Consider the following 144,179-nt stretch of genomic DNA (forward strand, 5'->3'; position numbering starts at 1 on the left):
TCCATCGGTTCACCACCCACAACCTGCCACTGCCCTTTTACCTCTCCCTGTGACTCCCCCACTCTGACCTCTCCCTGTCACTGTCCCCCCTTTCTTTCTCCCTGTCAATGCCCCCTCCTCCCCCTGTCACTGACCCCTCCCTCATTTCACCTCTCCCTGTTACTGGCCCCTCCCAACTTGTACCTGTCCCTCCTTTCACCTCTTCCTGTCACTGTCCCCACCCTATCTTTACCTGCCCCTTTCACTGACCCCTCTGTCCTGTGACTGCCCCCTCCCTCCTTTCTCTCCCTGTCACAGCCCTCCTCCTTTCACGTCTCCCTTTCCTCTCCTTTCACTTCTCCCTATCACCTCTCTCTCCTTTCCCCTATCCCTGTCACAGCCTCCAACCTTTCACCACTTCCTGTTACTGCCTCTCCCTTCTTTTACCTACCCCTTTTACAGCCACCCTCCATCCTGTCACTGCCCCCTCCTTTCACTTCTCACTGTCACCTCTACCCTTTCACTTCTCCCTCTCCCTATCACAAGTCCTGCCCTCCTTTCACCTATCCCTGCCACAGCCTCCTCCCTTTCACCACTCCCTGAAACTGCCCCTCCCTTCTTTTACCTAACCCTTTCACTACCCCCTCCTTTCTGTCACTGCCCCCCTCCTTTCACATATCCATGTCACCTCTATCCTTTCGCATCTCCTTCTTCCTATCACTGTCCCTTACCTCCTTTCACAGGTCTCTGTCACAGCCCCACCTCCTTTCACCTATCCCTAAAACTGTTCCCTCCATCATTTCACCCCTTCCTGTCACCGGTCCCTCCCTCCTTTTACCTACCCCTTTCACTTCCCCGCCTTCCTATGACGGCCGATCCCTCCTTTCACCTCTCCCTGTCCTCTCTCGCCTTTCATTTCTCATTGTCACAGCCCTCCTCCTTTCACCTCTCCCTTTCCACTCTCTCTTTTCACCTCTCCCTTTCCTCTCTCTCTTTTCACCTCTCCCTTTCCTCCCTCTCTTTTCACCACTTCCAGTCACTGCCTCTCCCTTCTTTTACCTACCCCTTTCACAGCCCCCCTCCATCCTGCCACTGCCCTCCTCCGTTCACCTGTCCCTTTTCTCTCTCTCGTTTCACATCTCCCTTTCTTCTCTCTCTTTTCACCTCTCCCTTCCTCTCTCGCCTTTCATTTCTCGTCACAGCCCTCCTCCGTTCGCCTCTCCCTGCCTCTCTCTCTCTCTTCACCTCTCCCCTTTCCTCCCTCTCTTTTCACCTCTTCCTTTCCTTTCTCTCTTTTCACCTCTCCTTCTCCTCCCTCGCATTTCATTTCTCCTTGTCACAGCCCTCCTCCTTTCACCTCTTCTCTTTTCCTCTCTCTCTTTTCACCTCTCTCTTTCCTCTCTCTCTTTTCACCTCTCCTTTTCCTCTCTCTCTGTTCACCTCTCCCTTTCTTCTCTCCTCACCTCTCCCTTTCCTCTCTCTCTTTTCACCTCTCCCTATCCTCTCTCTCTTTTCACCTGTCCATTTCCTCTCTCTCTCTTTTCACCTCTCCCTTTCCTCCCTCTCTTTTCACCTCTCCCTTTCCTCTCTCTCTTTTCAGCTGTCCCTTTCTTCTCTTTTCAGCTCTCCCTTTCCTCCCTCTCTTTTCACCTCTCTCTCTTTTCACCTCTCCCTTTCCTCCCTCTCTTTTCACCCCTCCCTTTGCTCTCTCTCTTTTCACCTCTCCCTGTCCTCTCTCTTTTCACCTCTCCCTTTCCTCTCTCTTTTCACCTCTCCCTTTCCTCCCTCTCTTTTCACCTCTCCCTTTTCTCTCTCTCTTTTCACCTCTCCCTTTCCTCTCTCTCTTTTCACCTCTCCCTTTCCTCTCTCTCATTTCACCTCTCCCTTTTCTCCCTCTTTTCACCTCTCCCTTTCCTCTCTCTCTTTTCACCTCTCCCTTCCTCCCTCTCTTTTCACCTCTCCCTTTCCTCTCTCTCTTTTCACCTCTCCCTTTCTTCTCCTTTTACTTCTCCCTTTCCTCTCTCTCTTTTCACCTCTCCCTTTCCTCTCTCTCTTGTCACCTCTCCCTTTCCTCTCTTTTCACCTGTCCCTTTCCTCTCTCTCTCTTTTCACCTGTCCATTTCCTCTTTCTTTTCACCTCTCCCTTTCCTCTCTCTCTTTTCACCTCTCCCTTTCCTCCCTTTCTTTTCACCTGTCCCTTTCCTCTCTATGTTTTCACCTCTCCCTTTCCTCTCTCTTTTCACCTCTCCCTTTCCTCTCTCTCTTTTCACCTCTTCCTTTCCTCCCTCTCTTTTCGCCTCTCCCTTTCCTCTCTCTCTTTTCACCTGTCCCTTTCTTCTCTTTTCACCTGTCCCTTTCCTCTCTCTCTTTTCACCTCTCCCTGTCCTCTCTCTCTCTTCACCTCTCCCTTTCTTCCCTCTCTTTTCACCTCTTCCTTTCCTTTCTCTCTTTTCACCTCTCCTTCTCCTCTCTCGCATTTCATTTCTCCTTGTCACAGCCCTCCTCCTTTCACCTCTTCTCTTTTCCTCTCTCTCTTTTCACCTCTCTCTTTCGTCTCTCTCTTTTCACCTCTCCTTTTCCTCTCTCTCTGTTCACCTCTCCCTTTCTTCTCTCCTCATCTCTCCCTTTCCTCTCTCTCTTTTCACCTCTCCCTATCCTCTCTCTCTTTTCACCTGTCCCTTTCCCCTCTCTCTCATTTCACCTCTCCCTTTCCTTCCTCTCTTTTCACCTCTCCCTTTCCTCTCTCTCTTTTCAGCTGTCCCTTTCTTCTCTTTTCAGCTCTCCCTTTCCTCCCTCTCTTTTCACCTCTCTCTCTTTTCACCTCTCTTTTTCCTCTCTCTCTTTTCACCTCTCCCTTTCCTCTCTCTCTTTTCACCTGTCCCTTTCCTCTCTCTCTTTTCACCTGTCCCTTTCCTCTCTCTCTTTTCACCTCTCCCTGTCCTCTCTCTTTTCACCTCTCCCTTTCCTCTCTCTTTTCACCTCTCCCTTTCCTCCCTCTCTTTTCACCTCTCCCTTTCATCTCTCTCTTTTCACCTGTCCCTTTCTTCTCTTTTCACCTCTCCCTTTCCTCCCTCTCTTTTCACCTCTCCCTTTTCTCTCTCTCTTTTCACCTCTCCCTTTCCTCCCGCTCTTTTCACCTCTCCCTTTCCTCTCTCTCTTTTCACCTCTCCCTTTCCTCTCTCTCTTTTCACCTCTCCCTTTTCTCCCTCTTTTCACCTCTCCCTTTCCTCCCTCTCTTTTCACCTCTCCCTTTCCTCTCTCTCTTTTCACCTCTCCCTTTCTTCTCCTTTTACTTCTCCCTTTCCTCTCTCTCTTTTCACCTCTCCCTTTCCTCTCTCTCTTGTCACCTCTCCCTTTCCTCTCTTTTCACCTGTCCCTTTCCCCTCTCTCTTTTCACCTGTCCATTTCCTCTTTCTTTTCACCTCTCCCTTTCCTCTCTCTCTTTTCACCTCTCCATTTCCTCCCTTTCTTTTCACCTGTCCCTTTCCTCTCTGTTTTCACCTCTCCCTTTCCTCTCTCTTTTCACCTCTCCCTTTCCTCTCTCTCTGTTCACCTCCTCCTTTCCTCCCTCTCTTTTCGCCTCTCCCTTTCCTCTCTCTCTTTTCACCTGTCCCTTTCTTCTCTTTTCACCTGTCCCTTTCCTCTCTCTCTTTTCACCTCTCCCTGTCCGCTCTCTCTCTTCACCTCTCCCTTTCCTCCCTCTCTTTTCACCTCTTCCTTTCCTTTCTCTCTTTTCACCTCTCCTTCTCCTCTCTCGCATTTCATTTCTCCTTGTCACAGCCCTCCTCCTTTCACCTCTTCTCTTTTCCTCTCTCTCTTTTCACCTCTCTCTTTCGTCTCTCTCTTTTCACCTCTCCTTTTCCTCTCTCTCTGTTCACCTCTCCCTTTCTTCTCTCCTCATCTCTCCCTTTCCTCTCTCTCTTTTCACCTCTCCCTATCCTCTCTCTCTTTTCACCTGTCCCTTTCCCCTCTCTCTCTTTTCACCTCTCCCTTTCCTCCCTCTCTTTTCACCTCTCCCTTTCCTCTCTCTCTTTTCAGCTGTCCCTTTCTTCTCTTTTCAGCTCTCCCTTTCCTCCCTCTCTTTTCACCTCTCTCTCTTTTCACCTCTCCCTTCCTCTCTCTCTTTTCACCTCTCCCTTTCCTCTCTCTCTTCTCACCTCTCCCTTTCCTCTCTCTCTTTTCACCTGTCCCTTTCCTCTCTCTCTTTTCACCTGTCCCTTTCCTCTCTCTCTTTTCACCTCTCCCTGTCCTCTCTCTTTTCACCTCACCCTTTTCTCTCTCTTTTCACCTCTCCCTTTCCTCCCTCTCTTTTCACCTCTCCCTTTCATCTCTCTCTTTTCACCTGTCCCTTTCTTCTCTTTTCACCTCTCCCTTTCCTCCCTCTCTTTTCACCTCTCCCTTTTCTCTCTCTCTTTTCACCTCTCCCTTTCCTCCCGCTCTTTTCACCTCTACCTTTCCTCTCTCTCTTTTCACCTCTCCCTTTCCTCTCTCTCTTTTCACCTCTCCCTTTCCTCTCTCTCTTTTCACCTCTCCCTTTCCTCCCTCTCTTTTCACCTCTCCCTTTCCTCTCTCTCTTTTCACCTCTCCCTTTCTTCTCCTTTTACTTCTCCCTTTCCTCTCTCTCTTTTCAGCTCTCCCTTTCCTCTCTCTCTTTTCACCTGTCCCTTTCTTCTCTTTTCACCTGTCTCTTTCCTCTCTCTCTTTTCACCTCTCCCTTTCCTCTCTCTCTTTTCACCTCTTCCTTTCCTCTCTCTTTTCACCTCTTCCTTTCCTCTCCCTCTTTTAACCTTTCCTTTTCCTCTCTCTCTTTTCAGCTGTCCCTTTCTTCTCTTTTCAGCTCTCCCTTTCCTCCCTTTCTTTTCACCTGTCCCTTTCCTCTCTATGTTTTCACCTCTCCCTTTCCTCTCTCTTTTCACCTGTCCCTTTCCTCTCTCTCTTTTCACCTGTCCCTTTCCTCTCTCTCTTTTCACCTCTCCCTTTCCTCTCTGTTCACCTCTTCCTTTCCTCTCTCTTTTCACCTCTTCCTTTCCTCTCCCTCTTTTAACCTTTCCTTTTCCTCTCTCTCTTTTCACCTGTCCCTTTCCTCTCTCTCTTTTCACCTCTCCCTTTCCTCTCTCTCTTTTCACCTCTCCCTTCACTCCCTCTCTTTTCACCTCTCCCTGCCACTGCCTCTCTTCTCTTTACCCCGTCTAATCGTCTCTCCTCCCGCCAGGCCCTGCCTCTGCCTCCCGCCTCTCAGGTCACGGTCATGGAAATACAATAGTTTGTATTCTATTGCACCTCTCTCTCCTGTGTGTTCTCCTTATCCACCTCTCGCTGCCATGGCATCACCCTCCTCCCCCGTCATCGCCTCCCTCGTGCCTCTTTCCTTCCCCCTCCCCTTCTTCCCCATCTCCCCCTCCCCCTTCTCCCTCCCTCCCCCTTCCTCTGCTGCCAGGCGCAGGCAGGAGGGGGAGGGAGATGCACAAGTTTCCATGGACGGCATTGCTCACTGCTCTCTAGGCTGCAATGAGCCACCAGGAAAGTCACAAGCATTGGCAAAGCCATCGATCTGGATTTGCGTTTCGGCGGTCGAAGGATGATGTTTTTGTGTTGGTGCCGAAAGTTCCTTTACCATGCCAAGAGGGGTCGCTGTGGTGTCCAAGGCGTCGCGTTGCTGAGCGATGTGCACCTGTGCCGAGACCGGGCGCTGGGTACCGGTAGCCCGTAAAAACACGGCTGCACGCAGTGGTGCAAAATATAAACAAATCGGTGGGGATAACAAGGGCCGGGGTGGGGGCGATGTTCGGGGGGGGGGCGGTACCCGAGGAGGTAGGGTTTAGGAGGGCGGAGCTGACACTTGACATCCGATCAAAGGAAGAGACCAAAATATTAGCTAACAACGGCTCTATTTCTTTCATGCTGCTTCTTTTCCAAACTATCAATTCACTTTAAACCACTTCCATGGCACTGGTGATGAGTTACTTCACTATGCGGACAATAGCTGGGTAAGTGCATCGTGTGTGATAGTTTCAATGTTAATAGGGGTATGTATTTATTCATGCAATGTTTGTCGGATACCTCTATATTTATTTATCCAATGTTTGTATAAATAAATAATGCGGATCCATCATGTATCAGACAAACATTAAACAAATAAATAAACCAGGTCGTGGCTGAGGACCGGGTAGTGGCCGAGGATGGTAACTTCCTCTACATGGGGTCACCGTAGGAAGCAACAGTTTGCTCGCGGGTGCTCTCTTTTTTTTCCCAACAAGCTGACTGTCTGGATCCAGAGATCCGGCAACACATCTGGTGCCGGATCTGGGATCCAGCGAGAACCGGCCCAATCGCCTCCGCTGGCTGCACGTTAATACCGAGAGCTAAGACCTCTCCAGTCTGTACTGGGCGGCGTGTTCTGGAGCGATGGCTTTGCTGTCTTTGTGAGTGCTTGGAGCAGGGACCAGTGCCTCGTCTCGGGTTTACCGGGCGTTCTGTAACCTGAGAAACAGCTCTTCAATCTGGCCCAATGAGCTGGGTCACAGGAGCGATAGTGCTGCTCACGCTGGGGGTGCTAGGAAGAGAAGTCAAAGTGTACTACACAATACGTAGTGGAAGTATGTTCTCCTCTGTCTATGCCCCCCCCTCCACACACCTGTCCGCATCCACTCCCCACCGACCCAATAGACCCTCTCAATACAAACCCCATACCCAGATCCTGCCTTTCCTCTACTCTACCCTCGCCCTTCCCGCCTCCCACAAAGTGTTTTGCAACGGATCTATCAAGATGAAATGAAACACAGTGGGAAGAAATGCCATCCTTACTCTCAGCATTGTTCTCCACTGCGTGCAGCATCACACACCCTCCCCTTGCTAATCACCCACCATCCCCACTCCTAAGGGGCATGGGCTAATGCTATAGTAACCCCCTCCACCCCTTACCTGCACACACAGCTGTGAATGCAGCAATATCACATGCACGGATCACTGCAGGGCTATGTAGCAGCTCGGGAATGGACCGGGTAAGGTAGCTGAGCAAGTGGTATTCAAACTGTGGGGCTGGACCCCCAAGGGGGTCCACATGATGCGAGTGGGGGTGCAAGGCTTTTTCGAGTGAGCAGATGATGCCTTTGTTTAACAGAACATTCAAGCAGTTCTGTCATTGGGGCGGGCCAACAGCCTTATTTGTTTTGCTCATTCAGGGGGCTGGGCATAACAGCTTTGGAAATCACTGCTTGCCTAAAGCATTACCAATAAGGCCAAGGTTCGAATCCCCAGTGGGGAGGAAGCAAAACAAAAAATGTGACTTTGCCGGTGACAAATAGTAAGGGAAGGAATGCAGATGTTCCCAAGAAGTCCAGGAACGTCATACCCGTTTAGTTCCTGCCCACTTCGACTTTTGACTAGGAGCTGTGCTGCTCAAAGGGTATCTCCGCTCTCTCTGGGGCCAGTCACACCTGTTTCTCTATGCTGCCTTGGGCATTACCGGAAGCACTGCCGCCCAATGGACCGCTTTGGGGTCTAAGGGGTTCACTGAGAGTGGTGTAAACTTAGGAGAGCGCTGCTTTAGCCCATAACTAGGGCAGTGCACCCCATGTGCGCGCACTACCGAGGTCAGAACCCGAGCGATAGCTACTAGCTACTGCTGAAGTTGCTGAGAGCTGTCTCCTCAGAGCTAGTTCTGCTGTCCCCGGCGTTAATGGGTGCCGTGTAAACTGAGGGCTATGGTTACATTTACAGGGATTAGTAAAAAGAAAGAGGATTCAACTTGGGAACCCTCCGTCCCCTGCACACTTTCAAATGTTTGGATTAATCCAATACAGTTGTTCAGTGAATCCTCTTTCTTTTTACTGTTTATTGTCGGGGTCTTGTGCCGTGACCCAGTTCCTCCCCACACCTAAAAATGTATTTAAAATAATCCTCGAATTTCTTTACTAAACGTATTTACCATAGGTGTGCACTTCTATCTAAACCCTTTACATTTACAGGGATTACTCAATTGTGTGTGTCTAAGGTGTTACTGCAGTTCGTGTAACCCGAGGTAGGAGCTCTGTTGTTAAGGTGTCACTCAAGGCTTTGCCAGTGGTAGATTTACCTCTAGGGAACCACCATGGGCACTGTCAGCCAAGGAATATTTAGAAGAGGATGTGTTTCGGCGTTTCTGGGAGCTGTGCGCGCCTAAAGATAGCTCTGATGCTTATGCTTCTCCGGTGGCAGCTAGGCGTTACTGAAAGCCAGATGACCAAATTCGTAACTCTACTGCCTCAGTTCCTACTGAGAGCTGTGTAACCCATAACAGGAAGGCTAACTCAGCCTTTACTGGGGGCTGTGTAAGAGCAGAGATCGAAGTGAGCGGGAACGGTAGGGAGCAGAGTTCCACTACTTTTATTTTTCACTGTGAACAGTTCCACTACTTTTTACAACCATGTTCACCAACTGTACTTTTTGAAGTTAAAGCATCCCGCTTTATTTTGCCACCCCAGTTACAGCTAAATTGAAATTTGACTATATTTATGAAGCCTAAAGGATGGATGGCTTCATCTTAGCCAGAGAAAGATGAAGGCGATCCTGCTAACACTAATGTAGAGAGGCAGATGAACACATCATCTCTAGTGCCCACCCCCTCACCTCTGTCATACTGGACGAACCGCAAGAGAACACTGTGTGTGACACCAGGTATCGTCCCAATGCCACATCGAAGCTATGAGAGATGTTATGCACCTAGACAACTGTATCGAATGTACTCTCACACTGATGTGGTGGAAGAATGTCTGCATGCACCACTGGACATAGAAGAGTTATAAGTCAAATCAGACCAGAGCAAATTGACGTCATAAAGAGAAGATTTGAGGACACACTGAAACGATATGCAAATTCTTAAAGAATTATATGATATGATAACTCATTTATAACACCTGTACACAAGTGTTTCTAGGCATGACAAGACAAGGTAGGGAGACAGATGGTGAATAAAACCACGTTCCTACTAGGCCTTTTTTCATTCAGATCGTGCAAGTGCAGGGAGAAGGGAATGGGGGAGCGCCATCAAGGCAGCATTGCTCTGGGCAAGGTCGGCCGGGAGATCTTGCAAGGAGGGACGAGCCTGTATGGTTACAGATACAAGTCTAAAGTGCGCAGTAGGCCCGAAGGCAGTGCAGGTGCTAACAGGTCATGGAGGAGCCTGGTGCCCAATGGGTTTTGAGGGCAGCCAGTCATCTAATCAGCACAGCAGTCAGGAGGGTCAACAACGGAGAGCAAGAGAGAAAGCAGAAGAGAAAAGGAAGGTATAGAGCTGTTCCAGAACCTGAGGTGGTCCTGCTCGAGTTTGAGATGGGCAGTGATGCCATTACAGAGGGAGGCCCCTGCAGAGGAAACAGAGATCTACCTCCCATTGTCTGCCTGGAGAAGCGTCTGACCATCAGAGAGTTGGAGGTAGCTGAGCGAAGGGCTTGAGACGGAAGGTGTTTAGGAAGAGAGTTGGATGTAGTGCGGGCCATAGCCCCAGAAAGCCTTGTAGGCCACACAGTGGGTCTCTACCGGGAGCCAGTGGAGAGATTTCAGGCTGGAGAGATACGATCCCTAGGCTTGAGACAAGGACAAGTCTTGCAGTCCTTTTCTGGATTAGTTGCAGAGGGCGGAGTGTAGAGGAAGGCAGATTGAGAAAGAGGCTGTTGCAGTAATCCAGCCTTTAGAGAGGATCTACGTGATCCGACCGCGGCTGATTTTCCCGCGGCCGGAAAGTTTGCATGTGAAATGTACGAACCACAAAAGGTTTGTACATTTCCCATGGGAATACACGCTCAAAACCCCTATATACCAACACCCCCACCCACAGCACACCACCCACCCACAATCTCAACACACCCCCACCCACACCCCCAACATAAACAAACCCTACTTACCTTCTCTTCATGCTGTGTCTCTTTTCTTTTTTTTCCTTCTTTTTTTTTCCGGGCAATGCAGGGGTTTCCCCCGCATCCCCCGCTCACTATATTCTGAAGTATAGTGAGCGGGGTGTTGCACGGGACACCTCCGCAGCCCCCGTTTATTTATTTATTTGAGTGTGCTACAGGGGTGGCCCCCGCAACACCCCGCTCACTATACCATATAGTATAGTGAGCGGGGTGTTGCGGGGGACACCGCTGCAGCCCCCATAGTCTTTTTTTTAATTTTTTATACTTACCTACAATGTTACCACCAAAGGTTGGAATTTTTGGTGTTCAAACCTTAGGTGGTAGCATTTTTCAGACTATTTTTACGGTCGGACCTTTTTTTCGGTCCGATCGTGCAATTCCTTTAGAGAACCAGGGCTCTGGAGACAGTGAGCTTCTGGGGGAAAGTGAGAAAAGGAAGAATACTTCTGAGGAGGTGCAGCTGATAGTGGGACTTCTTAGAGTGGTCCGTGATGTGAGGAGAGAGTGTAGTCGAAGATGACCTTACGGTTTTTTGCCTCACAGGAAGGAGCAGGGAGAGGGCCCAAGGAGGGCGGCCAGAGTCCGAGAGGGAAATCGGAAGCAGGGGTCTCAATGAGAAGGATCTCAGTCTTACTGGCATTGCGGCAGACATTGTTTGATGCGCACCACTCCTAAATCATGGATAGACAGCCAGGAATGAGCGAGAGAGGAGAGGAGGCAGAGGGGAGCCTGAAAGAGAGCTGAGTGTCAACCGCATAACACTGAAAGTTAGAGGAGAAAGCAGAGATGAGGTGGGCCAAAGGTGCCCGGTAGATGTTGGAAAGCCAGGGGTAGAGGTTGGTGCCTTGGGGAACACCACATGTGGAGAGAGAGGTGGTGGAGAGAAGAACCCCAGGTTGACCTGAGAGGGCCAGTCCAGGGGGAAGGAGGTCAACAAGGCAAGGGGCTGTTCCGTGATGCCCAGGTTCTCACAGAGACGGTTGATCAGGATGGCATGATTTACCCTGTCAAAAGCAGAGAAAAGATTCAGGAGGATGAGGACAGAAGGAAGGCTAGAGTCGAGATGAGCAGATCTTCACGGGTGTTCAAGAGAGCAGTTTCCGTGTCTCTGGAAGCTCAGAAGCCAGAATGATGGTCATGGAGACAACCAACAGATTCATTGTGGAGAGTAAGCTGTGAGATGGCCAGATTTTCCAGGAGTTTGCCCAGGAAAGGAGTGATAGAGATTGGCCGGTAGTTTGTCAGTCAGGAAGGATCAGCAGAAGATTTCTTCAGAAGGGGGTGCACAAGGGAGTGCTTTTGGGGGGAGGGGTAAGTTCCAGTCAAAAGAGTGATTGCTGAAATCAGCCAAGGTTGGGGCGAGGGTGTCGATATGGTCCTTGATGGTTCTGGAGGAGCAGTGGAGCACCTGCTTGGATGAAACTTTCATAGATCGGACTTGTCTAGAAACGTCATCTGGGGTGATCAAAGAGAAAGAGGAGAAAGGAGGAGGAGGGTGAGAGGCAGCCAGGAGAGATAGAGGGAGAGGAAGAGGAAAGAGAGGAGGAGAGAGAGGACATGATGTCCTGAGTTTTAGTGGTGAAGTGAGAACCAAGGGCTGTACAAAGGGCCTGGGAAGGCACAGGAGGGGTGGAGACTGCAACAGGATTGGCCAGCTCATTGCAGATTTTGAAGAGTTTGGCCGTGTTGGTAGAGGCTGCAGAGACGCAGGCTTGGATGTGGTCTCTGTTCTTGGACAGGAACTGAGAGTCTGTATTGCCTTTGGAGCAGGCAGCAGGCCAGTTTGTCAGAGGATGACCCAGATACCCCTACTGCCTCTCAGCCACCCTACACTTGCATTTCAGCGGGGTGAGGTCAGAGTCATACCAAGAGTTTCACTTGGAGGTAGGCTTTAGGCGTATTCGCATTACTGGGGAAAGGACATCCAGAGTGTCAGTGATAGAAAGATGCAGGCTATAGAGGGCTGTGTCAGAGTGTGAGTCAGCCACAGGAGAATTAAGATGTAACTGAAGTAACAAAAGAAACATGTATGCAAATACGAAGAAAATCATGTACATTAAGAAGATAAGTAAGAAGAGAATTAACAAATTTATATATGCAGAAACACAATGTAGATGAGACATATAGAAGCTCTCTGCAGGTGAAAATATAACATTGGTAAAGTGGCCATGATGAAAAGATGGATGTCGGTTTCGTATAATAGTAGGCAAGGAAGCCTAACTGGGAGAGAGACCATAGCTGCAAAGCTGACAAGCACTGGAAAACAGCTTTGTGCGAGGAACAAAGAATATCTGTTTGGCTTGGGATCAAGGATGCCACATCAAGAGGCAACTGCAAGGCACAAAGGGAGTCAAAGAGGATAAGCCACATACGTATGACATATTTCACTTCGAGTAAGTGAAGGAGAAAACATTTGAAGTGCCAAGTATTGAACAATTGAAAATGCAGAAAGCATATGCAAGACGGAGCAACCAAGTCCCCAAAGGCCAAGAGGAGTAATAGTACCTAGCTTAATTGAATTAAATAGCACTAAAAAAAGGTCAACATGGACAAAATCATGGACTCCTCACACGTGATTCAGGACTGGAAAACAAGGCCTATTCATTAAGCTCCAACTGACACTAGCCATGTACCTATACTCCCTTAAAAGTCCCAAGGAAGAAAACAGTCAGCAAGGCCAACTACAGAGAAGAAGCCTTGGCTTAGGGCCTAACTGATGAGAGATGGTAGACTAATTGACCAAGTGGGCAAAGAACTGATGTTATTCCCTGCACCTGGGTTTCAGTTTGCTTACATGCTGCTAACAAGCCCAATATCCAAGGATAGGAAAGAATGCAAACCAATTATCAGGGCCTATGTAGCAGTGTATCACACATTGTTGCAGAAGCCAATCTGCTGCTGTTATTCTGCTAGTAATTGGTATTATACGCAGTAAGAGGTAGTTCAAGACATGCCTTCCAGATATGGGGCAGCCAATTATGTTACTAACACTTAAAGGAAGTATAGGTATATGTTTTCCCCTAACCAATCACTGCTTTCGAGGTTTTTATTATTTGCCACGTAGGGTGACATCATAGCTGATGTACATCGAGGTATAAAGCCTTTGTGTGATCGAAATGTAGATGAGAGTGAGTGAGTTGCAATCTGTTTGTTCACTAGGTTTCCCTACTTTATTTGTGCTGATAATAAAGTAGTATTTTGCCATATTCTTTGAGTCTGTCCGGATATTTGGGTCTGATATTGTTTATTGGTAATTCCCTCTGGCACTTGGAACACTCCAGGTGCTACTACACATTTTGGTTGCAGTGCAGGTAGTTCTGATCCAGTGTCTCGGGTCCATATCCAGACTATCAGATTTTTTATGTCATCCACCATTAGCCAGAAGATCTCAGGGTATCTTGTGGAGAACGGAGAAAAGACACATATGTGAAAGTAAGTCGGTCGGTGCACCTTTGGCGAAGTTCCTGTCTGGTCCCCGCAGGAAGAGTCAATACCGAGGGACCCGAGCTGAGCATTGGATGTAAGTAGATCATTGAAAGTGGCAAATAAAGGGATAAAGGGAAGGGGATTGTAGTATAAGTGGTAAAAAAAAAAAAAAAATATATATATATATATATATATATATATATATATATATATATATATATATATATATCGTAAGAAGATTTGGGTTACGAGAGAGAGAGATACCGCGATTCCTGTTCCAAGGGGATGGAAGGCAACGCATTAAACTCTGAGTGGGGTATTTTTAGGGATTCCTGGGGCATGGTCAAGATGAATAATGCATGCAAAACTCCAACATGGGGTAAACTTGAAATGGTATACATTTACTAGACAACCTAAAAGAAGACGATTGCAGAAAATAAAAAGTGATCATTTGTTTGGGGTTATAAATATTTCAGCCTAAAACATTTATTGTGTTTAAACTAAGAGGCATGAAACATTAGTAATAATCTAGTTGGTTATCGGATTCTATAAGCAAGTGATTGACATCAATCAGAGGAGGATAAAAGTTGAGAAAAAAATAATAAATAAAAGAAGATTCTTAGAGTGTTAATAATAGAACACCAGGAAAGCAAGAATCAATCAAATTAGAAAAAGAAAGAACAAAGAGAACATTATTGTAAAGGCTTTAAAATTGGTTAAATAATTGTTTTAGTAATGGGCAGTGACTGATGGTGCTTCCCGACTTGATTATTAGGGTATAACTGATTAAAGTAAGGAAGTAATAAAAGTCAGGTAAGTATTGGCAGTCAGAAATTACTTGTCATCATGGGGGACACACCCCTGCTACACCTGTGTAAGACACTACCAATATAAAAACCCAAGATTAGGAAGTATCATTCTGAATAGGTAAAAGGCATTGATGCCAAAATGTATATTACTTGGGCTCAAGAAGGTTCATTATCAAGAACCGTATTACAACACATGACAACATACTTACATGCTGCATATAGAGGGAAGAAGTTACAGAAAATGTTAGCCATTTTAGAACTATGGAAAATGTATCAGAGCGAGGAGGAAGACCCGCCCGAAAAAGAGTAGATGCTTAATCAGCATAAAGGGGAGGTCGCAATGCTCTCGGCTCCTCTTTCTCCTTCTGAAAACAAGAGAACAGATACTGAGAATCAGGAATTTTAATCCGACATACAAGCCACCCGCTTACAATAGATGAGGACAACATCGAAGAAAGCAAGATTAAAGAGCGTAAATATATGTCAACATGCAATGAATATAAAGAGCATGATGAAAGAATGGAAAGACAGAGATAGAGGACGGAGCTAAGAGACAAAAAGAAGAGAAGGACAAAAACAAGTAAGTGACAATAGTGTACAATGAGTGGATGAGAGGACAGATGTTACTCAAGTTAGACGGAAAGGGTATGAATGGCGTTAGAGAAAGAGAAGAAAGAGGAATGGGACAAGAAGGAAAAGGAACGAGAGAGAGCATCCAAAGAGGAGAAGGAAAGAGAGGAAGCGAAAGCAAGAACAAATAAGGTATGCAGAACAAAAGAAAACGAGAGACTAGAAGAGAAGAAAGGTGATGAAATGAAACACAGAGAATGTAAGAACATAGGTTGCAAAGAAGGTGAGAGGAAGAAGAGAAAAGGGAGATGAAAAGAACGGAAGAAGAAATGAGAGGGCGTAGCGGACAAAGGGATGATGAAAGAGATCACTTGGTTAATAGATTTATAGTGCCAATTGAAGCATGAGAAGGCTGGGAAGAAGAGAGGTGGTCATAACAGCCCCATAGAGAGCTGCAAGGAATACTGAGAATACAGATGTGGGCTAATGAGCATGAGGCAGAAGGCATAGGGAAAAGGATTGGGGATTTATATAGGCAAATGAGGGAGAAAGAAGGTTATAAAACCAAAGGGATAATCACAGGATCTCCACCAGAGGAAAAAGATTGGATGATGCAGTAACTGTCCTTAAGTAGACTAGATCCTGATAATGAGGAAAGGGACGACAGCCATACAAGCTGGGGTATAATGATGTCAGATGAAGAAAGGAAGGAAACAAAAGAGCGCGAAGAGAAGGCACATACACCTTTTTCAATAGACTAAAGCATAGAAAGAGGGGTAAAATTGTCAGATTTAGAAAACCCAAAAGAAAAAACACCGGAAACGACACCATATTCCGAACAACCACCAACACTTTACACAGTGCAGGGGATATATCTCTGGCGTATGTAAGAGATTAAGGATTTTACCAGAATGGAGATGAATGGGTAACACTAGCCCCACCTGGAAGATGAGAAGTGTAGGTGGGTATGATTGTGGATCAGGATTTACTCAATTTCCATTATTAAAGAAAGAGGGAGGGCAACCACATTATATACTGTGGCGACCATTGGATAAAGACAATCTGAAATGTAAATTACATAGTTTGACTGCAGGTGCAGGAAAATGGATTCATGAGTTAGAATGACAGCAGGAATGATGTTAGCAGTCAGCGGCATAAAAGGCCTGCTTGCAGCTATCCTAGGGGATAGAGCTGGTAACATTTGGAGACGAGCAGTGTATGCAAGTGTAACAGCAAAAAACATCATACACGATGGAGTGCCATTTAATAATTGCAGAGCAGACGTATGTAGGGTGCCTAGAGTACAATATCCTGACACATCAGACATGGGTGCGATTAGGACAAGGAAAATTGCTGAGGACGAAGATCCTGCTGCATTTATCCAAGAGATTCAAGAACATTGGTGTCTTAAGATGAGAGAACGTTGGATAAAACAGTAGCATTATTCTATCATATTTTATGTCATGGGGGGTCATTACGACCCAGGCGCTAATTGCGCCAACTTTACCACCATGGTGTAAACTACGTTTACACCATGGTGGATGGCGGATTTACCGCCCCATTCCAAGGTGAGTGGGGCGGTAAATCCCCATTTCCCATTTTCCCTTCCCCATTCCCATTTTTGCCCCATAGGGCATAATGGGAGTGGGGAAGGCGCTAATTACGCCATCGTAAATTACGGTGGCGTAATTAGCATCATGGCAGGTTAGCGCCATGGATTTTAACGGCTGCTACGAGCAGCCGTTAAAATCAGAATAGGCGTTAAGGGTTAACGACGGCGTTAACCCTTAACACCTGGGTCGTAATGAGGCCCATGGACTGCCTCAGCCACCAGTGCAGCGGTAAATGAAGAAAAAGTGAGGGATGGAGCGAAGCCATGGCCAGAAATACAGTTAACTATTTTACATTATTGTCGATTGTTACAAGAAAAGAAGAAGAAGAAGACAAAGAGCAGAAAGCAGGAGGAGGAAAACTTGGATCAGAAAATGTTTTCAAAATTTGCCGTAGAAGAAGCAGTATTGACAAGTGGTGAAGGTGTGGCAACATGAGAGGTACAGCCAGCGCAGCCAAGCAATATAGGGTATCCTATAGATCAAGGTGGGTACAATCTTTGCCATGAGGTACAGTGAATGGACTTAGAGAAGGATGAGGTGGATTTCACAATCCTAAAGGAGGAGGAGGATTCAATTGAGGACAGCCGCAGCAATGCTGGAACTGTGGGAGGATAGGACATATGCCTGAATGTGTAGAAGTAGAGGGGTCATGCAAGGATCAAATTCAAGACCCTTTGCATCATCCACAATGCTGTCTGGGGACTGGGACCTGTCTACATCCAGCTTTCCCTCCCTAAATACCTCCCGATCAGAGCCCTTTGGTCCTCTGGCTCCAACTCTCTGCAATTTAAATGTTTCTCCAAGCAGAGAGTGGGAGGTAGATCCCTTCCCTTGGTTGGCTCCTCCCTCTGGAATGGCCACTCTGCCCTCTGCAGAATTTAGCCGGATCGCCTTAAGTTCCAGAAACTTCTCAAGACTTTCCTTTTCTCCTCCTCCTTCCCTCTCCACCTCCTGTGCTAACTTTCCCTCTGTCGCTGGAACTGGGGCTTGTTCCCATCAGAGTCATAAAGGGGCCAAACCACCCCCTAACAGTCCCCTCAGCATCCCTTGCCAGCACTTGCCTTTGGGCTTCCTACCCAGACTAGCCCAACTGGGTTCTCCCTGTCTACCACACTCATCCCCCCTACTCCCCTCTTCTCCTTGAACTTGCCGCCTTTGCCTTTGACCGCCTAGCACTTGCCCACTCCCACCCATGGGGCACCCCAATCCTGCACTTCTCCCTCTACACCCACCCCCTGACCCTTACCACCTTGTCATGCACTTGCATGGTAGGATTGTCATAAGGCCAATATAACCGTTTTTGTTGTTTTACTTTTGTGGTTCCCATGCTCCTCACCCCCCATCTTGTCTTGTGGCACCTGGAAACACTTGTGTATAGGTGTCATACAAATGTACAATGAATAAATAAATAAATGCAGCAGAAATGGCAAGCTCCAAGAGGCAGGATGGGCTATTCTCCACAGTAAATACAGAACAACAAGAATATTATGCTCAAGATCACATGCAGGATAGAACACGTGTGCCGCAAGTACAGCAAGCGCAGCAAGTCCCATTGCAAGCACAGTCACCACAAGGGCAACCACAGCAAGTGCCTATACAGACGCAATAGGTACAGACCCAGCAGGTACAGACACAATAAGCAATAGTGCCACAGTGGAATGGGAATACAGGAGCCCCACAGGCATCCACATCCAGGAAGGGAGTGTGACTGTGGTAGGAGGAAATCCTTTCACGGGTACAGGGATGAATTTATATCCACAATAGGAAAGCCCACAGAGAAACCTGATGTGTTTAGTACTATCAGTGGCACCAGGCCCCCAAGAGGAACCATGAGTCTGGGTAATGATATCAGGCTAGACATTTTTGCTTCTTGTAGACACAGCAGTGACTCGCTCCTGTGTTCACGAGAGAAAGCTCCCAATGACTGGCATTGCCATGAATGTGCAGGGATTCTCTGGGGATAGGAGCTCCTTTCACTGACAAACTACCAATTTCTATAGAAGAACATGGTGTATCTATGCTACAATTTTATTCTCGGCCGACATCAGTTAACATATTAGGATGGGATTTGATGACAAAACTGAATATGACATTGGCCCTCATTACGACCTTGGCGGAGATCCATGGTGCTATTTGCACCATGGTCCATGGCGCTAAGCTGCCAACTCCGCCATGGTGGTTGGCGGACTTACCGCCCCATTCCGACCTTGGCGGGGCGGTAAGTCCCCAATCCCCATTTACCCTTCCCCATTCCCATTTTTGCCCCATAGGGTATAATGGGAGTGGGGAAGGCGTTAATTACGCCACCGTAAATTACGGTGGCGTAATTAACAACAAGGTCCCTTAGCGCCATGGATTTTTCCGCCTGCAAAAAGCAGGCGTAAAAATCACCATGGCGCTACGGGAACTCGTACTCAGGCGGAAAGGGGCGCCATGGTTTACGCCGGCGTAAACCCCTTTCCGCCAGGGTCGTAATGAGGGCCATTGTCTTTTACTGACAAAGGGATTGTGTGTCCCACTCCAGGGATACATTACATAAATGTAAGAGAGTTTATATTAGCATTTACAGGCCAAAAAGCACTAAGAGGAGTTCCCTTAGACCCAGAAGTATTTTTATATGGAGTACCTATTTTGTTGACATGGCTTCTTAGAGTGGTAGATAAAGTATTGAGAATACATGAAGAATGATTGCTTAGGACAGACATACATATGGATGATGAAGGAGGACAGATTATCCCTTTGGAGTTAGAAGCAGCAGTGGTTAGTGAGAAAAGGGTGGTTCTCCATGGGACAGATGATGAGGGAAGAGGATGGAGAGCAGTGATAGCTCTTGGTGAAGGATATAGACAGACTTGACAGGTGAAGAAATGTTTAGAGATGATTATTCAGACACTGAGTTAGTATTCCTCATAAGTCTTACTTATTGGATTAAAGTAGAGAATAGATAAATACCACAGAGAATGGCATTGCTAAAAAAATAAACCATATTTTTTCAGGAAGATATAGAAAAGATGCCAAGCATCATGTGGACCAGAGCATATGATGTGGGGCTATTGAGTGGAACAGGAGCAGTTAAAATAAAGATCAATCCAGGAGCAAATTTGCCACAAGCAAAGCAGTACCCTATGTCCAGAGAAGCAGATGAAGGTATATTGAAACCATTTCTGCTTTAATACAGGAAGGAATATTGGAACCATCAGAATCCCCATGGAACATGGCTGTGTACCCAGTGAAGAAATCAACAGGGGATCATGGAGATTTATTCAGGATCGCCGTCCCCTAAATGATATAGTTGAAGCAGAGATTCCGCTGGTTCCGATTCCAGTTACAAAATTATGCAATATTCCAGCCACAGCCAGGTTTATTCCAGTAATAGACTTAAAGAACACCCTTTTCTCAATTCCTTTTCATGAGAGCTCACAGGATTTGATCCCATTTTCATATAGAAACGAGTGCTGGAAAAACACGAGACTGCCTCAGTGGTACTGTGTGTGTCCCTCGATATTTTATAGGGTACTCCAAATAGACCTGGGAAGATGAATACATAAAAATGCAGTAAATGGAAAGAGACCAAAACTGGAAAAGCAGAATTGCTCATGTATTCACTCAGTGGTATGACTGGACACATGATAAGGATTGTCAAACAAAAGAGACTCGTTTGTGCATATGCAAGGGAAATGCCAAGATTGCCAGGATGTTGGCAAAGACCTCAATTACTAGTATATGGACGAGTAGCAACCAGCAAAGAATGGGAAGACAGAATTCTAGTCTGTAACACACATCTATTGATGGAGGCACCAGTACAGATAGTGCAAGAAGTGAATGATGAGTGTCTGAAGTCATGGGTCAAGTATGCAAAATTATTAACATGGGTCAAAAATGAAGGAGGACCTATATCCATACTGCTGACGAAGAATGGCACAGTGTACTTCAGGAGCAGGAGTCGGACTAAAGTTGGAGAAAACAAAGAATGCAAGCAGATAATTTACATATCAGGAATGAATGGAGGAACTGCCCTGCTAATGTATCACTATTGGGCCTGTGGATCCAGAGCGTATATGCAGCTGTCTAAAAATTGGGGAGGAATATTCTCGGTAGTGGTCATACATGCTCCCGCATTGGCGATTCCCCAAAGTGATCTCCATATTGAAAACTTTGCAAAGATGAATTCACACCAAAGGTAGAAGAGGTTGCTTAAACTCCTTCGGTTGAAGAGAGAGAACTATTTCTTAGCAATATCGATAGAAGCCTATGATGACATGCCAGCTGCGCATAAACTATTTGGTAAAATGGCAGTGATATTTACAGCAGTTTTTATGCCAGACTGCAGTACATGCAAAGTGGTTCAAAATAACCAGGTGAGAGCTGTTACAAACAATAACTAGGACTAAAAAAGGATTGAATGCGATTCGAGAAGAATTATGGGCTAACAGACTCATGACCCTCCAGAACAGGTATGTGTTGGACGTGATTGCCCCACTGAAAGGCAGAGTGTGCACCAAGATTGGGCCCTCCTGTTGCACATACAAACCTGACCATGATGGAGAAAATGAAACCCTGAAAGACGCAATAACTATGCTGCCGACCCTGTATACGAAGATGGAGGAAAAAGTAGATAAGAGTAAAGAGGATGACTGGTTCTGGTCCCTTTTGTCATGGGTTCAGACCTGGTTGGTGAATGCTTTCAAATTACTTGGTGCAATACTAGCGTTAGTATTACTAGGATTCTGTCTTGTAAGAATCCTCATAGCACAATGCGAGAAGACAGCAAAGAAAGCTATTTGGATGAAGATAATGATCAAAGTGAATGCTGTGACTGGCGAGCACATACAGATTGAAGACACTGCACCCCCAGGAACAAAGATGTATTACACTAAGGATTATAAGAACTATGTAGGACATTGGGTGTTCTGTCAACCAACTGCAGAGTGTTGCCATATGACCTGGAGTGTGGATGACCACATAAAGAATGCAGGTAACCTGATGGGGGTGTGAAGAAGATATGGATTCAGAAGAAACCAAAGAGGAGAAAAGGTGAAGAAGATTGAGAAGGTGGTTGAGGAATCGACCAGAGGGAGGAATGTAGAGTGGCAGATGTACACATCATCTCTAGTGCCCACCCCCTCACCTCCATCATACTGGATGTACAGCAAGAGAGCGCTTTGTGTGTGACACCAGGTATCGTCTCAATACTGCATCAAAGATACGAGAGATGCTATACACTCAGACAACTGCATCGAATGTACCCTCACACTGATGTGGCGGAAGGATGTCTGCATACACCACTGGACATAGAAGAGTTATAAGTGAAATCAGACCAGAGTAAAGTGACATAATAAAGAGAAGATACGAGGATGCACTGAATTGATATGCGAGTACTTAAAGAATGAACACGAGAAACAGGTATGCAAATATGAAGAAAATCATGTAAGATGTTAAGTAAGAAGAGAATTAATAAATGTATATACCCAGAACCACAAGGACATACAGAAACATACAGAAACTTGCTGCAGGAGAAAATATAACATGGATAAAGCGGCCATGATGAAAAGATGGACATTGTTTCATATAATAGTAAGCAAGGAAGTCTAAAGGGAGAGACCATGGGTGCAAAGCTGACAGGTTCTGGAAAACAGCTTTGTGTGAGGAACAAAGATTATCTGTTTGTCTTGGGATCAAGGATGCCACATCAAGAGGCAACTGCAAAGCACACGGGGAGTCAAAGAGGATAAGCTACATACACATGACATATTTCTCTTAGATTAAGGGAAGGAGAAAACATTTGCAAGTGCCAAGTATTGAACAATTTAAGATGCAGAAAGCAAATGCAAGACGGAGCAACCAATTCTCCAGAGGCCAAGAGGAATAACAGCACCCAGCTTAATTGAATTAAATAGAACAAAAAAAAGGTGGAAATTGACAAAATCATGGTCTCCTCACATGTGATTCAGGACTGGAAAACAATGCCTATACATTAAGTGCCAACTGAAGATACCGATGTACCTATTGTTAGCAATCTAGCGGCCTTGACCTCGTAGTGTAGCCATAGAATTCCTCAAGACAATATTCCTCTTGGGTAAAGGAAAAAAACAAACTAACACCAAGAAGGATATTGACCAGAAGAAGGAGATCAGCGGATGTCCTGGCTCTTACACGGGAAACTTCCACTATTACTGCAGTCAATGTGGTACCTGGAGAACGAAGTTCATAGTTCACCAAATAGTTTTACCTGAACAAGAGAACCACAATGCATACAACAGGAGGCACTAACCTGTACTACGTTGTACCACAGATCAAAAAGTACAAGCAGAAAAAGAACAAACAGATCTTCCCCTAGAACAATAACCAGAGACAGAAAAGACCATAAGAGTCAGAGCAACAAGAAGGTCAGTAAGTAAGACAGAAAATCCAATAGGCTTACCACATTGAGATGATGAGTAGAATCTCCCTCTCTGGTCAGGGATAAGTAGAAACTATACCCGACGACACACAGACACCTAACTCTGAGATGGCCAGTCTCTAGTCCACAATAGCCACCGGTCCCGACGGCACGCGGACGCCTTAAACTAAGGTGGTGAGTCTCTAGTACACCCGAATGCCACCAGTCCCGACGACAGGAGTACGCCTTGAGTACTGATGATCCCCAGACCAGAGGGTGGAAAGTTTGCTTTCTTGTCCTGTTTGATTGCGGGAAGCCTCCAGAAAAGGATCCAGGTAAGCAAATGAAGTACGTGAGAGTGGATGAAATTAGGAAGTGCCCGGACTGCCAGATGAACACGGTCTGCCAAAACAGCCAACGTTGGTTGAGTTCTGTGTCCTTAATAAATATGAGTGAAGCCAAGTGGTGAATGCAGATGCTGCGTGAATTAACAAGCGAGGCTCGCAGTGGTCCAAGAATCCTGGCAGTGAAAAGTCGAAGTAACTTGATCAGAGAAAAGGAATTTCACAGACGGTCCATGAGGCAAGCTGGGTTCAGCAACGGTCGGGCAATAATCAGAAGCAGGAAGGGAGGATCAGACAGTCCAAAAAAAACTTAGCCAAAGGTCAGATTAACTTGCAGGCAGAAACTGAGCAGATGGGAAGAAACAGAGACAATCCGTATAAACAATGCCAACGTCAAAGTACCAACAAGGAAGTGGAAATGAACTAAACACTACAGAAGCAAAAGCGACTCAACTAGAAGCGCTGAGTTGCATCCTGAAAGGAACTATATGGCGGTCATCACGTGATTGTGTATCGTCACGTGATCGTATGCATCGTTGCACATGAGCACGTCGAAAAAGAAGCCGGCCCAGTTTCCAGGGCAACCAAACACGCTCTGTGAAACGGGTTCTGGCTGTTAGAAACATCCGTTGAGCCAACAGCAAATACGTTTTTGGGGAGAGGTAAGATGCAATGTCCTGGTACGAACGGTGCCATTGTCACGTGGAAAACAGAAACGTGACGTTGGTATCCTAATATCACACCGTTTCCTGACACCTATACTCCCTTAAAAGTACCAAGGAAGAGAACAGTCAGCAAGGCCAACTACAGAGAAGAAGCCTTTGCTTAGGCCCTAACTGATGAGAGATGGTAGGCTAAATGACCAAGTAAGCAGTGGTCTGATGTTATTCCCGGCACCTGGGTTTAGTTTTTCTTATGTGCTGCTAACAAGCCAAATGTCCCAGGTTGGGCGAGAATGTGAACCAATCATGAAGGCCTGACTAACAGTGTACCATGCATTGCTGCAGAAGCCAATCCACTGTTGTTATTCTGCTATTAACCTGTATTATATGTAGTAAGAGGTAGTTCAAGGCGTTCCTACCAGTTAGCGGGCAGTCAATTATGTTACTAACGCCTAAATTAAGTATAGGTATATGTGTTCCCCTAATCAATATTTTCTTTTGATAGATTTTTACTATTTGCTACGTAAAATGACGTCATAGCTGACAAACATCGAGGTATAAAGCCTTTGTGTGATCGAAATGTAGATGAGAGTGAGTGAGCTGCAATCTGTTTGTACACCAGGTTTCCCTGCTTTATTTGAGTTGATTTTAAAGTAGTATTTTGACAAATTATTTTAGTCTGGCTGGTTATTTGGGTCATTGATCGTCTTTTGGTAATTCCATCTGGCACTTGGAACGCTCCGGGTGCTACTGCACACTAAGAAGTCTTCTTCCCTCACACTCCATCACCCCCTGATTTTTGAGAAATGTGTCAAGTTGGTATCTCAGGTTAAATGCTAACACAATATAGGGCCTCATTACACGGTAGGCGGTAACCATGCCGCTATTAGCGCCATGGTTGCCGCCGGTATTTTACCGTGTCCGCCTTGGTGGATGGTGGAATTACCGCTCTACTCCAAGGTGAGCGGGGGCGGTAATTCCCCATTCACCAAGGCACTTCCCCATTCCCATTTTTGCCCCCATAGGGCTCAATGGGAATGGGGAAGGCGCTAATTACGATACCGCAAATTGCGGTGCCGTAATTAGCACCAAGGTCCCTTTGCGGGCCCGTTCCTTAACGGCTGGTAAAACCAGCCGTTAAGGTCGGGTCCCGCAAAGGGACCTCGTAGTAAGGCGGTGCCCTTACCGGTACCAGTAAACCCTTACCGCCTACCGTGTAATGAGGCCCATAGTCTCTAAAGTTCCATGCCATTAGCAAGGGATACTATTTTGCTATCAGGTGGCTGTATAGGGATTGTCCATTCAAGCCCATGGACAAGTCTAAAATTGGAGTAGGAACCTTAGTGACTAGTCGCTTGAACTATTTCAGAGCACCCCTGGGGTTACTATCAAACTTATTAGCAGACTCTAGGTGGCTCAAAACTGTTTGTTTCTGGATGTAGCAACAGTGATCACGTCAAAGCTGTTCACAGGATCCAGGTGTGGTGTCCAATAGAGCAGACAATTCAGCTTATAAAATCTTTTCTTGCTATTCGAATGCATCCATGGGGCTTCTCCTGCCTTCCTGCGAGAAATCCTCACACATTATATCCCTTGATGAAAACTTTGATCTATGATGGATCACACCCTATTAATCCCTAAATCTCTCTGTAAGTTCAGAGGAGAAAATACTTTAATTCTTAGCACCCACAATTTGGAGTAAATAAATACATTCTGTTCATGACAACACAAGCTTGTTCTACTTCCAGGCTCCTATTCAAGCGGCATCTGCTCAAGTAGATCACATGTATAGGTTCTAGTGTAGTTACGCTCAGCGAATATAGGCAATATATAAATGATCCACTGACTGACCGACAGAGAAAAAAAAGAAAAACAATACCGCCTTCTTTCGTCTGTTCCAGCCTCTTGACTGTCAACCTGCTCCTGCCTACATCCCCACTGCTGAGTTCATAGTTCCACTCATGTCTTGGTGTACTTCTACCACTGTGTAAGAAGAAAGGTAGCTCAACCAACTCAGCCTTTACTGGGAGCGGTGTAAGAGAAAGGACTGTGTAAGAGGAGGGTTAGCTCCGCCTAGTCTGCCTTTACTGTGAGCGGTGTAAGAGGAAATCGGTGTAAGAGGAAGGGTAGCTCAACCAAACCAACCTTTACTGGGAGTGGTGTAAGAGAAAGGACAGTGTAGGAGATGGGGTAGCTCTGCCTACTCAGCCTTTACTGTGAGCGGTGTAAGAGGAAGTTTAGCTCAACCAAACCAACCTGGGAGTGTTGTAAGAGAAAGGACAGTGTAAGAGGAGGGGTAGCTCTGCCTACTCAGCCTTTCCTGTGAGCAGTGTTAGAGGAACTCAGTGTAAGAGGAAGGGTAGCTCAACCAAACCAACCTTTACTGGGAGTGGTGTAAGAGGACGCACAGTGTAAGAGGAAGGGTAGCTCTGTCAACCAGCCTTTACTGGGAGTGGTTAAGAGGAAAGGGAGTGTAACAGGAAGGCTAGCTCTGCCAACTCAGCCGTTACTGGGAGTGGTGTAAGAGGAAGGGCAGTGTAAGAGGAAGGTAGCACTGCCATTTCGTCCATAGTTTAGAGCTGAATCATAGGAATGGATATGGGTTGTTTGACCTAAAGAACTTGATCTACTGCCTTTGTGACCTCATCTTTTTAACCTACTGTGGAGGGAGACCCCTCGCAACCCAAACTAATGCAGGGGGAGACCCCCACACTCCCCCCGACTTCCACCCACCTCAACCTATTCCCTTACCCCACCCAACAACTATTTATTTTGTTGAAGTGTACCATTTGACCTACAGAATTAGGTCAAAAAGATGTGGTCAAATGGGAGTCGGTCAAGTTGGCATTAGGTCAACTATGCCAATACCGGTCAAGTTGGCATTAGGTCAACTTTGCCAATACCACAAGAAGCATAAGTCTGCCACCCAGCCTCTGCTAAATGCTGTGTAACTGGAAGGGTAGCACCTCCTTGTTAGCCTCTGCCAAGAGGGGCATCTCCTCTTTCCCCTCTCAAGGGAACTGTGTACAAGAAAGGGTAGCTCTGGCAACTCTGTCCCAACTGAGAGTTGTAGAACAGGAAGGGTGGCATGGCCTCCTTAAACTCTGCTGAGAGCTGTCTACCCGGCGGGTAGCTCTGCTAACTCTTCCGCTCCTGAGAGCTGTACAATAGGAATTATAGCAATGCCTCTTCAGCTGATAATTGAACCACAGGAGGGGTTCGCGGCTCCTGAGAGCTGTGTTACAAGAGGGGTAGCACTTCCAACACTGCTGCTCCCAATAGCTGTCTCATAGAAAGGGTAGCCAACTCAGCCTCTTCTGAGAACTGTGTTACAGGACGAGTAGCTCTGCTAAATCTACCGCCACCGAGAGCTGTGTTACAGGAGGGTTGGCTTTGCCAATTGGCAACTCCACCGCTACTGAGTGCTGTGTTACTGGAGGGGTAGGTCTGCCAACTCTGCCACTACTGAGAGTTTAGTCACAGAAAAGGTAGTTCTGACAACTCCACCGCTACTGAGAGCTGTGTTCTGCTACCCTGCAAGATGCCTAGGTCCACTTGTACCTCCAAACAAATGTAGTGCTCTTTTGTCCCTAGGACAGACCACTAGAAATCCCATCTCCTGGAGCTACTTTGGGGTATGTGCATAGATATCGGGGAGTTTCTGGATTTTTTTCTCCCAATATAATGACCTTGATCAGGGATAACATCCGCCTTTCAGACCGCTGGCATTGTATTGCCTCACCTGAGCCATTCTTCTGCAGCCTTGGATGAGTTGATCACATCAATGTCTAGACTAGAAAGTAATGTAAGGGATGATTCACTCCCTGCATCTATTGCAAGGTCTCCCTATGGATTCTTTGCACCCACTTGGATAAACATTCTACATTCTTTGCTCATGCCTGAAGTCTTTCCAGATGCCCTAAAGTTAAAACCAAGCTTTAGACCCCAAGCGCGTGTGCAACCTGCATCCAGTTACTGCTTTGCCACTCTAGGTAGATTCCTTGAATGTCTTGCATCAGCGCAGCTGTGTAATAATGTGCTTAGGAAAGATCTCATGCCTATATGGTTCCAAACAGGCTGTGGCACCAACACAGATGATCCCCAGGCCCTGGATGACCTCTTTAGTCCGCTTGTTGGTGGGGATGCTCCTATTGGCTATCTCTGTAGCCTTCCGCAAGATCGTGCATGGGATTCTCCTTGGTACCTTATGCTAACCGATGTGTGTGGGCAAATGGGTATAGGACTGGCTTTCCTCTCTCAAGAACAACTGTCAACAACTGGTTGGTATGGGAGAGTTCCAACCTAGGTCACTGCTGCTGCCATTTGGGGTGCCCAAGGCCTCAATCCAATTGTACATAGCGGTGCATAGAGATCTCATAGCCAGCTTGGGCACCCTAATGTACTAGAATGCAGATGATGCCCACTTGAACCTAAGCGTGTCATTGCAGGATGATTGTCGGGACCACCAGCACCGGGGCTGGTCTGGAGTAGGTCCCGGAGCCGACCCAACACTCACCAACACGGCTGACCCTCCACAGTATCAGCAACCTGGATCAAGTCCTGGAATCACTATGGGGTTTACACCCCTCAACTCCATCAGGGTTACGCACCAGCACACCGCCCGGACAGCCCACGGTGGACCACAGACATCACAGTATCAGCTGGAGTGGCCAGGGAGAATGCTGTTTGATGTGGAGCTGCCGCAGACAGACCGGCCGTGCTGTGCTGGACCACGGAGGACCTCACCAAGAGTCGGAAGGGAGGATGCCTCCCATATCGGCCGGATCTGACATGGAGAGGACCGCCAGCCATATCATCAAAGACCATTACTTTACCGGACCCTTATTGCCTGACACTGATGACGTCAGATGTATAGTAGACCTCTGCACAGAGCCAATGGGCACTTAAAGACGATAACACGAGAACACTGCTTCACTGGTGCACAGTTTCCTATGTGCACATTTGTGGCGCTATATGTACCTTTATACCTGGAACATTGCCATTTTTCCACCCAGCTGCTAGTATGTTTTGGGATTTTGCACAGCAGAAGTGTACTTAAGAAGTGTACCCATTATCTGAATGGCAGAGATTAAGTCACTTACTCCTCGATCCATACATACATCAGCCTATATGTGACCACTGGCACCACTTTTTGACCACTGAGCACATGGAGAAAGTGTGTCTGTTTGGCAGAGCAAAGACCTGCAGTATTCACTTTCATTCTGTCCTTATAATATTGATGAGGCTGGGGTTCTGGCACGTGGGTATTTGGGCACGTGAGAATGCGCCCGGGGGCTTTGGTCTCTCTGCCCCTGCTATTCCGGGCACTTGAATCCCTCCCTGTCTCCGACTCTTCCACAGAGCAGGTGCCAGTCTCGGGGGCATGGATCGTGTTCTCTCTCGGGGGTTAGGGTTTCCATGAGGTATATAATGCCACTCATACATATTCATTGAGGGTTGAGTAGGGCACCCAATCCTCCTCTGTTTCAGGACATAGAGTTCAGGCTGTGCCTAGACTTACCCCTGGGGTCATGTGGTGAAATGGAAAGTTCTCCCTTGGCACTTACTTACAAAACTATTCCTATTCGCCAAAAGTAGGGATCGGCAAAAGTTGAAAAAAGAAGTATGGTCGAACTAAAGTGAGGAAAGATAGCTCAGGGGCAACGTAAGCAAAAAGACAAGGGGCAACACAGGTTCGATTCCCGGGTCCGCGCTTAGAAACCTCTGGGTATTAAGCGCGTTACAAATAACCTATCATATCAGGGATGGGCACAACACCGATTAGGTCGGCAAAAAGTAATTGAATGTCAATTAAAATAGCCAAAGTGCTATAAGATTAAAATGACCGATACCTGTTACAGCCACATTCACTTAAATATCTATTGACTCCCCAAACCCCATAATTGCCCTCCTGATGAAGTGCATGCTTATAGTGGGAGCATTTCTCTGCAGCTCAGCACCCACCCCCCCCCCGCCCCATATGAAAGACATTCATTTTATAAAGTCACTCCCCTGAAAAAAAGCATCTGACGTTGTCCCTGGCACACCTCTTCCCCTAAAGAAAATCCTCTTAAGAGAACATTCCCTGATAATAACCTCTAGCCACAGTCCCAGCTTCTCACTCCCTCCACCCCTTGGAAGTAGTTAGGGTTTTAGGAACATTTCCCCATGAACGTTTCTCTTCACAGCCTGCTCCAATCCTAAAGGACCAGTTCACTTTGCAATACCCTTCCCAGTTAATACTATATCTCCACAGCCCCAATGCACTTCTCCCTGTGGATAGAAATAATCCCTGTAACAAGAACATCACTGATTAGAAAATCTCTCCCCAGCCCTAATGCTCTCCTTCCTATGAATGGGAGTAATGCCTGCTACAAGAACAGGCAGAATATGAAAATCTCTCCACAGCCCCAATGCACCTCTCTCTGTGGATAGAAATAATACCAGTAACAAGAACATCACTGATTAGAAAATCTCTCCCCAGCCCTAATGCTCCCCTCCCTATGAATGGGAGTAATCCCTGCTACAAGAACAGGCAGAATATGAAAATCTCTCCATAGCCCCAATGCACCTCTCTCTGTTGATAGAAATAATCCCAGTAACAAGAACATCACTGATTAGAAAATCTCTCCGCAGGCCCAATGCTCCCTTCCCTATGAATGGGAGTAATCCCTACTACAAGAACAGGCAGAATATGAAATTCTCTCCACAGCCCCAATGCACCTCTCTCTGTGGATAGAAATAATCCCAGCAACAAGAACATCACTGATTAGAAAATATCTCCACTGCCCCAATGCACCCCTCACTATGAATGGGAGTAATCCCTGCTACAAGAACAGCCAGAATAAGAAAATCCCTCCAGAGCCGCAATACACCCTTCACCGTGAATGTAATTAATCCACGCTACAATAAAACGGCTGATAAGAAACTCTCTGCACAGCCCCAATGCACTTCTCCCTGTGGATATAAATAATCCCTTTTACAAGAACCTCACTGATTAGAAGATCTCTCCACAGCCCAATGCACCCCTCCCTATGAATGGGAGTAATCACTGCTACACGAACAGGCAGAATATGAAAATCTCTCCACAGCCCCAATGCACCTCTCTCTGTGGATAGAAATAATCCAGTAACAAGAACATCACTGATTAGAAAATCTCTCCCCAGCCCCAATGCTCCCCTCCCTATGAATGGGAGTAATCCTTGCTACAGGAACAGGCAGAATATGAAATTCTCTCCACAGCCCCAATGCACCTCTCTCTGTGGATAGAAATAATCCCAGTAACAAGAACGTCACTGATTCGAAAATATCTCCACCGCCCCAATGCACCCCTCACTATGAATGGGAGTAATTCCTGCTACAAGAACAGGCAGAATAAGAAAATCTCTCCACAGCCGCAATACACCCCTCACCGTGAATGTAATTAATCCATGCTACAATAGCACGGCTGATAAAAAAATCTCTCTGCACAGACCCAATGCACATCTCCCTGTGGATAGAAATAATCCCTTTTACAAGAACATCACTGATTAGAAAATCTCTCCACAGCCCCAATGCACCCCTCCCTATGAATGGGAGTAATCTCTGCTACAAGAACAGGCAGAATAAGAAAATATCTCCACAGCCGTAATGCACCCCTCACCGGAAATGTAAGTAATCCACGCTACATTAACACAGCTGATAAGAAACCCTCTCCACAGCCCCAATGCACTTCTCCCTGTGGATAGAAATAATCCCTGTAACAAGAACATCACTGATTAGAAAATCTCTCCCCAGCCCTAATGCTCTCCTTCCTATGAATGGGAGTAATGCCTGCTACAAGAACAGGCAGAATATGAAAATCTCTCCACAGCCCCAATGCACCTCTCTCTGTGGATAGAAATAATACCAGTAACAAGAACATCACTGATTAGAAAATCTCTCCCCAGCCCTAATGCTCCCCTCCCTATGAATGGGAGTAATCCCTGCTACAAGAACAGGCAGAATATGAAAATCTCTCCATAGCCCCAATGCACCTCTCTCTGTTGATAGAAATAATCCCAGTAACAAGAACATCACTGATTAGAAAATCTCTCCGCAGGCCCAATGCTCCCTTCCCTATGAATGGGAGTAATCCCTACTACAAGAACAGGCAGAATATGAAATTCTCTCCACAGCCCCAATGCACCTCTCCCTGTGGATAGAAATAATCCCAGCAACAAGAACATCACTGATTAGAAAATATCTCCACCGCCCCAATGCACCCCTCACTATGAATGGGAGTAATCCCTGCTACAAGAACAGCCAGAATAAGAAAATCCCTCCAGAGCCGCAATACACCCTTCACCGTGAATGTAATTAATCCACGCTACAATAACACGGCTGATAAGAAACTCTCTGCACAGCCCCAATGCACTTCTCCCTGTGGATATAAATAATCCCTTTTACAAGAACCTCACTGATTAGAAGATCTCTCCACAGCCCAATGCACCCCTCCCTATGAATGGGAGTAATCACTGCTACACGAACAGGCAGAATATGAAATTCTCTCCACAGCCCCAATTCACCTCTCTCTGTGGATAGAAATAACCCAGTAACAAGAACGTCACTGATTCGAAAATATCTCCACCGCCCCAATGCACCCCTCACTATGAATGGGAGTAATTCCTGCTACAAGAACAGGCAGAATAAGAAAATCTCTCCACAGCCGCAATACACCCCTCACCGTGAATGTAATTAATCCATGCTACAATAGCACGGCTGATAAAAAAATCTCTCTGCACAGACCCAATGCACATCTCCCTGTGGATAGAAATAATCCCTTTTACAAGAACATCACTGATTAGAAAATCTCTCCACAGCTCCAATGCACCCCTCCCTATGAATGGGAGTAATCTCTGCCACAAGAACAGGCAGAATAACAAAATATCTCCACAGCCGCAATGCACCCCTCACCGGAAATGTAAGTAATCCACGCTACATTAACACAGCTGATAAGAAACCCTCTCCACAGCCCCAATGCACTTCTCCCTGTGGATAGAAATAATCCCTGTTACAAAGACACCACTGATTAGAAAATGTGTCCACAGCCAAAATGAACCCATCCCTGTGGATGGCAGTAAACTCCCTGCTACTCGAACAGGCAGGTCAAGAAAATCTCTCCATAGCCCCAATGCACTCCTCCCTGTGAATGGATATAATCTCTGTTACAAGAAAATTGATGATATGAACATCTCTCCACAGCCCCAATGCAACCCTCCTTGTGAATGGAAACAATCACTTTTACAAGAACATCACTGATAAGAAAATCTCTCCAAATCCCTATTGCCACCCTCCATGTGAATGGAATAAATCGCCTTTACATGAACACCACTGATAAGAACATCTCTCCACAGCCTCGATGCACCCTTCCCCATGGAAAGGTGTAATCCCTACTACTAGGACATTACTGAAAAGAAAATCTCCACACAGTCCCAATACACCCCTCCCTATGGATGGGAGTAATGTCTGGTACAAGAACATCGCTGATAAGTACATCTCCCCACAGCCCCAATGCACCACTCCCTGTGAACGGAATCCTATTACGAGAGCATCTCTCTAGAGCCCCATGCTTGGCTCTCCTTGTGCAAGTAATTTTTGTTATAAGAATATATTTTGCTCCACTCAACCCCACTCTTCCCCCCTCTGGAGTCCCCCCTCCCATACTCCTCCTGCCCATCCCAGCAACCCCTGCTACCTCTGCGCTCTTCCTACAGCCCCCTGGGTGCGTCCCCTATGTAGAGTGCTCTGGTGCCTCCCAGATAGGTTTGCATTTTATAAATCCCGTACATACATTCTTTGGTAAGAACCTCTTCACACTTCCCAGAGTCTCTGCCCTGCTGGCAGCAATTTCTAGGATAGGAGTATGGTAGCCCTGATAAAACATCTCACTACAGCCCTAATAAAGTCCTCTTCCTGGAAGTAATCCCTAGTATAATAACATCTTTGAAAAGAACTACCCACTACCCCAGTGTCTCCTCCCTGACACATATTGCCCATAATTCCCAGCGCCACCCAGGAATCTGCCCCCTGTCATCTTCAACCTCTTCAAGGAACCTCTACAAGGCAATCCTCACCAACACAGACATGAAGATACTTCAATATTAGGATGGCATGCATCTTTACCTAAAGATCGATTGCACCAATGGCATCCATTGACTCAAGCACTGTCTATCCCCATCCCAAGCCTAGATGTCAAGTCCATACCGGAAGGCCATCACTATCATTTCCTGTGAAACCCGGAAAGCATGCACAGGTCCAGAATTGTCTGACATGAAGCTCGAGGGGCTCGCACCTCTAATCTCACCAAGCACAGCATCTCTCTGCCTTACCATTAATTGTGACTTCTCGTTGAAAACACACAATGGCAAGAAGACCCGAGCAGCATGGTACCAGTGGGATGCCTCTACTGAGTCAAGCCTTTCCTCTTTTCCCTGAGCTTCAAAATGGCCGTTCAAGTCCTGATCATCTCCTGTCAGGACGGTGAAAACGCCCTACTCTCAGGACTACCACATGCCACCTTGTCTATCTGAATGCAATCCAGCATGCTGCAGTACACCTCATCCCATTCAATGACATCACCCCATCCTCAAGCAGCTGCATTGGCCACCCCTTCAAGCAAGCATCATGTTGAAGACTGCCTGCATCACCTACAAAGCAGTCACAACCAAAACACAACTCTGCCTCTAACAGAAATTCACATTCTCCAGAGGTGAGCCCAGCAACAGAATCCACAGCACCACCAGACCGGAAACAAAGACCAGCAAGAGGGTAAAACATAGGAAACACTTCTTTTCCTGCCACGCACACATTCTTTGCAACAGGTTATGAATGCAGGTATGGCTGGCCCCTCCATCCTACATTCCTCGAAAGACTTGAAGACTCTGCTCTTCAAAGAACATATAAACTGGTGCTCGCACCACTGGACGCCATTTTCCCACCTCAGGTGCTCTCCAGCCCCGTCTCAAACATCTGCTTCTACTGCACCCTTACTTGTAACCCTCTGAGTGGGTCCCCAATGGTAGGTCTGTTAAAGATCCGGGACTAGACTAATGTCCGGACTGTCGGGACTAAGGGCTTGCTAGACTTTTGGTTGCAACCCCAGAGCTTCTATCCGGGACTACAACCAAAAGACAAAGGGGCTATAGCCCCCTAGCAACACCTCTGTGCAGTGCACCGTTGCCTCCCAGGTAGATCCACACTTTCATACATATAGAATTCCTGTACTAAGAACACCCCTGTTAAGAGCATCTCTCCTCACGCCCCTCTCTGTGGAAGTAATCCTTGATAGCGACACATCGAGCGCTTCTTCTGTGTGGGCCCAGCCAATGCAAGAGGTTCCTGTTCTATAATAATACCCCCTAATAAGAGGTCTCTCCACAGCCTGAGTGTCCTCCACTATCTCACAGAGAGAATTCATAATATGAGAATGTTCTATCATAAAAGCATCTATCCACAGCTCAATGTACCACCCTGTGGAAGTAATTCCTAGAGTAAAAATATGCCCCTAACACCGCCATCCCACAGCCCCAGTGTACTACCCTGTGGAAGCAATTTCTAGAGTAAGAATATCCCCTAAAACCGTCTCTCCACCGCTGCAGTGTACCACCCTTTGGAAGTAATACCTAGAGTAAGAATATCCGTACTGTACCTCCACAGCACGAATGTACCACCCTGTGAAAGTAATTCCTGGAGGAAGAATATCCCCTAACACCATATCTCCACAGCCCCAATGTACCACCCTGTGAAAGTAATTCCTGGAGGAAGAATATCCCCTAACACCATATCTCCACAGCCCCAATGTACCACCCTGTGAAAGTAATTCCTGGAGTAAGAATATGCCCCTAACACCGTCTTTCCACAGCCCCAGTGTACCACTCTGTGGAAGTAGTTCCTGGAGTAAGAATATCCCCTAAAACCGTCTCTCCACTGTTGCAGTGTACTACCCTTTGGAAGTAATACCTGGAGTAAGAATATCTGCAAACACTGTATCTCCACAGCACCAATGTACCACCTGTGAAAGTTATTCCTGGAATAGGAATATCCCCTAAAGCCATCTCTATGCAGCCCTAATGAACCACCCTGTGGAAGTAATTCCTGGAGTAATAATATCCCTAAAACCATCTCTCCACTGCACCAGTTTACCACTCTTTGGAAGTAATACCTGGAGTAAGAACATCCGAAAACACTGTATCTCCACAGCACCAATGTACCACCCTTCTGGAAGTAATTCCTGGAATAGGAATATCCCCTAAAACCATCTCTACACAGCCCCAATGTACCACCCTGTGGAAGTAATTCCTAGAGTAATAATATCCCCTAAAATCATCTCTACACAGCCCCAGTGTACCACCCCGTGGAAGTAATTCCTGGAATAGGAATATCCCCTAAAACCATCTCTACACAGCCCCAATGTACCACCCTGTGGAAGTAATTCCTAGAGTAATAATATCCCCTAAAATCATCTCTACACAGCCCCAGTGTACCACCCCGTGGAAGTAATTCCTGGATAGGAATATCCCCTAAAACCATCTCTACACAGCACCAATATACCACCCCGTGGAAGTAATTCATGGATAGGAATATCCCCTAAAACCATCTCTACACAGCCCCAGTGTACCACCCTTCTGGAAGTAATTCCTGGATAGGAATATCCCCTAAAACCATCTCTACACAGCCCCAGTGTACGACCCTTCTGGAAGTCATTCCTGGATAGGAATATCCCCTAAAACCATCTCTACACAGCCCCAGTGTACCACCCCGTGGAAGTAATTCCTGGAATAGGAATATCCCCTAAAACCATCTCTACACAGCCCCAGTGTTCCACCCCGTGGAAGTAATTCCTGGATAGGAATATCCCCTAAAACCATCTCTACACAGCCCCAGTGTACCACCCTTCTGGAAGTAATTCCTCGATAGGAATATCCCCTAAAACCATCTCTACACAGCCCCAGTGTTCCACCCCGTGGAAGTAATTCCTGGATAGGAATATCCCCTAAAACCATCTCTACACAGCCCCAGTTTACCACACTTCTGGAAGTAATTCCTCGATAGGAATATCCCCTAAAACCATCTCTACACAGCCCCAGTGTACCACCCTTCTGGAAGTAATTCCTGGATAGGAATATCCCCTAAAACCATCTCTACACAGCCCCAGTGTACGACCCTTCTGGAAGTCATTCCTGGATAGGAATATCCCCTAAAACCATCTCTACACAGCCCCAGTGTACCACCCCGTGGAAGTAATTCCTGGAATAGGAATATCCCCTAAAACCATCTCTACACAGCCCCAGTGTTCCACCCCGTGGAAGTAATTCCTGGATAGGAATATCCCCTAAAACCATCTCTACACAGCCCCAGTGTACCACCCTTCTGGAAGTAATTCCTCGATAGGAATATCCCCTAAAACCATCTCTACACAGCCCCAGTGTTCCACCCCGTGGAAGTAATTCCTGGATAGGAATATCCCCTAAAACCATCTCTACACAGCCCCAGTGTACCACACTTCTGGAAGTAATTCCTCGATAGGAATATCCCCTAAAACCATCTCTACACAGCCCCAGTGTTCCACCCCGTGGAAGTAATCCTGGATAGGAATATCCCCTAAAACCATCTCTACACAGCCCCAGTGTACCACCCTTCTGGAAGTAATTCCTCGATAGGAATATCCCCTAAAACCATCTCTACACAGCCCCAGTGTTCCACCCCGTGGAAGTAATTCCTGGATAGGAATATCCCCTAAAACCATCTCTACACAGCCCCAGTGTACCACCCTTCTGGAAGTAATTCCTGGATAGGAATATCCCCTAATACCCTCTCGCCACAGGCTCTGTAAGAAAGTGTTTCCCGCAATGAGAACATTTTTTCACGGTTCTCCAATCCTTAGGGAGGTCATTATTTCTGCAGCCTGGTGTGTCCCTTCATATCAGCGTAGCTCATGTTACTAGAATGTCTCTCCACAGGCCCGACGTGCATCACACAAATTACATTTAGTTCCTGTTCAATGGACATAAAATGAATACAAAAATCTCTTCATAGCACGATGTGCTGTTATCTAAGGAAATAATTATTCAAAGGGACGCATTGCTCAATACCACATCCTATCAGCCCCCACCCACCCATTGGAGTGAACTAAGTATACAGGCGTAACAGCAGCACACCTGCCCCCAAACTGCTTGAACAAAGGGGCAGGAATGTCTTTTTGCACCCGTTGTGACAATGGGCCTCATTACGAGGTTGGAGGTAGCCTTGCAGGGCTACCCGCAAACTCGCATCCGGCTCTGGCACCTGCGAAAGGGGAATCACCGGGCCATTCTGACCTTGGCGGACCCGGTAATTCCCCTTGCACGGGTGCCGGAGCCGGTACGTCCCTATTCCCATTGAGCCCTCGGAGGGCTCAATGGGAATGGGGAGGATGGTAGCAGCGGTAACGTTCATAATGGTACCGTTGCTACCATCATGATCTGCTCGCGGGAGCCGGTACAGCCACCTGGTCAGACCAGGTGGCTGCAAGGGCACCCGCGCGCAGATGTCCTAGTATGGCGGTACAGTAACAATGGTGCCGGTAGCGATACCGGCGCCGTTGTTGCCTTACTGCCATACTCCTATATGAGGCCTAATGTCTTTAAAAAAAAGACAGATTTAGAAAGAGCGCTCTGTTCCAGCACAGGGTGGTCTTTCTAAATCAAACAGTCATGCTACGGCCGTACACGAGTGTGCGCAGGCGCGGACGAAGAGGGAAGATGTGGGAGCAAGGTAAGTGTATTTACGGTGTGTGGGTGTGTGCGTGTGCATGCACGCGTGTCTATGCAGCAGAGGCAGGGACATGTTTGTGGTGAGGAAGGGAGGGGGCGAGAGGGTAAATGTGTGTTTGCGAGAATATGTTGGACAGGAGGAGGAATGTGTTGGGCTCAGGTGGTGGGGTGATGAAAGCAGGTTATGGGGTAGAACCCCTCCCACCCCCCCATGTTCAATAATTCTGCTGGAACGGGTGGGGGCAGGATCTCCTTCCCGGGAGGCGGGGGTGATTCAGAATATCATATTTCCACATTTTAAAGGCCACACAAAATCGTCCAAAAGAAATCGGTCTTATTTGTGTTCGGCCTTTACAATGAGGCAATATCACATAGACCCTTCTGCTTTCCTAAGCTTTTGAATAGTTTCATTGCACTGCAAGGAACTATTCAAACGCTTATGAAAACAAACACAAATGTGATTGAGCGCTGGACGGAAGGGCTTCCGTCCCCTCCCCTACAGGGTGTAGGCTTGCCGAAGTGTTAGCACGCATCTTGCAAAATTAGCAAGGGCTGCCCACTTCAAAGTGTCAATGTGGGAAGGCCTGGCATCAAGCTCAATAATGGTCGACTTTAGCCTTGAGTGGGAGGCAGGCCAAAGCGGTTTGGCCAGCATTGTATTGTAGTGTTTCTTTTTTATAGCGCATATACACAGGAAAGTGTTTCAAAGCGCTCAAGGAGGGTGGAAACATGGGGTTGGGGGGTGGAGCAGTCGCTCAGAGCCCTTGAAACGTTGATACGATAATAGTCTGCACAGGCAGAGCACGCGCGTTAGCTACATTTAACGGTTGAGACACAGCAAATGGGTCTGACTGTGATTCTGCAGCTTTACCAGTGCAGTTAAGGGGAGAAGACAAGGGGGAACAGACAGAAGATCTTCAGGCACGTTGCATTTGGATCGTGCAAGTGAACAGATGGTCACAGGGAGAGGGAGGTCCAAGTGCACCCAGTCGATGGTGACTGGGCTAAGTGCACAGATTAGTGCACACAGTCGGCATGGGAACCTGGAAGAGGTCAGAAGGAATTTGTGATGAACTCCACACTGAAATCGTGCCCAGCTCGCTCTCCCTGGGTCTTTCTTAAGAACTCCACACATGGGCAGCCTGCAGAGTTGCAGATCCCTGTGAAGAACAGCCTACGCAGCATCTCCAGGTATTGCCAGGGTACCTGCTATCCACCTCTCCAGGTGTGCAAGTCGGGGAACTGGGGTTGCGCAATATGGTAATTCTGGAAATTGGTTAAAGGTTTTAATTTAGGGTTTAACGTCTGTCTTTTATGAGCTGCATACAAGTAAGTCTACACATTTCGATGTGCTGCTTTGATGATAAATGAGTTGTAGGTTTTGCTTCATACTTTTCATATTTGTTAAGTTTCTACTTTGAACATTGCTTTTTTCTTTTTAGGTGTTTTGCTTTCACTTCCTACATTCACTTTAATTTAATTGTTTCTTTCCTTCCTTTCGATTTCATTCTGACTTGCTTTTTTTCTGTTCATTTCACCTGTCACCATTCCCTTTTTCTTTGCCCTTTTCACCCCCTTCCCATTTTGCGTCAGTCTCTCTTTGTCCCTCACTCTCACAAATAGCTCCGACTGACCTCGCAACCTCTATGGAGCCTTCATTGTGGCCTCGCAGGTTTCAGTTCCAATAATATAGCTTGCCATGTTAACGCAACTGCACTGCTGTGGAACAGTTTGTGCAGCCAGTTTGTGCAGCTGCACAAGAGACAGAGAGAGAAATGGAAGGGCAGAGAATGTGGGATATATGGAAAGGATGGAGATGGTGAGGGAGAAAGAGAGGTAAAAAAGGTCGGTAGAGGCAGGGAGAGGACGAGAGAGCAATGTGGAGGGTAGAGGATGGGGGCAGGGTCGGCGGGAAAAGGGAAAGAGTGCAAGACAGTCGGTTTGGGAAGGGAGATGAGTGAGGAGGAAAGACATAAGAAAGGATGGAGAGAGAGGAGGAATGATAAGAAGGGACATTTCGGGAGATGGTCAAAGGAGTGTGAGTGGAAAGATGGAAGGAGGAGTGGGAAAAGGAACAAAAACTGCTACCTCTGGGTCAGGTGCGCTTTATAAATAAAATAAACAAACAAACAAACAGACTATTGCCATAGCATGAAAAATGAAAACTGTACACCACACAACAAACACCTGAACAAGAGCCTAAGAGGTGAATCATATTTAATCATGCCCTAAGAATAAAAGGTATGTACCTTTTATTCAACATCTGTGCATTACTGAGCTATAAAAACAGTACAAACTCCCTCCAAATACCGACCATGAGACTGAATATTGATGGTGTATTGTCTGCTCTGATTAATGTCGTTGTAAACCTTTATTCGGCGTGAGCCATCAGGTACAAAATACAAACGTCAAAGCAGTAGTGCTGGGATATAGGAAGGCGCTATAACTTCAAGATATTCCACATATCCCGGCAATGCTTTACACCTCAGAAATGCAGAGCACATCATGCTGATTTTACTTCTCCTAAACCTTAGATAAGCCGACTTAAGAATTAGCTTCCCGGCCGTGGGCTTGGATAACGGGTTTTCCCAGTGCACACTTAGTCCTAATGTCAGGAGACATTTCTTCACACGCAGCAACCATGGGATTTTGTAACCACCCCCAAGGACATCACATAAAGAAGTCCCTCCCTGTATTTAGCCAGGCCAGGGGTGCCCCATATTGTCAGCCAGTAATATATTGGCCTCATTTCTGCCTCTTCGCCGATGAAGCCCATATCACACTCCACCCTCACTGCTGCACTCGAGATGCTTTGAGGCAAAAGTAGGGCACTCTAAAAAGAAACTTGCTTTCAATTGCTGTGAGGGGGTGGTATTAGTGTAGCCCCAGACCTCAGACCCAAAAAGGGCTGAAGCCTTCGCCTGTGCTTGGTAAACTGCTAGGGCTGGTCTAACTGCTCCTCCGTGCTTGATGTACGTGCTGTCTCCCCCACCCCCCTGGTCGCCCGTATGTCTGTGACTGTCTTCCCCACACCCCCCTTGTCGCCTATACTTTCTTCACCCGTCCGTCCCTCCCACCCCACCTCCCCTCCGCATCCCATCCCTACCTTGCCACTCCCTACGAAAAATCTCTCTTCGCATTGGCACATTGCAACGGCTCTACAACTAAGGGCTGAGCAACTGTCTGCTGTGGTCATAAGCATTTATATGCTGATGGCACCATACAAGAAGGGTTGGGCAACACGTTGGTGCCACCCATCTTTGACTTTGCATTGGCACACTGCTGCCGCCACCCTGCATCATGGGGCTGTGCAACATGTCCTTGCCACTGGACTGGTCCACTGCACTACATGTTGCTGCCACCCCATAAGAAAGGGCTGGGCAACACGTTGGTGCCACCCATCTTGGACCTCGCATTGGCACACAGCGGCCGCCCTGCAACATGGGGTTGTCCAACATGTCCGTGCCACCTGATGTGTCCTCTGCACGTGTATGCTGCTGCTGAACTCTAGGACAGGTTAAACCAACTGTATGCTTTTGCTGATGCTGAACTGTAATATAGGTTAAGCTGACTGTATGTTTGTGCAAGCACCATATAACTGAACAAGCCGCACCCTAGTGCATGCACCATTGTAACATACATGTAGGGATCTCTTCTCAAGCACTTTTATGTAACCAAGTAAGCCTTCTTGAACAGCGCCACGATGCCTGAGGGCAGTTGTGCGCTCTATAAATGCAAATAAATAAAATTAAAATAAATAACATGTAATACCTTTTCAAAGCTCCATTGTTTTTCTCCAGAGGTCCCATGGACTTAATGAGCTGGGCTGTCCAACAGGCACTGGATGAGAAGCGTATACCCGGGTAATCGCACCATTCTACTTGCTCCAGGATAACACCTCCCACCATAACATTCAAAGACCCACTTTTGGATTTCCTTGGGCTGAAGATCAGGATGTCCATGACAATGCCGAATGGAAAAATGACAGCATCTTTTTGTTTAGTAATGCGGGGGGAGACCCCCCCATGCACTCCTCACCTTAACTATTACCCTTGCCGCACCCCACACCTGTATATTTCTTTTTAAGTTTCAAAATTTGGTAATTTGTTTCCATTCAGTATTTTTCTTGCGAACATTTCTGTGGATACCGAAGATCATTGACTTGGTCTTACTAGCGTTCATCTCCAGCACAAGCTTGTTATAATTGCGCACGCAGCAGGACAATGCCTGCCGCAGCCCCATAGGAGTTGTTGAAATCAACACTGCATTATCCACGAAGAAAATGGCGGGACTTTATCACGTTGCAGATTTGGAGGTGTCTGGCCTAACTACAAGGAGTTTGTCAATCATTTCAATTATGTAAATACAGAATGGCAGGGGGGCCAAGACACATCCTTGGTGAACTCCCCTTGCCACTCCCAGAGTTTTAGTCATACGCCCTGCCAAACTCCAACAGACCACTGTCGTGTTTGTTTGTTTGTTTGTTTATTTATGTGTATTGCGCGCCAGACCCAAGGGTAACCGGGCGCAGTGAGCAGAATATACGAAGCTTTCAAAGTTGCATAGAAATTACAATGTTACAGCAAATTACAATGTTACATAATTAAAATTTACAATAGTGATGAATCTTTGAAGGTACATATGTACATTCAGATGAGTAACATAACACAAATAAAGTCTTTCAAACCTTACATGTTGTTGTCAGTGAGGTGTTTGATGAGGTTCGTTCTAAAGTGGGGGAAAGGTTGGTCTGATCTAAGGTTGTGTGGCAGGGCATTCCACCATTTAGCGGCTAGCACAGGGAAGCTTGTGCCGCCAATTTTGGCAAGTTTAAATCTTGGAATTTCCAGACAGTTGGAGTTGGGCTTTCTTGTAGGTCTGCTAGAGGTTTTTCTTTTTATTTTGTCCATCAGGTAAATGGGGGCAGCGTTATTGAGGGCTTTGTGCGTCAGGGAGAGCATTTTTAGGTGAATTTTATTGTCTGTGGAGAGCCATTTGTATTGTTGTCTAGTGGAGGAGATATGTTCCCTTTTGTTTATGCCTAAGGCGGCTCTAAGGGCGTTATTTTGGAGGATTTGTAGCCTTTTGGTGATAGTTTTGTTGGCGCCACTGTAAAGGGCATTGCAATAATCGAGTCGTGATAGTATTAAGGCTCTCGCTAAGATCATGCAACTGTTATTGGATAAGAAAGGTTTACCTTACTCTTATTAATTTGCAGGTATAGGCTGTCGTGGAAGCTAAGGAATTAACTTGTTTGGCAAGAGACATGGTGGAGTCGAGATAGAAACCTAGTGTTTTTACTACACTCGAGACCTTAATGCAATTGCCATCTATGTTAAACGTGGAGTAGTCCTTGCCTAGTTTGTTGATATTGGCCTGCGTGCCCAGAATGATCAGCTCAGTCTTATCATCATTCAGGCAGAGGCCATGTGATGCCATCCATGCCTGAATGATGAGGTACACACTATTCACCAACTCCCTGTCCTTGCTGTGATCCCCAGAAAGCGGGAAGAGAATCTGTGTATCATCTGCATAGTTAGTGTAGGTGATACCTAGAAGATCCAGATCATCAAAAAGGGGTTTAGTGAATATGTTGTACAGGGTTGGTGACACACAGGAGCCTGAGGGACGCCGCACGTGATTGGAAGAGGGTCGGCTGGTGCCGAGGGGGAGAAGACTCTCATTGTTCTCTCACTCAGAAAGGATTCAATCCATTTGGTGGCATGCGTAGAGAAGTGTGCAGCACTGTCCAAGTGTTTGCAGAGGACCCTATGATCCACCAGATCGAAAACAGCTGAGAGATCAAGTAAGAGGAGGAGTGCCGTCTTACCTTGGTCTCTCAGTTCGTCTATTTGTGTCTTTAGATCAATGAGTGCAGTTTCAGTACCATGGAGTGGACGGAAACCAGATTGTCTGGCTCCCAGTAGATTATTAGATTCAAGGTGTCTTTGAATTTGTGTATAGGCGACCTTGTCTAGTATCTTCAGAAGGAAAGGTACGGTAGTGATAGGCCGATAATTGGTGGGGATGAGGGGGTCAAGGGTCTGCTTCTTGAGAAGTGGAAGCACCCATGATTGTTTTAGGTTTGCCGGGATATTACCTGTGGCGAAGGAGGAGTTGATCAATTTTGAAATTAACGGTGAACGGTCTCTGGCAGCGTCTTTTATTAGTTGTGCTGGGCAGATGTCACCTTTGCAGTTCGACGGTTTGAGGGAGAGGATAATTTTCTTTACCTCTAAAATGGTAGTTTTAGTGAAGGAGAATTTGTTGGTTGGGTCGTTAATGGTGTTGTTGAGTGGCAGCTTGTTTGTGTGGTTTAGGGAATCTTTTTTTAGTTGGATTTTGTTTTGCAACGTGGTGATTTTATTTGCTAAGGCTGTTTGTATATCTGTGCACCATGTCTGATCTTTAATGCAAGTATCTGGTGTAGCAATAGGGGACTCAAGTTCTTTCAAGATGGAGAAGAGTTCCTTCATACTTGAGTTGGCATTGGCAATGCGAGCATTGTAAGAATTGCATTTCGCTAGACATATTTCATTTTTATAATGCGGAGGGATATTAGTTAAATTAGCTTTATTCTCTTCGGTTGGACATAGTTTCCAGTTGGAATTCGCATTTTCTTTTGTTTAAGGGCGCAAGGTCTTAAGTTCTGGCGTGAACCACTTGTTTAAGTGTGCCTTGGGTTTGCTTGTTCGCATTTTGAGAGGGGCGACTTTGTCCATAGTGGTGCGCATGATGTTGTTGAATTCATTGACCAATGCACTAGGGTCGAGGTTGTCTGGCAGTGCATTTAAGGTAGAAAGGAGCAGGGGGATAATATTATCTACTGTAATATTCTTTTTGTTTCTTGTAGGGCATGGTAGAGCTGCCTGTGGGTCAAGGCTGAGTGGTTTGGTAGTTAGTAAATTAAAGGACACCAGGGAGTGGTCTGTCCAGGAGAGGGGCGTAATAGAAGATACTGTGGCTGAGCAGTTAGAATCAGCGACTCAGTCAAGTATTCTACCCTTTGCATGTGTGGGGGTGCTAACTTTTTGGGTAAGTCCCAAGGTCTGAAGGGTATTGGCGATAGTGGAAGCATGGGCATCTGCTTGGTCATTGAAACCAAGGTTAAAGTCCCCTAATATGAGCAATTGGGAAGTAGTTTTGGTATTATTGGACAGAAGGCTGTGCAGGTCCTCCTCGAAGGTGCCAAGTGGACCCGGTGGTCTGTAAATTAGGTGAATTGAGAGAGTTTGGGTGTTGTTTATGGGAATTTTGGCAGTAAGAGTTTCACAGGATTGCATAGTTGTGGTAGGGACTAGGCGTAGTGATAAGTTTATTTTGGATATAATGACGACTCCGCCTCCGCGGGAGCCTTCTCGGTCCTGCCTAGATATGGTGTAACCGTCAGGAATGGCCAACATGAGCAATGGGCCTGCCGCATTGTGTAGCCAGGTCTCTGTTATGGCAATAAAGTCTTGATTGGCTTCTGTGATTAAGTCAGCTAGGTCAATGCCATGTGCCACTAGGGATCTTACATTAAGGAGTGCTCCCTTGAGGGAGTGCCCTTTAGGGTCCATTTTGGTTGTGGCCGAGTTGGGTGAATTGGTATCTGTCTTAATCATGTTTGTAGTCACTGATGGGGAGAATAGAGGAGGTGCAGTGCCTATTCTAATATGTTGGTCTTTCGTTGTGTGTTTTATAGTGGGGAGGGATCTTCTAAGAGGTTTGTAGAGTTTATTAAGTCTGCCGCGTAATTTAAGGTTTCTCTCATGAGTTGGGGTAGGCTGAGAGGTGTAGACTAGTCGGCCTGGCATGGCCAGGTGCACGGGGCTGATGTGGCCAGTGTAGTTGAGTAGGAGAGGAGGCGCGAGAGCTGGCTTGCAAGGGGGAACTTCAGTGTGGCTGTTCTTGGGGGAGGCGTACAGTGTGGTCATGATCATTAGAAAGTAAATGTTGAGTGGGCTGGACATAGTGCGAAGCTATTCCTGTTAGCTGGCAATGCCGCTTGGTGTGTATGGACTGGGATAACTGGTCCTCAAGGTACTAAATGTCAGTACTTGTGTCTAAGGCTGTGTGGCTGGATCTGTAAGGTCTAGGCACCATCCACTGGTAAGGGCACAAGAGTATGAGGCACGAGTGGGCAATGTCTGGAGTACATAGCATGGGAGGCACCTAAGTGCACCTCTTCCAACAGGGCTAAGATATAGAGACTGAGGGCACCTAGATGTGGCAATCAAACAGTGACTATAATACATAGCATGGTAGGCTGAAATATAGGGACTGGGGGCACCTAGATATGGCAATCAAGCAGTGACTATAAAACATAGCGTATGAGGCTAGGACACAGCACAAATCAAACTGGTCTATTAGCGACCATAGGCACGACACAAATCAAAAGTGGTCTATTGGTGACCATAGGCACAACACAAATCAAAGTGGTCTATTAGCGACCATAGGCACAACACAAATCAAAAGTGGTCTCTTAGCGACCATAGGCACAACACAAATCAAGTGTGGTCTATTGGCGACCATAGGGCACAGCACATATCAGAGTGGTCTATTAGCGACCATAAGGCACAATACAAATCAAATGTGGTCTATTGGCGACCATAAGGCACAATACAAATCCAATGTGGTCTATTGGCGACCATAGGGCACAATACAAATCAAATGTGGTCTATTAGCGACCCTGGGGCACAGCACATATCAGAAGTGGCTAGTGGCAGGGAACATAGGCCATCTAGTTGCGAGTTTGCACATATGGTTGGAAGTAATACACCGTGGCTAGTAGGGAGGTACCCAATTAAAAGGAAAGCAGGCTAATAGAAGAGAATACTGACCATTTAGATACAGAGTTTGCTCATACATTCGGAACATTAGCATGTACAGGACAAAATTATCTTATGGTAGTGGTCGGCACCTAGGTTCCGACAATGGCAGGCGACTAAGATGCAGTAAGGTAACAATTGAGAATCATATGGCAATTGAAGCAGGCATGGGTCCTAGGGTTCGTTCTGAGTGATGGGGTAAAAAGGATGCAGTATTCATAGGTGAGCAAAGCAGGTCAGATCATCTTAGGTATCGTTCTGATTGTAGTTACAGTGGAAGTAATAAGATGATTGTCCCCAGGGGCGTCTGTGATCTTTCTGGGAGAAGTAGTCTTAAACAGTGGCCAACGTTTTTATAGACTTAGCATTCGACTGAGGAAATGAAGACTAGGCTGGGAGAGGGCATACATAAGAAGCGGGCTAGTATAGATGTAATCTTACCCAAGGATCCGGAAGATTTCACCAGGGGGACCGGCCTTGGCCTCTACGCAATCTCTGGGCAGGCTCAGGGCAGGTATAAAAGCCTTAGTGCTGGTGCCTTCGTGCACCGTGACGGCGTGCGCCTGGACGGCGCGCTATTGGTGAATAAAAGAGCACACACAGCCAATCCGTAGTCTGGATGCTGAGGGATGGTGCACTCAGGCCGAGAGACACATCCTGGAAAAGGCGGCGGCCATCTTGGGATGTAGACTAACTCGTGGGTCCATTGCAGGCATTACATGAAGCAATGGCAAAAGGGGGAGATGCAGCGCTTCGCTGGGGGAGATCAAGTTGTGTATATTATCATATACAAGGAACCGCTTCCATCCTCAATGATCCCCTTTGTGAACGGCCGACGCGGCTGTGGGAAAAGCTAGCCTCTAGGCTTACATTCCGTCGGCAGGGAGAACAGCTGATGAGGCACTGCTCCGGCAGTGTCGTAAGAAGGCTCCTGCTCCTGCAGGCTCGGATGGCTTCTCATGGGCTCAGGGCAGGTATAAAAGCCTTAGTGCTGGTGCCTTCGTGCACCGTGACGGCGTGTGCCTGGATGGCGCGCTATTGGTGAATAAAAGAGCACACACAGCCAATCCGTAGTCCGAATGCTGAGGGATGGTGCACTGAGGCCGAGAGACACATCCTGGAAAAGGCGGCGGCCATCTTGGGATGTAGACTAACTCGTGGGTCCATTGCAGGTATTACATGAAGCAATGGCAAAAGGGGGAGATGAAGCGCTTCGCTGGGGGAGATCAAGTTGTGTATATTATCATATACAACGAACCGCTTCCATCCTCAATGATCCCCTTTGTGAACGGCCGACGCAGCTGTGGGAAAAGCTAGTCTCTAGGCTTACCTTCCGTCGGCGGGGAGAACAGGTGATGAGGCACTGCTCCGGCAGTGTCATAGGAGGGCTCCTGCTCCTGCAGGCTCGTGTTGTTAGAATATAAGTGGAATATCAGGTCTAGGATGTTTTCTGGAATGTTTTTCGCCCGAACTGCCTCCCACAGTAGCCCTCTAGGAACACTGTCGAAGGCTGTCTTCAGGTTCACAAACCTGCATACAGCTTTGTTTATTTTAGAAATAGATGTTTCTGGATAACTAAATAGAAACTAAAATTCTGGTCTATGTTACTTATCCTGGCTTGAAAGCCTGCCTGTAGATGGGGAGGCACCAACAATCCAGGTTTGTAAATGCTTCAATAGGACCATGGCAAATGTCTTGCCTACAGCATCCAGAAGGGAGATAGGGTGATAGTTCAAAGCTACTGCCCTATGCCCATTCTTGAGGCGAATCCAGGTTTCCGGTATCTGTTAGCGGCCACAATGGCACTGAAAACTTTTGTCAGCCTTGGTACCCAGACTGCGGGCTCACATTTAAACAGATTGATAGGAATTTTGTCAGGGCCTGCAGCCTTCCCATCTGACTGTGCCCTGAGCGCCTCATCTACCTACTACATAGAGAGTACTATGTAGGTGTTCCACCGATAATCACTGGAGTGGCAAAGTTATCAGCTCCTCCTGCCCGTTCCATCATGGGGACTGGTAAAGGGTCTCAAAGTGCATGTGCCACCTGTCTGGTGTGATGCATTCTTGCAAAGTTACGTCACCCTTCAAATCTCTGGCGGTTACAGACACCCAAAAATTAGCAGAATCGCCTGCTTTGACAAAATCCAGCATCAAAGCCAATTTCTTTGTCATGAATGCCTGTTTCTTGTCTCTTAGTAAGATTTGATATTCGTCTCTCAACTCAGGAAGATACTCCATGTTCAGATGTCAATACTTTTCAGGTAGGCAAACAATTTGTGTTTAGCATTTCTACAGTCCATATCGAACCAGGGTTCTTCTTTCTTTGCCCCCTTGAAGATAAGAGATCTAGTGATGGTGACGCTGGTCTGAATGTGTTCAATCAATTTCCCAAATGCCCCCAAGATATGGCCATCCACACTATCCCTTGAGCATAGTCGCTCAATATTCCCCACTATTGAACTATACATGTTGCTAATTTGATTTTCCTGAATCCGTGAATCTCATGACACTGAGCGTCGGGCCTGCGATATCCATGGTGGAAGAAGGACTCATGGTTTTTGTTTTACTATTAGCCTTAAGGAGAAGGACTATGGTCACTTTCAAAGCATTCAGTCACTTGGAACCCTATAACTTGTTGCCAATCTGAGCAAGGACCAATGCATGATCTATTCTTGAGCTCCCATTTGAGCCGTAATAAGTATTGTTAGCGTGCTGGTCAGAAAGAAAATGGCTGTTAAATGATCTCAGATCAAGAATGTGTAAAATCTGGTCAGTCTCTATTGCGGTTCTATGAGTTCTTGTCAGTCACATTGCATTTATTTTAGGGATGTCCCATGCTGCATCCTGGTCTTCCCACAGGCCTCACGCTCTTTTAAGGGCACCAATTGTGTGTCAATATTAAAAGGGGCATGTGGCGAGGCTGTCCCTCTTCCCCACTTATTTTTGCATTGACAACCAAACCCCTAGCAAGTGGGATAAGGCAAGATAAGGTGATCTAAGGAGCTTTCACTAATGGGAGAACTCATAAAATAGCATCGTATGCAGATGATGTTTTGTTGTTTTTACGTAACACAGAGCAGTCACTACCAAGGACAATGGAGATTTTGCAGGAGTTCGAGGAGGTCTCAGGGTTTGTGATTAATTACGTAAGGGGGATAGCTCAGGGGCAACGCATATGTCTTGGAAGCAAGAATACGCAACGCAAGACCCCGACCGTTTGGAGGAGAGGAAGAGGGTGTACCCGCTGATATGGGAATGAGAAGGGGTGGATTATCTCAGGGTGATGCTGACAGCAGAGTATAAAGAGCGATACAGGGTAAATATCACACCTCTCTGGAAGAGATTCATGGAAGATTTAAATCGATGGGATTTGCAAGAACTATCTTGGTTCGTTAGAATTGTGGTGGTCAAAATGACACTTCTCCCAAGACTCTTATATGTCTTTCATGCACTTCTGGTTAGTATTCCATCGTTGATGGCTAAGAAGTTGCAGAGAATTGTTCTCATTTATCTGGAGTAAGAAAAGGAATAGGTTTGCTTGACAGGTGCTAGTTGGACACCGATCGTTGGGTGGGTTGGCTATCCCTGATGTCAGGACATACTTGATTGCTGCTCAGTTCACACCCATGTAGGATTGGTCGCTACAAACTGGGAGCAAAGGTTGCTGTGACACAGAACATGTGGCCACAACCATCCCACTGAAAGCGCCGTCTTTTCTAGGGATCTCTTCAAGAGAAGCAGGGGGCTCACTGTATCATGCTACCAAGTATTCTTTAATGTACTGGAATAGGGCGCTTAGAATGAAAGGGCTGAACACAGGGTTTAGACCTTTATCTGCTGTCAGGCATAACTCTGAATTCAGTCCAGGGAAGTGTGAGGGTTTCTGGAGCGCGTGGGGGGGTCAAGATTCAATCACACTAGCAGATTTCTACAAAGAGGGAATACCATTATCGCTCGAAGCTGCAAGGTGAAATTTAAAGTGACGGAAAGTGAACGTTTTCGATATATGCAAATTAGGCATTGGATTACGCATAGGGAAGTGAAAGCGGCCGTCACAAGATCACAGGTGGGCATAGATATTGCTATGAAAGAAGGGGTTAAAGAAAGGGCATCTCGAGGTTTTATGAATTATTAGATACCACATCAACGGAGGATAGACTGCCATATATTGAAAGGTGGGAGAGAGAACTGGGGAGTCACGATTTCAGAAGAGGAATGGGGTCAAATCTGGTGGTGGACCCAAAAGACCTTACAAAGCACCGTGATTAAGGAATCGGCTCATAAGATTTGCCACAGAGTGTATCTTACCCCACAGTTTATCAGCAGAATAGCTAATTATTCATCACCTTTGTTCTGGAGGGAATGCGGAGAAGTTGGGGACTTGGGGCACATGTGGTGGTTTTGCCCCAAAGCACAACTGCTTTGTAAAGAAGTACTGGGTTATAGCAAAGAGATTGCAGGGTTACTGCTGCCCCGGGATCTGGTAGTGGTGGTTTTGGGAGCTTTGGCAGAGGGGGTCTATACCGCAGGTGGGGCTCAGGCAGCTTTACTTACACACTTGCTCACTGTGGCGAGAATGGTTTTTGCACAGTGCTGGAAGGCAACGGATGGTCCAGGTGTGGCTTCATGGTGGATAAAAATACCAAACATTTCTCAAAGTGAGGTTACCTTTCTATGAAAGGGTAAAAGATAGAGAGCAGCAGTTCTATTAGCCAATGTTGTTGAGGAATATTTCAACATTACGTTATGGTATGTTATGTTATGTTATGTTACTTGGCATTTATATAGCGCCTTATGTATCATTGGTATGACTTCAAAGCGCTGGTAGGTTGAACGCCCTCGGGAACCGCAGTTCAGGTCAGTAGAGAGAGAGGGTGTCGTAAGGTGCGTGGGCGCACCGGATATGTGTGCAGCTGGTGTGGTTGTTGTATGATAGCTGCTTCTTAGCCGTAGGTGTGGTGCTGAGGAAATCAGTTGGATGTGTTCAGTCTGGAGGGTGGACACCCAGACTGAGTTCTGGCTGCATTAGGCCCGAGGAGACTTCTAAGCTAGCCGGTATGTGCTCACCTAGCTGTGTTTTATTAGGATGATGTGATGCTCATGGGGTCATGTTACTATGAGAACAGCTAGGCCGAATGTGTCATAGTGTAGCTGTGTTCTAGTTGAATGATGGTGTATAGGGGAGAGTAAGCGTAGTAGTGTGATATGGTGGTTATCAGTGAAGGTCTTGTGACCAAGCATGAGAGCAGGACATGGGGCATACATAGCAGCATAAGTATATGAAGCAACAGGATGTGACAACTATGTCCTTTGGTTTGATATGGGGTGGGGCACTGTAAGGTCCGCACTATGGGAATGAGTTGATCATTTTACTAAATAAGGGGGGGGCATTTTGGAACTTGTGTGCTAATGTCATGTCGCCAAAGTTTGGTTGGTTATAGTATATAGTTAAACTGTTAAAATTACTGAGCATGTTTATTATACTGATCGTGTATACATGTCAAGAGTGAGCATGCACAAGGATGTCATCCTGCACGCATGTAAATTACTGAGCATGTTTATTATACTGATCGTGTATACATGTCAAGAGTGAGCATGCACAAGGATGTCATCCTGCACGCATGTAAATTACTGAGCATGTTTATTATACTGATCGTGTATACATGTCAAGAGTGAGCATGCACAAGGATGTCATCCTGCACGCATGTAAATTACTGAGCATGTTTATTATACTGATCGTGTATACATGTCAAGAGTGAGCATGCACAAGGACGTCATCCTGCACGCATGTAAATTACTGAGCATGTTTATTATACTGATCGTGTATACATGTCAAGAGTGAGCATGCACAAGGATGTCATCCTGCACGCATGTAAATTACTGAGCATGTTTATTATACTGATCGTGTATACATGTCAAGAGTGAGCATGCACAAGGATGTCATCCTGCACGCATGTAAATTACTGAGCATGTTTATTATACTGATCGTGTATACATGTCAAGAGTGAGCATGCACAAGGACGTCATCCTGCACGCATGTAAATTACTGAGCATGTTTATTATACTGATCGTGTATACATGTCAAGAGTGAGCATGCACAAGGATGTCATCCTGCACCCACGTAAATTACTGAGCATGTTTATTATACTGATCGTGTATACATGTCAAGAGTGAGCATGCACAAGGATGTCATCCTGCACGCATGTAAATTACTGAGCATGTTTATTATACTGATCGTGTATACATGTCAAGAGTGAGCATGCACAAGGATGTCATCCTGCACGCATGTAAATTACTGAGCATGTTTATTATACTGATCGTGTATACATGTCAAGAGTGAGCATGCACAAGGATGTCATCCTGCACGCATGTAAATTACTGAGCATGTTTATTATACTGATCGTGTATACATGTCAAGAGTGAGCATGCACAAGGATGTCATCCTGCACGCATGTAAATTACTGAGCATGTTTATTATACTGATCGTGTATACATGTCAAGAGTGAGCATGCACAAGGACGTCATCCTGCACGCATGTAAATTACTGAGCATGTTTATTATACTGATCGTGTATACATGTCAAGAGTGAGCATGCACAAGGATGTCATCCTGCACGCATGTAAATTACTGAGCATGTTTATTATACTGATCGTGTATACATGTCAAGAGTGAGCATGCACAAGGATGTCATCCTGCACGCATGTAAATTACTGAGCATGTTTATTATACTGATCGTGTATACATGTCAAGAGTGAGCATGCACAAGGACGTCATCCTGCACGCATGTAAATTACTGAGCATGTTTATTATACTGATCGTGTATACATGTCAAGAGTGAGCATGCACAAGGATGTCATCCTGCACCCACGTAAATTACTGAGCATGTTTATTATACTGATCGTGTATACATGTCAAGAGTGAGCATGCACAAGGATGTCATCCTGCACGCATGTAAATTACTGAGCATGTTTATTATACTGATCGTGTATACATGTCAAGAGTGAGCATGCACAAGGATGTCATCCTGCACGCATGTAAATTACTGAGCATGTTTATTATACTGATCGTGTATACATGTCAAGAGTGAGCATGCACAAGGACGTCATCCTGCACGCATGTAAATTACTGAGCATGTTTATTATACTGATCGTGTATACATGTCAAGAGTGAGCATGCACAAGGATGTCATCCTGCACGCATGTAAATTACTGAGCATGTTTATTATACTGATCGTGTATACATGTCAAGAGTGAGCATGCACAAGGATGTCATCCTGCACGCATGTAAATTACTGATCATGTTTATTATACTGATCGTGTATACATGTCAAGAGTGAGCATGCACAAGGACGTCATCCTGCACGCATGTAAATTACTGAGCATGTTTATTATACTGATCGTGTATACATGTCAAGAGTGAGCATGCACAAGGATGTCATCCTGCACCCACGTAAATTACTGAGCATGTTTATTATACTGATCGTGTATACATGTCAAGAGTGAGCATGCACAAGGATGTCATCCTGCACGCATGTAAATTACTGAGCATGTTTATTATACTGATCGTGTATACATGTCAAGAGTGAGCATGCACAAGGACGTCATCCTGCACGCATGTAAATTACTGAGCATGTTTATTATACTGATCGTGTATACATGTCAAGAGTGAGCATGCACAAGGATGTCATCCTGCACGCATGTAAATTACTGAGCATGTTTATTATACTGATCGTGTATACATGTCAAGAGTGAGCATGCACAAGGATGTCATCCTGCACGCATGTAAATTACTGAGCATGTTTATTATACTGATCGTGTATACATGTCAAGAGTGAGCATGCACAAGGATGTCATCCTGCACGCATGTAAATTACTGAGCATGTTTATTATACTGATCGTGTATACATGTCAAGAGTGAGCATGCACAAGGACGTCATCCTGCACGCATGTAAATTACTGAGCATGTTTATTATACTGATCGTGTATACATGTCAAGAGTGAGCATGCACAAGGATGTCATCCTGCACGCATGTAAATTACTGAGCATGTTTATTATACTGATCGTGTATACATGTCAAGAGTGAGCATGCACAAGGATGTCATCCTGCACGCATGTAAGCACAAGGATGTCATCCTGCACGCATGTAAATTACTGAGCATGTTTATTATACTGATCGTGTATACATGTCAAGAGTGAGCATGCACAAGGACGTCATCCTGCACGCATGTAAATTACTGAGCATGTTTATTATACTGATCGTGTATACATGTCAAGAGTGAGCATGCACAAGGATGTCATCCTGCACCCACGTAAATTACTGAGCATGTTTATATACTGATTGTGTATACATGTCAAGAGTGAGCATGCACAAGGATGTCATCCTGCACGCATGTAAATTACTGAGCATGTTTATTATACTGATCGTGTATACATGTCAAGAGTGAGCATGCACAAGGACGTCATCCTGCACGCATGTAAATTACTGAGCATGTTTATTATACTGATCGTGTATACATGTCAAGAGTGAGCATGCACAAGGATGTCATCCTGCACGCATGTAAATTACTGAGCATGTTTATTATACTGATCGTGTATACATGACAAGAGTGAGCATGCACAAGGATGTCATCCTGCACGCATGTAAATTACTGAGCATGTATTAGAGCATGCACAAGGATGTCATCCTGCACGCATGTAAATTACTGAGCATGTTTATTATACTGATCGTGTATACATGTCAAGAGTGAGCATGCACAAGGACGTCATCCTGCACGCAAGTAAATTACTGAGCATGTTTATTATACTGATCGTGTATACATGTCAAGAGTGAGCATGCACAAGGATGTCATCCTGCACCCACGTAAATTACTGAGCATGTTTATTATACTGATCGTGTATACATGTCAAGAGTGAGCATGCACAAGGATGTCATCCTGCACGCATGTAAATTACTGAGCATGTTTATTATACTGATCGTGTATACATGTCAAGAGTGAGCATGCACAAGGATGTCATCCTGCACGCATGTAAATTACTGAGCATGTTTATTATACTGATCGTGTATACATGTCAAGAGTGAGCATGCACAACGATGTCATTCCTGCACGCATGTAAATTACTGAGCATGTTTATTATACTGATCGTGTATACATGTCAAGAGTGAGCATGCACAAGGATGTCATCCTGCACGCATGTAAATTACTGAGCATGTTTATTATACTGATCGTGTATACATGTCAAGAGTGAGCATGCACAAGGAAGTCATCCTGCACGCATGTAAATTACTGAGCATGTTTATTATACTGATCGTGTATACATGTCAAGAGTGAGCATGCACAAGGATTTCATCCTGCACCCACGTAAATTACTGAGCATGTTTATTATACTGATCATGTATACATGTCAAGAGTGAGCATGCACAAGGATGTCATCCTGCACGCATGTAAATTACTGAGCATGTTTATTATACTGATCGTGTATACATGTCAAGAGTGAGCATGCACAAGGACGTCATCCTGCACGCATGTAAATTACTGAGCATGTTTATTATACTGATCGTGTATACATGTCAAGAGTGAGCATGCACAAGGATGTCATCCTGCACGCATGTAAATTACTGAGCATGTTTATTATACTGATCGTGTATACATGTCAAGAGTGAGCATGCACAAGGATGTCATCCTGCACGCATGTAAATTACTGAGCATGTTTATTATACTGATCGTGTATACATGTCAAGAGTGAGCATGCACAAGGATGTCATCCTGCACGCATGTAAATTACTGAGCATGTTTATTATACTGATCGTGTATACATGTCAAGAGTGAGCATGCACAAGGACGTCATTCTGCATGCAAGTAAATTACTGAGCATGTTTATTATACTGATCGTGTATACATGTCAAGAGTGAGCATGCACAAGGATGTCATCCTGCACGCATGTAAATTACTGAGCATGTTTATTATACTGATCGTGTATACATGTCAAGAGTGAGCATGCACAAGGACGTCATCCTGCACGCATGTAAATTACTGAGCATGTTTATTATACTGATCGTGTATACATGTCAAGAGTGAGCATGCACAAGGATGTCATCCTGCACCCACGTAAATTACTGAGCATGTTTATTATACTGATCGTGTATACATGTCAAGAGTGAGCATGCACAAGGATGTCATCCTGCACGCATGTAAATTACTGAGCATGTTTATTATACTGATCGTGTATACATGTCAAGAGTGAGCATGCACAAGGACGTCATCCTGCACGCATGTAAATTACTGAGCATGTTTATTATACTGATCGTGTATACATGTCAAGAGTGAGCATGCACAAGGATGTCATCCTGCACGCATGTAAATTACTGAGCATGTTTATTATACTGATCGTGTATACATGTCAAGAGTGAGCATGCACAAGGATGTCATCCTGCACGCATGTAAATTACTGAGCATGTTTATTATACTGATCGTGTATACATGTCAAGAGTGAGCATGCACAAGGATGTCATCCTGCACGCATGTAAATTACTGAGCATGTTTATTATACTGATCGTGTATACATGTCAAGAGTGAGCATGCACAAGGACGTCATCCTGCACGCATGTAAATTACTGAGCATGTTTATTATACTGATCGTGTATACATGTCAAGAGTGAGCATGCACAAGGATGTCATCCTGCACGCATGTAAATTACTGAGCATGTTTATTATACTGATCGTGTATACATGTCAAGAGTGAGCATGCACAAGGATGTCATCCTGCACGCATGTAAATTACTGAGCATGTTTATTATACTGATCGTGTATACATGTCAAGAGTGAGCATGCACAAGGACGTCATCCTGCACGCATGTAAATTACTGAGCATGTTTATTATACTGATCGTGTATACATGTCAAGAGTGAGCATGCACAAGGATGTCATCCTGCACCCACGTAAATTACTGAGCATGTTTATTATACTGATCGTGTATACATGTCAAGAGTGAGCATGCACAAGGATGTCATCCTGCACGCATGTAAATTACTGAGCATGTTTATTATACTGATCGTGTATACATGTCAAGAGTGAGCATGCACAAGGACGTCATCCTGCACGCATGTAAATTACTGAGCATGTTTATTATACTGATCGTGTATACATGTCAAGAGTGAGCATGCACAAGGATGTCATCCTGCACGCATGTAAATTACTGAGCATGTTTATTATACTGATCGTGTATACATGTCAAGAGTGAGCATGCACAAGGATGTCATCCTGCACGCATGTAAATTACTGAGCATGTTTATTATACTGATCGTGTATACATGTCAAGAGTGAGCATGCACAAGGATGTCATCCTGCACGCATGTAAATTACTGAGCATGTTTATTATACTGATCGTGTATACATGTCAAGAGTGAGCATGCACAAGGACGTCATCCTGCACGCAAGTAAATTACTGAACATGTTTATTATACTGATCGTGTATACATGTCAAGAGTGAGCATGCACAAGGATGTCATCCTGCACCCACGTAAATTACTGAGCATGTTTATTATACTGATCGTGTATACATGTCAAGAGTGAGCATGCACAAGGATGTCATCCTGCACGCATGTAAATTACTGAGCATGTTTATTATACTGATCGTGTATACATGTCAAGAGTGAGCATGCACAAGGACGTCATCCTGCACGCATGTAAATTACTGAGCATGTTTATTATACTGATTCTGTATACATGTCAAGAGTGAGCATGCACAAGGATGTCATCCTGCACGCATGTAAATTACTGAGCATGTTTATTATACTGATCGTGTATACATGTCAAGAGTGAGCATGCACAAGGATGTCATCCTGCACGCATGTAAATTACTGAGCATGTTTATTATACTGATCGTGTATACATGTCAAGAGTGAGCATGCACAAGGAAGTCATCCTGCACGCATGTAAATTACTGAGCATGTTTATTATACTGATCGTGTATACATGTCAAGAGTGAGCATGCACAAGGATGTCATCCTGCACCCACGTAAATTACTGAGCATGTTTATTATACTGATCGTGTATACATGTCAAGAGTGAGCATGCACAAGGATGTCATCCTGCACGCATGTAAATTACTGAGCATGTTTATTATACTGATCGTGTATACATGTCAAGAGTGAGCATGCACAAGGACGTCATCCTGCACGCATGTAAATTACTGAGCATGTTTATTATACTGATCGTGTATACATGTCAAGAGTGAGCATGCACAAGGATGTCATCCTGCACGCATGTAAATTACTGAGCATGTTTATTATACTGATCGTGTATACATGTCAAGAGTGAGCATGCACAAGGATGTCATCCTGCACGCATGTAAATTACTGAGCATGTTTATTATACTGATCGTGTATACATGTCAAGAGTGAGCATGCACAAGGATGTCATCCTGCACGCATGTAAATTACTGAGCATGTTTATTATACTGATCGTGTATACATGTCAAGAGTGAGCATGCACAAGGACGTCATCCTGCACGCAAGTAAATTACTGAGCATGTTTATTATACTGATCGTGTATACATGTCAAGAGTGAGCATGCACAAGGATGTCATCCTGCACCCACGTAAATTACTGAGCATGTTTATTATACTGATCGTGTATACATGTCAAGAGTGAGCATGCACAAGGATGTCATCCTGCACGCATGTAAATTACTGAGCATGTTTATTATACTGATCGTGTATACATGTCAAGAGTGAGCATGCACAAGGATGTCATCCTGCACGCATGTAAATTACTGAGCATGTTTATTATACTGATCGTGTATACATGTCAAGAGTGAGCATGCACAAGGACGTCATCCTGCACGCAAGTAAATTACTGAGCATGTTTATTATACTGATCGTGTATACATGTCAAGAGTGAGCATGCACAAGGATGTCATCCTGCACCCACGTAAATTACTGAGCATGTTTATTATACTGATCGTGTATACATGTCAAGAGTGAGCATGCACAAGGATGTCATCCTGCACGCATGTAAATTACTGAGCATGTTTATTATACTGATCGTGTATACATGTCAAGAGTGAGCATGCACAAGGATGTCATCCTGCACGCATGTAAATTACTGAGCATGTTTATTATACTGATCGTGTATACATGTCAAGAGTGAGCATGCACAAGGATGTCATCCTGCACCCATGTAAATTACTGAGCATGTTTATTATACTGATCGTGTATACATGTCAAGAGTGAGCATGCACAAGGATGTCATCCTGCACCCACGTAAATTACTGAGCATGTTTATTATACTGATCGTGTATACATGTCAAGAGTGAGCATGCACAAGGATGTCATCCTGCACGCATGTAAATTACTGAGCATGTTTATTATACTGATCGTGTATACATGTCAAGAGTGAGCATGCACAAGGATGTCATCCTGCACGCATGTAAATTACTGAGCATGTTTATTATACTGATCGTGTATACATGTCAAGAGTGAGCATGCACAAGGACGTCATCCTGCACGCATGTAAATTACTGAGCATGTTTATTATACTGATCGTGTATACATGTCAAGAGTGAGCATGCACAAGGATGTCATCCTGCACGCATGTAAATTACTGAGCATGTTTATTATACTGATCGTGTATACATGTCAAGAGTGAGCATGCACAAGGATGTCATCCTGCACGCATGTAAATTACTGAGCATGTTTATTATACTGATCGTGTATACATGTCAAGAGTGAGCATGCACAAGGACGTCATCCTGCACGCATGTAAATTACTGAGCATGTTTATTATACTGATCGTGTATACATGTCAAGAGTGAGCATGCACAAGGACGTCATCCTGCACGCATGTAAATTACTGAGCATGTTTATTATACTGATCGTGTATACATGTCAAGAGTGAGCATGCACAAGGATGTCATCCTGCACGCATGTAAATTACTGAGCATGTTTATTATACTGATCGTGTATACATGTCAAGAGTGAGCATGCACAAGGACGTCATCCTGCACGCATGTAAATTACTGAGCATGTTTATTATACTGATCGTGTATACATGTCAAGAGTGAGCATGCACAAGGATGTCATCCTGCACCCACGTAAATTACTGAGCATGTTTATTATACTGATCGTGTATACATGTCAAGAGTGAGCATGCACAAGGATGTCATCCTGCACGCATGTAAATTACTGAGCATGTTTATTATACTGATCGTGTATACATGTCAAGAGTGAGCATGCACAAGGACGTCATCCTGCACGCATGTAAATTACTGAGCATGTTTATTATACTGATCGTGTATACATGTCAAGAGTGAGCATGCACAAGGATGTCATCCTGCACGCATGTAAATTACTGAGCATGTTTATTATACTGATCGTGTATACATGTCAAGAGTGAGCATGCACAAGGATGTCATCCTGCACGCATGTAAATTACTGAGCATGTTTATTATACTGATCGTGTATACATGTCAAGAGTGAGCATGCACAAGGATGTCATCCTGCACGCATGTAAATTACTGAGCATGTTTATTATACTGATCGTGTATACATGTCAAGAGTGAGCATGCACAAGGACGTCATCCTGCACGCAAGTAAATTACTGAGCATGTTTATTATACTGATCGTGTATACATGTCAAGAGTGAGCATGCACAAGGATGTCATCCTGCACCCACGTAAATTACTGAGCATGTTTATTATACTGATCGTGAATACATGTCAAGAGTGAGCATGCACAAGGATGTCATCCTGCACGCATGTAAATTACTGAGCATGTTTATTATACTGATCGTGTATACATGTCAAGAGTGAGCATGCACAAGGATGTCATCCTGCACGCATGTAAATTACTGAGCATGTTTATTATACTGATCGTGTATACATGTCAAGAGTGAGCATGCACAAGGACGTCATCCTGCACGCAAGTAAATTACTGAGCATGTTTATTATACTGATCGTGTATACATGTCAAGAGTGAGCATGCACAAGGATGTCATCCTGCACCCACGTAAATTACTGAGCATGTTTATTATACTGATCGTGTATACATGTCAAGAGTGAGCATGCACAAGGATGTCATCCTGCACGCATGTAAATTACTGAGCATGTTTATTATACTGATCGTGTATACATGTCAAGAGTGAGCATGCACAAGGATGTCATCCTGCACGCATGTAAATTACTGAGCATGTTTATTATACTGATCGTGTATACATGTCAAGAGTGAGCATGCACAAGGATGTCATCCTGCACCCACGTAAATTACTGAGCATGTTTATTATACTGATCGTGTATACATGTCAAGAGTGAGCATGCACAAGGATGTCATCCTGCACCCACGTAAATTACTGAGCATGTTTATTATACTGATCGTGTATACATGTCAAGAGTGAGCATGCACAAGGATGTCATCCTGCACGCATGTAAATTACTGAGCATGTTTATTATACTGATCGTGTATACATGTCAAGAGTGAGCATGCACAAGGATGTCATCCTGCACGCATGTAAATTACTGAGCATGTTTATTATACTGATCGTGTATACATGTCAAGAGTGAGCATGCACAAGGACGTCATCCTGCACGCATGTAAATTACTGAGCATGTTTATTATACTGATCGTGTATACATGTCAAGAGTGAGCATGCACAAGGATGTCATCCTGCACGCATGTAAATTACTGAGCATGTTTATTATACTGATCGTGTATACATGTCAAGAGTGAGCATGCACAAGGATGTCATCCTGCACGCATGTAAATTACTGAGCATGTTTATTATACTGATCGTGTATACATGTCAAGAGTGAGCATGCACAAGGATGTCATCCTGCACGCATGTAAATTACTGAGCATGTTTATTATACTGATCGTGTATACATGTCAAGAGTGAGCATGCACAAGGACGTCATCCTGCACGCAAGTAAATTACTGAGCATGTTTATTATACTGATCGTGTATACATGTCAAGAGTGAGCATGCACAAGGATGTCATCCTGCACCCACGTAAATTACTGAGCATGTTTATTATACTGATCGTGTATACATGTCAAGAGTGAGCATGCACAAGGATGTCATCCTGCACGCATGTAAATTACTGAGCATGTTTATTATACTGATCGTGTATACATGTCAAGAGTGAGCATGCACAAGGATGTCATCCTGCACGCATGTAAATTACTGAGCATGTTTATTATACTGATCGTGTATACATGTCAAGAGTGAGCATGCACAAGGACGTCATCCTGCACGCAAGTAAATTACTGAGCATGTTTATTATACTGATCGTGTATACATGTCAAGAGTGAGCATGCACAAGGATGTCATCCTGCACCCACGTAAATTACTGAGCATGTTTATTATACTGATCGTGTATACATGTCAAGAGTGAGCATGCACAAGGATGTCATCCTGCACGCATGTAAATTACTGAGCATGTTTATTATACTGATCGTGTATACATGTCAAGAGTGAGCATGCACAAGGATGTCATCCTGCACGCATGTAAATTACTGAGCATGTTTATTATACTGATCGTGTATACATGTCAAGAGTGAGCATGCACAAGGATGTCATCCTGCACCCACGTAAATTACTGAGCATGTTTATTATACTGATCGTGTATACATGTCAAGAGTGAGCATGCACAAGGATGTCATCCTGCACCCACGTAAATTACTGAGCATGTTTATTATACTGATCGTGTATACATGTCAAGAGTGAGCATGCACAAGGATGTCATCCTGCACGCATGTAAATTACTGAGCATGTTTATTATACTGATCGTGTATACATGTCAAGAGTGAGCATGCACAAGGATGTCATCCTGCACGCATGTAAATTACTGAGCATGTTTATTATACTGATCGTGTATACATGTCAAGAGTGAGCATGCACAAGGATGTCATCCTGCACGCATGTAAATTACTGAGCATGTTTATTATACTGATCGTGTATACATGTCAAGAGTGAGCATGCACAAGGACGTCATCCTGCACGCATGTAAATTACTGAGCATGTTTATTATACTGATCGTGTATACATGTCAAGAGTGAGCATGCACAAGGATGTCATCCTGCACGCATGTAAATTACTGAGCATGTTTATTATACTGATCGTGTATACATGTCAAGAGTGAGCATGCACAAGGATGTCATCCTCAACGCATGTAAATTACTGAGCATGTTTATTATACTGATCGTGTATACATGTCAAGAGTGAGCATGCACAAGGATGTCATCCTGCACCCACGTAAATTACTGAGCATGTTTATTATACTGATCGTGTATACATGTCAAGAGTGAGCATGCACAAGGATGTCATCCTGCACGCATGTAAATTACTGAGCATGTTTATTATACTGATCGTGTATACATGTCAAGAGTGAGCATGCACAAGGATGTCATCCTGCACGCATGTAAATTACTGAGCATGTTTATTATACTGATCGTGTATACATGTCAAGAGTGAGCATGCACAAGAATGTCATGTATTGATGTTATTCCTGGACGCATGTAAATAAAGCTTTAAAAAAAATATTACAAACTCACAGAAAAAGAGAATCAAGAACAATAGTGTGGTAATATCCGTCTACCAATCTTCCCTCCCATCTCTCCTATTGCCTTTCTATTCCATTGTCACCCCGTTCTCCTTTTACTCCCTCCAGGGCACTTTACATCCACTCTTTATTACCACCATTCCCATTTACCATCACTCACATGGAGTACACCCCCCACCATGCCTTCTTGACCTGGCTGGGAGAATCAGGGATGACGCCTTTTTTTCCTCTGCGGAGTGCTGATCAATGTGGCCTCAAGCCCTTATTCCATCTCCGCTTTAGTGTGCTCCAGCAATAACTCACTGAACACTGTGGCTAGTCCCAGCAGGCCTTGGAGCAGGGGAATGGGAGGCTGGCACCTTGATGTGAAAGGCAGATCCCTCCTTCTGACAGAGGACTGCAGCATGTCTCCAGAGCTCTGGTCCTTTCTAGGCTGGACTACTGCAACAGCCTCTTTCTAAATCCTCCTGCCTCTACTCTCCGTCCTCTACAACTTATCCAGAGTAGGACTGCAAGACTTGTCCTTGGCCTCAAGCCCAGGGATCGTATCTCTCCTGCTCTGAAATCTCTTCACTGGCTCCCAGTGGCAGCAAGGCCTTCTGCATTGTCTACAAGGCTTTCTGGGGGATGGGACTGCCTTACCTCCAACTCTCTCTTCCTAAATATCTGCCATCTCAAGCTTGCCACCCCTCCTCCTCCAACTCTCTGAGAGTCCGTCGCTTTTCCAGACAAAGAGTTGGGGGCAGACCTCTTTCTTCACCTGGGCCTACCTCTGGAACAGCCTCCCTGCCTCTCTGAAGCTTGAGGAGAAGCATCTCTGGGTCCGGAAGCAACTTGCAGAGAACGAGCTAAGTACCCCCACCTCAATCACCTCGCCTATATTGCCTATATGTTGGGAACCAGAGTGTGAGACACGTGCAGAACCATTTAAACTACAGATACCTAAGAAAATCCTGGAAGCAAGGTTCCCATTGAGAAATCATACCTGCACGCAAAACAGTACGATGATCGTTTGAATGAAATTCAAGAAGAAACAGGACAAATGAATGAAAGAGCAGAATGGTGACGTCGAGCTGATGTATATAGAAGAGATGCAGAGACTAAAGAATGCAGATATTCTATTAGGCATCAAGGAAGTATCGAAGATAAGTGAAATTTTGGGCTCATGATGAAGAAACCTATGTTACAGAAACATTGAAGATATCAAATCAATTCACACGTGTAAATATGCAAAGAAATGCAAGCAGACAAAGTATTCTTGAGGCTAGCTTTATAGTGAATAGATTGCGGCATGCGCCAATGTGTAAATATATATTGGAGTCAGTAAAGAATGGATGTTTCACTACATACAGTAGCAGAGCTGAGCAAACAAAGGAAGGCCTCTTTTCCAGTGTGTCGCAGTTAGTGAATTAAAGGCGAATCTCAGAAAGGCGGGCTGATTGAGCCAAGAAGCCAAGGCCATATCAGGCTGGGGTGAGCTGACATTGGATACAAATCGTGTAAAAGAATGATGCTCCTGTTCAGGAGCAATGGACAAAAAACAGGAAGACGTCAGAGGTCTATTAGTAAAATAGTATTTTAATACACTAGAAGCTCTATTTCGTGGTCTTCAGTCACGCGGGAATAAGAAGTTAGACGAGCATGGCGGTCACACCTACGCACGAGGGCAAAGCGTGCCTTCACTCCCCTGAATTCTTCAGAGCACAGAACACTACCAAGGACAAGTTCAAAGTCCTAATTGACAGCAGACCACTGAGGTGATGATAGATAAATATGCTAATTGGTGGGAAGCTAAGGTTAAGACAAGCTCACCAGCACGTGGACGCCCAGCCTGCGTGCTGCTTAACTTGGGTGGGAAGGTACTGATGGAGGTTAGAAGCCAACCAATGATAAAGGACTGCATGATAAAGGGTCCTGTAGTTGTGTAGCCAATGGGACGTCGTATAATTAGTGATGTTGATAGTAACATGTTTAAGGGGAAGGGCTTAGTTGCCCCACCTGATGTTGAGAAACAAATCTCTTTATTTCACTGCCCCAGACGAGTATGGATCGTATACTTAGATGATTCCTTAGACCCTATCACAACTGCCACTAGGTTTTTGTAGTTTGCCACGTAGGATGACGTTAGTAGTACATGGGTTAAACGTCACCTATGATGATTTTCTGTTAACTAAGCAGGGTTTTTTCAAAATGCATTGAGAGTCTTTACGCTGCGACATCCGTTGATGTTCGTTGTACTCCCTGTTTTAGATAATTGATATTAAAACAGCTATCCTTTTGCCAACTACTTGAGTCGTTTTGATTATTGATGTTTGAATAATTTCTGCCTCCCCATCCATCACAAGGGTATTGCTACCTCATCTTAAAGGGCTGGGAGAACCAGTTCAAACTCAAGACCTTCCTCTTTGCTTCCGCCTTCTCACTTCCTCTCCCCTGCTGATCACCTGTCTGATCCACGCACTGGTCACCTGGCCACCCTCTGAATTTGGGCCCAGGTCTCTACCTGTCCAGCTGCAACCACACTGCCTCTTGGCTCCCCTGCACTTGTGGTCTGTATATGTAACCCTATTGTCCCCTCTCTTGCACTTATTAGCCACCCATTGGCTGCACTTCTGAGTACATGCACTTGCCACCCGTTGGCTGCACTCTTTTGTTTTCCTTTTGTTCCGCACTTCTCCATCCCACCCCGGGCACTTCTCCCGTCCCCCTTCCCTGCTCTTGTGCGATCTGAATGACACAAGGCCTAGTGAGATCTCTGTTTTTGTCCTCCTTTGTTTGCCCTCTCCTTGCCTTTTCGCACCTAGAAACATTTGTGTACAGGCGCATTATAAATGCCATATCATATCATATCATAATGGGACATTTTGTGGTTTAAAGAATGTCATTTTGAAGCACATTATTTTTTGCTGTATTTTCGCAGCACATTTTTGATTGAATTGAGAGTGATGTAGTGCTACTATGCAGGAGCGAGATAGGGTGCAACAGCAATTGTAACTGTAACCAATATCCTTAGTGAGTCATGCACATTTGCAAACAATATCTGCTGCTTTGTATGGTAAATATGAAGGAACACTATTATTGTATATAATGATAATGATGTGTTATTTATATAGCGCCTTAATCCAAAGCGCTTTACAGAGCACCAATTTACATACAATATCACCCAATCGAAATTGGTACTCATTTATCGACCTCGGAAGGATGAAAGGCGGATTTGAACCTGCGACCTGCAGATCACGCTCAGATCGCAGCAGCGAGTGCTCAAACCGCTGAGCTATCTTACCGGCATACCAGCACTGGTATATGGAGCAACACTAGTCTATGTGACCATGAGTGTGGCTGATTTTGGAATTGCGTAAACTGCAAGCTGAACCACTTTTAGGGGGGACCTAATATTGGCAGACAAGGGAGATTTACTGATTTATCACGGATCACACTCTTAGGTTATGTTGTGAATCCGGAATGTGAGACTAGTCAGAAATGTGGGTATTTGTCCATGTATCTTCCCATCTCATGTTGGTACACAGATGTGCTCATTTTTCAGTGTGAAATTCTAAAATATTTCTCCAATTTACACAGACGACTTTAAAAGTGCAGAAGTCACATGATACAGCAACCTGACAATGTGTATGTACATCTTTGCCGAAACCTGTTGATTAAAAAGGGTATAGGGGTAATTTGTGTTGAATCCTTAATCGCACAGAGGACACCATGTCTATTTGTGCTTTTGGACAAAAGGGCCCTTCACTTCTGTATTGTTTCCATCACGTAATGGACAAGTAAATAGTAAAACACATGTATTAGGGTTAAAAATTCAGTATATGTAAAATAAATAAAAAAGATGCCCTCCTCAACTGAAAGTGATCCCGCTTTTAGCACCTTTTCCTGTTAAGTAACATCTTTCCACAATGCTATCACTCCAGTGCTTTCTGACTACAACATGAAATAAAGTTACATATTTTCGAATAATGGGCTTCATTGCAAAGACTTTGCAGCTAAACTAAAATTGCTTGAGAGCTCCTTTTCCTGCTTAGCATAAAGTATGCCACAATATATGCTTTCAAGCAGGGTGCCCTGCCCATGGAAGGAGCAGCCCATACTCTCCCCATGAGCTCTGAGAGCCAATCACACGCTAGGAGTGCTTACCGTTTATTTCTGATTGGCAGGGACGATATTCTACCAATTCAAATGCATCAGTATGTTATCTGGAATAGTTATTCAAATGATTTCGGGCACAGAATGGTCAGTGCTCCACTAATCCAAAGATTAATGACTTTTGCAGACAGGGAGCAGAGACTAGAGCAGGAGCAGGAGAGTGTTGCACGTGCTTTCACGTGTTTCACTGAGCATGACCTCTACCGCAAGTGGGAATGTGCCAAATGGCCCTTTTGTGTTTTGCCTAATTTATGTGGAACACTATGCATTTGGTTTCACTTGTACATGTCGCCTTACTCATGTCTATACCAAGCAATACTCATCGAATGACCTCCAATCATGACCCCTGTCCGCTTGCGCTTTACTCCTGGGGGACATCTTTTGCATTGCACGTATCTAAACGTGGCAGTGCTTTGCCTGGAATGACATTGGCTCACGTCATTTTCTCGCTCGGTATGGACAGTATTTCACGAATCCAATTCTTAATGACTTTGCCAGAAAACACATATTCCAGAGGACACGCCAGAGGGGTGCTTGCGGACTGTTGTGCTTCGCTTTGCACGCGCACCTCCTACACTGGAGGTATCTCACAGCCCGTTTATCTGTTGTTTTTTTTTATAATTTATGAAAACCCGTGCAGATCTGAGATCACCCAATACCACAGAAACTTTGAAAGGAACACGCAACAAAATTAGAAACCCAAGTATCATGGAAATATAGTTCCCACCCCATCACCTATCCTTTCTGCTCAATAAAAACAGAGTCAGCCTAGGGGTTGCGAATAACTACAGGGACAATAATGTCAGCGCCTGGCTGGGGAGCAGCGGCGTATCAGAGAGGCGCGGTAGGGTGTGGGGGTGCAGAGGGCCCCACAGAGCCGACAAACAGGACATTGCTAGACCTGGCAGGAACATTTGTGCTTCACTGCTGACTGCCCGGAGGGCCCTGCAACGGTGTGAACGTGTTCCGCCTTCCCACTCGGCTCAGTTTCACACTGTTTTAATGAATAGCCAGGCCCTGCTAACATTCTAACAGTTTAACATAATGGATGCGCCGCCCCCTTCCCATTTCGCGCCTTTGTTGAAGGGAGGAGGTGCTCACTTTCAGGGCTGCCATAAGCAAGACAAAAAGCACTGGAGCAAAGCTGTGTCAGTTACTGATGTAAAGGTTTCTAACTGCTTCTGTAGTTAGCAGTGTTGCGTGTCACCCCTCCTAGGAGCATGGTAGCTCCCAGGACTTGTGCCTGGGTCACATGGGGGTAACACGGCCTGGGTGCCCCCAGATCCAGCCGGGGCTGCGGTGAACTGGGTGCCCCCCCCCCCCCACAGGGGTGTTGGTAGGTCTGTAAAAGATCAGGGGCTAAGCTAATGTTGGGACTGGCGGGACTCGGGCTAGGTAGCATTTTGGTTGTAGCACCTGAGCTTCTATGGGGGGGGGTGTGTGGATTACAATCAAAAGACCCGAGGCTATCGCCCCCTCTGCCCCCCTCTAGTAACGCCTCTGCCCCCAGCCCAGGTGGTCCTATCCAGTGATCCGGAGCGTGCAAGGTGTTCCCTGCTGTACAAGCAGGGCCTTTCTAAGGCATGAGTGTTTAGCCAATTGGCAACGTGATGTGTCATTTCCAAATGAGAGACCCCTCTCCTCCCCTCCAGTCACCTACCAGATCTGTCTGCTACCAAGATAATACAATAGAGCTCCTTTTAAGGATTAAATATATACAGTTTAAGGAGATAGCACATTTTCCAATGAAATAACTACCCCCCAAAGACAGAACAATGGTATGTTAAAATAAAAGTGCATGTGTTTTTTTGGCAATTTGTTTGTGTACTTATGTGTGTGTGCATGTGCATGTCTGGGCCAAAGGTTTAGCTTGTGGGCACTGTGAGTGACATGATGCTGGGTTGAGCTCAGCATGGCTTTTTTCATGACTGTTAGGCATAAACCTGTGCAGTTCCCTTAGGGACCACTGCAAAAGATTTAGGACTACAGGTGGTTGGGAGCAAACCCAATTGGTAGCAGGCTGTACCACCCAGATTTACCTGGTAGCTGTGGCTGAGCAGTCAGAAGAGTTAAGCAGTATATAGAGAATACACAATAGGTACAGAGATACAGTAGCACAAGCAAACATTGACCAGAGCTTTGGTGTAAAAGTATATAATTATTTATTTAAAGACACACTTGTAAATTACACTAGCACACAAGAGGTAAATAAATTCACCACCTACTCACTATTATATATATACAACCCATATTACTTATTAGACAAGTCTTAATGAGAAACACCACTTATTTTCAGACACAGGTGAGCGCTTAACATAAGATGGCACTCTAATAAGTTATTAAAAAAAGGGAGGGAAAAGGCAGGGTTATGAAAGCACACAAATTTCAATACTTTTCAAAGAACCACAGTGAGGCAGGTTAGGCAAAGTCTACTGGAGAGCAAGGAAGTTCAAATGCCAGGCCCACTCTTAGAGAGAGCAAGCAAAATGTGTCCAGGATCACACAGTGGGGTTATGCCCAAAGAGTCTTTGTAGAAAGTTCACAAAAGATTGAGATCAAGTCAGGAAAAGGTAGTTAACAGGTCCCAGGCTAGCCCAGGTTAGAAAGTTGAGGATTTACTGTCACCCCGAACGATCTGTCGCAAGGGAAGCCAGGCTGGACACAGAACCTGAAAGTGGGAAGAACGCTCCAACGGGGGCAGTTGTTCCTGGCAGCGGTTGCAAGTTGATGTTCCGTCCAGAGGAAGAGGAGGTCTCGACGTGGAGGAAAGCTGAAGGACGTTGCGCTGCCAGGGAAGAAACCAGCCGCAGAGTTTCCCGGTTACAAGGTACCACCCTTTTCTTCACGGTAGTGGTAAACCGTGCTATTCCGGTTGCCGGGGTGCTTGGCACGGGCAAGGCGGCCACGAGATGGTGCAGGAAGGCGAAAAAACAGGCAAACTGGTTATCCCCACCAGTCAAAGGAAGAAGACTCTCCGGGCTGGAGATCTCCTCTGTCGTCGGGAAAAGTGTTCAGACGGTCCAGCAGGGCTCCACCGGTGGTGTCGTCGTTGCAGGTCGGCTCGGCTTCTCCCTCCTCGGATTCTTTAGGTCCTGTGGCGACTTCTGAAGTTCCAGTCCCCAAAGCCCTGCTTTTATGCAGAAAACCCCCATTCATTCAGCCTAGCTGTCACTCAAACATGCTAAGTGGTGAGCCGGGCGGCTCACCACTTGGGCCAATCACACAAGAGTGCGACTTGAGTTGCCGAGGCAACTCAGTCCAGGGTGCCTAAACCCCCTCCCATGCCCCCTGTGGTACCCAGACAGAGTAGCACCACTTTTGGAGGCTTCTGTGGAGAAGCCCGCCAAAAAGTGGAACAAAGGGCTCGACTTGGGTTGGAGTCACAGAAGCGAACACAAACGCCATTTTGGAACCAAGTTTCGGCAAAAAATACCAACCGGTGAATTTATATTAATTTCATAAACCGGCGGTATGTTCGAGGCTATATTAAAAAGTGGTAGCCTCGAACAATGGGAAAATCCCATAGGAATATATTCGCGGTCGAATATAAAAAGTAGCATCCACTGCCACCAGCCAAAACTCGGTCGGGGGGGACTGGACAGTGCCCCCTCGAACAACAGACGCTGGGGCAGTCAAATTGCCCCTGCCAGTACGTCCACAAAATGATGGTTTGTACTGGTTCTGTTCACAATTTAAGACTAGTAAAGCCAATGGTGACTTTACATGCCCTGGGAGACAGTAGTCAGTCCCAGGGTACCGAGTCTATGTTTGGGGGTCGCTACGACACCCCTGGGTTACGGCACGGAGGGTGCTGTGTAACCGACATATCCAAAAACACATGAACCCTATGGGGTAAAGGACCCCATAGCCCAAAAAACACATACAAAGTCAAAGGAACACCTCAAATCATGTCTAAGAGTGGGAGGAAAAGAGTCTCACTCTTAGCAGGAGAAAAAAATAAACCCCAAAAATCCAGCAAAGCTGCTGGGGGAATCACTAGGTTTGGGAAATTAGCCTTTACAGAGAATTCTGCCCAACAATGACAGGCTGCATGATTGTATTCGGGGACTAGCAGCAAGAAAGGTGCGCAGCGCAAGCATATGCTGTTGAGACAGGCCCCTTTTTTGACGCCAGCAGCATGAAATTGTGCATTGCAGGGACAATGCTGGCGTGTACTCTGAATACCAGCCTCATTACTTTCTTTGGGCACAAAGGTTATGAAAGGGGCACAGACCTGATTTAGGGATAACCTTCTTGAAAGGCGAGGCATGCTGGCATGTATTGTGGAGAGAGGCCTCCTGATTCTATTTTGGGCAACACACAACACAAAATGTTCCTTTGTACTGTTGGTGAGGATTTCATGTGCCCCCTGCAGTATAAATTCTGCATTGCGACACATTATTTCAGATTGTTTTGCTGCGAAATGCACGATTTCAACTCAATATTTTAAAAATGTTTAATGGGCCGAAATACTGCACGTGCACTTACTCGGCTGAATTCGGGAAAATCATTGACACGCCTTCATTTTACAAATTCACCAGCTGAAACTGCTCTAGATGTAGTGGTTTTGTTGCCGCGGTTATGGACGCCCATTAAGATTGGTAGTTAGGTTTTGCTCCATTCAAAAAGGAGGACTTTTCCCATAGTTCACCCCCCCACTCCTGCCACGCTGGATACTCCCCTGCTTGGGAGGGCCCAGGCCTGCCAAGTGTCTCACCTGGGAGTGCAGTGTATTTACATTTAAACAATCATTAAAGTGGCAGCAGCAGCAGCAAGCATACCGTGGCAGAAGTCACCAGCCTGCCTGGAGACACCAATATACCCTGGGATGAGGCTTTTACAGGGCCCACGCCTCCAATGAGCGATGTTAAGGGCCCCAGGAAGGTGCAATGGCGATTCAGACTCCAGGGCTCCGATAAAGAGGGAACCCACGGTCCAATGGCCACTCACGGCCATCTTTCAAGATTGACATCCAGTCCCCAGTAATATTTTGAGGATGCCCATACCACGCCCCCCAATAAGGGCTTTCGGCTAGATAGCCTGTCACTCTCTGGAAGTAGTTTCAGGTATTAGAAGTGATACCGCGCGCCCCTACACGTGCAATAAATAAGATATAAGATATTCCCCGTGATGGCACCACCTCCCACAGTCCCAGACTATGCAGCCCTTAACTCAGTTGAAATTATTTATTTATTTATTGTGCAATATATATAGTACATTAATTGGATTTTTCACACAGTTGACACATTTAGAAACAGTTGAACAAAATTTACGCAATTTAGAGTTTTAAAACATCTCAAAATCACAATTTCCACATAATAAATTTTTACACAGTACAACATGTAAATTACAAATACAAGTACAAAATACAAAGTTCCGAATTCAGAATTCACTGTAAAACCTAAAATGTAACTCAGTTTAAAAAAACTACCACACAGGGATGGCTTTAAAGCTTTGAATGACTCATAAACACGGGGAATGCCTCCAGCCGCTTCAATAGCATCCTTTTGAAATTAGTCTGTCCCATTACAGGCGAGACGAACTATATGCAAATAAGCCATGACCCTTGCACCAATTGGAGCAGTCTATCTCTGGCTTCTAGGCTGCGCTCATACGTACATGAATACGATCAACCCCTGATCATTTTGCCTTGTTAGGTCTTATCTATGAGTTGCAAGCCAAATGTTTGAGCGCAGGCGATAGAAATCAGTTTAACATGCCCCAATGTCATGTCAGGGCTTGCCGGGCTCCAGCAGTCAGTGGGGCATGGCAAATGGCCCTGTGAGGTGTGGCACAGCATGCGAACCCTTGCAGGGCCCTAATTATTCTCTCCCTGTCTGGGCCTCAAACGTTATCTGGACAAATCTCTAGAAATGTTTGAAAAGTTTGTCGAATGGCAAACCACCCAAAACTCGGATGGATGTGCAACTCCCTGACATTTTTCGTGAGGCCTTACGCAGTAGCAACACCAACACGTCTTGCGAGAAATGAATTGAATCAACTATACCCAAAAGGAATTCCTATAGAAGACTTCCTTTCCATCATGTCCTCTCACGTCTGCAGAAGGGGATCAACCATATGCAAATCATTTGAGAGCAACTGAGCCCTCATTTACAGCTCGCATCCCCCCTGCACAGCAGCACAATGAAGACCAGAAACAAGGGATTAAACAAAAACAACAAATGAATGGAAACTGACAGAGGTAGTCCCATCATCACATTTTAGTTTGGACTATTAGCTAAAGGGCCTCCTATAAGACAAAACGATTGCATTAGAGTACAGCAGTCGGGAGAAATATGAGGAAGGACGCACAACTTGTAGGTGTTGTTTGGCTATTTACCCTCACATTAACCTCCCATGGCCATGCTAAAATCTATTGCCATTATCACCGACTTCCTTTCCCTCCAGATCGAAAACCAATTGTCCTGTGATCTCTTTGAGCTAGCTTTTTCAAGCCTTAGCATCAAACTGTGTGCCCGAAATGTCTGCCAGTGTTTTTCCGAAGGCGTCTTCTGAGAGTTAATTATTTAATTGGAGCTGTGAGGCTGCTACTGATGTAATAAAACCGTCTTAAACAGGTCTGCCTTCAGCTACGCGATTTATAAGCACTATGCATGTCCTTAACTTACGCCCTGTTAAAAACAAGCATTGGCAAAGTCAACAGTTTTGGCTTGTGTATAAGTATTGGGCATTTGCCAGGCACTGCTATTATATGTCCAGGTGTGTGCAACATTTTGCAGCTTGTACCTATGTTAGCCAGTTAATACCACTACGACAGTGCTTGACAAATGTCTTTCCCATGCCTACACAAAAGCTATAACCATTGGCATTGCCAATGCTTGTTTGATATTTGTAGTGGTTTCCCCCACGCAAAGTGAACAGTGAGACATTATTCAGAATATGTGTTGTCCTAGAGTGGATGGAATTCTCCACACAAGATAAAAAAAAAAACATCAACATAAGACCAGTGCCAAATGGTGCATTATCAAGTATATTGGACAAAAGAACAGTGGAAAGGTCAGTTGTTAGAGATACCCTCGATACAGTCAACACAAGAGGGACTGTAAATGAATGAGCACGCGACCTAGCCACTCATCTTTCAGGGTGGCAAGCCCCATTACTCTGAAACTAGAAGGGCTCACGATTGCCAATAGCTCTTAAAAATGCACTCTCTCCTACTTACGCTAGTACCTCTTCATCATTTATAACTACAGGCCATATTCAAGTGAGCATCACTGTCCCTCTTAATAAATACCCAATACAATATATATTAGCTTTACGGTGCTCCAAAGCCACTGCCCCCATCTTGGCGTGAAGATCTGGCCATCCCTTCCCTGGTGCAGGGGCTCTGCACCGGCTCCTTCCAGAGAAGAAGGATCGAGTGAGCACCGAGTGTGGTCACGTATGTAGTGTGCACGGCCAAGCACAGCGGCTCTTGGTTCTGAATGTATGCGGAACAACTGGTGGGTGAGAGCCCTTCATGGTGAAAAACCTCCAGACACAGAAATCCATCATCCGTAGTATGCCTCTCTCCGGTGTGAACAGAGGAGTTGTCAGTCCCCACAGGGCACCGTATAGTATGCCATGTAGCCAGGTCCCAGGGCTGAGCCATGCACCCATGAGCAAGATACAGAATGCTGCACGCCACAGCAATGCCTCTGGCTGCCTTCTGGAGTCCTGAACCCCAGGCCCAATTGCGCCACACCTCCTCATATAGTGAACGGAGGATAGTACAGGGGCACCATGCAGAGTAATGGAGGTTCGAATCCCGGACCTTCGCTTCGAAACCGAATTCAGATATTATAGTTATAAAAAAACAATCAAATAAAAAATATATACCCTTTTGTGCCATAAAAGTGCAACAGATTGTTACACAGTGTAGTCTCCTCATTGTACCACATATTCACCCTAATGGGCAACTGCACACCATAGAATACGTCCGAATAATGTCCCCAGCTGTTGAATCAATATACTGCTTAAAATAATTGGTTGTTATGTTTAATGATGGAAGCCTCACTGACCTTCTACAAAAAACTTCAGAAATTCGAATTTGGCCTACTCCTAAATGGCCTTGGAAAATGGATGGGCCCGTTCCTTTGAATCAAGCGGAATTGCCCCCGAAGTCTTTAATCGTTATATTTCAGGCATCATTCATTCACACATTAAAAAAAATGTAAAGTGCATTAGTTTAGTTACATATAAACCTTAAGCACATTACAAAGGAAGAACGAACATAAAACATGAAAACTAAAATATCAATTAAGTAATAACTTAGAAGAAAAAAACAAGAGTTGCACACATGATAGATACTTTCATTTCATTTATAGTAATATTGCCTTATACTCAAAAGGAAGATAGTGAAACATTTTTAAAACCTATAGCCCTGTTCCGAATTCCATACGCATCTGTATTCATTACCACAGTCTGGGCCCCCATCAATGTGGACCAAAATTAGTCTTCTCAGATACTTTCTATTACACTTACAAAATGTCTGTAACTCCTCCTATACAACTCAATCAAGGCTGTGCATGATGTCAAGATATGGCGAGCAGTCTCAATCTCTTGTTTGCAGCATCGGCATAAGCCATCCAGAGAAACAGAAGCTTTCCAGTGGCTGGTATATTCATTAGTAGGGAGAATATTAAGGCTAAGCACAAGATGAAATGCTTTAGGTTGATGCTACAAGGTGTATTTCCGCAAAAAACTCTGATATGAATATTCTTTATATCGAGCGTATTGATGTAATTTCTCAATATTAGAAATCAGGTCCCTTTGACGGGACTTCTGCTAAATAATTTAATATTGCAAAATGGCTGCTGCTGCACAGCACTGTTGTGTGCAGGCCTGGTTCCCTCATGGCCGACTCTGCTCACGCACGATTGGCTGCATGTTTCTTCACCTGCTCTGGCCAATGGAAGCTGGCCCTCCAGCAAGGGCCTAACACTAAGGCTGGAGCCATATTCTGTCTGTCCGGACCAGTCTGGGCGTCAGAGCCAGCCCATGGCCAACTGCGCTGCCACACAGTTTGCTTCGACATGCCCTCCAGTATGTCTCTATAAATCAAGGGGTGCCTGATTATAATACTAGGTCCCTCAGGCTAAATACTTTAAACAAAAATAATGGAACAATAGGATAGAGGATGACAGATCATGTGCACTTATCATTTTATATATACCAATAAATGCCTCAGCCTAGATGCACCTTTTAATTTTATTATTACAACAGTTTACCTCATAGCAATTTCCATGCCCCACTTGGTCACTATAAACAATATCCAATGTTAACACTGTTAAATTCCCTTCTCTTGTTGTCAAATGATTTAATCTGTATGTTTTTATTTCCACAGACTTAATCGTCGACAGGTGTTTCGGTTGTCTATTAGGACTTCAAAGATAATGTCCACTTGGTGACTCAACCTTCCTCAGGACAAACACAGGAAAATCAATGGTTCCCATTTAACAATGTAAGGTGAGCCACACCACCTCAAAAACAATAAAAACTATTAAAAAAAATCTATCAAACTGTCATCCTCTCTCATTTATATATCACTCTTAATGTGCGCACATGTGATTCTCAGAAGTAATCATCTTGTCAACACTTTTCATTGTTTTATTCATTTCACTGAAAATGCCGATCCATGGATACATCCTCATCACACCTGTGTGTGTATTCCACTAACATATGGACCCACCCACAATGATGCAATGTAAATGACCCCATTCAATCAGGTCTTGTTATTAAAGTGTCTATTCTTAAAAATTAAAAAATGTAGACTTGGACTCTCTGTTTGCCTCACATACTCACTTCTGTGATGCAACAGGGCACCTTTCATCGCCTTCTAGTTGAAAAAACGTATCCTTACTGATGACAAAGGAATCCATGAGTTCAAAACAAACTGTAGCGGAGGTCCCAGACATGGCCTGCACCCCAGCCCCCCATTTCAAGGTACCAGGGACATACTCGCCGAGATATGTGACGTATGAGGAACAAATGAGCCAACATAGAGAAATTCTAGGCCCCTGCCCAATGCCCATCAGAAATGCAATACCCGTCGAAGTGCCTATAACCAGACAGCCATGGGCAGCTCGGTATCCACTGAGACAACCGTACCAGCAGGTGACACGAAATGAAGACTACTTACAGCCCGTCCCCAAAGAGACCCAAAGAGCCCTAATGGAGGGTAAATGGTGACGGCATAAGAACCTGAACAGCTGTACAGATGAACATAAACGACGAACGAAAGTTGACATAAAAGGGCGAAATGCTAGGAATAATGTTGTAATGGATGTGTAAGAGAAAAGATGTTAATATAAAGAAACGTAACCAATAAGTGAGATGAACACACATAACTGACTAAAAATGCCTGTAAATAGGCTTGGAAGCAAGAGGCTAAGAGAACGTTACTGCTTGCAATGCTTAGTAGAAGAACAGAGCGGCATGCGCCAATTATATATCTACCTCAATGAAGCACAGTATACAAGTGCGACTCCATTTTGTAAAAGCAGAATTAAGCCCAGGCAGCAAAGGGCTAACAAGGCCCAGATTCATATTCCATCCATAGCCAAAGGAAGGAGCAGAATCGAAACTCAGTAAGAAGCAGCTCATTGCCTGGGAATTCGAGGTCAACCTAAGGAAGGGAGGAGAGCGGCAGTCACGGAGAATCGAAACTTCAGAGCATAGCAGCCAGCCAGTGAAGGTCGAGATAAGGAGGCCCCAGGCAGGTGGCAAGGCTACGGAAGAAACAAATACATGAAAAAAAGGAGAATGAAGCAGATTCACGGTGGACAGATACGTGACCAGACAAGGGCGAAGAGGTACCCGAGGATGCCATAACTTTTCCTGATAAGAAGCTACAGTTTCGAGGCCATCCTCAGCCAACTAATTGACACATAGCCCTAAAGTACTGATTGATGGAAGGGAGGCAGGGTGAATCTTGGGGCACAAGACACCTGGGTGTCTATTCTGCATGCTGCTAATTAAAGTAGAGATTTATGCCTAGGGGTGTAACCCACCCTATCACAATGGACCGAATAATCTAGGGTCCTATAGCTGTAGAACCAATTAGATGTTGTGCTTGTAGTGACGTCTATCACGAGTGATGTAGAGGACTGGGCGTAGATGCCCACCCAATAAGAATTATCCAATCCTTACGCTCTGTTACCATATACAGATATAGCACCTATGCTTAAGTTACCTTTTCCAACCAATAGAATTGCATGATAAGCTCATGAGTGTTGCACGTCAATGATGACGAATATTAAGTATAACTTGTCGGGGTGATCTCCCGGGGGCCGGCAGAGCAGTCCGCAGACCTCCGGGGCTGGGGAGGCCCCAACTCCTCCCGCGTCCCAAAAAGAGTATGAGGCACACAAAAGAACAAAGTAATTACTGCTGTTTATTATAATAATGGCAGGGATAGTTCTCCGTCCGTGCATCCTGGGAGACACTCTCATTCTTAGTGGGGCTCGCAGGCCCTTTTTACCGTAGTATGACGCGCTACTCGCGTCACCTGGGAAAAACCGCCACAAAACCTAACGCCACTTCGGGTTGGTTCCCCGAGTGGTGGGGTTAGTATAGTTACTGTAAGAGGATTCAATTCAACACTACAGCTAAGTCAACACCTAGTCTAGAATACTGAATGAAAACCCTTATTGATATATCTTTATGTCCAGTTCATGCGTTCTGGATGACTACCCCTATATGACACCCCTCTCTTGGAATCCCCCTGACCCCACTGAGCCAAGAAGTAGTTCTGTTTTGCAAGTTTAAAAGGTTTATTTGATAATTTAAACAATAGATATATATATATCACACTTTATAATAATTAATAATTGGATATCACACTTAATCTGAGCAGTAATCAATAATGGATAGTCTGGCACTAGCACACTTGTGAATAGGAACAGAAGAATAAGGTGGTAGAGAATACTTTATATAAGTTCAGATGGATGTAATGTTGAATGAAAATGCAATACAGAAAATACTCAATATGATTTCAACAAAACAATGTAATCACTTTCTTGGACAATTCACCCCCCCCTTTTATGCAATGCAAGGAAATGGAAGGAAAGCACACAGTTCTCAGAAATGCAATCAAATGTAATTCAGTTCACCCCAGCAAGCTTAGACTACAGAAGTTTGAAACACAGGCCCAAAATGCTTTTATATGTGCTAGCAATGAAGTGAAAAATATGCTAAAATGCTTTTAATTCCCTCTAGAGGTTCAGGGTGAGTGGTGTCAAGTTAATATTAGTACAGGCTCACTCTAGCAATGATTCAGGGATGGTTCTTAAGAGGCAAACGAATTTTTAGCAAGGAAAGCAAGGAAGCTGCTGTTTTCACACGTGGAGAAATTTGCAAATCGCGGTAAAATTCGCGAGTGCGTTTTCCGCAATTGTGGCAAAAATATAGGGAATAGGAATGCGGTTCTAGGTTCGTTGAAAAGCCAAGATCCCCAGCTTTCAGAGGAAAGTTACTTCAAGTCTCTAAGACAAACGGTCACGGAGATATGAGCGATATGGTAAAGGTCGTTTTTCAGATTTGAAATTTTAAAAGTTCAAAGTGACAAGTGACAGCTTTGCAAATGACAGGTGACAACTTCTAGGAGGCAGTTCTGGTTAGATTAAAATAGATTGAATTATATTATTTTAACTAAGAGATTGGTTCTGCACAGTTCTGCTAGGTACTCACAATATATTTAAAATAGAATGGGCCTTGCCACGGATCTGGTCAGGTTTTCTTCACTCACCACGGACGGTCTCTGCGCACAGTGTCGAGGTCAGCTCTACTCTGCTGGTCTGGTCTGGGTCTCTGGTTCTGATCAGGTCTGTGGGTCCGGATACAGCGGTCTCCGGTTCAGCTGGTCTCTCTCTGGATACAACACTGCTCTCTGGCAAATGGCAAGAGTTCTTGCAAAGAATTCAAACAGCTCGCCTGGCTGTGATAATGGCAATGATTTGAGGCCTGCTAAAGAGGGATTTAGCTTGTAGTTGACCTCTCTGCTACAAATTCTGAAGTAAAGTCTTGGTCTCTGAAGGTGGATAGATTGAAGTCTCTATGTTGGCTCTCTGGAGGTTGATGGAGGTAAAGTATGGATTTTCCCGGCAGAGCGTCCCGCAGCAGATGGAATAGAATGTCCCTATCTGTCCTGACTGTCTGCTTTTATGTGTTTTGAAAGTGGGTGTGTGTGCAGCATCACTAGCAAGCCCCTCTCTCAACTGCCCATTGGCCCAATTCTCCCCTCTCCCATGATTGGGGAAGGAACTGTGAGTCAGAGTGATGCTGTAGGTTTTATGGGTCAGAGGATCCTCCCCTGGTCAGTTTGCCCACAAATCTATATTTGATCAAAATGCACACTCCATAGATACACAGTGGTTTGAAATTGCATGTACATATTACCTATCACATGAGGTAGTCTCTGTCCCAAATCTGCTCTTCCTAGGAGCTTGGGTTCAAAAATGGCAACATATTTCACTTTTAGGTGGGTTACCAATATTGGATTTTTCCCCGCATTTACCCAAATGTGTGCAAGGAGTATGGACATTAATTGATGAAGTGTCAGATTTTTAACATGCATACATTTTAAGTAATACCCTCTTAACTGCTAGCTTGCCCCCAGATCATGCCACCGGTTCTAAAAACCTCTTAAAATGTGGGCAGAAAAATCACAAGAATTATGGTATCATTTAAATAATTATGACAAGTCCGTACTATGAGTTATTCATCTTTTTCTAAAACCATATTCTGGCTACAGGGGTGTGTCTTTTCAGGTCACATGGTACAGAAACCAGTCTTTCCACATTCTTCAAGCTCAGCCTCTGTCTCCAATTTCTCCCCCTCCCAGTTTCTGCCAAGCCAGCTTGCTCTCACATGCAGTGCTCCTCCCCTTTCCTTCCAGGAGGAAGCCACATTTACGACTCCCACCAATAAAACATTTGCCTGAGTCAGGACAGGGCTTTGTTCAATTTCCTGCAGAGCCCAGGTAATTCAATCAGAGAAGTGTCAGATCCCTTTTGGTGGGAGCAGCAAAAGGCAGCTAGGCCTGGGAGCTGCTGTGGATCCAGTTTCACTCCAATTGGGGGGAAGTTGTCAAGCAGAATCCAGTTCCTTAAGCCAGGCCCCAGCTAATGTCACTTTTAGTTACCCAGTTTTCTGCATTCAAATAAAACTAACCATCTTTACATATGCAGCTAGAATACTGATTCTAAGTTTCAAACTATGACATTTAAACAATTGCAACCTATGTGACTCTCAGAAGTAGGTCACTCATTTCTTTTAAACATTTAGATTTTGAGTGTCTTTCAGTCCAAATTTACTTAAACTGCTGAAATCCACAGCTCAGCCAGTCTTGTTATAAACCTTCAAGTCACTTCAGAATATAACTTTACATTGTATCCACCTCTCAGTAAGTCTTTCTTTGGCCTGCTTTGGGTTCATTTATTCAGTTTTACACAACAAAAAAAGTCTGGTGTTGTTTTAAAACGCCGGCTTTCTGATAGTGGTGAGTACTGGTAATGCACCCATTTTTGGGATTTAAGAAAATGAATTCCCCACAATTCTAGGTTGCTTTTGGCAATCAGCATTGCCATTCCCAATGGTTTCAGACTACTGTGTGGGTAGTCCAATGGTGGTTTTAGGCAGTGCCCTTCTGTGCCCATAACATCGGCAAAAATGAGTGGCAGCCTATTCTTCATGCATTTCCCTGTGCATTTTCTGGGAAGCTCTGGCCATCATGATGTTTTCCATGTCAGTACTGCACAGTTTTTGAGGTAGGGCTCAGATGCATGGGTAAAAACATCCCACAAGCCCCCCTCTTGCGACGGCCATTCTGTTTCACTGATGGGACTCGCAAGACCTGGGATGTTTCCCCATCTTCTTCCAATAGATGGCACAGTTCAGTATCTTTTCCTCCATCCGGTCGGATCGATCGGTTCTCCTCGCCGGTCCTGATGGGAGTATTGGGCGGTACACTGGGCCCCTTGCGTCTCTGCTCCCGGTCTCCGGATCGTCCTCCTTGGCCCGTCTCCAGGTTTTCTTTCTCCTAGGACGACAAAGGAAGAGCGGCAATACCTATTCATGGACATTTCTCCCCCACCATTGGTATAGTGGGGTGGCATATACATTTATAGTCAAAACATATGAACATGCACATTTCTTTTTGCATTCAAAAACGAAAACACCCACATTGAGAAACTCAGAATTTGATAGGCGATATGTAGGATATTTTAAGTTAGAACTGAATTAATCTGAGACAGTACCCTCTAGGATTCCAGAGGATTCCTCCAGTTGTTGCAGAGTGTGCCTGGGATGGCAACACTTCAACTGGTTAATGTGGACCCACTTGTCTTCCCCCTCTGCCAAACCGCCTTTGGGGATGCGGATCTTGTAGGCCACAGGGGAGATCTTGTCTATAATCTCAAAGGGTCCCTTCCATGTAGGCAAAAATTTTCGCTGTTTGGCCTGGTTCCTTTGGAAATTGTATAGATAGACCCGGTCCCCCACCTGATATTCCTTCCTGGAAGTCTTCAGGTCATAGTGGGTCTTCATGCTATCAGCTGATCTTTCTAGATTCCGCTGAGCATAAGCAAAAGCATGTTGAAGGTGTTTCCTTAAATTCTCCACATACTCATGAGTTGTGGAGGCATTTATCAGTGTCTGCTCTTGGGTCCTGTATAGCAAATGCTGAGGAAGCACCATCTTGCGCCCAGTCATCAACTCAAATGGTGACATTTTGGTTGCAAATGAAGGGGTAGATCTGATGGCCATTAGGACCAGAGTTAATCGGATATCCCAACTTGGCCCAGAATCTGCCACAAACTTCTTTAATATGCTCACAATGGTTCGGTTATATCTCTCTACTGCCCCAGAAGGAGCTGGCCGGTAAGCAATATGTAACTTTCTCTTGACCCCCAGTATCTCCCACATCTTTGTCATCACTTCACTGGTGAAGTGGCTACCTCTGTCTGACTCAATCCTTTGAGGTAGACCAAAACGGGAAAAGATGTGGTTAATCATCAGGGCAGCTGCAGTTTCTGCCTTGCAATTTGGGGCTGGGAGACATTCCACCCACTTGGTAAACAAGCATGTCACAGTCAACATGTACTTATTCCCCCTAGCAGAGCGAATCACGGGGCCTACAAAGTCGATTTGTAAATCTGACCATGGCAGGGTCATCCCCCTCTTTTGGAGAGGCGCACGGTGCGTGAGGGATGATGGCTGAAATTGTGCACACACAAGACACCCCTTCAAGTATTGGTCGAGGTCCTGCCCCATGTGTGGCCAGTATGCAACCTCTCTTAAGATTTCCAATGTTGTGTGAAACCCCCTATGACCGGCGGTGGCCGCATCATGGGCGTGACTTAACAGTGTAATCGGTATCCGTCAGGGGAAAGTTCTCAGGGTCCTCAAGGTGTTGGTAAAACTTACCAATAATTGGATCCCCCTTCTGAGCGGTAATCAAATCAGCATCAGGGGTCTCCTTACTCCATTGTGCAATTGAAAGGTCGTTGTGAGCATTTGTATGGGACCTAGTGATAGCAGTGACCTGGATTTCCCCCAATAGGGACTCAATCTCAATTAGATCCCCTTGGATGGCCCCGGTTTTGGCCAGCTGATCAGCTAAGTCATTTCCAGTTTTGTCTGGTCCCTCTACTTTGGAATGGCCCTTGATCTTTTTCCAATAGATGGTCATCTCATTCGAGGTGACCAGATCATCAATGTTTTGGATCAACTTCCCATGTTTCAAGGGTTTGTTGTTAGCACATAACATGCCTCTGGTTTTCCAATTAACCAGGTGCTCCACGAACCCATTCCGTACATAATCCGAATCTGTGATTATGACCAGTTCGTGGAGTTGATGCTGGACAGCAGTGAGGATGGCCTGATGCACAGCCATCAATTCTGCCACCTGACTACTTCGGGGACCAATTTTGTATCCAGCGGAGGGTTCTGGGGACTCATTCACCCATGCATTCCCTACGCCAGCCACCAGTTCTTTCTCCCCGTTGTTGTCAACATGGTAAGAGCATCCATCCACATAGACAGTGGGCATTCCCTCACACTTGTCCTCTTCAAAGACTTTGTGTGGGGAATTAAGGTATGCCTCCATGTTGTCCTTGATTTTTAGACTTTCGTCCTCGAGACAGTTTTCTCTGGCACAATCATGCAAGTCAGCCAGACCTTGCACGAGGGGACTCTTCTTGTTTTGGCCATATCGGACCTCCACAGGAAAGCCTTGCATTGACAGAATCCAGGAAGTAATTCGGGAATTACTCACATTTCCGGCCCGGATTCTGTCACTTTGGAGATATTGCAGAGGCTGGTGTGGAGTCTCCACTATGATGTGTTCCCCATGGATAAACGGGCGGTAATTCTTCAATGCCCACACCGTTGCCAGGAGTGCCTTCTCACAATCGTTGAATTTTTCCTCCATAGAGGATAAAGTTTTGCTCGCATAAGAGATTACTTTATTGATCTTGTCATGCTTTTGGTATAATACTGCCGTCAAGCACGTATTAGAGAACCCCGTCTCCAGGAAGAACTCCTTGTTTCTGACAGGGTAAGCTAGGCAAGGCGCTTGTGAGAGGCTTCTTTTGAGTTGTTTTACTGCCTCGGCTTGTTCTGGACCCCATTCCCACTTGACCCCCCCCTTCAGGAGATGAATCAGGGGTCTGGTGATCTCTGCGTAGCCCTCAATAAACTTTCTGCTGTAATTAGTCAGTCCAAGGAGGCTCCTTAGTTCCCGCAGAGTTGTGGGGTCTTTCAGTTTCTGAAGTGCTTCCACTTTCTTTTCCTGGGGACAGAGACCCTGAGGAGTAATCTCATGCCCCAAGAAATTAACACGGGTTCTACACCACTGTGCTTTCTGAAAGGAAAGTTTTGCTCCGGCGGCCCTCAACTGCGTCAGAACATAACGGATCTCCGCTATGTGTTCCTCCACAGATGAACTTTTGATGAGGACATCATCTACATAAGCCAGGTTACCCCTCGCGCCCAGGTCGGGCATGGCCTTATGTAGGAAAATGTTGAATTCATTGCCGGAGTTGAGGTATCCGAAGGGAGTCCGGGTCCATGTGTACTGCTGGCCCCCAAAGGTAAAAGCCAGCTTGTATTGGTCCTCCCTACTGACAGGCACAGTCCAGTATCCATTGGTCAGGTCTATTGCAGTGAATACCTGTGACCCCTGGATCTGGGCCAGCCCTTGGTCAATGTAGGGAAGAGGCCATCGGGAAGTATGGACCCGTTTGTTGAGCTCCCTAAGGTCAGCGCAGAGTCTCCACTGGCCGTTTGGCTTTAATATTCCCAGCACCGGATTATTGAAGGTGCTGTGGATGGGACGGATTATTCCCCTGGACTCAAGGTTCTTAATTATTTCAGTAAGGGACTCCATTGATGCGAGAGGAAAGCGATATTGCTTCACAAACACTGGAGTCATGCCAGGGTCCGTGGGGATTGTTGTTGTGTGGATGTCATTGCGACCACAGTCATATGAGTCTACCGCAAAAGAGCTCTTGGAAATCAAAGAAAACTTGTTTCAACTTTTGCTTTTGTTCCAGAGTCACACAGGCATCAGCTAGGTTGACTCTCTCTTCCACCATCTGCCTGAAGCCTGGAAAGACGTCTGGTTTGGCTATTTCAGCGGCCTCCTCCAGCTGGGTGGAGAAGTCCCTGGTCAGAGTGCTGATTTGGACTGGAGGCTTCAGGTGGGAAAGGCAGCCCTCATGGACCTGGAAAATCACCTCATCCCTCCTGAAGTCACAAGTCACATCTTCCTTACCATAAGGGCAAGAAGTGTACACCAGGAAGTTCTCCCCATGCCGGGTAAAAATCCTGTCTGGTGTTGTATTGTCATCACTGTCACTGTCAAAGCAGTCCTTGGGGATTGGCCCTAACAGTTCATTACCTAAATCTATGGAAAAATGTCGGTCATCAACCGCCATTCCAATAATGGTGCCTGCGGCTAGAGTAATACTCTTTAAGTCACTGTTATCCACCTCTATTGGAATGGTGTCATGTTCTATGTTGACTAATGGAGTTGGGTTTACCCCTAACCCTTGCTGTTGGAGAGAAGCATTTAGATGTATGTAAGCATCAGGGTTTTGCAAATATTGTCCTCTTTTAGCTTTCACTTCCAGGGAGAATTGTCGGGTCCTTTCTGGGATGGTGACTTCCTCTTTAATCTGAATTTCAACTGCATAAGGTAGCAATTGAGCTGTCCTAAATGCTTTTTCTGGATCATCAAAGCCCATGGGATTATCCGCTAATTGGGACCAAGCATTGAAGTTTATTAGGTCCAAACTAATGGCAAAGCGATTGAGAATGTCACTGCCTAAGTAAAAAGCGGCAGTGACGTCTCGCACGACCCAACAATTGTGGACTATGCTCTTGTTGCCAATGGAGATTTTGAGCATACACCTGCTTGGCAGGAGATGTTTGGAATTGGGTGCTTCCAGGTCCATTTCCCATTTGTCTATCAGTTTGAAGGTGGGAATGGCTGGATCTTTTGGGAGTTGGCGAAACATGACTTCGCTGATGAAGCTCTTACCGTTGTTCACACACACTCGAGCGAGAACAGAGTCCTTCCCATCATTTAACTGAACAGGGATGAACAACTGCTCTCCAATTTGCTGAATCTCAGCCAGGCTCTGAGCTGATTTCACATCTTTCTGGACTATAGGAGTGGGAGTTTCTGATTGTGGATTAGTAAAGAATTTCAGGGTGTTTCCTTCCAGTGTGGAATACCACCTTAAACTGGAAGGAAGGTTGATTTTCAGAAATAAAGAGGACCCCCAATCACCAGTCTGTTGTCCTACTGCTATTACTGTCATGTCTGGTATTTGGCTATTCTGGAAGTGAAATTCTACTTGGTCAGATTTTTTTTCAACCATGTGGCAGGTGCCGTTTAAACTAACATGGTTGACACTCTGTTTTAATTTTATTGGTCGGCTAGTCTGGGTCCAGAGGACCTTGTTTACGCAATCTATTAAGGGTGACAACCTCCTCAGGAGGTCATTCCCCAGTAAACAAGGGGTGCCCTCTGGAGTCACTACTATGACCGGGTGTTTCACCTTGTGTCGCCCGATCTTAATGTCCAAGTATGCAGTCCCCTCAACGGGAATTTGGTTCCCGTCAAAGTTCTGCAGTTGTCCAGGAAGAGAGGTGAGAGGAATTTGGTAATTCTCTCCCCTTCCTGCATTCAGTTCGTCAAAGGCCCTTCTGGACAGAAGGGTAGCTTGAGATCCAGTGTCCACCAGTGCCAAAATTGTACCCTGCCCCTGTACTTGTACCGGGGCATAGTACCTTCTCCTCAAGGGGGCACAGATAATGCACATTTTTGGACAACTGGTGGGCTAACTTTCTGGTTTTGGACATCGCTAGCGAAGAGATTTGCTCAGAATTCTGTGGAGAGCCTTGGGAATCTGAAAGAAAAAGTTGGCAACTGGAGATCAGAGCCATTGTGGGTTTCCCTGGCTCCGGTTCTGGGCCGCCCCCCCTTTTTTGGAGGCAGTCATCAGGGTGGGTTTGAACCAGGGGATTTTGGTATTGTGGGTTCTGGCATGAGATGATGGGCGGCGGTAGCTCAGTCTCCATATCTCCCCTGTCTGGGTTGGAATCCCTTGGGGCCCATTTGTCCTTGGGAGGAGTTCCCCCATCTCTGAAGGAGAAGATCCTTTTCCCAGGATCTTCTGAGGATCCCTCTCCCTCAAATTGGAAGATCTGTACCTCCTCCTCAAACTGAGTCTGTTTGGGTCTTTTGTTTCTCCTACCCCCCCTCTGCTCCTTACGAGGCAGACTTTCAGGGGCAAGAGATTTTGTTTCCGGTTCCTGGGTTTCCAGGGGCTGTTTACAAGTGAGGAAGGAAGCTTCCTCCAAGGCTTTACACCCCCCTTCCCCTTGTGCCTCCTCCCTGGGAACCGGTGAGTTATCAGGGTGCTGCCCCCGTCATTGTTCTGGGGCACCAGGTCCAGAGTTGGGTGCGTTCTGCGTCGGCATGCCGATCTGAGGGTTCTGCTGAGCCCTCAGTATGTGACCCAGATCCCGTGCCATGTTTTGAACCTGGCGCTCTAACTGGGAAACCCGCTCAGGCTGATACGGGGCCCTGTTTTCTCCCCTGGGCTGATCCCGGGAAGGGTAGCTATCCCTTCTTTGGTAGTACCCCTGGTTGTGAAGATTTGGATACCCCTCCGCCCTTGGCCTCCCCTCTCCCGGATTCGGTTGTCTGGGCTCAGGGAATTGGGGAAAAAAGGGTGGAGGATTTTGGGGCTGGAAGTTGGGTGGATACCTGGGGAAGAAGTTCTGCCCAGGGGTTGGTGAGTTTCTGCCCTCCTGTGAGAAGTTGGGAGGGAAGTTCTCTGGGTTAGGTGCTTGGCTGGATCCCCCCCCTTGGGCTGGAGGAGTCCACACATAACCCAGGATGGGTCTGTTTCCCTTGTAACGGGGGCTTACATAATCAGGAGAGCGAGGGACCCCATTTGTGGGGCTGCCTCCCTGGCTCCCTGTCTGTGACTGGCCCGAGGACCTTCTGGGCCTAGCATTATTAGGTGCAGGTAGGTTTTTAGGCCCCCCCATCTCCAACTCTAAAACGGGGGTGACCTTTACCTCTGCCACCTTGGCAGCAGCAGGGGTGTTGTTGACTTTGGGGTTTTTGGGCGCATTATTTTTATTTTCTATTGGCTTCTGCACCTCATAGATCCGGGTCGCCTGTTCAATGACTGTCATGATCCCTGCTTCCAAGGGGTCAGGACTTGCCCCACGACCTTGGAAGCAGGCCCATGACTCTGATCCCAGGAACCAGCCAGTCCCTATAGGGACCCTCTGGACCTTGTCCTGGCGCCAGTGGCGCCAGGTTCATGATGGTGACTGGTCCCGGCACAGGAAGCGCTGGGCTCATATTGGATAAGAGTGCTTGGTGGACCTACCTGTAGCAGACCATGCTGCTTACTTACCAGCTAACTGGTCTCCTGATCCTTCTCTGCCTGGAACTACTTTTTCTGTCTGGGCGGAGCAGGAGCCACTCCCTGGAAGCAGAACACAGGAACTCTTTAGAAATCTTGAACTCTTTTCTTACCTGGGTGGGGCCGTGGAAGGAGACGCCTAAGCACTACAGAAGGCTATTTAAACCACACCCGATTGGTTTCACGTGCTTCGCGTTATTCTGCATCTGCAGCAGGACGCTCACCGTGTCAGCTCCAGGAAACCTCCAGCTCCAGATCCTGTGAACACGAAATAACCTGCTGGAATCCAATCTTCAGTCTTCTTCAGTCTTCTGCAGCTCCTGCAAAACAAAGGCACAGGTTAGGCTAAAGTAAGGGCAGTGAATCTACTTACCTAATCCAATGGCAGCATCCAAGGCGCCTTTTTCTGCCTTTCTCTTCCGGCATCCGACATCTGCAAAGAGAGAGAACATCGGTCAGTAATATTCGACTACAAGTTCTGCTTACCTGTGTTACGCCCGTTCCAACTCAGCTCGCGCTGCATTCCGGCACCTGTAAGGCAAGATACATCGGTTAGTAACGCTTAGTTACAAGACTGCTTACCTGTGTTATGCTCGCTTTCAATCTGTTCGCGCTGCACCTCAGCACCTGCAAAGACAAAAGAGACATTACGGAGCATTCTCCAGCGCTAGTGCAGTCTTTCTACTTACGTGCCATTAGAAGGATAATCTTCATCGTCACAGCATCTGAAAAGGGAAAGACATAGACTTTACAGACTTAAGACTTTTGAAAGAGAAGAGAACAAGGCAAAAGGAACTTTAATACTTACAAGGCACGCTCGTGCATTAACGGCGTCTTCGCTCTCAGCAAATCCTCTGCAAATCCTCTGCTATCAAGAGGCAGAGCTCGCATCCAGTGAAGCAACTGGATCCAGCGCCCCTGCATAAGAGGCAGGATGGAGAGCCCGGCATTTACCTATATATGGTAAGCGCAATATCACCCCAGTTCCTCGGGGAAAGAAAGGGCGAGAGGGGCTAGGAACTTTCCGAACCTTCCAAACACTAATACCTTGCTTTACCCTTGCAGACACCTCACTCTTCAGCTTAAACTGTCGGTGGGAAGGGGGCCCAGTCCGGGAGCAAAACGAACCCTGCGCCTAACACTGAAGACAGTATCCTCGCCAGATCAAGACCTGCGCCTCCGGGGGAACCAGGTGAGCGTTACAGAACGTGAAGCCATACCACAAAATTCCCGCCCAGGCGCAATGGAAACCTCAGACACAGACCAGTTGGCCCAATTACTCGGGGAGTTGAGGGCGGAAGTACACGCTGCACGTCAGGAAACAAATGCCCTAAGGAGGGAGTTAGTGGTCTCCAAAGAGCGAACAGACGATTTGGCTAGACAATTGCTGCAAGCCCAAGCTGGGCAAACTCCTCTATCAACCCCAAGTGGGGGCCACGCTCCTCCAGCTTCCTCGAATCCGGTACAAATCAATCTACCAGGAAATATACCTTTGGCTCCGCCCGAACGCTTTTCAGGTGATTCAAAAAAGTTTGCTGTGTTCTTCAATCAATGTCGCTTGCACTTTTTGTGCAGACCCGCCGCTTTTCCAACGGACCAGGCTAAAGTGGCCTTCGTGCTCTCTTATCTCAGTGGCAGTGCCGCAGATTGGTCTGTTCCTTTAGTGTCTCAAGATGACCCCATTCTCCATAACTTCCAGGACTTCCAAGCCAGTATGGAGAAACTGTTCGCAAGGCACTATCAGGGACAGGCCTTGGACAATGAACTTCTTTCACTAAGACAGGGCAATCAAGATCTTCTGACTTATATTGCATCATTTAACAGACTAGTGGTGGAAACCGGATGGCCGGAGGATAAGAGGATCACACTGTTTTACAGAGGTCTGCGTGGGGAATTAAAAGACGTTCTGGCTCAAGTGGTAAATCCTCCACAAGACTGTTCCGAATATATCGATCTGGTAGTGCAATTGGATCATCGACTACAGAATCGGAAAGCCGATCGATCCAGATTTGAAATCCGACTTTTTTCAAGGCCGCAAAGTTCTACGAAAGGAACTGATTCCGTGGAACCCATGCAAATAGGGGGTGTAAAAGGACCTTTAACCCAAAAGGAGAGGGAAAGGAGGAGACAACTGCAATTATGCCTCTATTGCGGAAACTCAGGGCACTTTCTTCGAGATTGTCCAGTGAAGCCCAAGAAGAAGATAGTAGGGGCGTCTGATAAAGGTACCGAGAATTCTGAGCCGGGAAACGACCTCGCCCGGCAAGTGTAGAGGTCCGCTTGCCGAGCGTTAAAACCAGTTCTTTGACCTTGCATTTCATCATGCCCATGGTCCTCGTGAGTCCTGAACAACCTAATCGTATGCATGCCATTAAAGCATACATTGATAGTGGCGCAATCGGGAATTACTTGGACTGTGAGCTGGCCGCCAGGATGAATCTATCTCTTTGTCCAAAGACGGTGAAAGACGTCATTACCACCGTGGATGGGACGGAAATAGCTTCCGGACCCGTAACTCACACCACCATGGAAGTAACGTTAGTAAGCCAAGATGGGCATCAAGAGAAGATTGTGTTTGATGTGATCAAGGCCCCTCAGTTTCAAGTCATCTTGGGAGTTCCTTGGTTGGAGAAACACAATCCTCAAATTGATTGGCGAGCAAAGACAATCCGGTTTCCAGAATGCGCTTCTACCTGCTACCCTCAGCTCTCCACCAAACTAGCTGCAACTGTTTCTGAGAGTCCGCAACTGCCTCCTGAATTCCAAGATGTCTTTCGGAAAGACCAAGCTAATTCTTTGCCTCCCCACAGATCATACGACTGTCAGATAGACCTGATTCCCGGATCCACTCCTCCGTGCAGTCGGATCTATGCCCTTACTGAACCTGAAAATCTCCACCTAAGGCAATATTTGGACCAGTACCTGGCTAACGGATTCATCCGTCCTTCGAAGTCCCCGGCCTCCTCAGCTCTGTTCTTCGTGCCAAAAAAGGAGGGAGACTTAAGAACGTGTATAGACTACCGTGCCCTGAACCAGATTACAATTAAGAACAGGTATCCATTGCCATTGATCCCAGAACTACTTGACCAAGTCAAAAACGCCTGCATATATACTAAGTTAGACCTCAGAGGAGCCTAACATTTGGTGCGAATAAAGGAGGGCGATGAATGGAAGACGGCCTTTCGTACCAAGTATGGACTGTTCGAGTATCAAGTGATGCCCTTCGGGTTGTGTAACGCACCGGCCGCATTCCAGTTCTTTATGAATGACGTGCTCCGTGAACTCATTGATGTGTGTGTAGTTGTATATATTGACGACATTCTGGTTTATTCGTCCTCTGAGGCAGAACACCGAAAACATGTAACCGCAGTACTGGAGAGGCTCCGCAAACACAAACTTTTTGCAAAATTAGAGAAGTGCGTCTTTCATGTTACTGAGGTCGAATTTCTGGGATTTATTTTGTCACCTAACGGAGTTCACATGGACTCGAGGAAAGTAGATGCAATAATCAAGTGGCCCTCACCATCATCTGTAAAAGGGGTTCAAAGTATGTTGGGCTTCGCCAACTTCTATCGCAGGTTTATTCCAGACTTTTCTCGGGTAGTCCAACCCATTACAGCTCTCCTCAGAAAAAACAAACGTTTTGAATGGTCTACCGAGGCAGAACAAGCCTTTCAGGAGCTAAAGACTAAATTTACCTCCGCCCCGATTTTAAAACATCCCCGCCCGGAACTACCTTACATCGTCGAGACCGATGCCTCCAGCCTTGCTATGGGAGCAGTGCTTTCACAAAGAGATCCAGAAACCAACCAGTTGCACCCCGTGGCGTTTTGGTCTCGCAAATTATCAGCCCCAGAAATCAATTACACCATTACCGATAAGGAACTGTTGGCTATTAAGTCCGCCTTTAAGGCCTGGCGGCATTATCTCTTAGGAGCCCGACACACAGTCACAGTCATTACTGACCATCGTAATCTACAGTATCTTAAATCAGCCAAAGCTCAATCCTCCAGACAACTTCGCTGGGCATTATTTTTTGCCGAATTTGATTTTATAATCACCTACCGACCAGGCAATAAGAATGGTAAAGCGGATGCCCTCTCTCGAATCGGAGTAGAGGAACACATGGTTAACCCCAAGCTTGTACCTATTATTCCTGAACAAAGAATCCTGGGTTTGATCAGCATGCAATCCATTGAAGAAATTGAAACCCAGGTTAAACAACTTGTAACTCCAACGGACATACAAAAATGGCAACTTCAGGGGGAAGACTTCACAGTAAAGAACGACTTATTATACTTCAAGGAATGACTTTATCTACCCTGTACCAGCTTACAAACTCAAGTCATCTCTTGTTATCACGACTCCTTAATGGAAGGACACCCGGGTATGGCCAAGACCTCGGAAAAGGTCAAGCGTCACTTTTGGTGGCCATCGTGGAGAAAAGACATCAGAAACTTTGTCATGTCCTGTGGAGTGTGCGCCCAGAACAAGAGTCCTAAGGAAAAACCAGCAGGCCTCTTACAACCACTTGAAATTCCACCTCATCCCTGGCATACCCTTTCCATGGACTTTATCACCGACTTACCTCCCTGTTCCGGATACAATACAATCCTGGTAATCGTAGACTTATTTTCAAAAATGGCGCATTTCATCCCACTAAAGGGGTTACCATCAGCAGCAATCCTGGCTCGAGAATTTCTTGAAAACATTGTTCGGTTGCACGGCTTTCCTTCAGTTTTAATCTCAGACAGAGGAAGTCAATTCATCTCCCACTTCTGGCGGAGTTGCTGTCGGTTAGCTCAAATTGATGTGAGGCTTTCCACCAGTCACCACCCACAAACCGATGGTCAGACCGAAAGGACCAATCAGACTTTGGAACAGTACCTACGCTGCATGCTGCAACAGACAGGAGGAGCTTGGAAGGACATCCTTTGGATAGCCGAGTACGCTTACAATAACTCAGTCCACTCTGGAACCGGAAAGACCCCGTTTTTTCTTTTGTATGGTAATCATCCTCGAACCTCTAACCTGGATACACCTCAGGATCTTGGAACACCAGCAGTTGACCACCTACATTCAACCATCACCCAAGCCTTCAAGGAAGCTACTATCCACCTTCAAAGGGCCAAGGAACAATACAAGAAAGGAGCAGATCAACATCGAAAGGAAGCCCCTCAATACCAAATAGGAGATCAAGTCTGGTTATCCACCAAATATTTACCCCTAAAGGGACCACACACCTTTAACCAAAGATACCTGGGACCCTACTCTGTTACTGCCATAATAAATCCCGTAGCGGTCAAGTTGGATTTACCCCCTCGCATGAAAATGCACCCAGTCTTCCATGTTTCACTACTAAAACCTGTTCAACCAGAAACCCGATTGACTAAATCTCTATAACCTATCCTAGTTGACGGAGAACTTGAGTTTGAAATCAAAAATATCCTGGATTCCAAGATCTCCAAATCAAAACTACACTACCTGATTGACTGGAAAGGCTACGGCCCCCAAGAAAGATCTTGGGAACCTGCAGAACATGTACACGCTCCCCAACTAATCAAGAAATTTCATCGGACATTTCCTAACAAACCAAGACCTCCGGAGAAGTCAACCTTGGGAGGGGCCTTGAGGGGGGGTGCTGTCATGATCCCTGCTTCCAAGGGGTCAGGACTTGCCCCACGACCTTGGAAGCAGGCCCATGACTCTGATCCCAGGAACCAGCCAGTCCCTATAGGGACCCTCTGGACCTTGTCCTGGCGCCAGTGGCGCCAGGTTCATGATGGTTACTGGTCCCGGCACAGGAAGCGCCGGGCTCATATTGGATAAGAGTGCTTGGTGGACCTACCTGTAGCAGACCATGCTGCTTACTTACCAGCTAACTGGTCTCCTGATCCTTCTCTGCCTGGAACTACTTTTTCTGTCTGGGTGGAGCAGGAGCCACTCCCTGGAAGCAGAACACAGGAACTCTTTAGAAATCTGGAACTCTTTTCTTACCTGGGTGGGGCCGTGGAAGGAGATGCCTAAGCACTACAGAAGGCTATTTAAACCACACCCGATTGGTTTCACGTGCTTCGCGTTATTCTGCATCTGCAGCAGGACGCTCACCGTGTCAGCTCCAGGAAACCTCCAGCTCCAGATCCTGTGAACACGAAATAACCTGCTGGAATCCAATCTTCAGTCTTCTTCAGTCTTCTGCAGCTCCTGCAAAACAAAGGCACAGGTTAGGCTAAAGTAAGGGCAGTGAACCTACTTACCTAATTCAACGGCAGCATCCAAGGCGCCTTTTTCTGCCTTTCTCTTCCGGCATCCGACATCTGCAAAGAGAGAGAACATCGGTCAGTAATATTCGACTACAAGTTCTGCTTACCTGTGTTACGCCCGTTCCAACTCAGGTGGCGCTGCATTCCGGCACCTGTAAGGCAAGATACATTGGTTAGTAACGCTTAGTTACAAGACTGCTTACCTGTGTTATGCTCGCTTTCAATCTGTTCGCGCTGCACCTCAGCACCTGCAAAGACAAAAGAGACATTACGGAGCATTCTCCAGCGCTAGTGCAGTCTTTCTACTTACGTGCCATTAGAAGGATAATCTTCATCGTCACAGCATCTGAAAAGGGAAAGACATAGACTTTACAGACTTAAGACTTTTGAAAGAGAAGAGAACAAGGCAAAAGGAACTTTAATACTTACAAGGCACGCTCGTGCATTAACGGCATCTTCGCTCTCAGCAAATCCTCTGCTATCAAGAGGCAGAGCTCGCATCCAGTGAAGCAACTGGATCCAGCGCCCCTGCATAAGACGCAGGATGGAGAGCCCGGCATTTACCTATATAAGGTAAGCGCAATATCACCCCAGTTCCTCGGGGAAAGAAAGGGCGAGAGGGGCTAGGAACTTTCCGAACCTTCCAAACACTAATACCTTGGTTTACCCTTGCAGACACCTCACTCTTCAGCTTAAACTGTCGGTGGGAAGGGGGCCCAGTCCGGGAGCAAAACGAACCCTGCGCCTAACACTGAAGACAGTATCCTCGCCAGATCAAGACCTGCGCCTCTGGGGGAACCAGTTGAGCGTTACGATGACCCAGTCTAAAGATCTTTTCTCGTGAAAATCCCTCACGAGCTGGGTCATTATGTATTTGGGCAAGGCATGGAAAAACGTATTAATAAATTCTCTGCTATCCGTGCGCACCCTTCTTGTGGTCTGTGCAAAAGCACGCTTTAACTCCTGCACAAATTCTTGTGGGGCCTGATCCTCCCCACATTGTAAATTGTAGGCTGCCTTGCGAGCCTCTTGAGGATTTCTATGAGTAGAAAAATGTTTCAAGATGGCCGCCTTATAGGTGAACCATCTTAAATGATTTTGGTCCTCCAGCCCCGCAAAGAAACTGGAGTATTCCGGGGAGAAGGTCCACTTCACATATTGAATACAGCTTTGGCTGTCCTTCAAATGGAAAGTCTCCATCATTTGCTCAAACAACTCTAAGTGCTCCCAAACAGAATACTTGGCGTTCTTATGATAAGGCGTGATGACGCTCCTGATTGCCTTAATCTGCTTTAAGGAGTCCTTAAGCAAGGCCCTTTTTGTCTTATTGGCCCTTTTGGTCCGGGTAACCCTGGTCCATTCATCTTCTGACTCAGAGGCACTGCTCCCAGAGGTTCCCGTCTGTTCTTCCAGGTTTTCCCGGATTCTGCGAGCCTGGGAATGGCTGGCAGAATGTGGGGACCTGGTCTCCTGTGTCCTGTACCGCTCAGAGGAGTCTTCAGATCCCTCCTTGCTGCCAGGATTTGATTGGTACCCCCCCCACTGACCTAACTGGGCAGAGGTTTTCAGGATGCCCTTAATGGGCCTACTCACCTGGGGTTCCCCATCAAATTGCACTGTGCTTGGGTGCCCATACCCGGATGCCCGCCCCTCCATTCCTGGGTGGTACTGGCCTATGAGCCCCATGCTTCTGGCTGGATAGTAATCTGCTATCCCTGTGGCCCTGTGCTCATGTGCGCCAGGGGACATGGGGGTGGCAGAGTCCAGGGACTGAGAGAGATAAAGGCCTCTGGTACTAGGGCTCCTGGGGTTATGCTCAGGAGTTTCTCTTTCCCAGCGAACCTCATCTCTATCCGCCCCTGCTCCCTGTTGCAATGCAAGAGCCTGCGCCTTCAGTTTCTCATTTAAGGCCTTACTAGACTCTATCAGTCTCTCCTGCATCGCTACCTGTTGTTGGAGTCTATCATTGTGCTGGCAGAGAGCCTCATTCTCTCTCTGTGCCTCCTGATTGGTCCTGGAGCACTGGGCCAGTCTTTGCTGCAGGAGGGTTACCTCCTGAGCTGTGTCCCTATTGGCCTGCTCCTTTCTTGCCAGAGCATCCTCCACCCTCCTGGTGTGTTCTAACAAGTTCTGGCGTTCTTTTTGGCGGTCACCCAGCCCCTGGAGGGCCAAGTGATTTTCTTCTGTTTTTCTTTTTAAATGGCAGACTTCCTGGCCTAAGGCGTCTCTTTCCTGGCTAAGAGCCTGCATTTGTGCCGCCAGGTCGTCCCTCTGCCTTTGAAAGGCACCAGCTTTCTGGCGTTCTTCATCAAACTCTGCCTGGGTATCCAGGTCTTTCAAAATCAGCTTGTTGCTCTCTGCCTTCACTCTATCTAGATGACTTTGCAGGGTGGCTACCTGCTCCATGCATGCCCTGTTAAAGTCTAATTGTTGCTCCAGCTTTTTCTGGCTCTGCAGTAAGGAGTCCAAACTGTCTTGGTGCTCCTTCTGCAGGGCCAGAAATCTAGTATCCTGGTCAGCCTTTTCCTGTTGCAGTATATCCATGTCCTCTTTTATTTTAATGATATACTGCCTACTATCATTTTCTGACTCCTGGCTCCTCTGCAGCCTCTGCTCAGAAGGGTCCAGATCAGATTGGGCCTTCTGTAATCCCAGCAGTTGCCTACTCGCCAGATCTTGGCCTTCAGCACATTTGTCCTGCATGGCTCCCATATGTAAATATAAATATGCCGCTACCCTGGCAATCTTGTTGTGCTCATCCTTGGCCTTAGAGGACATATATAGTTCACTCAGGGCCACATGTAAGGGACCCTGGTCTCTCCATTTATCTGACCCTGTTTCCGTGATCTGGGGTGTGATTGCTTGCAACCAGACCGTCTGGTCCTGATGAGTCCACTCACCTCTCACAAATAACTTATGTAAGAAGTGCTCTCTGGCTATTTTCATGTCTACTAAGGTCGTCATTCTAGAGGTTTGAGTTCCTTCCTGACTTACAGAAGTTTGTATTTTATTTTTGCAAAACAGACCTTTTCCTTAGAGCGTTCCTTTGAGGAGTGCTTTACAGCGTAACACAGCGTGGTGATCCGACCGGATTTGTGTATCTGGTCAGCTGGCACGCTGTATTAATCTGCACAAATGGTAGATCTAACCCAAACGTCCCGCTCGAGCCCCCAATTTGTAAGAGGATTCAATTCAACACTACAGCTAAGTCAACACCTAGTCTAGAATACTGAATGAAAACCCTTATTGATATATCTTTATGTCCAGTTCATGCGTTCTGGATGACTACCCCTATATCACACCCCTCTCTTGGAATCCCCCTGACCCCACTGAGCCAAGAAGTAGTTCTGTTTTGCAAGTTTAAAAGGTTTATTTGATAATTTAAACAATAGATATATATATCACACTTTATAATAATTAATAATTGGATATCACACTTAATCTGAGCAGTAATCAATAATGGATAGTCTGGCACTAGCACACTTGGGAATAGGAACAGAAGAATAAGGTGGTAGAGAATACTTTATATAAGTTCAGATGGATGTAATGTTGAATGAAAATGCAATACAGAAAATACTCAATATGATTTCAACAAAACAATGTAATCACTTTCTTGGACAATTCACCCCCCCTTTTATGCAATGCAAGGAAATGGAAGGAAAGCACACAGGACTCATAAATGCAATCAAATGTAATTCAGTTCACCCCAGCAAGCTTAGACTACAGAAGTTTGAAACACAGGCCCAAAATGCTTTTATATGTGCTGGCAATGAAGTGAAAAATATGCTAAAATGCTTTTAATTCCCTCTAGAGGTTCAGGGTGAGTGGTGTCAAGTTAATATTAGTCCAGGCTCACTCTAGCAATGATTCAGGGATGGTTCTTAAGAGGCAAACAAATTTTTAGCCAGGAAAGCAAGGAAGCTGCTGTTTTCACACGTGGAGAAATTTGCAAATCGCGGTAAAATTCGTGAGTGCGTTTTCCGCGATTGCGGTGAAAATATAGGGAATAGGAATGCGATTCTAGGTTCGTTGAAAAGCCAAGATTCCCAGCTTTCAGAGGAAAGTTACTGCAAGTCTCTAAGACAAACGGTCACGGAGATATGAGCAATATGGTAAAGGTCGTTTTTCAGATTTGAAATTTTAAAAGTTCAAAGTGACAAGTGACAGCTTTGCAAATGACAGGTGATAACTTCTAGGAGGCAGTTCTGGTTAGATTAAAATAGATTGAATTATATTATTTTAACTGGTTCTGCACAGCTCTGCTAGGTACTCACAATATATTTAGAAATAGAATGGGCCTCGCCACGGATCTGGTCAGGTTTTCTTCACTCGCCACGGACGGTCTCTGCGCACAGTGTCGAGGTCAGCTCTACTCTGCTGGTCTGGTCTGGGTCTCTGGTTCTGATCAGGTCTGTGGGTCCGGATACAGCGGTCTCCGGTTCAGCTGGTCTCTCTCTGGATACAACACTGCTCTCTGGCAAATGGCAAGAGTTCTTGCAAAGAATTCAACAGCTCGCTTGGCTGTGATAATGGCAATGATTTGAGGCCTGCTAAAGAGGGATTTAGCTTGTAGTTGACCTCTCTGCTACAAATTCTGAAGTAAAGTCTTGGTCTCTGAAGGTGGATAGATTGAAGTCTCTATGTTGGCTCTCTGGAGGTTGATGGAGGTAAAGTATGGATTTTCCCGGCAGAGCGTCCCGCAGCAGATGGAATAGAATGTCCCTATCTGTCCTGACTGTCTGCTTTTATGTGTTTTGAAAGTGGGTGTGTGTGCAGCATCACTAGCAAGCCCCTCTCTCAACTGCCCATTGGCCCAATTCTCCCCTCTCCCATGATTGGGGAAGGAACTGTGAGTCAGAGTGATGCTGTAGTTTTTATGGGTCAGAGGATCCTCCCCTGGTCAGTTTGCCCACAAATCTATATTTGATCAAAATGCACACTCCATAGATACACAGTGGTTTGAAATTGCATGTACATATTACCTATCACATGAGGTAGTCTCTGTCCCAAATCTGCTCTTCCTAGGAGTTTGGGTTCAAAAATGGCAACATATTTCACTTTTAGGTGGGTTACCAATATTGGATTTTTCCCCTCATTTACCCAAATGTGTGCAAGGAGTATGGACATTAATTGATGAAGTGTCAGATTTTTAACATGCATACATTTTAAGTAATACCCTCTTAACTGCTAGCTTGCCCCCAGATGTGGGCAGAAAAATCACAAGAATTATGGTATCATTTAAATAATTATGACAAGTCCGTACTATGAGTTATTCATCTTTTTCTAAAACCATATTCTGGCTACAGGGGTGTGTCTTTTCAGGTCACATGGTACAGAACCCAGTATTTCCACTTTCTTCAAGCTCAGCCTCTGTCTCCAGTTTCTCCCCCTCCCAGTTTCTGCCAAGCCAGCTTGCTCTCACATGCAGTGCTCCTCCCCTTTCCTTCCAGGAGGAAGCCACACTTACGACTCCCACCAATAAAACATTTGCCTGAGTCAGGACAGGGCTTTGTTCAATTTCCTGCAGAGCCCAGGTAATTCAATCAGAGAAGTGTCAGATCCCTTTTGGTGGGAGCAGCAAAAGGCAGCTAGGCCTGGGAGCTGCTGTGGATCCAGTTTCACTCCAATTGGGGGGAAGTTGTCAAGCAGAATCCAGTTCCTTAAGCCAGGCCCCAGCTAATGTCACTTTTAGTTACCCAGTTTTCTGCATTCAAATAAAACTAACCATCTTTACATATGCAGCTAGAATACTGATTCTAAGTTTCAAACTATGACATTTAAACAATTGCAACCTATGTGACTCTCAGAAGTAGGTCACTCATTTCTTTTAAACATTTAGATTTTGAGTGTCTTTCAGTCCAAATTTACTTAAACTGCTGAAATCCACAGCTCAGCCAGTCTTGTTATAAACCTTCAAGTCACTTCAGAATATAACTTTACATTGTATCCACCTCTCAGTAAGTCTTTCTTTGGCCTGCTTTGGGTTCATTTATTCAGTTTTACACAAAAAAAGTCTGGTGTTGTTTTAAAACGCCGGCTTTCTGATAGTGGTGAGTACTGGTAATGCACCCATTTTTGGGATTTAAGAAAATTAATTCCCCACAATTCTAGGTTGCTTTTGGCAGTCAGCATTGCCATCCCCAATGGTTTCAGACTACTGTGTGGGTAGTCCAATGGTGGTTTTAGGCAGTGCCCTTCTGTGCCCATAACATCGGCAAAAATGAGTGGCAGCCTATTCTTCATGCATTTCCCTGTGCATTTTCTGGGAAGCTCTGGCCATCATGATGTTTTCCATGTCAGTACTGCACAGTTTTTGAGGTAGGGCTCGGATGCATGGGTAAAAACATCCCACATTACCTATGGAAGGAAATGTTAGTGGATAAGGATGGGTCAGGTGGTACACTTAGGCTGTCCCTAACAGTTGTTACATCGAAATTGTTACAAGGGGAGACTTGGTGATTGGCTAAGGGTAATGGCGTCAGTGATGAGCCCCTTGTGTTCTGATTGGTTCTCCCGCGAGCCCCCAAGCCGGGGACCATCGCCGTTCCCAGCCCGCAAGGTACCTGGTGTTGGCAACATTGTGCAACTATGTGTTAGTGGCGGACAATGGACAGGTCTTGCTAGTGGCTGATGATCACCCCTTTCCCATCGGTGTAGGTGTCCAACTTGTTGCTTTGTTGTTGAAACCTGTGTCCCAGACGTGGCACCCCGGTGACTTTCTGTCTCGTAAGCTTGGCATCTTGTCATTTCGGCTCGGTCACGTGTGTAGAGACCGTAGCTGGAGCATAATTATGGGCATTTAATTAGCTTTTTCGGTCCCAGAGGGGTGCTGGCTGCGGCAGGTGTAACCTTGGTACTGAGAACTCGACATGTGGGTTGCTACATGATGGCATTGACGAAGGGCTCTCGCTGTGACTCGTTCTGCATGGTCAGCGCATTGTTTTTATTCTCAAGAAGGTTTTCGTCTTAGAGGTTCCGGCCTGTGGACTCTTGCTTGCGGCCTACTCGGGCCTAGTTTTCCTGGGAGGCGATGTATAATCACTAACATGGGTACCGCAGGGTGACAGAGTGTCACATGTAGTAGTATATATATATATATATATATGATGACATCTCTATGGGGGTAGGGTGGCATGAATCGTCTGCAAGCGTATACATGAGCTCTTCAGGCATCTTGCGTTTCTGCCTATGTGAAAAATAACAACGATGCATGTCCGTGAGTGTGTCAGTCCGCTACATCATAGCACTGAGTATGTTCTTTGTGTGGGTTGGTGTGTGAGTGACCAGTGTGCATGGCGGCACGTGTGTTCTTGTCTGTTGCCTATATCATCATGGAATCTCTAACGATGTTGATGCTTTGCAGCTATTGTTTTAGTCGATCTGGTCCATGTTGCAGGCATCGGCTTGGCCAGGGCATGGTAGTCGGCATGCTCCTTGTGCAAGTGGGCCACAAACACATGGTACCTTGCCGTCTGGTAAGGAGGTGAGCGGGTCAAACTCCTCTCGTGGGGGGTGCTTGGGCCGTGATCCTCTAGGCCATGGTCGGGATGAGAATGGGGGAGCGTGTTCTCCCATTTTCCCACTTCAATCCCCCCTCTGGTCGACTTGTCGACCACAAAATTATCTGCTTTCTTGTCTCTGCATGGTCTCCATACTTTTGTTATTCCTCCTAAGTGTCCATACTGGTTCACATGAGCTTCAAATGACCAGTACATATATACACATCCACCACCTGGTTTGCAGTAGACCCAATTCCCAACATAGCTCTTCGGGTTCCTTTGGTTTTCCACCTTCACAGACGGCGGGTGAGATTCATTTTCTAATATTTGCTTGCACAATCTCTCCCTTTCCTTTATTATTATATCTGTGTGTATGTCGTCTTCTGCTGGCATTTTGGCGTGCATACCGATCATTTCCATCATTTCATCTGTCGTCCATGCTGTCCGAGGTCTCCACAACCTTAATCCTAAAAGTGCAGCCATACCCATTATAATGCACCCAGCTATTATTTTAAGGCAAACCGATAACTATGATGGCATCCATGATCACAAGTAGGAAAACCAGCTGCCATCTTTTTTAACTCCCTTCGCTTCTTCTTCCATCTTGGCATGCATCTTGGCAAGTTGTGATACTGCCTCTGTGAGGGTGCCGTTGTCTGCGTCATTAGCCGGTATAAATGTGCAGCATGATTTTCCAATTTTTGCACAAACTCCTCCTTCCATTGCAGTAAGAAGGTCCAGCACATACCTATTCTGTAGTGCTACCATTCGTACTGCTCTCAATTCCTCTTTTATTGCATTAAATCCGTTTACTGTGGAGTTTATTGTCATCATTAGCACCCATCTTGTTATTTGGAGCCATTTTGCATTTGCATACTCCTGCAGTCCTGGATGTATTATTGATGAGAAGAACATTGCCGCTCTGCTAAACAGTCTGTGTCCTGGTGGAATGTCACTGAGAGCTGTTTCCGATCTTCCCCACAGGTAGTTTCCCGTCAGTGGCTCTCCTTGTCTTTTTACTCTTGACAATATATTTGTACCGTTATTTTCTTTTCCTTCTTAAATCCTCATAGATCTTTTCCTCCTTTTATTCCCTTCATCCATTTTAGGGAAGTTTGCCAAGTTCACATCTTTCTGTGGTACCACTAAGGATGGTACATTTATGTGTACCATGGTACATAGTCTGTTCCAGCATGGTGGCAAGCTGTGGTATGCCTTGTCTCCGCAGGCCCATTAGTGGTCCATTAGAACCGCTGTACAGGCACCCTTCTTTATTATTGTCACTATCCTTTTGCAGTTGCTGTCCATTCCGACATGTACGTCTCCGTTTTGTTGATAACATAGTGTCGGTGCAGTTAGTGGAAGTATTGATACTGGGTCTTTGTCCTTCTCCAACCATGTCACCAGTCCGGCTGTCTGAATCCATCCGTTGAAACACTTGTTGTTTTCTTCGTCTATTTTTGCTGTATTCGTTTTTGTCAGTTTTACCATTTCACCCCCCATAACCCCTTCTGTCCATCCTTCCTTCGTGTAAACTTTCCCATATATCAGCAGCAATGGTCTTTCCCAGCACCCCATTACTCCAGCAACTTCACTTGCGCGCCTTTCACATGGTAGGTAATTCAACGTTACTTCCTTCGTCTCTTCTTTGTCTGGGCCATCCGTTACGTACTGGAGTCCTTCTGTTATTTGCCAGTAGTTATTGTATATGTGGAGTGTCTTGATGAAGTTATTTTCATACGGGTATGTGTCTCTCGTCTGCCACTTTATTATTCTCCCTTGGAAATGTCCTTTTGTTTGAAACAGGGCCAGGTATATCAGAAATTCCACTGATGTTGCTGGTACTTCAGTAGCCACAAATGTTCTAGAGGCGCTCATGGCGAATGGGATCAGTGAGCACACGTAGCAGTTGTTCTTAGTTGTCCCCTTATCAATTTTGGACATGTGCTGATACCAAATGTTGTTTGAGACGTGTGCGGAATCTGTAAGATATGTGTCAACCCCCATTATTATCAACATATGTGCTACGTTTAATTCTCCCTCTCCCTATTCTTGTTCTGCTCGTACCACCTGACACCGTACCTGTTGCAGCCGTGGTAAGGGGTTCATTACTAGGGGGTGCAGTCAATACATTATAAGCGTAGTGTGTCTGCCAGACTGTGGCAGCAAGTAGACCAGTGATCAACAACAACCCTATAATCTTTAATACAATAACTAATATGACCGGCATTTTCCTCTTACCTTTGCCGCGGTCCTGCAGCTTATTATTGTTCGACGATAAAGTTGCACGCCTGACATTTTTTTAAAAAAAAGTGGTAATTTGTTAGTTCTGTTTATTCAAGCTCTCCCTATCAAATAGTCGTTTAATGCCCAAGCGAAAAGCTGCTCCCACGCTAGTCTTAGTACCCTATCTCTCAGGAATGGGAATGATTGTTCCATGGCCAAAATGAACATGTTGTAATACACACGTATCCTTCTCTTTTTTAGATATTTTGGTCTTTTTATAGTGTATACAAATTGGTGTGACAGTGCTTCAGGTGTGTTGTCGTCTGTGGGCAGCATTTACTCTTGGGCAAAAACATATGTTAGTTACTTCACATTTCTTTCATACATAAACAGTTGTACGCGGTACCTGCATGTGCGAGACAAAAAGTAAAAGAGAACATGCACGTGTCAACAAGTGTGGTGCAATATTACAGTTTGTTAGGCAATGTCCTTTATTTGGGTGATGGCAGGGTGGGGCTGGCCGGGGCAGTGTTCTGTTTGCTCTGGGATCTCGTGACCATGGGGTGGGCTATGGGCAATTGTCCATTTGAGTCCTTAGTAGTGTCTGTTGTTTGGGAGGGGTTTGGGGAGGTATCGCAGTTGCCTTTTGCTGTGTTGTCTTCTGTCGCTGTTGCTGCAGTGTTGGCCCTGTCGTCAATGCAAGGGAAGGTCTTATCTTTGTAGGGCTTGACGTCATGCAGATGATTCCAGACGTGCTTATCTCTCAACTCTAGGAGCTACTGCTTCCACCTGGTGGGCCTGGTCAATCGGGGGCTATTCCACCGGCGATTAAAATTGTGGAGGAGGACGTGGTCCCCCTCCTTAACAGTCCACTGTAATGGTTGTTCCTGTTCCTCGTTTATTTCTTCTTGTTGGGTGTTTTTCAACCCGCCCCGCGTTCGCTTTAGCTGTTGAGAGATAAAGGTGACACTAGTAATCAAGGAATTTATATATTCAAACATTTCATCACCAAAAACATTTTATACAGAATGGGAGTCTGTTGTGGCCCTTGACGATGGTGTCAGTGGAAGGCGCATCTGTCGCCCGGTCACCACCTCGTGGGGTGTGAGGTGGTGATCGGACCCTGGCCTGTTTCTTAATTCAAATAGTGCTAAGGGGAGACAGTAGAGCCAGCTCTTTTTTGTTGACTGTTGTATCTTTGCTATCTCTTCTTTTAGGAGGCTGTTGAGGCGTTCACACACACCATTCGCCTGTGGGTGGTACGCACATGCAAACTTGTGCTTGATGCCAAGGAGCGCAGTTACATGCTGAAACATTTCGTTGTCGAAGTGTGGGCCATTGTTTGTCCGCAATACCTCGCACACCCCCCCCACCTCGGGAAGACCTCCCTCACTAGGAACTTTGCTGCTCTAAAGGCATCTGCATGGGAGCATGGACCGGCTTCGATCCACCTTGAAAATGGGCATACTACCACAATCATATATCTGTACCCATGATATACGCTGATCATGTCAATGTAGTCAATGTGGAGGTGTAGGAAGGGTCCTTCCGGCCGGGGTATAACACCTTTGATCACTTGCAGTGTGTGACCAGCCGTAAACTGTTGGCACGTGAGACAATTACTAATGAAATTTGCAACATGTGAATTTAATTCGGGACACAACCACCCATCCTTTCGTGCTGCAATCACCTCTTTCCCTGTGTGTGTGGGATGGTGTAGTTGTGCCAGTGCTGTTTTCAACAAGGCCAGGGGCATGACTATTTTGCCTGTATTGTTTTGTCACCACAACGCGTCTGTGGGGGACATTGTGCATCCCTTTTTGAACCACAGTTCTTTCTCTGGCATGGGTGCTGCTGCCTGTATCTCCATTATTTCATTCTCAGGGATATGAGTGTACCCATCCTTCATCAGCATCTGTCTTGCCCCCACTCTCCCCTTATCTTTTTCTTTTCCTGCGGGGACCCATATCTCCCTGTAGTACGCAGCATGTTTAGCATGTGCGTCCGCTGTTTTATTACCTTATTACCTGTATGGGTGTCTTGATATTGGGAAAATCTTCCTCGGGACCAGCCCTTAGAGCAAAAATTACCCAATTCAGCCCAAAATACAGGTTCAATTGTGCCGAGCAGTGAACTCATGCTAGTGACAAATGACACCTTCAAAAAGTTTTAGTATTTATTCGAAACAGTGAATTTCAGCAACATTTTGGGATTCAAGTTAGAGAAGATTACAAAACACAAACTTAGAGAAATACAAAATATAGAGAAACATAGAACTTAGAGAAACATAGAGAAACACAGTCTTACGCCCCTTCAATCAGCACTGGGAGACCCTGGCCCTCATAAGCTAGCTGTAACAAGCCCCACTCAGAGGACAGCGCTGCAGGGTGCCGACAGAGCAACAGGTTCCGGACACTTGATCTTGCTCGAACCAAGTCCACAGATCGATCTCCCACCTGAGTCATGTGGGCATGCAATTTTATAATCTTGTGCTGTCAGTCCATGACGCACAGTTCTAGAAGCTTCCCTGTGCAAAATATAGGCTTGCTCATGGAAAAATCCAACTCTGTGAATTTCCACTGTGCTCCTTTCCTGTGCCACTCCCTACTTGGAGCCCATCTGCGCGAAAGCTCAGGAATGTCTTATCAGTGCCTTCCCAGAGAAAGGAAGATTAGTTTCCGAAACCATGCAGGGCTACAGTTAGAAAGTCGAGATGAATTAAGCCTATGTGAGCAAGCTCTAAAAGGCATGCACTCATAGCTTAGTGTTCATAGCGCTTAAGATTGGCTATCTAAGCGCTATATAGGTGCCATAATGTTCCAAACACTCCAATAATGTCCAATAATGTCTATTAGCTACAGAGCTGGGGCCTTCGCCCTGCCTGTCTATCTAAAATGCATAATGTGACCTACCACCCCTACTAGGCCTGCATATTCCTTGTAGCTCACTACTGCATAATGGACTACTGTCAGCATTTTTGGCACAGTCATCTAATTCCCTGATTGGCAAATTTGCAATTTTGTGTACAATGGGCCTGACACTTCACCAGGGCCACTTCTTTGGGCTCTTCAATTAATTCAGAAAGTAGTAGGGCATGTTGCATGGGGTGCCGTCTGCCCTCCTGAAACCTCTGCGCTGCCACTTAATTAATCCAGAGTGTACAGTTGATGTGACATATGCACTGTCGGAATATTTAGTTACTCTTTTGTCATTACTTTCTTTAAGTGCTAACATTAGGGCCACTAACTCTGCTGCCTGGGCAGAGTAGTGTTGTGGTAGCTGGACACATTTTACTGGAACATATGTCCACTCCTCTGTCAATCTTACCCCTGCTGCACTTGTTCTGCGGACCCCATCACTTTGGTCAATGGTTGAGGACCCATCAATGTACAGAAACTCTCCCCCCTCTAGGGCATTTTCCTCAACTTTCCTTGTGCTGGAATATGTGTCGATAGCTTGTGTGCAGTCATGAGCATAGTTGCCATCTTCTACTACCTCTGCTATGAACCTTGACGGGTTTACGTTGCTGCATCTTACAATTGTTAACTCAGGCCTGGACAAGATAACCTCGTACCCTGATGCTCTTTCAGTGGTCAATGTTGACTTTGGTTTGTTTAAAATGGCAAAAAGGGCATGCTCCATGTAGAGTGTTGTTGGGCAACCCATTGTTATTGAGGATGATTTTTCTACCGCAAAGGCTGCAGCAGCCAGGCTCTGCTCGCAGGGGAAGTGTCCTAACATCACAGGGTCTAAGTGCACACTGTAAAATGCCACTGGTTTGTGTCCCATGCTAGTTTTTTGTGTCAGTACTGCTCTCATCACTGCTGAGCTGCAATGTGAAAAGGTAAAAAATTGTTCTTCATAATTTGGCGTGGCTAGAACAGGTGCTGTGGATATGGCATGTTTTAGTTCCTGAAATGCTTCTGTCATTTCTGTGGTCCATCTCAACTTCTTTTCCCCTCTCTGTGCTTGTTTTAGTGCCTCAAGCAGTGGTCCTGTGTATGAGCTGTAATTGAAAACCCAATCCCTGCAGTAATTGCATAGGCCCAAGAACTGCTGCAGTTCTCTCACTGTCTGTGGCTGCAGTGTGTTTGTTATGGCCTGTGCCCGTTGAGGTGCAATGTTTCTTCCATTTTGTGAAATGAGCTGGCCTATGTAGAGCACTTGTTCTTGGCAGTACTGTAGTTTTTCCTTGTCTACCTTGTACCCTTTTCCTGCTAGCACAGTGAGCATCTTGACAGAGTCTCTCCTGCACTTCTCTTCTCTTGTGCTGCAGATGATTATATCATCTACATATTGTAGCACTGTGCTCTCCATCTCAATGTTTCCCAAGTCCATTTGTATCACCCTGTTAAATATAGATGGTGATTCACAATACCCTTGGGGCAATCTCGTGTGTTTCCATTTTGTGTTGCGGTATGTGAAGCTTGTCAGATGTTGTGAGTCAGGCTGTAGTGGCATTGAGAAGAATACGTTTTTGAGGTCAATCACAGTGAATCGTGATGCCTCTATTGGTATTCCACATAATATAGTGGCTGGGTTAGTCACTATAGGGTACTCTGCCTCTACAATGTGGTTGAGGGGTCTTAGATCCTGTATGAAACGCCAAGACCCTCCCTTGGCCTTGCATACAGGATACACAGCAGTGTTGTATGGAGACTCTGATGGTACTAGTATGCCTCTCTCTATTAGTGCTGTTATTGTTTCATATATTCCTTCATCTGCCTCTTTTTATAGTGGGTATTGCTTCACTCTCGGCAGTATGGCCCCCTTTTTCAATTTTATTTTCACACCTTCCAAACCTTCTCTTCAATTCCTGGCAGCCATGATATTGCCATGTCTGTCCCATATTGGAATAGTTCTCCATCTGTTGGTTCTGCTCTTGCTACTGTTTTGCCACAGTAAGCCTGCAATATTTGTCTAGCTGTGAGCATGCTTATGCCTGGCGTAGAGCAAATTATCCCTTTGTCAGTGAAGGAGATAGTCATGTTCAATCTGCTCATGATATCTCTACCTGGTATGTTTACTGGTGATTGTTTTGAGTATAGCAGTGGCAGTGACATTTCCTGATCACCTACAGATAGGGAGATGTTATCTGTGAAAGGAACCAACCCTCGAGCCCCAGACAATCCTTGAGTGTTCATAGCTTCGCCTGACATTTGAAACTTCCCCTCTCTTATGCATGACCTAGTGGCCCCTGTGTTAACTAAGAAGGAAAAATTGTTGTCACCTATCGTCACCTGTATGCGTGGTTCCTCCGCAGGGTTAGGTGTTATTGATAGGATGGGACACATCAAGGACGTCTGTGGGCTGTCCTATTGTGGGTATAGTGACTGCCCATTTCCTGTGTATGGGTTATGACCCAATATTGTCACCTTCCCAAGCTGTGTCTGGGCTACAGGTGCATCAGTAGATGTTATCGCACTGTCTTGTATTTGTGCTAATTGTTGGCGAGTTTGGACCTGCTGTTGCTGCTGTATACTTGGCTGTTGCTGCAGTTGTGCGTGTGCTTGTATGTTTGGTTGTTGTTGCTGTTGTGGTTGCAATGTCTGTTGTTGTTGCTGTTGTGGCATTTCTGTTTGTTGTGGTGGTAATTGTTGTTGCATCCCCTGCTGTTGGTAAACCTGTTGTTCCCCCATAGGCCCTTGCTGTCTCCACTCCCCCTAAGCCCCTTGCGCTGGTTTTATCCTACATGTGCGCGACATATGTTCTACTATTCCACATATCCAACATGTCGGTGGTTCCTGTGCTTGCCATTGAAGTCCCCCCATGTAGTCCTGATACCCCTGCTGGCCCTGTTGATTGTAACCTCGGAACCCTCCCCCTTGCTGGTTGATGGATGGGCCATATCCTCTCCCTCTCATTTGCCCGCCCCTCCCTCTGTAGCTGTTTGGGTACCCGTTTCCCATTTGCATAAACCCTCTCCCCATTTGTTGTGTGTGTGTCGGGGGAGGAAGGATTTGTTGTGTCACTACTTGTGCTTGCTGTGGTGGTGCTACCTGTAGTTGTGTTATGTCTTGTGTCACCATTGTCTGTGGTTGTGCGGGGGCTGTTATCAGTGCTCCCTCCATGGCATATTTCGATAGCTTCTTCTGAACCAATTTTGCTTCTTCGGCCTTCCTATCCTCCTCCTTTTGTTTAATTTTTTCCTGCCACATCCTGCAATAGTGTACTATTGTCAGTGTATTTCTGGCCACCCTTTAGCTTCCATCCCCACTAATTTCTTTAACTGTCTCTGTACTTGCTCCGGGAGCCCTTGTACTAGTATGTGGTAAAAAGTTGCTAGTGTTTTGTCCCACGCTTCCCGTGTTTCCAAGGGCCACTTCTCCTGAATCTCCTGTATGTATTCAACAGGATCTTCATTCTCACGCATCTTTCATGATGTAATTGCTCCTATGTGTGAAGTGTCTGGAACTTGTACCCTCAATGCTTGCCAAAGGGCATGTCTGCAATTGGCAAATGGTGCTCCATCATGTGCTGTGTCATGTATTGTCACCCCGGGGAATCCCGCCCTCTTCCATATGTCATCAGCAGCGTCCCCCAGTATGGAAATTAGGAGGCCCTTCACGTCTCCCACTGCTAATGTTTGCCCTGCAGTGTGTTTCCATCTCATATATCCACTTTCCAGCTCCTCCACTCAACGATGGGAGTCTGCATTTTATATTTTCCTTGTCTGCATGCTTCCAGGGGATGTATTGTGTTCTCGTCCCTCCCCTCTCCAGTAGTGGCATTAAATTTTACCCCCTCTCCTCTTCCTTCACCCTCCTATGTGAGGTTATTTCATTATATTCATCATTTTCCTCCATGTCTGGTATTTCTTCAATGCTATCGATGTTACAGGTGTTTACCCTTTCACTTCCTATATCTCTCCTCCCCTTTCTGTGCCCTTCTGGTCCTACCATTGGTGTGCTTGCCCTTTCTTCCTGTCTGCGTCCTGGGAAATCTCTAAGTCTGCCAACATATGGGGTGTGCACTGGTGTTGGTGTCAGTGGGCATGGTGATGGGTGTGGTGTTTGTGTGGGCGTGGGTGTTAGTGGGTGCGGCATTTTCCCCATCGTGTCCCTATTCTTTTGCTCTCCTGCATTTGGTCCTCCCCTTCTTTCGCATGCCCATGGCGACTCGCAATTAGTGCGCGTTATGTATAGTTTCTGCATCCGTTACTCATGCCAACTCTTCCATATGTGCTTTCTTTTCATTCTGCCTCCTCCATGTCTCTTCCTCGAGCTGCTTGAGCAATGCGCTTCGCACATTCCTCAATTCTGCCAACCTTTCCTCCAATATCTCTTCCTCCTCTTGTGACAGTCGCCCTTCTCTTTCTTCACGTACCTTCGGCCCTGTCTGTGTGTTTTCCTTCTCTTCCTTATTTGCCTTTTTCACTGTATCCTCCCCTTCCTTTGTTAATGTTCCTCAGAGTTTCAGAAGCACCTGCGCTGCTATCCACTCCTCTAGTCCTTCGTCTGCAAACCTCCCCAAGTACCTGCTGTCATCCCCCTTCCTCACCTGCGTAGTTGTTGAATCTACCGTACCTACCTCCCCCGTCCTCATTTTACAATCATCCGGTGGCGCGTATGGCAGGGGGCTGTATGCGGGGTTGGAGTATCCTTCAGCAGCCGTTAGTTGCTGCCTAGCCGCTTCTCTAAGTTCTGTCAGTGGATACACCCCCCTCTGCTACCGCAAATGATCCTTCTGCCTCTTCTTCACTTTCTTCAGTGCTGAGCTCCTTTTTGTTCATCTTGTCCCCGCCCCCTCCTTTCCTCTACTCTTCCTTTTCCCCTTTTCCCTCCTGTATCCCCTTCTCCTCTTTTACCCCCTGCACTGTGTACATACCTGTACCCCAGGTCTAGTTCCCTGAAACATTTTCCAGAGGTCAAAAACTTCTAAGTGGTTTGCTAATTTTTTCCTGGAGCAAGGTAATCCACAATAAATTTGCTTACTATAATCGGTCGGCGCACGCTGCGTCGCCTCGCGTGTGATACGCCCCCTCTCCAGAGGAGCTTAACCAGCCAATTATCTTCTGCACTCGGTAAACAACCTATCTACCCCCTGCGAGCTTCAACACTCAATTAGTAGGGAACCTCATCTATTCATTGATCTACAACGTCAACTCATAGGAAAGCCACACCCCCCTTTACATAGGTGTCCGTGATCTCTAACCAATCCGCGCTCTCTAACAGTCACATGTGGGCATCTGAGGCCCCACCCAATCCACTTTGTGATGCTGTAGGGGACGGTCCTCGCGGATGTCCCGTTACACCTCACACCTCTACTGCCGCAGAACAGTAAAAATCCATTTCCACACACTGTTACAACCTCCCCCTTCCGCTTTACAACTCCTCCCCCCTCCCGCACATTACATTGCTGGTTAGGTGTGCCATACTCACCAAGTCCTCGTGAGTCAGGGCCTCTTTTACCCCATGCACTGTGTACAAACCTGTACCCCAGGTCTAGTTCCCTGAAACATTTTCCAGAGGTCAAAAACTTCTAAGTGGTTTGCTAATTTTTTCCCCTTGTAGGTATTGTGAATGTATGTCACCAGACTGTGTTGTGTATACGTATCGAAGCTGCCGTTAGGCAGCCACGGTACTCTTACTTTGTTGTCCATTCCTTGTGTCCACTCAATGCTATACTTAATTATTTTTTCCCTGTGTGGTGTCAATGTCGTACATGTGTGCTGAAGTGGAGTTGTTAAGGCGTTCCCCATGTTCCTCCATCCCGCTCCTGCCCCCGACCCATAGTACAGGGCCATGTTACAATTTTACTTTTCCAAATGTCAACCTTTTTACCTGGCCCCGTAAATTGGGGACTTCGACTATCTGCTGAAAAGGAAGGCAATGTTTTTATTACACAATTATTACTTATAACTACGCCCCTCTCTCGACGGTGGCACACAACGCCCCCTGTGCCGATGTGCCCTGTACCCTGTGTGGCGTGCCTCTGGGCTGCCTCACCTTCATCTTCCTTCTGTATTTGTCACACCTTCAACGTTACTCCTCGTCCTCCCCTTCTCTCTCTCTCTCCTCAACCCACACCCTTCACTTCCACATACCTTTCGTTGAGCACAGCCGGCGGTCTCAGTGCACGGCAGCCTCTCCCCCCGTACCCTTCCCTGTCTGAGCACGGCCGGCCTTCTCCGTGCACAGCCGCCTCTCCCCTCGTGGCCCTTCCCCATCTGAGCATGGCCGACGTTCTCTGTGCACGGCCGCCTCTCCCCTTGTGGCCCTTCCTTCCTTCACTCCCCGTCCCCGGCCACCCCTGGATGGATGTGAGATGGGACGCGAGGTGTACCGCAGTGTCCTATACAAACCCTAAGGGTGACGTCACCAACTTCTACAATACACTGTAAGTATGTACAAATTTCAAAACTTCAGAAATGCGCACCTGTTTTCACACAATTATCCTCCATTAACCCCACAGCTGTCTTCTCGCCTCGTCTGGAGCAAGGTAATCCACAATCAATTTGCTTACTATAATCGGTCTGCGCACGCTGCGTCGCCTCGCGTGTGATACGCCCCCTCTCCAGAGGAGCTTAACCAGCCAACTATCTTCTGGACACGGTAAACAACCTATCTAACCCCTGCGAGCTTCAACACTCAATTAGTAGGGAACTTCATCTATTCATTGATCTACAACGTCAACTCATAGGAAAGCCACACCCCCCTTTACATAGGTGTCCGTGATCTCTAACCAATCCGCGCTCTCTAACAGTCACATGTGGGCATCTGAGGCCCCACCCAATCCACTTCGTGATGCTGTAGGGGACGGTCCTCGCGGATGTCCCGTTACACCTCACATCTCTACTGCCGCAGAACAGTAAAAATCCATTTCCACACACTGTTACAACCTCCCCCTTCCGCTTTACAACTCCTCCCCCCTCCCGCACATTACATTGCTGGTTGGGTGTGCCATACTCACCAAGTCCTCGTGAGTCGGGGCCACTCGACCGCGGGCACCACTCCAAAGCGGCTCGCCACCGCCCCTCGTCTGGACCACCTCTGGACACTCGCCAACCACGGGCGGGATACTTTTCAAGTTGGCTCCCGAGGGCCAATGTCCAGATTGCGCTTTCCGGTCTTCTCACAGTTCTGCGATGGTCCTTTAGTCCTCGAAAGGGGGCAACGGCAGAGGGGGCTGCGCTGCCGGGTTGCCTCGCTGCAGGAGGCCTGGTAGTTATGCTCTTAGGGTAGGTTAGGTAGATCTCAAGCAGATCTCAGCAGTGCCTCCAACTTGTCGGGGTGATCTCCCGGGGGCCGGCAGGGCCGTCCACAGACCTCCGTGGCTGGGGAGGCCCCAACTCCTCCCGCGTCCCAAAAGGAGTATGAGGCACACACAAAGTAATTACTGCTGTTTATTATAATAACTGCAGGAATAGTTCTCCGTCCGTATGCATCCGGGGAGACACTCTCATTCTTAGTGGGGCTCGTAGGCTCTTTTACCATAGTATGACGCACTACTCGCATCACCTGGGAAAAACCGTCACAAAACCTAACGCTACTTCAGGTTGGTTCCCCGAGTGGTGGGGTTAGTATAGTTACCTATGGAAGGAAATGTTAGTGGATAAGGACGGGTCAGGTGGTACACTTGGGCTGTCCCTAACAGTTGTTACACCGAAATTGTTACAAGGGGACACTTGGTGATTGGGTAAGGGTAATGGCGTCAGTTATGAGCCCCTTGTGTTCTGATTGGTTCTCCCGCGAGCCCCCAAGCCTGGGACCATCGCTGTTCCCAGCCCGCGAGGTACCTGGTGTTGGCAACATTGTGCAACTATGTGTTAGCGGCGGACAATGGACAGGTCTTGCTAGTGGCTGATGATCACGCCTTTCCCATCGGTGTAGGTGTCCAACTTGTTGCTTCGTTGTTGCAACCTGTGTCCCAGACGTGGGACCCTGGCGACTTTCTGTTTCATAAGCTTGGCATCTTGTCAGTTCGGCTCTGTCACGTGTGTAGAGACTGTAGCTGGAGCATAATTATGGGCATTTAATTTGCTTTTTCGGCCCAAAAGGGTGCTGGCTGCGGCAGGTGTAACCTTGGTACTGAGAGCTCGACATGTGGGTTGCAACATGGTGGCCTTGGCGGTCGGCATCTTGTGTTTCTGCAGTGCTGTAGGAGGCCTATGTGAAAAATAACAATAATGCATATCCGTGAGTGTGTCAGTCTGCTACGCCATAGTACTGAGTATGTTCTTCGTGTGGGTTGGTGTGTGAGTGACCAGTGTGCATGGTGGCACGTGTGTTCTTGTCTGTTGGCTATGTCGTCCCGAATGGTATCCCGAATGAAGAGGGAAAATTACATGGCATCTCTAACAATGTTGATGCTTTACGGCTGTTTTAGTCGATCTGGTCCATGTCGCAGGCGTCGGCTTGGCCAGGGCATGGTAGTGGGCATGCTCCTCATGCATGTGGGCCACGAACACATGGCACCTTGTTGTCTGGTAAGGAGGTGAGCGGATCAAACTCCTCTCGCGGGGGGGGGGTGCTTGGGCCGTGATCCTCTAGGCCATGGTTGGGATGAGAATGGGGGGAGCGTGTTCTCCCATTTTCCCACTTCAAACTATTGCTGTCTGAATGAAGAATTTCGAAGTTGAAGCGAGACAGGCGATCGCAACACTGCTGATTTCCATTTGTTTCCCCGTTTTTTGTACTTGTCATTAAACGGACTTCCCTTTGCCAAACCATTGAGTTGTCTTTATTGATTGGTGTCAGAGTAAGAGAATCCTGCACCCCTTCCTCCTCAAGGTGCAGCTATCTCGTTTTAAGGTGCCGGAGGGCGAGCTGAATCTCAATGGGCCCGTTCAGAGGTCGCTCCACCCTCCAGTACACTTGGTAGCGACAAGGGTGGTTGTAACCATCAACTATTGATTAATTAATACTAAGACACCTATTGACCATCGACACAAAGTAACTCTAGGCCTTGGGCAATATCACAAGTCCTTCGCTATTCGGCTGAGTAGACTGAGAAGCTTCCCATGGACAATGATAGTATAAGTACATAAAAGGAAAACTGCAGTAGGTCTGAAGGAACCTGCCTTTCAAAGCATAACCCTTCTCATTCCTATGGGCAGCTGATTGGACGAAACAACCGAAATAGGCGGTAAAGGAGGGGCGGTGATCCCAAATATCCAGAGAGAAACCATTCGAGCGGTGAGTGAACCAAAAAAGTCAATATTTGGCAAAGGTTTTATAGGCATTAGAACAAGTAAGGTAAAAGGTAACGGAGGGTGGCGGAAAATAAAATAATCAGAAGTAAAGAAGACTGTATATATATAAGGGGATAATGACTCGAGTATAATAGAGAAAAACTGTGCTTACCGGGAGAGATACCCGAGAGAAAAACAGTGGTTACCGGGATAGATACCCGAGAGAAAAACAGTGGTTACCGGTATAGATACCCAAGAGAAAAACAGTGGTTACCGGGAGGGCACCCGAGAGAAAACTGAGCATATCAGGAAGGACACCTGAGATAAAAAAGAAGTAAGAGGATTCGCCTTGTTCCTGTGCTTTAATATAGAAGTCAGAAGAAACGTAAACTCAGAGCCCATATAATAGGGGGCGATTAGGCTACTGTGACGATTAAAGACGTCACAAAAGGGGTTTGTTTAAACTCCGTGTCGGGGTATTGATTAGAAGGCAGGGATATGTGTGTCCAGCGGGTGTCCGTCTAGTCTGTCAAGTGTCTGTCGTGCGTGTTCTGTTATATGTCAGATGTAAAGAACTGTATCGTTGATTGGTTGAAATTAAGTTTGGGTTTTACGCGATTCTGTAACTAAGAGGGAATCGCCAATGGATTGATGTTCTTGAATAAATTGATGATATTGCATTTTGGAGGGAAAAGATTGGATTGGAGCTTGCAGTATTTGGTGCTCGCTCATATTGTTGGGAGTATTGAAAGTACATGAAAATATTGTTGAAAACAGAATTCAAGCATGGAGGATATTACACCACTCACCCACTTATGTAAGCAATTGCCTAAACATGCACCCAAACTTAAGAAATATTGTGCTGAGTGGGTTAAGGGTACCGCCCACAAGATGTTTATGCCGTGGCCACAGAACGGGTCCTTATCGAAAGGCGTCTTACAACATATGACGACTTATTTGCATGCCACATATACCGGCAAGAAACTAGAAAAATGCCTTGCTGTTCTAGAACTTTGGAAAATGTTCAAACAGCTAAAGGAGGAAGAGCCTACCGCAGACTGGATATTAAACGTACGCATGGAGGGGGTGAGATGCCTACCATGCCACTAGCCCTGCCTCAGCCAGAGATCGAGGGAAGTAAGTCAGAGCGACTCTACCCGGTAAGAGAGCTTAAGGCAGCCACGGGGTATAGCAACCACGCATATGAGTCACCTACATACAGTAGTGACGAAATCAAGGGGAAGGATCAGGAAATTAATCTTACCTCCGCAGTCCCGAGGGACAAGGAGAGACGCAATGATGTAAGAAAGGACGAGGCACAGATTGGTGCACCTCTCGATAAAGAGAGAGAAGGAAAAAAGTGGAAAGAAAGTGAAGACAGAACTGAAGAGATAGCATTCGCAAAAGACGAATGGATGGGAGGACAGATATTGTTAAAACTCGATGGTAAGGGAAGTGATGATGTGAGACCGAGAGAGAAGTCTGATGAGACGCAAAGAAGGGAGAGAGAAAAGGAGAAGGAAATAAGGGATGAAAGGATAAAAAGGAACGATAGGGTGAGGCGAGAACAGCTATATCGTGAAGAGCAAGAAAAACAGCTTGTTCGCAAACAGAAGGCAGCCTATAACCAGTACAGACAGAATCAGCAAAGTTTGGAAGAAGAGCAAAGAGTATGTGAAAAAAGGATAAAGAGGTGAAAGGATGAGGAAGCAAGAAGGGTAAATGAATGAAGGAATGAAAGAAAAAGGGAAGAAGAAAGGACAAGGAAAGACGCGAGGAGATGCAAGGAAGTTGACAATGATATAGAATGTAAGCGTAGACAGAGGGCACGCGATCTTGAATATTTGGAGCGGAAAGTTAAAAAACCCAATCCTGTTGTAGAATGGGAAAATATCAAAGAATTATTTCCTGTGTACGACTCAGTACCGGTCACGAGTGGGGCAAATATTGAAGATGACTTTGACACCAGAAGCATTGGGGAAACGATCGATAAAATATATGATGAAATGGGGTTGGAGCCAACATCCCACGGGGAAAGGGAAGATGAGCGCTTGGAGATCACTCAGTTATATGATACAGAGGAGGTCACCCGAAGTAGTGGGAGCGGGAGACTGTCCCTGGACAGGCTAGAAATTAGTAAGAACAATGATGATGCAAGGAGTTGTGTGAATTCGGAACAACCAATGTCCGACTCCGGGGGGGAAATGGAGGATGAGATAAATGAAGAAGGGAGACGGCACGAGAAGTGGCTCCCAAGGGACAAAGGGGTACGATGGTCAGACGCCGGTGAGTCTGCATATAGAGCATCAGAGTATGCCGCACAGCCAGGCCGACATGAAGGAACACCCCACGGTCAGAGGGGGGTGTCAGTGCCTGCCTATTTAGACAGATTGAGGACACTGCCATGTAGACAGAGATGCGGGAATGCTACTCCAGCAATAGACAGGAGAGCTATGGGGAAAGAGAAGGAGGAAGGCACATTCCAATTCCCGCTACTAGAAAAGGGGGGGCTAAGACCACAATATATTCCATGGCCACACATGGACAGAGAAAACCTGAAAAACAAGCTTCCAATGTTGACATCGGGAGCGGAGAAGTGGATACACAAGTTAGAGAAAATGACAAGGGGTGTCACTTTAGCTATAGGGGATATTAAGGGCCTACTAATCGCTATACTTGGTGAGAGAGCAGACAATGTGTGGAAAAGAGCAGTGTACCCTGGGGTAACCATAATTAACACTACCCATGACAGAGCACCATTCAATAACTGTACAGCAGCAGTGTGGAAAGCGGTGCGGGTGCTGTACCCAGACACTTCCGATATGGGAGATAAAATGAGTCGAAAAATGAAAGAGTCAGAAGATCCGTTGATTTATATCCAGAATTTTCAGGACGCGTGGGTGCTCGAAACGCATGAATCTTGGACGGAATCTATCCGTGTATTCTAACATATATTGTGCCAAGGGTTGCCAGAACCGGTGCAAAAACAGCTCAAGAAATTGGTAGCAGTAGAAGCTAAACCATGGGCCGAAATACAGTTGACTATTGCACATTACTGTAGATTGTTGCAAGAAAAGAATAGAAAAAAGGAGGCAACTCGTAAGGGTGAGGAAGCGAAACTGGTGCAAAAGAAACTCTCAAAGTATGCTCTCGAAGGAGCTATGCTGACCAGCCCAGCTGAATCGAACATGCAACAGGCGACTAACCCATCGCAGAATAACCAGGATAATGCAGGATTTTACCCGAGAGGAAGGGGATTCAGAGGAAGAGGATGGCAGAGTAATCACAGAGCTTTCCAGAATAATCAAAGAGGCTTTCAAAAGTGCAAATGGGCAATCCAGATATGCCATATGGACAGATAGCTCGACCACTGCCAGTTTGTTGGCTGTGTGGTATAACAGGGCATGTGGCACGCACATGCAGAAGCCTAGGCATGTGGCAAAATGGACAAGGAATGGGAGCAGGCACGGTAAATCTCCCTGCTATCCCACAACAGGGTGGTGCACCGAATCACACACTACTGCAGCAAGCACCAGGCTTGCAGCAAGGTGCACAACAAGGGGTTCAACCCTCGAACATGGGGAACCCACCACGAGGGCGATCCCAACAGGCACCACCGCAAATGTTTCAGGGCACAAACTCTGGAAGGGGAGGCAACCCTGGGAATGGAGAAAATACACAAGCATACAGTGAACCGAACATGAAATAGGACAGCTCGCTGGGAACCCTGATGTGTTCTATCCTATCAGTGACACCAGACCCTAACAGGGAACCAAGGGTAAATGTCATCATATGGGGGAAAGAATACTCCTTCTTAGTTGACACGGGTGCAACACGCTTGTGCATACGAGAAAGCAAGTTCTCCTTGTCCGGCCAGGCCATAGATACTCAGAGTTTTACAGGAGCTCACAGCAGAGTTCCCTTTACGGACAATCTCCCAGTCTCTGTAGGAGATTGTGAGATGAATGTACCTTTATTATATTCACATAAGACCCCAGTAAACATTTTGGGTCGAGACTTAATGACAAAGTTGAATATGACTATATCGTTCACGGAGAAGGGCATAGTATGCTCCACTCCAGGAATGCATTATTCAAACGTGTTCGAAATGATTAGAGCATACTCTGGACAGATAGCCATGAGAGCTATACTGTTAGAACCAGAAGTATTTGCATATGGCATATGTGTGCTTATGGTGGGGTTGCCAGGTCTTGCAGATAGGACCATGAGAACCCCTAACGAGTTTCTATTCAGACCAAAAATACCCATGCTTGAAGAAGGGGGAACAAGTATTTCCCTTAACAATACATATTGCAGCAGTACGGAGGAAGGTAGCAATGGTCGAAAGGTTCAACGACGAAGGCAGACAATGGTATGCAATTATCGCCATTGAAGTAGGGTATCGAGTGACTGATGTCACTGATGACGATCTGTTCGAAGAACACCCTGACGAGGGTGGGAGTAAGTCTCATATCTGGGTCAAAATGATCAAACGAGAAGTGCCACAGAGAATGATGTTAGCATTGATCCGTCCCTCATACTTTGATGACGATATGGCCCTGGTGCCTGTCTCAGTATGGACTACAGGGCCATATGATGTAGGCCTTCTGAAAGGGGCAGGTGAAGTAAAAATTAAACTAAAACCAGAAGCAATTCTACCAAGAGCGCGACAATATCACATGTCCAGAGAAGTGGGTGAAGGGACCGCGAAGACAATTTCCGCTATGATGGATCAGGGCATCCTAGTGACGTCAGAATCACCCTGTAATATGGTGATTTATCCTATCAAGAAATCAAAGGGAGGATCTTGGTGTTTAATCCAAGATTTAAGAGCATTAAACGATATTGTTGAAGCCGAGTTCCCTATAGTCCCTAATCCATCTACGATCTTGTGTTTAACATACCGATCGAGGCAAAATACTTCACAGTGATTGATTTGAAAAAGGCTTTTTTCTCAATCCTGTTACACCGAGACTCGCAAGATCTGAAGTCATTTACATTCAGTCAAATGTGTCTGAAGAGCACTAAATTGCCACAGGGATATTGTGAGTCCCCGTCCATTTTTAACAGAGTCCTGTAAATGGACCTAAGCTATATTGCAGTAGACAGTGTTGTTTTGCAGTATGTGGATGACATTCTGATCTTCAGCACCACTGAAGAGCAATGCAGACGGGATTCTATTCAGTTACTGACTATACTGGCTGAGAAAGGATATAACGTTGACAAGTTAAAGCTACAATACTGTCAACAAGAGGTGCTGTACATAGGCCAGTTAATTTCACGTAAAGGGAAAAAGGTGACCCCAGAAAGGGCTGAAGCCATCATGAACACGGCTAAGCCTCTCACAATAAAACAAATGCCGAGCTTCTTAGGCCTGTGCAATTATGTTAGTGCATGGGTCTTGGACTACATCTCATATACCAAGCCTTTACTCCAGGCCCTAAAAAAGGCCCAAGCAACAAAGAAACAGATCAAATGGACTTAGGAAATGGACAAAGGGTTCGCTGAACTCAAGAGAGTGTTTTGCATGGCTCCAGTTCTCGGGATTCCTAATTATGCAGAGGAATTCTACCTGTTCTCGCACACAGATGGCAGAGCTCTGACGGCAGTGCTCGCTCAGAAAACCTTGTTGGGGTACAAGCCCCTGGCATATTATAGTGGAAATCTGGTCCCAGTGATGAGAGGTCAGTTCTCATGCGAATAAAGCTTAGCTGCCGCAGCGTTCGCCATAGAGAAGGCGACAACCATTGTAATGGGATGCTCCATGACGTTATACGTCGTGCACTCATTATTCGCCATCTTGGAGAAACCAAAATGCACATTGCCATCACAGAGGGCTTCTGTCTATTAATTGATTATATCTAATCCATCGATCAGAATAGTTCGATGTAAAACTGTAAACCCAGCTGAGTTCATAGCTGAGCCAGTCACTGAAGGAGAGCCGATACATGATTGCGCAAACTATGAAGAATTCTATGATGAAATCCCCAGGGTGAAGGAAAATTCCCTGGCGGGAGGTGAGATCGTTTTCATTGATGGTTCTCGAGAATCGACCAAGAAGATGGGAAAAAATACACAGGTGTTTCTGTAATGAAACACATTGCAAACAGAGAATTTCAAATACTCGTCAGTGCACGAATACCATCTCATTATTCAGCACAGGCGGCAGAACTATTGGTGTTGATACTCGCCATTGAGAATCACGCAGATCAGGTGTACAGCGACTCCGCCTATGTGACGTCAACAGTGCACAAAGGATTAGCGCGCTGGAAAAGGAGGTGTTACCTCCGAGAGGAGGGCACGCCAGTGCAGCATGCAGCCTTATTGGACAGGCTGTTAAAAGCACTGCAGCTCCCAGTGGGCATAGCGGCCATGAAATACGCCGCCCATACTCATGGGACAAATTTTGGGTCACGCAGAAATCACGCAGCAGACACAGAAGCCAAGCGTGTGGCATCCAAAAGTGAAACAATCATGGAAGTAGAAGAGGCATGCACCCATGAACGAATGATGGTAGCTCGAGGCACACCAGAAGCCTATAGTAATATGGGGCAGACTCAACTGATGGAGATTCAAGGGGAGGCACCACAGGATGAAAAGAACCTGTGGAAGCGTTGAGGGTATTCCTTAAACCCCTCTGACGGATTGTGATGGCAAGTCAGCACTGGTAAACCAGTCATGCCGGTAGCCCTATTGAAAATAGCATTGGAACAACTGCACTACCCATATCATATGACAAAGGAAAATCTTGCTGCAATGCTCGCAGAAGACTGGTTTATACCGAATTTAGCAGAGCATGTTGCATTCTTCATGGTGAACTGCATAATCTGCCAGCAATTCACTGCTGGGCACACATTAAAAGTAATGAGAGGAGTCATATCCTGGGCAAATGGGCCTTTTCAGCACTTACATATCGATTATGTCGAAATGATTCAAGTGTGTAACGGGTACAGGTATTTAATTGTAGTGGTGTGTCCATTCTCTAGATGGATAGAAGCAGGTCCCTGTACATACCCATACTCAACCTGTGCTGCCAAATTCCTGGTGAGGGAAGTGTTCCCTAGGTGGGGGGTGTGTTAGGTGATGAGATCAGACAATGGGGCTCATTAAGTAAACTCTGTCTTTGAGCAGATTAGCTTGCTGCTTGGTATAAAGCACAAGTTCTCATCAGCGTATCATCCGGAAGGTAATGGTATTTGTGAGAGGCTCAACAGCTTGCTTAAGGAAAGGATAGACACATTGAGGCTTACTCTAAAGAGGGGATGGTTGCACTGCCTTCCACTGGCATTGTATGTTCTTCGGAACCAACCAGGCTCCGACCATCATCTGACGCCGCACAAGATAGTCACAGGACGAAGAATGAACACCCCCCATTACCCCCAAAAAATAGAGCTAGATGTGATGCCCAGTCAACCCGAGAGGTCCTGGGAACCGAATTATCAGAAAACCTGAACTGCATGACATCAAACATTCTTATCGTTTCAGACCAAGTACAGCGACAACAAAAAGGGTGCAGCACAACACGAGACACAGCAGGAGGTGCTCAAACAGACACAGTTCAAGGTCTATGTGCACCAAACATCTTCCCTGGTGATGCAGTGTTGGTAAAGGACCATACGAGGAAAAGGTGGGACGAGCCAAGATTCAACGGCCCTTTCATCGTCGAGGACTGCACTCCATCAGCAGTCAAATTGCAAGGCAGGCGAGCATGGATCTTCCTTAATGACATTAAACCCTTCATCAGTGAGATCCCTCAAGCTGCACCCCACCGCGAAGAAACTATAGTCAATGGGGAAGAACCTCAGCACGTACAGACGAGATCCATGACGAGGAAGAAGTACGCATGAGCAGAAAAGCCAAGACAAAGAACTCAGTTTGAAAATTGTGGATTTAAACTTGACATTTCCTCTAAGCAAAAAGGGGATAAGGACATAATGGACACTCTGTGCATCTTAGTTGCAGGGTGAAGAAGAGAATCATGCATCTAAGTCACAACGCATTGACAATACGAACTTTTGAACCAATCCACACTTAGGCATTGTTGAAGAAACAAGACTCTGATAGACTGTACACAAGGATTTTTTCGTTAAGAACGTAACACAGTAATCTGAAGCAACCAGCACCAAGACGTTGTTTTGCCGATCTCATGTTATCTCACCGCAGAAATCTCACATGGCATGTACTCACCTACTTCCAGTTTGTGGTGATATCATACCCGTCCCTCGTAGGGCGAGTCACCAGTGTTACAGACTTTGTTCAAGATCCTGCCAACAAGAAAGTAATCCGGCAACTACTGACTGTCATTGCGGAAGCCTTCGCCGAATTACCCAAATACAGTGATAAGGACACAAATGCTTCCACCATAGGTGATCATTGATGAACTCACTTATACGCTTTTCTTTCGTATCATAGAGGAGAGCCCAGGACTAGTCGGGAGAACCACGGACACACTAACCTACATTAGAGACTCAAGAAACACTGAACATTTGAACCAACTGTGGTTCAAGCTCAACTACGTAGTGGCAATCCACGCAGCAGGAAATTGTAAAGACTGTTCATGTCAAAAGGAAGGCCTATGATCTCGAAACCAGCAAAGAAGGACAATGTCCCTGTCTCCTGAGGACAGCCGGCTGGCCCACAATGTCCTATTCCGCCTAGTCACTGACTATCCAGAAATGGTGGGGAGACCTGTCGAGGTTGACGTCATCACCTTCATCAGAGATCCAGCTAATGTTGCACACATGAGAAAACTCCTCCATGGGATCATGCTCCAGGTGGAGCTGTCCAACTTTCAACGAGAATATCTACGGAGATTCCAGTGAAACCTTCAGCCGAGGGACAGATCAAAGAGACAGAGACACAGTTCGTCATCCTTCCGCCGACGGACAGATCAAGGGGACAGAGACACAGTTCTTCATCTTTCCGCCGAGGGACAGATCGAGGGGACAGAGACACAGTTCTTCATCTTTACGCCATGGGACAGATTGAGAAGATCAGAGAAAAGAACTTCACCGTTTGTTTTATTTTGAATTTTCATTTTTTGTTTATTTTGAGTGATACCACTCTTTCTATTGTTTCACATTTGAACAGGTACCAGCATGTCCTGAGGACTGAAGCAGATTCGGGGAGTGCATTGGGAACTTACCTATTTCGAATATGCATAATGAATGTGATCTACCAAAGGTGTTAGTCTAATCTTTTTCCATAATCCAGTATGAGAACTATTTCACATAACCAGAGACAATCGTCCACCACAAGAGGGGGAAACTCGAGAAGCACTTGACACTTTATGATACGAATCTCTTGAGAAACAAGAACGGAGTAAGAAAAAAAAAAGAAACACTGACAATTGACTCATGATTGAAATGGGGGCCCAGAACAGTAACTTGGTCCTCCCACAAACAGAGGGGTGCCCCCACTTTCCTGGAAGAAAATGCTGCAAGCTGTCGTACCAATCAATCATGTGCATATGCATAGTAATTATAATTGTTTTTCTGTCCTTAACAATCAGAACTGCATTTTTCATTGGTGCACGAAATGTCCCAATTTCAGTGCACCCACCGGATAAGGTACGCATGAGTCCCACAAAAGCACCTAGACCCTATATAGTAATTCCAGTCCCAAGAAAATCTGATGGTAAAGTAAACGACCTATAAAATTGAATATAATTAGCAGTGATTTATACACACTTGAAGTAACGAATGAAGAGAAAAGCTGGAGACAGAGTCAGTGCGAAATGAATGAAAATGTAGCACTGACCACTACACGCACACACACACTGAATGCACACAAACAGGGGCAAGTGTCAATGGCTTCAGAACCCCAAACAATGGCAACAGAAAGTACAAGACTGCCTACCAAACAATCAGTCCCAGAAAATAGTGGAAGTGACCAAGAAGAAGCAAATGAAATACCAACTGAAGAAGATATAGCAAATGCCTTAGAGAAGACAGAAACGGCTACGAGAGAATTCACTGCAAAGACACAAATCTGATAGATCATTTATTCCCGTTTATAGCTAAAGCAAAGAAACTATGCGAGGAATTGAAAAAAAAAATACAGAGACTAGAGTGACAAGTATACCAGTTGCAACAAAAATGGCAAACACCAGGCCCACGATATGACCTTACATTGGGCAGACGTCAAGGGGATGGTGGAAAAACGCACTCCACGAAAGAATACAAGAGGAGAGGAAGAGAATTGCAAAACCACCTCCTTTCACAGCGATACAGGCAATGAAACCTGCTTCACAGACTAGCATTCCTGAGAGTCCTCTAGCAAGGAAAAGTCACACCAACGCATTTACAGATGTAGTTATGGCTAACTACAGAAAGACACTAAGAAACAAGAGAAGCCTGCATGAATATAACAATGAACTGAACGATTGCCTGGACAGCACAGCACATCTAGAAAATGACATTTGGTACCAACACATGAAAGAGGTCGGAAGAAGAAAGGCTGAAGGAGAATGCTACGTCTGTGCACTCCTACCGTACAGCATGGGAAAATCCAAGATCTTCGTAGCTGTAGAAATTGATATCCCGACAGCACACTGTCTGTCACACGTAGCAATGTGCAACACCAGAGGAGAGTTTATGGGAAGAGATGCCTCACTGATATGGGCAACAGAAACAGCATATCCCGATGAAGATGACTATGTCCAGGACATTAACACAAGAATCAAAGCCCATACCAGGAATCATGTGATCAGGTATGCAAAGCCAGAAGCGCAAGGAGCAGGAACAAGATGGGAGATAAACCAGAGACTAAACGTCCAAGGAAAAACTCCAGAAGAAGCCCAAATTTGGAAGAATAGAGGCCAGATGCAGATTTGGGGAACAGAACTTTCTCCAAATGGATTGGAGAAAGGAGTAGTGATATTCCGAGCATGGATGGTCCTTGGAGCCTGCAAGGAAGCAATAGAAAACTCACAAAAACTGTGCAAACCTCGCTGGCCAAAGTTGGTGAAGTTGCTAACGTGGGTCGAAGACAGAGGAGGACATCTGCAGATAGTGCCACTGGAAAGCCCAAAATTGTGCTTCAGGAACAATGGCACGAGGAAGATGGGAGAGAATCAAAACTGCGGACGAATCTTTGAAGCTCCAGGAATGCCTCAGGGAACTGCAGTCATTATGGACCATTACTGGGCATGTGGATCCAAAGCGTACATAAGGCTGCCGAAAAACTGGGGAGGCATATGCACGATAGTGAACGTCCACGTTCCTGCACTAGTTATCCCGAAAAGTGACCTGACTATGGACAGTTTCCCGAAAGCAGATGCTCACCTAAGGAAGAGGAGGTCTGCGGAACTGGTATCCCGAATGAAGAGGGAAAATTACTTTTCTGCCAAATCGGAAGAAGCATTTTATGCAATCCCATACGAACACAGACTGTTTACCCTCACCTCATCAGTATTCACAACAATACCCTTGCCACACATCCAAGTTGGAGTAAATCCAAAATGGTTGCAGATAACCAGATGGGAGTTATTGCAGACCATCAACACCACCATAAAAGGATTCAACGCAATCAAAGAAGAATTGAGAGCAATCCGATTGATGACCCTCCAGAACAGATATGTACTCGACATGATCACTGCGATGGATGGAGGTGTTTGCACAAAAATCGGAGAATCATGTTGCACGTTTTTATACCTTCGCATGATGAAGAAAATGGAACCTTAACAGAAGCCATAAGTATGCTGACAAACCTGCAGAACCAGATGATCAATGAAACCGATGAGGTTGATGATGACAACTGGTTTAGAACACTATTTCTATGGGTCCTACAATGGATGGCAGACATATTCAAAATCTGGGAGCCCTGCTAGTAATGATACTACTAGGATTTTGTGTTATCAAGTTAATCATCACAAAATGCCAGAAAACTGTGAAGAAAGCCATTGGGATGAAGATCATGGTCGATGTCAAACCAGGATGGAAGCCCAGAGACCTGACTGATGAAGAAATAAGAGACTGTGTGAGGGCTAGCAAATTTGCGCTAGAAGGAACAAAGTTTGTGTATCCCAGAAAACGACGAAGGTATGAAGGAAAGTGGATCTATTGCAGCCCAAATGGACAATTTCAGCTCATGACCTGGAATAAAGACGAACATGTAAAGACAGCAGGAAGTTTGAAAGGAGTGATAAAAATATTGACACCAAAGATACATACGTTCACACTATCGTGTACAACCCCAGAAGATGATGAACGAGAAGACAGAAGAGCCAAATAAGACAAACACAAAGGAGGATGCAGAAGTGGTCGATGAACCGACCAGAGGGGGGGAGTGTAGAGGAGGTCCCAGACATGGCCTGCACCCCAGCCCCCCATTTCAAGGTACCAGGGACATACTCGCCGAGATATGTGACGTATGAGGAACAAATGAACCAACAGAGTGCAATTCTAGGCCCCTTCCCAATGCCCATCAGAAATGCAATACCCGTCAAAGTGCCTATAACCAGACAGCCAGCTCGGTACCCACTGAGACAACCGTACCAGCAGCTAACATGAAATGAAGACTACTTACAGCCCGTCCCTGAAGAGACCCAAAGAGCCCTAATGGAGGGTAAATGGTGATGACATAAGAACCTGAACAGCCGTACAGATGAACATAAACGACGAACGAAAGTTGACATACAAGGGTGAAATGCTAGGAATAATGTTGTAATGGACATGTAAGAAAAAAGATGTTAATATAAAGAAACGTAACCTATAAGTGAGATGAACACACGTAACTGACTAAAATGCCTGTAAATAGGCTTGGAATGCAAGAAGCTAAGAGAACAGTACTGCTTACAATGCTTAGTAGAAGAATAGAGCAGCATGCGCCAATTATATATCTACCTCAATGAAGCACAGTATACAAGTGCGACTCCATTTGTAAAAGCAGAATTAAGCCCAGGCAGCAAAGGGCTAACAAGGCCCAGATTCATATTCCATCCAAAGCCAAAGGAAAGAGCAGAATCGAAACTCAGTAAGAAGCAGCTCATTGCCTGGGAGTTCGAGGTCAACCTAAGGAAGGGAGGAGAGCGGCAGCCTCGGATAATCGAAACTTCAGAGCATATCAGCCAGCCAGTGAAGGTCGAGATAAGGAGGCCCCAGGCAGGTGGCAAGGCTATGGAAGAAACAAATACAAGAAAAGAAGGAGAATGAAGCAGATTCATGGTGGACAGACACATGACCATCCAAGGGCGAAGAGGTACCAATGTCTGATGTCACCCAGAACCCGAGGATGCCATAACTTTTCCTGATAAGAAGCTACAGTTTCGAGGCCATCCTCAGCCAACTAATTGACACATAGCCCTAAAGTACTGATTGATGGACGGGAGGCAGGGTGACTCTTGGGGCACAAGGCACCTGGGTGTCTATTCTGCATGCTGCTAATTAAAGTAGAGATTTATGCCTAGGGGTGTAATCCACCCAATCACAATGGACCGAATAATCTAGGGTCCTATAGCTGTAGAACCAATTAGACGTCATGCTTGTAGCGATGTCTATCATGAGTGATGTAGAGGAATGGGCGTAGACGCCCACCCGATAAGAATTATCCAATCCTTACGCTCTATTACCATATACAGATATAGCACCTATGCATAAATTACATTTTCCAACCAATAGAATTGCATGATAAGCTTATGAGTGTTGCACGTCAATGATGACAAATTTTGAGTATAACTTGCTGTCTGAATGAAGAATTTGGAAGTTGAAGCGAGACAGGTGATCGCAACACTGATGATTTCCATTTGTTTCCCCGTTTTTTGTACTGTTCATTAAACGGACTTCCCTTTGCCAAACCATTGAGTTGTCTTTATTGATTGGTGTCAGAATAAGAGAATCCTGCACCCCGTCCTCCTCAAGGTGCAGCTATCTCGTTTTAAGGTGCCGGAATCTCAATGGGCCCGTTCAGAGGTCACTCCGCCCTCCAGTACAAAGCGCTGTCTGTTTAATCCCTTGTCTATTCCATCTCCACCACTTGTGTGTCACTACAGGCAGGATCACATTTGGACACTTAATCCTACAAAGCAAAAAAAGCTTTTATTAGACTCTATATATATTCTCATACCTTTCTGGGAATAACCACTAAATGTGTACCACAGTACCTACTTCTAATTAGTAAGTATGGGGTCACTCTTCGTAGTATCCCTTCTTTTTCTTTCGTATTCAGTCTCAGATCACCTTCAAACTGGTTGTTTTAATTTTGCAATACCAACATCAAATCCCTTAAAAAACAGAGTGTACATCTATATTAGGTTGTTGAAACTAGATACCTTCATTATGTTATAAACTAATTCTCCCATTGGTATGGGCTTCCCATTAGTACCATACTCCAATCCACACTCACATTTCCTCTTTGTTCTTTCTATGGATGGTACCCTATCCCTCTCCGGTATGTCTGCCAGGAGGTATGTCCCCTCTACATGCCAATGCTTCTGAAATTATGCCTCTCATCTCACTCACCAATTCACATTTGCCTGATATGATCGTCGTCTTACACCTATCCTTTACTACCGCCCATCGCCACGAGTCACACCCATTCACCCGAATAGCTCACCTACCATCTTCTTGCCTCCCGCGTTTTTGCCCACATGGTTGCACCATACCCACACCACTCATGAACATCCTGACTCAATCTTCCCTGAGCTACTCAACTTCTCACTTATCCAGTTCACCAGCCCCCCCCCCATTCCATTGTGGCACTTCCTAAGCCCATACTCTTCCGACCATCAGCCTTGCCACTGAAATCTCTGATTCCCTTCTCCCAACCAACACCTTACCTTTCACCCCGCACCTTGTGTTCAAGGGATGCTAGTTCTGTGTCCTCCTGCCTTTATTCTTTCAGCCAACCACGCTCTCTGCCCGATCGAGCCCAATCTGACTGCACCCCTTGACTTAATACACTGCGACCCATGGCCACACGCACCCTACAGATTCTCCCCTCACTCACCACCCTTGCCCCATCTTTTACAGAGTCCGACTACTTCCACACCTCTCCCACACTGACCACGCTCTGCCAACCTGACCAGATGCTCTCTAAGCACAAATACACTGACTGCACCTCGTATCCATTACTGGGCCAACTAAGAACACTGTCTCTATGCTACAGAACTCACCAAACGCCCAATAATCTACAGGGGATCACATAACCTCTAGCCACCAAACATAGGCAACTCAGGCTCTCCAATTGAACAACTCACCCACCCATTGCTCAATAGCCCACTACCACCCTCCCCCCTCCAACCAATCGACCGCCTGCCACATTTCCCTCCCAGAGCACCTTACTCTCCTGTGCTGTACTCAATGTCCACTCCCTGGGTGCCCAGGCAGTAGAGATCCACAATCTCATTACTGACCAACATTTCAACCTCCTTGCTCTGACTGAATCATGGCTCCATAGTGCTTCAGGCCCATTACTCAGCGTAGCTATCCCACCCAACTACTCCAACTACATGGCTGACAGCACCAAAGATATCAGTGGTGGAGTCGCTCTCATCACCAAGTCTGCACTCCACATACGTGCCCTCCCCATATCCCCTTCCAGGAATACAAAACACTCCTCCTTAAGCTCAAAACCAACCCCCAGACCTCCTTCAACATCCTCCTTCTCTACACCAAATGCTTAATACTAAGTGACTATAACCTAGGATTTAATGATGCTACGGACCACATAGCCGCCACCACGGCTCAATCATTCCACGACATGAACCTCTCCCAACTTGTTACTGCCCACACACTCCAAAGTGCGTGCACTCAACTGGATCATATCTACTAATGCCTCCAACAACATCTCAGGCATCAGCCCTGATTGATTTCAAGCTTCACCATGCTATCGCAACCAAGCCTCATCCCCGTGTCAATTCAGAACATGGCCAGAAACACTAGGGAACTCACCCATGACACTCTTAAACCTACCCATCTTGCCTCCCTTGACCTTCTTCCACCTGATTGCAAGTACCCCTCTGTACTCTCATCCCACTACCATCAGTGCATTCTCACTACACCAAATCACCATGCCCCACTCATAAACAAGACTGTGAAACCCCTCAAGGCCTCAAACACCTGGTTCACAGACAAATTTGTCACCCTTCACAGAAAGAAACATGCCATGGAACACTCACATAATATGCAACCCTCCACGTCCACTGCCACCCTCCTTGCCACAACCTGCAAGGCTTATAAAACACCAATCTTTGCCACCAAAGCCACTTTCTATAAGAAAAGAATCACCAATATGAGCTCCAATTCAAAAGAACTCATCATCATCCCGAGAGAGCTTGAAAATCCAGGTGCACCCATCCCCCTAACTAAAGTAGACAAGGATTGGTGCACCACGATCTAAACCATCCTCTCTATTAAAATTAACTCGCTATGCACCAAAATCACTTCCATAAAAACCTCATTAGCTGCCAAAGCCCCCCTCCAGTGCCTCCACATCTCATCCAGCCAGCACAGTCCCAACGTCCAGACTGAGTCGCACCCCTGTTTCTCTTTCCACCCAGTCACCCACAATATCATCCTAGACACCATCCAGGCCCTCAAACCTTACAATTTCAAGGGAGACACATGCCGGCACACTTCATTATGCTCTGCACACCCAGTCTTACCCCTATAATTACTGACTTTGTCAACGCTTCCTTTGAGACCTGTGAATCACCTACCAATATCAAGACAGCATGGGTCACCCCGCTCCGTAAAAAACCTTCAATGGATCCTGGTGTCCCCATTAACTACAGACCAATCAATACAGTTCCCTTTTAGCTCAAAATTCTTGACCACATTGCCTACATTCAATCCCAACACTTCCTTGAACAACACGCCCACCTTTGCTCCAGACAGTCAGATTTCCGACCTAAACACAGTACCGAAGCGCCCCTCCCTGACCTGAAATTGCAACTTGACAGTGTCAGTATCCGTGACAAAGGTAACCTTGTCATCCTTATCTTCCTAGACCTGTCAGCTGCCTTTGTACAAAAAACACAAATAAGAGAGGCAGGAGATGATGGCTATCTTCAGTACTATCCAGAGCTGGATGGCCCCACACAACCTCTGTTGCAATGACTAGAAGACAGAGATTCTCATAGTAGGCTCCCCCCACACCCTCAAATCCCTCAACCTATCCTACCCCACCTTAATCATAAACAGGATTACCATCCCTGTCCTCAAACATGCTCAAACACTTGGAGTCTATCTTGATGCCGAACTATCCATGACTAGAAACATCGATCAACCGGCCTCCTCAATTGCCCATACTGCCAAGCTTATCTCTCTTAGTAGACAGTTCCTAAGCCCTAACAACTGCCCCACTCTCTCAAGAGCCATAATATTGAGCAAATTGGACTAATGCAATGCCCTGCTCAATGGTACCTCTGTTGACAACCTTGCTAAACTTCAACTTCTGCAAAGTAAAGCCCTGCTAGCTACTGTGGGCCTACACAAATGTGATCACATCTCTGTCAAGCGTTGAGAGGTTCACTGGCTACCCATAAAAGCCGTTTTGACTTCAAAACACTGGGGCCTACACAAAACACTGGGCCTACACAAATTTGATCACATCTCTGTCAAGCGTTGAGAGGTTCACTGGCTACCCATAAAAGCCGTTTTGACTTCAAAACACTTACCATTGCACTTGGTTGCATTCACAATGAAGCACCTCAATACCTAATCAATCGCATCAGTATAAAACCCCATTGTCACTCTCTCCGGTTTTCTAAGCATAACTACCTGGCAATACCCTGCTTTGAACTTGCCAGAGCAGGTGGTATCAGCTTCAGTGCCACAGCCCCAATTCTCTGGAACACTCTTCCTGCTAATATCAGGAATGAACCATCTTGCCCATCCTTCAAGAGACTACTGAAAACATGGCTATTTAATGAATGTAACTAGTGTCTCGGCTATAACTATTAACTATTGACTATGTGAGGTTCCTACCACCTCCTCTTCATTGCCTTAATTGTCTTTGATCCTCACCGGACTCTGTACAAACACTGTGATACTTGTGGGTCTGGACGCTACATAAATGTAAAAATCCCCCAAACAAACACAAATAATGCATGCACCCAGAGGTTCCTGAGATCTTATTTATCATTGTTCTGTAAGCTAGGCCTAATTGTTACACTATTCTGCCCATCAATTGACCATGGAACGCCTCAGATCATGCCATCTCTACCCATAGTGAGTAAGCCGTTCATTCAATCATTCCACACATTATCGGGAGAGAGCTAGCTGTCTCACCAAACATATGTTGCTGTGGTGAGGGAGGATCATTGACTTATTCTGAATTTACAAGACAATTTTAAAGAAATATATGTCTTTCAATTCATCTACTTATGTCATCATCAAACGCGTACCAGCAACTAAACATTTGAGCTCTTTATCTTGACTAAAATTAGAATTATGACTCACCGAATAGTGCAGACCTGATCACTGGTGCCATTCTGACTAGATCTATGACATGTAGACTACTACTGACACAATTGGCATATAGGAAACACCCTGTGGGCTACTGAACCTTGCTCTGGCGAAATCCTCCCTTCTCTAGGGTTACAGCTAATGAAATGATTTGGTAAAACTATCAGAATCCTCTTGGTTAAAAATCCATCCCCCCTGATCAAGCTTATCAATCTTGCCCGTTTGTCTAGGGAAAAAAGGTGTGGTGGGTAAGGATAGTTTATGTGGTACCTTAATCAGTATAACAAGATATATTGTCTCGAAAGAAATGCACTGCTAATCTTTATTTCGGCCTTTGGCCATTAAAGCATATAAAAATGCAAACATTAAAATGATCTAAAACCACAACAATAAAACAGCACAATAATTGCAGAAAATAAAAATAACAATCGAGGAGTTGTTGTCCTTGAGCACACATGCGCCTAAATATGAATACAAATCAGTAATCTTAGAACAAATTCAAGATAATTAGTATGCTACACACATAAATTAGCTCATTCTAAATGGCGGTCATTGAGCAAGGTAAAAAAGACAGCAGGAGGGTCCTTCTGGCCATAGCTAGCCTTAAAAACGACAGCAGCGACCAGGTCATCCACAGGTTTTCTGCCCATAGTGAATATACTAGTGCCGGCTGACAGTGCACAAACTGCCTGTCTTTCCAGGGTTCCGGCTTTAATGACTTTGACAACTGGGCAAATAAGAATTAAATGCAAATGGCCTTCCCCTGCATCACATCCAAAGGGACGCCCTTTCCTCTTCCTAACCACTGACCATTGAGACAGGGTAGTACCAATAGGAAGGCAATTAAATCTCTTGTCTGCAGATTTCTTTCAGATGGATTATTTGCTCACAATAAGTAATTTTGGATGACTCAGATGAAATAATGACCAGATTTCTATTGACCCTTTCTGAATTTCCATGGCTTCCAAGTCAGCTCTAGATGTTAACAGCAACTGACACTTGAGATGTGTTGCTAAGACCCGAGTAATGAACGTAGGACTGTTCAAATAGTGTTCAGAATCCAGTTTTAACAACAGCTTCTTTACATGGACCAGCCAGGGCACAGGCCGGAAATGCCCCTTGCCCAATAGGTGCGTAATTAGGGATTTTGTTGACAGGAGGAGTCTATCTGTATTCCTGCGCCCTATATGGTGGGGTAGAGACACAGAGCACCCCAGCCAAGGTTATCTCTATGGTAGCTGTGGACGAGCAACCAAGGCTTAAGCTCTCAGGAGGTGATGAAGACTGGCTCTGAAGTACAATGAGTCCCCAACCCCCCACAAAGGAATGTCCACACACTATGGTATGTGCTAACACAGTTCTCTATAAAGAAAAAAGATATATACACAATGTAATAACTCAGTTTGTACTTTGATAATTCTAAATTGACAAATATATACAGTTTCTATGTGACTTAAGCTTTAGATCGCTTTAAAATGTATCAACTGCTGGCAGTTATAATGAAGCATACAAATCATATAGCAAGGATGTTAAAGAAGGAAGGCAGGTTAAGGTTAGGCAATGGCAGAATGCTTTCTTTAGATATAGAGACACAATTCTGAGTGAGGATCCCCCACCTGGGCAACCTGTAGTAAAAGTATTAACAGGCCCAGTCCATAAATGCTTAAAAAGCCTTGTTTCCTGGTAAATAAGTTCAACCATGCCAATGTACCAGGATTGGAAGAGTTTCTTCAACAGTTCTTCGATGGTATCCCTTGAGGGTGGACTCCCTTTAAAGCAGGAGCCATTGGGTGTCGAGAACCTTGAGGAAAAGTTGAACACTGGTGTCGATACAGCAGCTTCAACCTTCGCGATGCTCTTCAATGATCGTTCGTGGAAGTCCTGGAAAGATGAGGCATGCGGTCCACCTCGATGCAAAGTGTTTGGTGCCACAAATAAAACTTGGTGATGGATGCAGGTCTGGCAGTGGGCGTCGGGTGTCGGGAGTCGCATTTGGTGGTCCTCTGGCTTGTCGATGATGCAGTCGCATCACGTACCTCGGGTTAGCTTCGGCGATCAGGACTCGACCACAGGCTGGACCTTGGGATCTTCAATCCATCAGTGTCCTCTGGATGTCTTTGTAGAGGGAATCCCACTGGCAGACTTTCCTTCGGTAGCCGGCGACCTTGTTTTTCTCCGCCGGGACAAAGTGGTCGATGGTGATGGCAAGGAAGCCCTTGTTCAAATGTTCTTACGCAAGGTCGAGCTTTGTGGCTCCGGTCATCGAGCAGCATGGCATCAAGGGTTCCCTGCTTCTGGGCGACGTGATTCTACTGGCTTCCAGTGGTCACGGAAATCTTCTAAACCCTGGTTGACGGCAATGGACTTCGACGGCATCTAAGTCATGGCGCTTCTCTTCAGGATTCTCGGTTGACCCCTTCTCCGGTCGACAGCCTTTTGGGATTGGCTTACAGGGTACCTTGATGAAGAGCAGCAGGCTTTATAAAATGGTCCCTGTAGTTCAGGGAGAGGTCTACTAGCCAGGTCCTCTCTCGAATCAGTTCGGGACAGACTCGTCAGCTTTTAGATTTTGTCGAAGGAAATGCAGCAGCAAATGTTCTTTTTCCAGCTGGTCTTCCAGGATGAGCTTCAAGTTTCAACTTCAGCTGCTGAACAAATTGGTAAGTGAGAGGTCCCCAGATACACACATCTGTTCCACATTCACTCTGGCTGAGCCATGCTCAGTCAGCCAATCACACAGAAGGGCATTCATGCAGGCAGGCAGCCAATCAGGCGAGCAGGCATTCAGGCTATTCACTTCCACACAGACATTCATATCAAGGAATGTGGATTGGGGCAAGCCCCCAGCCTTTCAGCACCCTACACTGCATTCATGTCAATTTCAGACAGAGCTGTCTCTTTCATTGTGTCTCACACACACAGAAACAAGACACCCATAACATAGAATGCGTATTGGTCACACGCTCCATACACCCAGGTCCCACCCCAAGGATGTACCCACAACATACAGTCACTGGGAAGGCTCCAACCAGTCTTGCCTGGACTTCCCCACAACTCCATACATGGCTCTTCCACCCAACAGCCAGTCATGTGAAGGGGCAGTGTCAGGGCTTCCCAGGACATTGGGAAAAGAAGGTAACAGGCAATAGAAACCAAGAGGCCCCATGGGGCCATCTTGCCTTCTATCCGGAATCCACTGATTTCTATGGCAGGGCCTGGGTATCCCAAAATGGAGGATATTCAGAGCACCTGTCAAATCAGCATAGAGCTGCCACCAGTCCATACCCTGCTCTGTGGGCAACACACAGGTGCCCAAAAACATTCAGTAGGGGTAGAGGGTTGTACCCCACCCATGAATACCATAAGGGTATCCCAAGGGTTTCTGTTCACCACAATCAAAAAGAGGAAGAGCTGCATTGCCAGGGTTCCCAACTGGACTCCTGTGCAGAAAACAACACAGAATACACATGATCAATATTATATTATTATTATTATTATTATTATTATTATTATTATTATTATTATTATTAGGGAGTACAGGACAAGGACATAGAGGCCCTGTCACACCAATGCATTTCCAGCATCACAGTTACCGCCGCCATGGGATTAGCCTCTAGTCTGAGCCAATGCAGAGCTGACTCCAACACCATTTCATCCCCCAAGCTCAATGTGTACGCCGTTGTTGGGGGCACATTGCGAGAGACTGATAATTACTTTTATTAAAGAGTTGTCGATAACTTGCAGAGTCTATACATCACCGAGATTCCATAGCGTGGATCCATATTTGGCCCCTCATTTTCCTTTAATGGCATCGACTGTCTTTAACAGGTCTAATGGCTTTGCGCTCGACAGTGACATGAATCTCCTTACCCTCCCAAGAGATTGTTCAAACCTAGCTCCTTGATTTTCTATGTGGGCCCCTGATTAAAAAATATATAACTTTTTTTTTTATTGAGGCTGCTGGCCTGTGGCCAGCAGCATGTGGCTCTTTGTTTCTGGAGTGGCTGGTTTTCTGATACCTACAGCTGGTAAAATAGCTCAGTGGGCTGAGCTCTCAGTGCTGCAATGTGTGTGTGATCTGCAGGTTCGACTCCCGGCAAGGTCAACTCAGCTTTCATGCTCCTGAGATTGATAAATGAGTATCAACACAGGTTAGGTGAAATTGAATGTATATTTATTCTACATGAAGCGCTTAAGCATATGTACTATATAACATAACATTATCGTTTGGCCTTGGACGTCTGCTTGCATTGACAGTAATTTGGTAATATGGGCCTATACGGACTGATATTAATGATACATATTGTGATCCATTCTTGTATGAAGTGTATATCACATTACAGTGATATTGTAACCATATTTTTCAGTGTCCTTAGAAACAATGCTATGCAACCTTATTTTCGGCTCCTGGCAGGCTCACGCTAAGCTGAGCGTAGATTTCACCACCTTTAATATCAAGAACAATGCCGTGCCGGTCCTAGGCAAAGTAAAAACTTTAGGCTTCACTTTGGAATCCTCAATGAGAGCCGAAGCCCATGTCAATCAAATAACTAAAAATGGTCAGTATCATCTACCCCTGCTCAGACACATCAGGCCTTTGATCAACGAAGAGATTTACGCCAATATTGCCCTAGCCACTATACTTTCAAGGTGGGGCTATGGCAATGCGCTCCTAATAGGGGCACACACCGCTTGTCTGACTAAATGTCAGACAATACAGAACAGCGATGTGCCCATTATGAAAAACATACCAAGAGGAGAACATATCTCGGCCAGTAGAAGGGATATACAATGGCTGAAGGTGGAAGAGCAGTGGCATAACACAAAATGTGGGGGCCCCCCAGCGAGTCATTCTGAGGCCCCCCCCCAACTCAGCAACAAATCATGGTTCGTGCTACACACTGGGCAGGCCTAGATGATCACGCTTGCACAATACGCATGAACGTGCTGCTGAAGGGGTATGCCGCACACTGTACTAGGAGAAAGATATAAATATATGTTTTAATGCAATATACAGCACACTTTGAGAATAATCGGCTAAAAAGCCAGAGTGTTTGCAATTGATTTGTAGGGCAACACCAATCCAATACACGCTAGTCACCAACAGTGCACAGGAACATGAATGCTTTGCTATTAAAAATGTCATGTCACATTGAAAACAGGTCCCACTGGCTGCACAATGTAGACCAGTGTAGACACGTCCTAACACTACCGTAAAGCATGCCAGGCCACATTTAGACATACCAAGACTGGTTGCACAAAAATGCCAGTCTAAGCAATAACCCTCATCAAGAAGAGAGCACACACTGAAGCCCGGATCTCTGCTGCCTCCAACAACACGGCCAAACTCTTTAAAATCTGCACGGAACTGGTCAATCCTGTTGCGGTCTCCATGTCTCCTGTACCCTCCCAGGCCCTCTGCATGGCTCTGGCCTCGCACTTCTGTGCTAAAACTCAGGACATCCTGTCAACTATCTCCTCTTCCTCTCCCTCTTCCTCTCTCAGCCTCCCTTTGGCCATCTCTACCTCTCCTCCTCCTTTCTCCTCTTTCTCTCTGACAACACCTGACAAGGTTTTTAGACAAGTCTGATCCATGAAAGTGTCATCCAAACAGCTGCTCCCCTGCTCCTCCAGAATCATCAAGGACCATATTGCCACCCTTGCTGCCCCTTGGCCGATTTCTGTAATCAGTCTTTCATCACTGGAACGTTCCCCTCTCCCATTAAGCACTCTCTTGTGCACCCACTCCTCAAGAAGCCGTCTGCCGATCCTACCTTTCCGGCAAACTATCGCCCAATCTCCATCAACCCTTTCCTGGGCAAACTCTTGGAAAAAAGCTGGCCATCTCCCAGCTTACTCTCCACATTGAATCTGTTGGTTGTGTCCATGACCATCAGTCTGGCTTCAGAGCTGCCAGAGGCACAGAAACTTCTCTCCTGAACACCCGTGAAGATCTGCTCTCTAACCTTGATTCCAGCCTTCCTTCTGTCCTAATCGTCCTTGATCTTCCCTCTACTTTCGACACAGTCAACCACGCCATCCTGATCAATCCACTATGTGAGAACCTGGACATCAAGGATCAGGCCCTGTAGTGGCTGACCTCCTTCCTCTTGGACTGCCCCTACCAGGTCCAACTTGGTCCCTTTCTCTCTGCCACCTCTCTCTCTACCTGTGGCATTCCCCAGGGCTCTATCCTCTCACCCTGGTTTTTCAACCTCTACTTGGCCCCTTTGGTCCACCTGATCTCTACCTTCTCCTCTAACTTTCAGTGTTAAGCGGATAGCACTCAGCTTTCCTTCAGGGTCCTTTCATCTCCTGCTCATTCCTGACTGTCTATCAGTGATTCAGGATTGGTGCACCTCCAACAATTTCTACCTTAGTGCCATTAAGATAGCAATCCTTCTCATTGGGACCTCTGCCCCTGCGTTCCCTCTCTCACTCTGGCTGCCCACCTTGGGCCCTCTTCCTTCGCCATCCTGCAAGGCAAAAAACCTTTTGTCATCATCGACTCCACTCTCTCTTTCTCTCATCGCATCTTGGACGTCGCCAAGAAGTCTCACTACCTACCAGCTGCTCCTCCTCAAAGGGACTCTTCCCTTTCTCACTTTCCCCCAGAAGCTCTCTGTCTCCAGAGCCCTGTTTCTCTCTAGGCTGGACTACTGCAACAGCCACTTTCTCAAGCTGCCTTCCTCTACTCCCGCCCTCTGCAACTAATCCAGAACAGGACAGCAAGA

The sequence above is a fragment of the Ambystoma mexicanum genome, chromosome 1p (genome assembly GCF_040938575.1).
Source record: "Ambystoma mexicanum isolate Mex_15411 chromosome 1p, UKY_AmexF1_1, whole genome shotgun sequence".
In the NCBI taxonomy this organism is placed as follows: domain Eukaryota; kingdom Metazoa; phylum Chordata; class Amphibia; order Caudata; family Ambystomatidae; genus Ambystoma; species Ambystoma mexicanum.